The sequence below is a fragment of the Apium graveolens genome, chromosome 10 (assembly GCF_009905375.1).
Source record: "Apium graveolens cultivar Ventura chromosome 10, ASM990537v1, whole genome shotgun sequence".
NCBI classification, from domain to species: Eukaryota; Viridiplantae; Streptophyta; class Magnoliopsida; order Apiales; family Apiaceae; genus Apium; species Apium graveolens.
Window position 1 is genome coordinate 189,070,250 of NC_133656.1, and position 144,179 is coordinate 189,214,428.

The window sequence follows — 144,179 nt, forward strand, 5'->3', positions numbered from 1 at the left end:
AATTACTCAGGATGATTAGAAATAAACAAAGTGAATGAAAATATATTTACCAGGTTGCTTCTAACTTGGGCAAAAGTCCTGGGCCCCGTGGTATGTGGCTCTCTAACTTTTTTACGTGCTTCGACATTCCTTTTTGATGTCTCCTATGGGAATAAAGCAATCAAATATTAAAGGTATTTAGTGATAGTGGGCACATAATAAGGGAATCTAGAATTAATAATTTATATACCTTCACTTTTTCATCACCCCAATAAGTTAATAGAATCTTCCAGTCTTCAAGAGAAATGTCCCTCGGCCTATGCTTCAACCTCTCCTCATCCGTATCATACTTGGTGTAATAATCTCACTTAATCCGACTTTTGTTGCTCCTAAACTGATCACTCATGGTTGTAAAAACCCATAATTTAGCCTATTCCGGAATGATAACTTGTCCTGCAAGAATGTTACATAAACTGAATAAAGAAAAACACACAAAATAGGGGCACAACAAATAAAAAAGGCATTAAATTATAACAACTTCACCTTGACATACTCCCACAACAGTTCCTTTTCGGGAACTTCATGCCAATTAGCAGAGGTAAGAGACACAAATTGCCTAAGGGTTGTCCCCAAAAAGTTGCTCAATTCAGCAGTTAAATTCTTCCCTCCACACGATATAGGTTGAAATTTATCATTCAGGGTGACAACTAGTTTCTCAGTGTTGTTATGAACTCATTTTGGTCTTTTCTCTTTTTCTTTTTGAAGCTTCCACGAGTGTATCTCCTACTCGTAATTATCAGTTAGACTCATAAATTATTATGGTACAACTAACAGTCTACATGATCATCATTTAGCAACAAAAAAAATAGTCTAACATGATAGAAATGAACCAAACTTGATTAAATGAAAAAAATTACCTGATTCAGACAATACTTGTTGCGTTCCAGACTCTCCCTCCGGGATCTCCTTCTAAATTTCTAGTTTCTCACATTCTCGTAATTGATTATAGGCAACCATGGAACCAGGATCAGATTTTAAAGCTTGTAGCTTTTCTTTTGCAGTAGAAATAGGTGCATCATTTTTCTATCAAAATGTAATTAAAAAAATTACAACCTTCTCAAAAATTGGATTTAATTTGATATTTTACATTATAATAACACATAGTTTTTAATTTTAATCTTAATTGCCTTTGTTAATTTTAATCATAGTTTTCACACATAGTATATTAAGATGCACTTAATTAGTACAAAAATTGCTTTAAAAGCGATACCTCTGCAGGAAGCGACTCCGGAGTTGCTTCCTTATTCTAATAATCATCCACCAATTTTGTAGCTTGGCCCCGAGTTCTTGGGCCACCAGTAGTGCTCCCAGGTATAACTCTTTGTCTCTTGGTCTTTCTATTTTTCTACAGATATTTTTTTAATTAGTACAATATCATAGATAGTAAATAATATGCATGAAGTAGAGAAAAAATCAAGGAGAGTATTAGGTTGTACCTTTGAAGTGACATTATCATTTTCCTCATTCTCACTTTCTCGAGCAGGATCATTACTCGGGAGGTAATCACTTTCGCCCGCATCTTCATTAGCTTGCTTCAATTTCTCCTTTGCATTTTCACTAGCTGACTTATTTTGGACTAATCCAAGGGCAGCAAGCTTTTCTTTATTTTTTGCAATATTTTGATTCCTTCGCATTTCATACTCGTTGCATCCCTCACCTTCAACTGGCTTTACCGTCTCTTTACTTCCTCCGGATTCCACTAAACCAGCTTATCCAACACCAGTTCTGCTTCCATCTACGTCATTCACTACAGCTTTTGGACTTGGTTCCACTATTTCATAATTCACATCTTCTTGACTGAACTGCAGTTTTTCCTTGCGATGACTGATCTTCTTTCCTTTTCAGCATTCATGTTCTTCATTCGACGTGTTTTCTCAGCATTTGTAATAACCCCAAAATTTTGAATTTTTTTGTAACCCTTATGAATAATGTTTTTGCTGATATTGCTGAATAAGAAAACTTTTCATGCCAGACTAGGGGTTCTTTTATTGTTATTCTAAGATCTTATTAGCACTCTATATGATATATAAGTGTATGTAAAGATCGTTAGAATCCAAATTCAAATACTTTGATTTTTCCCGAAAATCCACCAGATACCGAAAGAATTGAGTATAAGGTAACAGGATAAAAATGATTTAAATTCAAGGATTATAAGAGAGGATCATAAAAGGAATATAATGTATTGATAAAGGTTAAAGAAACCCGAGTAATCAGATCCCGGGTATGATCCCTCAAACGATAAACGAAAACGAAAGTTAAGCGAACCGTATAACAGATCAGCGGTCATTAGCCAAGTAATTAGAAGCTAATCAAAGAGGTTAGTGAGGATGATATCATCAAACCAATAAGAAGAGGACAAGTGTGGGAGGATGACATAACATGATGACCTAAGCATGACCAAAGAGAAGTGTGTTGTTGGTTGATTAAGAACCACACAAAATTCACCATGGTTAAAAGTAATAAATCAAAAAGAAAAGCAAGCAATCAAGCAAAACAAATAAAAATATCACAAAGTTGACTTCATTTCTTCAAGAAAGCTCTCGGCCTTTCTCTTTTTTTTCAAGAAGAAAAATCCAAAATCCAAGATCCAAGCCTTGATAATTAGTGAGGTAATTATCTAATACTCCTTATGCATATATATAGCTATCCTATAAGTTTGAGCTTCAAATTCCTTCACAATCTCTTCCTAAAATTCATGGAAGAAGAGGGTGAATAGTGTTTTTCAAGAACTTAAAATTTTGTTCTTGAGTTTTTGTTTAGATTAAGCTTGGGTAAGGACTTTCAAGGGTGATTCCAAGCTAATTAGTTACTCCCACTCACAAGGAAGGTATAATCTCTTAACCTAGCTTTGTTATTGAATGTTAAGAGCTTAATATGAGTATTATAGTTCATAATAGGCTTGATTGTTGTGTATGTAGAGATTAGTTGGTTTTGTGATGTTTTTGGAATTGTAAATCTTGGTTATTAGTTAAAGAACTTAAGAATATTTTTAGTTCATGTTTGAGATTAATATAAATTGGAAAAACTTGAGGTGTTGGGGCTGTTGTAGTGAGGTATGGATGGATTTTTGTTGTATGGTTGAATTATGGTTGGTTTGTGGTTGATTTGGAGTAGAATAAAAATTGGTAATCGCGTAAACATAGCCGTCGTAATGTCCGATTTACTATAGACTGTTTTTGTTCTTTACATCAGGACCCTAGAACTGACTGTTAGGTTTTGACCATTGCCATGATTAGATAGTTCATGTTACGAGCTTCGTTTTGATATGTGGTTCGTTTGAATCCGATATACGGTTTAGGAGAAACGACCGTTTTAAGTAACGGCGTTTCGTGAACGAACCATTACCCCTCGCCTTACTTTGAAACATAGTTTAAAGACCTTAAAGGACTAATTGGAGTATGAATCATTTATGTAAAGTGTATGAGGCAGTTGGTAAGGCACTCACGAAAGAATCACCTTAAAACCCTTAATGGTTAATTTATTAAAAATGGTGGAGCCGAGGGTACTCGAGCGACTTAAGTGAATCGTTAAGGGCAAAAGCGAACGTTAGGGTCTAATTGGTTAAAGTATAGATTCATAAGCGACTTTAGTTTAATTCCAACTTATATGTTGTTTATAGGTTACCAGACTCGTCCCAAGCCATTTATCACCCCCAGTCGCTCAGGCAAGTTTTCTACCCGTTATACTGTTGTTGTGATGTAAATATATGTATATGCATTATCTTGTGATAAGTGCATGATTGTTATTAGCAAATCTTGCGATATATTGGAGCATGTGATATGGTATATATGCATGTCTGTTTCGTAATCTTGATATCTAATTGTTGATTCAATTGCTTATAAGTTGCATAATACCTATGCTAGAGATAAGCAGTAGTTGCGTACACCCTTAGTATAGGGGACCCAAAGGTGAACATTTTCTAAACCGGGAGTCGATGTTCCCGAGTATATTATATATATATATATATATTTATATATATATAGATATAGTTTTCAAAACTATTAATCGAATAAGGTTTATTCGATAACTTTATTTTAATTAATGAATATTAGTTTGAATATTCATTCGAGGACTTATGACTCCGTTTATTTTATTTAATGAATATTAGTTTGAATATTCATTCGAGGACTTATGACTCCATTTATTTTATTTAATTAATATTAGTTTGAATATTCATTCGAGGACATATGACTTCGTTTATTTTATTTAATGAATATTACTTTGAATATTCATTTGAGGACTTATGACTCCGATTATTTACTAAGTAATATTCTTTATTTTATTAAAGAATAATATTTCGATAATCAAACTTATTTTTGATTATTCAAATAAAGATATTACTTTCGTATAAGTATATCTTTGGTTATTTAATACCCATTTCAAGTATGAGTTTTAACACTTCTACTTCGATTATTTTTATAGAGATTATCCTTTTTGGGAATATTATTTAAATAATAATATTCAGATATTTTCTAATATATTAGGACTGATTTATTTTAATAAATCAGCAGTACTCCAAACATTCTTAAAAATGCTTCGAGTCTTCAAAATGATTTTTAAAAGTTAGAGTGGATCCCAAAACTCAATTTTTTTATATTTAAGATCTTCCTTTCAAAGGGGATTTAAATACTCGCTCAAAACCTGAGGGATCCGGCTCTGTGGTGTATTTTATATTCACAACGAGGTTACTGTTTGGATAAATGAATTGATTACTTACCCAACGTTCGGGAAGTAAGTCCATCTATTGAGTCGGCATAAGCAACATGGGCTCAGTGGGCGTCCATGAAAGTGTAAGTGGCTCAGGGGGAGTCCATCAATGCGTAAGTGGCTGAGTGGCAGTCCAACATAGGTCCTATTGCGGCCAGGGTGATGACCAGTGGGGAATTCGTCCATCTACTAGTAGAAAAGGTTACTTATTGGTATCTTTGCCTGATCAGCAAGATATCGGGTTTATGCCAAAATTCTTTTCCTTTCCAAAATTCATTGGATGTTACAAACTCTGTTCATACTTTACATAACAGAGGTTTCCAGGAAATGTATAAAAGATATATATGTGGATATATATATCGGGACTAAATAAAGTATCTCGTAACTTCATTTCATTCAATAATATAGCAAAGATTGAATCTATTCAAGTCTTAACTTGTGGTCTCATCTATGGGATGACCTTTTGAAACCTATAATACCTTGAACAGTGGTAGTTCAAGTAGCTTTATAAAATGGTATAAGTATAGAGAAGTAATTGGTAACTTCATCTTCCTTTAAGCTTATATCCAGTAAGTATCTACCTGACACTTGATAAAGGTTTCTAGTAAGTTATCCATTTAGATACTTGCATTATTGTTTACACTATATATTATCTTGCGAGCTGTAATGCTCACTCTTGCTTCATTTCTTCATCACACAACAACAGTTAGGAAAGATGGCCAGACTCAAGCAGACCCAGCGCAAGCGCGTGGGAAGCGTCCCGCGTCTTCCCGTTGATGTTGTAGCTGCTATAGCTGTAGAGGTAGATCTATTGGTAGATCAGGCATTTTACTTTTGGGAACCAAATATTGTATAATTATAACTTGTGGCAGATAATGGCAAATAACTGTAAACTTATCAAGTAATCCTTTTGGGTTGTAATAACTTTTAAATTGTGGATTCAAGGACTTGTACTTATTTCAATTTCATCTCTGAGACTATAACGGGTTGTGGTGTGTGTTAGTGTGGGGTCATAGCATGAGGTTATTTATTATTAATTAAGTTAAGTGATATTGTGGGAAGAAAGACCGTAACGACCCGGATCCCCGACCCCGGATCTGGGGGTGTTACAGAAATGGTATCAGAGCTAAGCGTTATAAACCTCAGAGATGATGCGACGATATAATAATCAACTCACAAAGATAATAAGAACTCTTGCCAAGTTCAAAGTCGGACTACTTAAAGTAGCACTGACAGTTAAAACCCTTACGGGAACCCTTATAAGTATCATGATAGTAACTTAGCTCGTTTAATGTGTAGACACATGAGATAGAGGACCCTGAGATGTTCGAGCGTGAGCATGACGAGGCATTGCTAGATGCCGAGGATCAGGAGGAGCCTGAGATGGAGGAGGATGAGGAGGACCCCTCAGAGGAGTCAGAGACAGAGGTTATTGCTATTTCAGATGAGGAGGACCCGGATGAGGTCCCAGTAGCTGAGGAGCATGTCGGAGCTATAGTGGAGTATACTGGTACCCCTTTACCCTCACTCCCGGTGGTCAGAGCTCCTTCCCCTCCACCCCTATCTTGGAGCCCCTATGATGATAGCTTAGAGACACATACTCCCGAGCCTAGGGAGACCGAGGAGGCACCCCCAGCGGCTCCGGATTCACCACCTCTCGACCCTGCCCATAGGCAGTCTTTGTTAGCTCACGGCTATGTTCAGGATGTACTGAGGACCCGAGTGGCTGTTGGTGAGGCCCGGCTGGATGAGGTCAGGAGGGAGTTGGATGCAGAGAGGGCGGGTAGGTGTGCCCGAGCTTATGAGACTAGGGCTACTATACCCCGATCCTTGAGGAGGGAGCTGACGGGGATAGAGCTCACGTCCCGAGCGAGACTCCGATCGCTCCAGGGGGACATGCATGGTAGGATCTCCAGGCGGCAGGCCGACTATATCTTCCGTCGTGCGATGGAAAGGGTATGGGAGCTGACCCGCTCCGGTGTGTGATTCTGGACCGACGATGGGATAGTCTAGTTGTCTATTTAGTCGAGGCCATAGTAAGAGCCAATTTTCCGGGATAGTTGACTTGTATATAGCATCCCTTTTTCTGACTAGACAGGTAGACTCTTGTGTATCACTTTTGGGCAAATGGCTGTAGCACAGTTGTATTTTGACCAGATCAAACTATGTATTTCTCGCATTATGTATATATTTGTTTCCTTTCAGTTCAGTTCCTTAGTGACGAGAACACTGTTTTTATCATTATTATTACTGCACTTCTTATTAGAACTATCATAAATTAATAGAATTGCGAGATATATTCTCCCCATTATAGAACTGTGCAAGGCACAATTTTGTGTATGATTATGACCTAACGTTGAATTTCCTAAAAATTTTATCAGTATCATGCCGCCAAGAAAGATTGGAACTAGGGCGAACCCTGGATCTGAGGACCAGGGAAGCCATAACCAGGACGATAGGAACCAAGAACACAGTGAAGAGGAAGATGAGGATTATATTGAACAAGATGACTCCCTGTATGAAGAGGAGGAGGAAACATATGATGTCGAGGGATTTGAGATAGAGGCTGAAGAAGGAGAAACCGAGGTTTAGCAACCAGTACCAAACCCAGACATGGATCCCATGGGACAGTTCATGCAACTACTAAGGCAGAACTTGGAACGTCAACCCAACCCACCCCATCAAGGAAATAACAATGCTGTGGTAAACTCCTTCAGGACTTTCAAGTCCCTTAAGCCCCCTGAGTTCCACGGATCAGCCGACCCAGTTGAGGCAAGGGCATGGTTAAAGGAAATGGAGAAATCCTTTGAGATTCTGAGTACCGATAAGGCACAGAAGACTGTATTTGCTACCTACCTTCTGAAAGGAGAGACCGACTACTGGTGGGAGGCCAAGAAAAACATGGAGACAGATGCTATTATAACCTGGGAAAGGTTCAGTCAGTTGTTTTTGGGAAAGTATTTCCCGAGGTTTATGGAAAACCAGATGGAGCTCAAGTTCTTGGAGCTAAAGCAGAGTAACTTATCTGTAGCAGAGTACGAAGCGAAATTTACTGAGTTATCAAGGTTTGTACCGGAGTTTGTAAGCACCGAGGAAAAGAAAGCCAGGAGGTTTCAGCAGGGACTGAAACCGTGGATTCAGAATAGGGTGGCAATCTTTGAGCTTACTGATTATGCCACTCTGGTACAAAAGGCAACAATTGCAGAAGCCGGAAGTGAACAGATGCAGAAAGAAAGAGAGAGGAAGGGAATAAAGAGGAAAAGTATGAGCATGGGTGGAGTATTCCGCGGGAAGGAGCTTCCCAACTAGATTTAATCGAGGAGCAGTGTCCCTACCGGGAAAGAACACTGGGTTTAAGCGGCCAATGAGTGTGAATGTGAGCCAGAGCGGCCAGAAGTCAAGAATGTCCTATTCCAACCAGTCTCGACCCCCATTGCTAGCCTGTAACACTTGTGGAAGGATGCATACTGGGGAGTGTAAAGGAAAGCCAGTAACCTGCTTTAAGTGCGGTCGAGAGGGTCACTATTCAACTAAGTGCCCTTCATCAACCCTGTTGTCATTCCAACCACCACTTGTCATCAGTGTGGATGCCCGAGTCATTGGAAGAGGGAATGCCCAATGAACAAACCAGCAGCTTCAGGTTCCAGCAGGGCTGCCTCCAATAAGCCACCTACTGCGAGGACTTTCAACATGACAGTCCATGATGCTATGAAAGACTCAGATGTGATAAGAGGTACCCTTTCTCTTTAATTCAGTCAGTGCAAACGTTTTATTTGATTCAGGGTCAACTAAATCTTTTATATCAAAGGACCTTGTGCGTAAATTAAGACTTAAGGCTGAACCCTTGATAGAAACCTTACGAGTAGAAATAGCCAATCATGAAGTTATTCTTGTTAACCAGATTCACCCGGCCTGTGAGTTAGGCATAGGGGAACAATATTTTAGTGTTGATCTGATTCCTTTTAAATTAGGGGAGTTTGATGTAATTTTGGGAATGGACAATGATGCTCAGATAGACTGTAAGGGGAAGAAAGTTAAGTTGAATATCCCAGGAAAGAAAGAAGTCATATTTAGAGGAAAGAGGCAGACGCAGAAATTTTTGACTATGGCCCAGGCCAAAAGGATGCTACGAAAAGGAAATGAGGCTTACCTAGCCTATGTGGTGGACACGCAGAAGGAGGTGCCCAACTTACAAGATATTCTGGTAGTCAACGAATTTGAAGATGTATTCCCACAAGACCTTCCGGGATTACCACCCGATAGAGTGATTGAATTTGCTATTGAGTTGGCCCCAGGGACGGCGCCAGTTTCAAAAGCACCTTACCGGTTAGCCCCATTAAAAATGAAGGAATTAGCTACCCAATTGCAAGAACTTTTGGATAAGGGTATGATAAGACCCAGTGTGTCTCCGTGGGGAGCACCAGTTTTATTTGTTAAGAAGAAAGATGGGAGCATGAGGCTGTGCATCGACTACAGAGAGTTGAACAAGCTAACCATAAAGAACAGGTACCCGTTACCTAGAATAGACGATCTGTTCGACCAGCTAAAGGATGTTGTTTATATTTCCAAGACTGACCTGAGAACTGGATATCACCAGCTAAAGATTAAACCCGAAGATATTCCCAAGACTGCGTTCCGTACCAGGTATGAGCACTATGAGTTCTTGGTAATGTCCTTTGGATTAACCAACACCCCAGCGGCTTTCATGGATTTAATGAACAGAGTATTTAAGAAGTACTTAGACAAGTGTGTGATAGTTTTTATCGATGTTATTTTAATCTACTCAAGGACTGAGGTAGAACATGCAGAGCATTTGAGGATAGCTCTAGGAATACTCAGAGAGGAACAGTTATATGCCAAATTCTCGAAGTGTGAATTCTGGCGGAATGAAGTACAGTTTTTAGGACATGTGATCAATAAAGAAGGAGTATTGGTCGACCCCTCCAAGATAGAGGCGGTCTCAAATTGGGAAAGGCCAACCACCCCCACAGAGGTAAGAAGTTTCATAGGATTGGCCGGCTACTATCGTAGATTTGTACAGGACTTTGCGAAGATTGCAGCCCCTTTGACACGACTTACTCGTAAGACAGAGAAGTTTGAATGGACGGAAAAATGCGAGAACAGTTTTCAAGAATTAAAGAAAAGGTTGGTAACGGCCCCGGTGTTGGCATTGCCAGACGGAAAAGGAGATTTTGTGATATATAGTGACGCGTCACACAAAGGATTAGGGTGTGTGCTTATGCAGCACGGTAAGGTGATTGCGTATGCGTCGAGACAACTGAAGGAATACGAGATTATATATCCCACTCATGACCTTGAGCTCGCGACAATAGTTTTTGCCTTAAAGATTTGGAGGCACTACTTGTATGGAGAGAAGTGCGAGATTTTCACAGACCATAAGAGCCTCAAGTATATATTTACGCAGAAAGAGCTCAACATGCGCCAGAGGAGATGGTTAGAGCTAATCAAGGACTATGATTGTGAGATTCTCTATCATCCGGGGAAAGCCAATGTGGTGGCTGATGCCCTTAGTAGAAAGGAAAGACTCAGAATGATAATGACTTCGGAAGAATTGATAAAGGATTTCGAGAGAATGGAAATAGAAGTAAAGGTAACCAGAACCGGAACTGAAAAGCTGTTTGAGATCTCGATGCAGCCAGAGTTATTGGAAAAGATTAGATTGTGCCAGGGGAAAGTAATGAATGAAGGCAGAGAGTCAATGACTGGAGAAGAGATCCATACTGAGAAAGATGATAAAGGGATAATGAGGTACTCCTACCGGATTTGGGTTCCGAACGTTCAAGAGCTTAAAGACGAGATTTTGGATAAAAGCCATAGTTCAAGATATTCCATTCACCCGGGAAACACCAAGATGTATAGGGATTTGAAGGAGTATTACTGGTGGCCCAACATGAAGAGGGACGTAGCAGAATGGGTAAGCAAATGTTTGACTTGCCAAAGAGTAAAGGCAGAGCACTAGAGACCCAGTGGACTTTTACGACCCCTGGAGATTCCCGAATGGAAATGGGAACATATAGCCATGGATTTTGTTGTCGGTTTACCCAGCACGAAAGCCAACCATGATGCCATATGGGTGATTATAGACCGACTGACAAAGTCAGCTCATTTCATTCCTATCAATGAGAGATACACAGTCGATAGACTGGTGGACATTTACCTTAAGGAAATAGTGACGCGACATGGAGTCCCAGCGTCCATTGTCTCAGACCAAGACCCCAGGTTCAACTCCAGATTTTGGAGGAGCTTTCAAGAATGTGCAGGGACCAAGTTAAATATGAGTACCGCTTACCATCCCCAGACGGATGGGCAGAGTGAAAGGACCATCCAGACACTAGAGGATATGTTGAGAGTCTGCGCAATAGACTTTAAAGGAAGTTGGGATGATCACTTGCCGTTGATCGAGTTTTCTTATAACAATAGCTTTCATGCTAGCATCGGAATGCCGCCTTATGAGGCCCTGTACGGAAGAAGGTGTCGATCTCCCTTATACTGGGATGAAGTAGGAGAGCGGAAGATGCTCGGACCCGAAGTGGTCCAAAAGACCAAAGACATAGTGGATCTTATCAGAGGACGGCTGATAGCAGCCCAAGACAAACAGAAGAAATATGCAGACCTAGCCCGAAAGGACAAAGAGTATGAAGTAGGGGACTTAGTACTACTAAAAGTATCCCCTTGGAAGGGATTAATGAGGTTCGGAAAGAAAGGGAAACTAAGCCCAAGATACATTGGACCTTTTGAGATACTAAGACGGATTGGGAAGTTGGCTTATGAGCTAGCCTTACCCCCAAACCTACAACAAGTTCATAATGTGTTCCATGTATCAATGCTAAGGAAGTATCATCGGGATGCCAGGCACATAGTGGAGTACGAGCAGGTGGATATGCAACCAGATCTGACTTACGTGGAAAGACCAGTAAAGATTATGGATAAGAAGGAGCATGTGCTTCGGAACAAAGTAATCAAGCTAGTTAGAGTGCTATGGCAGAATCATAATGTGGAAGAATCAACTTGAGAACTAGAGAGCGCAATACTAGAAAAGTACCCCCATTTGTTTTCTATTTGATTCCGGGACAGAATCCTTTTAAGGAGGGGAGACTGTAATAACCCCAAAATTTTGAACTTTTTTGTAACCCTTATGAATAGTGTTTTTGCTGATATTGCTGAATAAGAAAACTTTTCATGCCAGACTATGTAGGGGTTCTTTTATTGTTATTCTGAGATCTTATTAGCACTCTATATGATATATAAGTGTATGTAAAGATCGTTAGAATCCAAATTCAAACACTTTGATTTTTCCCGAAAATCTACCAGATACCGAAAGAATTGAGTATAAGGTAACAAGATAAAAAGGATTTAAATTCAAGGATTATAAGAGAGGATCATAAAAGGAATATAATGTATTGAGAAAGGCTAAGGAAACCCAAGTAATATGATCCCGGGTATGATCCCTCAAACGATAAACGAAAACGAAAGTTATGCGAACCGTATAACAGATCAGCGGTCATTAGCCAAGTAATTAGAAGCTAATCAAAGAGGTTAGTGAGGATGATGTCATCAAACCAATAAGAAGAGGACAAGTGTGGGAGGATGACATAACATGATGACCTAAGCATGACCAAAGAGAAATGTGTTGTTGATTGATTAAGAACTACACAAAATTCACCATGGTTAAAAGTAATAAATCAAAAACAAAAGCAAGCAACCAAGCAAAACTAATCATAAAATCACAAAAACACAAAGTTGACTTCATTTCTTCAAGAAAGCTCTCGGCCTTTCTCTTTTTTTTCAAGAAGAAAAATCCAAAATCCAAGATCCAAGCCTTGATAATTAGTGAGGTAATTATATAATACTCCTTATGCATAGATATAGCTATCCTATAAGTTTGAGCTTCAAATTCCTTCACAATCTCTTCCTAAAATTCATGGAAGAAAAGGGTGAATAGTGTTTTTCAAGAACTTAAAATTTTGTTATGGAGTTTTTGTTTAGATTAAGCTTGGGGAAGGACTTTCAAGGGTGATTCCAAGCTAATTAGTTACTCCCACTCACAAGGATGGTATAATCTCTTAACCTAGATTTGTTATTGAATATTAAGAGCTTAATATGAGTATTATAGTTCATAATAGGCTTGATTGTTGTGTATGTAGAGATTAGTTGGTTTTGTGATGTTTTTGGAATTGTAAATCTTGGTTATTAGTTAAAGAACTTAAGAATATTTTTAGTTCATGTTTGAGATTAATATAAATTGGAAAAACTTGAGGTGTTGGGGCTGTTTTAGTGAGGTATGGATGGAGTTTGGTTGTATGGTTGAATTGTGGTTGGTTTGTGGTTGATTTGGAGTAGAATAAAAATTTGTAATCGCGTAAGCATAGCCGTCGTAATGTCCGATTTACTATAGACTGTTTTTGTTCTTAACATCAGGACCCGAGAACTCACTGTTAGGTTTTGACCATTGTCATGATTAGATAGTTCATGTTACGAGCTTCGTTTTGATATGTGGTTCGTTTGAATCCGATATACGGTTTAGGAGAAACGACCGTTTTAAGTAACGGCATTTCGCGAACGAACCATTACCCCTCACCTTACTTTGAAACATAGGTTAAAGATCTTAAAGGACTAATTGGAGTATGAATCATTTATGTAAAGTGTATTAGGCAGTTGGTAAGGCACTCGCGAAAGAATCGCCTTAAAACCCTTAATGGTTAATTTATTAAAAATGGTAGAGCCGAGGGTACCCGAGCGACTTAAGTGAATCGTTAAGCGCAAAAGCGAACGTTAGGGTCTAATTGGTTAAAGTATAGATTCATAAGCGACTTTGGTTTAATTCCAACTTATATGTTGTTTATAGGTTACCAGACTCGTCCCAAGCCATTTATCACCCCCAGTCGCTCATGCAAGTTTTCTACCCGTTATACTGTTGTTGTGATGTAAATATATGTATATGCATTATCTTGTGATAAGTGCATGATTGTTATTAGCAAATCTTGCGATATATTGGAGCATGTAATATGGTATATATGCATGTCTGTTTCGTAATCTTGATATCTAATTGTTGATTCAATTGCTTATAAGTTGCATAATACCTATGCTAGAGATAAGCAGTAGTTGCGTATACCCTTAGTATAGGGGACCCAAAGGTGAACATTTTCTAAACCGGGAGTCAATGTTCCCGAGTATATTATATATATATATATATTTATATATATATATAGATATAGTTTTTAAAACTATTAATCGAATAAGGTTTATTCGATAACTTTATTTTAATTAATGAATATTAGTTTGAATATTCATTCGAGGACTTATGACTCCGTTTATTTTATTTAATGAATATTAGTTTGAATATTCATTCGAGGACTTATGACTCCGTTTATTTTTTTAATGAATATTAGTTTGAATATTCATTCGAGGACATATGACTCTGTTTATTTTATTTAATCAATATTACTTTGAATATTCATTTGAGGACTTATGACTCCGATTATTTACTAAGTAATATTCTTTATTTTATTAAAGAATAATGTTTTGATAATCAAACTTATTTTTGATTATTCAAATAAAGATAATACTTTTGTATAAGTATATCTTTGGTTATTTAATACCCATTTCAAGTATGAGTTTTAACACTTCTACTTCGATTATTATTATAGAGATTATCCTTTTTGGGAATATTATTTAAATAATAATATTCAGATATTTTCTAATATATTGGGACTGATTTATTTTAATAAATCACCAGTACTCCAAACATTCTTAAAAATGTTTCGAGTCTTCAAAATGATTTTTAAAAGTTAGAGCGGATCCCAAAACTCATTTTTTTTATATTTAAGATCTTCCTTTAAAAGGGGATTTAAATACTCGGTCAAAACCTGAGGGATCCGGCTCTGTGGTGTATTTTATATTCGCAATGAGGTTGCTGTTTGGATAAATGAATTGATTACTTACCCAACGTTCGGGAAGTAAGTCCATCTATTGAGTCGGCATAAGCAACATGGGCTCAGTGGGCGTCCATGAAAGTGTAAGTGGCTCAGTGGGAGTCCATCAATGCGTAAGTGACTGAGTGGCAGTCCAGCATAGGTCCTATTGCGGCCAGGGTGATGACCAGTGGGGAATTCGTCCATCTAATAGTAGAAAAGGTTACTTATTGGTATCTTTGCCTGATCAGCAAGATATCGGGTTTATGCCAAAATTCTTTTCCTTTCCAAAATTCATTGGATGTTACAAACTCTGTTCATACTTTACATAACAGAGGTTTCCAGGAAATGTATAAAAGATATATATGTGGATATATATATATCGGGACTAAATAAAGTATCTCGTAACTTCATTTCATTCAATAATATAGCAAAGATTGAATCTATTCAAGTCTTAACTTGTGGTCTCATCTATGGGATGACCTTTTGAAACCTATAATACCTTGAACAGTGGTAGTTCAAGTAGCTTTATAAAATGGTATAAGTATAGAGAAGTAATTGGTAACTTCATCTTCCTTTAAGCTTATATCCAGTAAGTATCTACCTGACACTTGATAAAGGTTTCCAGTAAGTTATCCATTTAGATACTTGCATTATTGTTTACACTATATATTATCTTGTGAGCTGTAATGCTCACTCTTGCTTCATTTCTTCATCACACAACAACAGTTAGAAAAGATGGCCAGACTCAAGCAGACCCAGCGCAAGCGCGTGGGAAGCGTCCCGCATCTTCCCGTTGATGTTGTAGCTACTATAGCTGCAGAGGTAGATCTATTGGTATATCAGGCATTCCACTTTTGGGAACCAAATATTGTATAATTATAACTTGTGGCAGATAATGGTAAATAACTGTAAACTTATCAAGTAATCCTTTTGGGTTGTAATAACTTTTAAATTGTGGATTCAAGGACTTGTACTTATTTCAATTTCATCTCTCAGACTATAACGGGTTGTGGTGTGTGTTAGTGTGGGGTCACAGCATGAGGTTATTTATTATTAATTAAGTTAAGTGATATTGTGGGAAGAAAGACCGTAACGACCCGGATCCCCGACCCCGGATCTGGGGGTGTTACAGCATTGATGTTCTGAAGTGTCACAAAAGTCCTCTTCTCGGCATTCACATTTGTTTCCTTCACTTTAAAAGGGTTGTACTTTGGCCTTACAATCACGTGCGGCTGCATTTGCTTCAATGGCGGCACATCTGGATCGACATTGGTGTCAAGGTAAAAATCAACTTCTGGTCTCCCATTAATGAACTCAGTTACACCTCGATCATCTGTTACAAGCTTCCAGCCTCTCTGCTTGATGTACACACCTCCAATCTCATCATATTTTAGGTCCTTAACAAACTCCATCAACACCGAGTAAGAGAAATAATCACGTTCCACGTCATATACCTCGCACTTGTCACCAACATACCTAGTCTTCATAAAGTTACCCATGTGGTGCAATCGAATGGTAACCTTGTCACTGTCCATCCTGTAAGAAATAAGCCAGTAAATACATTAGTCGACGCATAAAATGAAAAATTGAGATTAAAATGCATAAAATGAAAAATGCAGATTAAATATGCATAAAATGAAAAATGCAGATTAAAGATGCATAAAATGAAAAATACAGATTAAATATTAAGGTTAAATATTATAAACGGAAGATCTATAAACAGCTGATCAATTATGTAGCAGGCTTAATTTAAAAGCAAGAAACAGCCATGCATATTAAGGCATCTGCAAGTTTTAGCCTTGATAAAAGAAGAGCAATTATATAAAAGAGGTTGTGGTCAACATTTTACTATAGTACACTTGATTTTCATTTTAATGAACTGGACTTTAAATTAAAAATGCGTAAAATGAAAAATGCATAAAGTTAAAACACATCAGTCAAATTTTGCAAAAAACAAAATATTAAACACATCACTCAATTTATTATGAACTCGCCTTGAAATTAAAAAAATGAATAAGATTAAAAATGCATAAATTTAAAAGCACATCAGTAAATTTACAAATAAATTAACTTGATTTGAAATTAAATCTATGTGGATCTTATAAGATTAAATATTATAAATGGAAGATCTTTAAACAGCTGATCAATTATGTAGCAGGCTTAATTTAAAAGCAAGAAGCAGCCATGCATATTAAGACATTTGCAAGTTTTAGCCTTGATAAAAGAAGAGAAATTATATACAAGAAGTTGTGGTCAACATTTTACTATAATAAACTTGATTTTCATTTTAATGAACTGGACTTGAAATTAAAAATGCTTAAAATGAAAAATGCATAAAGTTAAAACAAATCAGTCAAATTTTGCAAAAACAAAAAATTAAACACATCACTCAATTTATTATGAACTCACCTTGAAATTAAAAAATGAATAAGATTAAAAATGCATAAATTTAAAAACACATCAGTCAATTTACAAATAAATTAACTTGATTTGAAATTAAATCTCTGAATCTAATTATAATTTTCACATTTATTTAATTTACCAAGTCCAAAATCTCTGAATTTAATCCTTTGGTTGATATGACGGAATGGGAATTTGTGTTGCAGGGACATCTTCTCTATACCAAGAAGTTTCAATATCTTGTTCTTCTATTATAGATTGAAGTAGAGTGTCATTAGAAAACTGAGCACTGATATCATCTTCAACTGTATCAGTCTCCCCTTCCGTGTCATGAACCTCCATGGACTGCTTTCTAATCGGATAATTCAAAATTTTTTCGATGGGATCTTCTATGTAAAACACATGCTGCACTTGTATTTCCAGGACAAAAGGATCATTTTTCTGACACACTCGGTTAAAATTAACTAGAGTATATCCAAATAAATCCTTTTCATCTTTATACCGAGTACACTTAAACAAAACAACACGAAAGGCTCTGTTGTGCAAGACATGCCTGTATAATAATAAGACTAAGTCAAATTGACAACCCTAAGTAAGTTGTATTATAATCTTAATTTGCATTTTGTATTGTAACATTTAATGTCTGTAAAAATGTCAAAGAGCAGATTGGAGTCTTTTTCTTTAAACAGTATCAAGCCTAAGAATTCTATCTGGAAGAAGATCATGCCTTAGAAGAATTATGAAGAAGCTTGGAATTGAATAAATCTGTTTTGAGAAAAATGTTTTAAGTCAAGATCTCTACAAGTCACATATATTTAGCGTTATAGAGAAGTCATTCGAGAACTCCAAATGACTTATCGAGAAGATAGAAAAGCTACTAGAGAATTCAGAGATATCGATATGTCAATTGAAGACATGAAGATTGGAGATATCGACAAGTCATTTCCTCACTAGAGAACTCAGAGTTATCGACAAGTCAAATATCATTAGAGAACTATGAGATATCGATAAGTCAATTATCACTAGAGAACTCCGAGTTATCGATGAGTCAATTAGTCACCAGAGAACTCAGAGATGTCTATAAGCTAAAGTGAAGACATGAAGTGAAGAGATATGGACAAGATAAATTCTCTTATAGAGAACTCAGAGACCTCTACAAGTCAAATCAAGTCTAGAGTAAGGAGAGATTTTGATAAGCCAATATACATTAAGATGTCAAGTTCTCTATATAAAAAATGGAGATCTCGAGGTAAAACTCAAAGTATAAAGTATAGATCAGTTTAATATCCAAGATTAACAATCAACAAACAATTCAACCAGTTGGATTGACAAGTCTACAAAAAGCATCTTGAAGAGTGTGCAAGATCAAGGGTGAAGATTAACTAACAAAGGAAGATCAAAGTTAACACAATATGAAAAGATATGCTAAGCCAGAAATGGAAGATATACTTTTCCCAAAATGGAATGATTAGTGACAACTTACTAAAGTTAATAGCATGTCTTATTATACACCATGTAAACCAGCAGTTAACTGAGATATAAAGTTAACACTGGTCTTTTGTTAGGAGTAATAGTTTAGATAAGAAAATCTTGTATTTCTCTGAAGGAAGTAGCTAAGCTCTTTGCAGCAAGGAGCCTAGAAATTTTATAGCAAAACATTCTTAATTTTAATATAAAATTAAGTGAGTTTTGAAAGATTTGTGTTTACTGTTATTGCTTGTTTAATTTCAGTATTAATACATCTCACTGCAAGATTTAATTCACTTTGTTCACAATCATAAAAACTTCAAGAAAATCATAAAAACATAAAAATACATTCCACCCCCCATGTGTGTAATTCATTACCTAACAAGTGATATCATAGCAAAATCTGAAAGTAAACAGATTCAAGATCTTGGAAGAATGAATACATAGAAAATCAGTAGCATCAAAATCCCTACTTTTATTAAGCTAACCATACTCTATGGAAGAATAAAATGATGTTGTTTATCAGGATGGCCAATCCACTGTGCATTCAGATCCTCAAAAATGGGCCCTTCATTCCTATGGTTACAGTTGATGAATCTACAGATGGAGACATGGTTATCCCAGCTCATTATGCTCCTAAGGATCCTGCAGAATACACTGAGCCTGAGAAAGAAAAAATCTCCCTGGATAATGGCTTGCAGTTAATCTTAATAGAGTCACTTGACAATGTAATGTATAACAACATTGTCAACTATGACACTGCTAAGCAAATCTGGGAAAAGATAGAGATATTGTGTGAAGGAAATGAGGAAGTTAGGTCAAATCAAAGAAGGATACTGATTTCACAGTATGAGGGTTTTATGGCTAAACCAAAGAAAAGCATTACTGATGTGTTTGAAAGCTTTAACAAGTTGATCAATGACTTGCAGCTTCATGATAAATATTATGAAGCTGAAGAAGTAAACGTGAAATTTTTGCTCACTCTTCCTAATCATTTGGAATAAAAAATCTCAGCAATCAGAGAAGGGAGAGACTTGAGCAGAATAACTCTGGAAGTTCTGTATGGAATCTTAAAAACATATGAACTAGAAATGATTCAAAGGAAATCATTAAGATCTGGTCAAGGGCATGTTGTAGATGGTTCAAGTGCCCTAATTGTCAATGAAAGCCAGACCTCTAATGATGAGCCAAGATCCCAGACTCCAGTTGCCTCAACAAGTGAGCAAAGAAATAATGATTCACAGGAACAAGTCATACTGGAATTGGAAGAAGATGATTTCTACACCTTGGATGAACTTGATGAGCTAGATCAATCAATGGCATATCTGGAAAGAAAGTTCTCTAACATTATAGTAAATAAGCCAAGATTCTTCAAGGGTAAAGGACAATAATTCAACAAAGACAAAAGCTAGAAAGGAAAAGGGAAGTACACATCTGATAGCAAAAATGGCTACAAAACTGGATCTGTGGATAGATCAAAGATAAGGTGCTTTAACTGTGATGAGTAAGGCCATTTTGCTACAGAATGCAAGAAACCCAAGAAAGCAAAGCAAGATAAAGCTTATCTTGAATTGGAAGCAAAGTATGAAGCTCTTCTAAAGAGACAACAAAGCAAAGCCTATATTGCAGAGGGTAAAAGTTGGGATGACTCTGACAATGATGAAGATGAGGAAGCTGGAAATTATGTACTAATGACCTTGGAGCAAGGAGAGTCATCTTCATCAAAAATACAGGTACCAACTCTTACCACCATTGATTTAAATGTGAATCAATATAAGGTAACTGTTGAAAAAATGAGCACAGAAATGTTTCACATTCATACAAATATGGTTGCTGCTAATGAAGAAGTTAGCAGACTGACAAAGATAAATGAGAAGCTTGAAAATGAGAAACAGGAAACTGAATTGTTGATAGTGGAGCTTGAAGCTGTAAAATAAGAAAATGTATATCTGAAAAACAAGCTCAAGTGTGCAAATAAGATTGAAGCTGTGTTGAGGGAGAAGCTAGAGAAGAATGAAGTGAAGTTGAAGTCCTTCAAGAATGCATCTGAGTTGGTTGGACAATACCATGAGAAAAACATGCCATGTGCATGTAACGACTCGTATACTTTTATATTTAATTAAAGTGTAATTATGGAATTATTAAATGAATAATATATGTGTATAGCTTCTGTCAGCTATGTATTGTTTTGTTTTTATCTATGTGTGTGAATTATGGTGTCCAGGGTGGTTTGTGTAATAAATTATTAAGTATACTGATTGTGTTCACTTTTAAAAGTGGATTTAATGCAATTTTTTTTGCATAAATATTTGAAATGTCTCTAAAATTGTTTTTATGGTTTTATAATTATAATGCGTAAAACCAAAGTATGGTCTGTTGGGAAAGCCAAACAAGAGTTATGGAGTACAGCTTATGTTCTCTCTCCTAGGATAGTGGAAGACTCGTAAAAGCTTATTTTTTGGATTTTATAAAAATTTAGAAATCAATATTTTATTGATTATTTAGCCCTGTATGATTTTCTGATTGTATTTATTTGTAAAATCCGTATTTAATTTTAGAATTCTTCAAAAATTACGAAACTCATATTTTACTAAGTTTGAATTATTCCGAGAATTTTAAAATTATTTTGGAAATTTTTGGGATTAATTTCACCCGCACATCGATTCGTTTAATTGTTAAAAGTGGGTATAAATTGCATTTCAAAAATTATTTTGAAATTACGAAATTTATGTTTTATAAACTTCGGGATATTTGTAACATTTTAAGACTATTTTCATAATTTTCTGGAATTGTTTTGTGTGCACCTCGATCCGTTAATGTCGAATTTCAAGATAAAAATCGGGTCACGGGAAGTTCATATCAATCTCTTTTGATACGTGTCCACATCTTATTACTCTGCAGACACATGTTGTGCATTGACTGGGAAACAAAAATGATAATAAAAAAAATAAACAATAGAAAACTCTCCTCCCCTGTCTTTCTTCTCTCTCGCGCATGTAATCTCTTGGCTCAGTCTCTCTCTCTGCAAATTCTTCTTATTTCTCTCTCACTTCCTTTTCCTCCCATTTTTTTCTTTCTTCTCGCCTGTGTTTTCCCGGCTTCCGGTGAGTGCTGCCATTTTTTTCCTTTTTCCGGCTGTTTGTTTCGGCCATCCCTGTAATTGTGGTTATACGGTTGCTGCTAATTATATATATATATATATATATGTATACAGATGTGTATGTGTGTGATTCTGCCGGTAATCGTGGTGTTGCCGCCTCCTCGGGTTTCCGGTGAGGTGCGGCGGCGCCGTGTGCTGCGCGTGTATACTGCATCCTGTACATTTTCTTGGTTGCCTTCTGTTGCCTTAATTCGATTGTGTTGATTTTGTTTTATTTTATTATTTTTGCAGAAAGTGAATTAAATGGATTGTGAAAAAATAAATATAATTTTCGTGCAGAAATTCCGTAGTAAGGTTATCGGGGAAATTTTGTATGGAAACCCGAAATTTGTCGGGTACCGACGAATTTTTGCCGCCGTCGGCGATGAGCCTCGGCGAGCCGACGGTGGACCGTGATGAATTAATTCTGAGTCCTAAAATTTTAAAACATTTATTTAATTCGTAAAATTATTTTTGAAACGAAAATTAGAGATTTTATATCGGAGTCGAGCGCGTAAATTGGTTGATAAATTGTAATACTTGAATTGATTATTGGAATGGTTGTTAGTTGAGACGTCGATTTGTTCAATGGGTAGTCCGATAAATAAAGGAGACGCTGTCCGATTTTCGGGAAAATTACCTATGGAAATACGGGAGCGTATCTGACGATTATCGGGACGTTGGGTGGTTATATAGATATATACGTGTTTTATATGAAACTTGATTGTATGTTGTGATGAAATATTTCTGTCGAAACCAATAACCCTAATTTTGTAAAATGACAAGTATATGTATTTTCTAAAAACGAACACCGAACCAATTTTTGAGAACGTGAACCCTAAGTGTTGCGTGTGTTATTATCATATGTATAATTACGAGTTGAGATTTAATATCGTATGGGTAGGTTGGTTAGCGAGGATATGTCAAGCATACCTGGTCGTCTAACCTATGGTATTTCAACTCTGTAGGTTCTAGTCGAAGGACTTAAGAATTGAAGTCGAAATAAAGTTAACATAGTGATCAGTCGACAAGCTCAGCGAGGTTCCGAGAAAAGGACCTTAGTGTTAAAGTCGAATCCAGGATAGTCTACTAGTAAGGCGATAAAGCTGAGCGTCCAAGTCAGTCCAAGGTCAATCAGTGATAGTTGTAAAGCTCTGCAAGGCAAGTACCCCTGACCATTTTCTATGGTTCGGTATATATGAATAGCTAAATGTTTTATTCTTGTAATGGAACATAAACGTTTAAGTTACGTATCCCTCTAGTTATAAAACACAGTTTTCAAATTATTTTGGGAAAAAGTAACTTCGAAAGGTACCTATCTCGAATGAAATGATTTGCGAACTGGATTTTATATGTGTGCTGGTAAAATGAATGGTTTTGAAATGAGATAGGTACAAGTGTTTTGAAAACTGGATAAAACGATCAGATATGGGATACATAGGGCCATAGTAGGCCTATTGAGGTGGCGTAAGAGGCTAATTCGGTTGCGTGCAAATTATAACCGATTAGTCCAGCAGGTTAGAGACCTAGCTAGTCTCTGAGTTCCGGAACAGGTAAATGGGATGGCAGTTAGAGCCGTATGGTGTTGATAGCCTGATCAGCTGTCTTCACATATCCGTACATATCTGATTTGGCTTTGTGATTCTTATAACGGAACAAGTAGTTTATACAGTGGATTTGGAAATGAAATGGCATGCTAGAATTAAATTTTGGTATTTGTATATAGCACACTACTACATTTGTTTTGTTGATAGCATGCTAGTTTTGGAATATCCAGTTTATGAATGTTTACCATGTTTTGCAAACGAGCTATAATCTCTGTTCCTAACACTGTTTTATCATAAATAATTTTACCTGTTATTCGTATAGTGGTACTGCTGAGGAATTGATTGCTCACCCTTGCAGAATGTTTGGTATATGTATTGCAGATGCCTATGTGATTCTTCCGTGGTAGTCAGGGCAGAGTTCCAGTGCCTTCCGTGTCAGGCTCCTATGAGGTAGTTGTGTTGGACCAAAGATGGTCTATTGAGTTGCTGTATTAAGATAGTGTGGTTCATATTGTTTGTAGTAGGTTGGTTTTGTAGCAGATATAACCTAAGTAATACTTAAACTTGGAAAAGGTCTTGGTAAAGGGGTCGTAGTTGTGTATTATTAATGATTTGGATTTTATTATGTGGTTATTATTGTTGTTGGTGACGTCAACTCCTGACCCCGGGGTTGAGGTTATCACAGTGCAAACATTGCTATTGGTCTTGATTATGATGCCTTGAACAGTAAGAAGAAAAATATAGGTGACAAAGGAAAAGCAATAGAAAATGAAAATGTTCTAGCAATGCTGAAAAAGGTTGGTTCACCTATGTTCAAGGCATGTGAAGTTAACTTCAGTGAAGAAGAGTTGATTATCAAGCAAGAAATTGCTGATGAAGACAATGAGAAGAAAAATGCAGATGCAACTCAATCTTCCAAGGCTGAAAAGATTCTCATGAACAACCAAGGTCTCAAGACACCTGTCAAAGAAATCAAAACTGAAGATGCAAGAAAGAAAAAGAAAAATAGAAAAGGGAAAATTGGGATAAACAAAAGCAACAATTTTTCTTATGTTGCAGATGCTCCAAGAAAGAAATGTGAGAAATGTGGATCTGTGAATCACCTAACTCACCTTTGTAAAAAGGGTGTTAGCAAGCCAGTTGAAGGAGCCTGCAAGTATAATGAAGCAGATGTAAATGATCCCTACTCATTCTGTGACAAGTTTGATTGCATCTCTTGCAACTTGAAAGTGATGAAAAGTTGCCACAAGTTGAGAGTAGACCTCAAAAATAATAATTGGGTCTACAACAGATAAGGAAAATACATAACAGTCAATGAATTCTATTTTATTTGAAACAACTCATTCTACTTCTGCTAAATCAGTTAACAAGAAGAAAGTGCCCAATACTGCTTGGGTTGCTAAACACACTTAAAACTCATCGTGTGCAGGGCAAAATGAAGAAGGTCATATGGATCATAGATAGTGGATGTTCCAGACATATGACAGGTGATAAAGCCCTACTATCACACTTTGAGGAGAAGGCTGGCCCTTTGGTGACCTTTGGAGACAACAACAAAGGATTCACAATGGGATATGGTACGTTTATTTCTGGAAATGTTGTCATTGATGATATAGCACTAGTAGTTGGTCTTGAAGTGAATCTTCTAAGTGTTAGCCAATTTGCAGACAAAGGTTTTGAAGTTCTATTCAACAAAAAAGAATGCACTTTTATCAGCAAGAAAACTGGTGAAGTTTTGTGATGATGGATGATTTCTCAAGATACACGTGGGTAGAATTTATGCATTCTAAGGATGAAAATCCATACATCATAATTGAGCACATATAGAAGATAGAAAAACAGGCTGAAGATCAAAACTGTGTGAAAAGATTGAGAAGTGATAATGGGATAGAATTCAGGAATAAAATATTGAGTGAATTCTCAAAGGCAAAGGCATTGTTCAAGGGTTTTCTGCTGCTAGAATACCTCAACAAAATGGTGTAGTTGAGAGAAAGAATGAAACACTAGTAGAACTGCAAGATGCCAAGTTGCCAACTAGTTTTTGGGAAGAAGCTGTTAATACTTCATGCTACACTCAAAATAGATATCTCATCAAAAAAATACATGGCAAGTCACTCTACTCAATCATGTCTAAAAGAAAGCCTATTGTAAAGCATCTTCATGTGTTTGGAAGCAAGTGTTATATTTTAAAAGACATCTCTGAATATGTGGGAAAATTTGACTCAAAAGTTTTTGAAACAATTTTTCTGGGATATTCATTGGAGAGAACTACCTACAAGGTTTATGTAGTTGATCAAAAGAAAATCATGGAAAGTACATATGTGACTTTTGATGATGACAAATATCCAGGCTTGGAATGCCTTGATGAGAATGAAGCTGAAGCCCTTGCATTTGAAAATCTCAACATCAACAGTGATTCTGATGAAGAAGGTGAAGTCAATGCACAATAAATAATGAATGAAGAGTCTACTGAATAGGAAAATCATTGAAATGAAAGCTCATCTCAAACACCTGATTTTGATAGCACAAACTCAGGGGGAGAAAGAGAAGAAGGATCTACAAATCATACCAATAATGAAGAAAATGATGAAGGCACCAGTCAACAAACTCACACTAGAAAATGGGATATAAGTTATAATCCAAATGCAATAATTGGTGATCCAAATGCTGATGTAAGGACTAGAAGTGCAACTGCTAATGAGAGCCTACATGCATACTTTCTGTCTCAAGTAGAGCCCAAGAAAAATGAAGAAGCTCTAATGGATCCAGATTGGATATCTGCTATGCAAGAGGAGCTTAATCAGTGTGAAAGAAACAAAGTTTGGGAGTTGGTTCCTGCACCAAATAATAGAAGTGTAATTGGAACAAAATGGGTGTTCAGGAACAAGATGGATAAAAATGGTATAGCCACCAGGAACAAAGCAAGGTTGGTTGCAAAAGGCTACTCACAGGAAGAAAGAATTGATTATGATGAAACTTTTGCTCCAGTTGTAAGACTTGAAGCAATAAGAATTTTTCTAGCATTTGCTGCACACTCAAATTTCAAAGTGTATCAAATGGATGTTAAGAGTGTCTTCCTAAATGGTGAGTTAGAAGAAGAAGTGTATATGCAACAGCCACCTGGCTTTGAAGATCCAGAAATTCCAAATTTTGTGTACAAGTTACTCAAGGCTCTATATGGACTAAAGCAGGCACCTAGAGCTTGGTATGACACGTTGTCAAAATTATTTCTTAAACATGGTTTTACTAGAGGTACCATAGATAAGACTCTCTTCTACAAAAACCATGGTGATAATATGATCCTAGTTCAAATCTATGTGGATGACATTATCTTTGGTTCTACAAATGAAAAGCTTTGCCAAAGATTTTCTTAGCTTATGCAGAGTGAATATGAAATGACCATGATGGGGGAATTAAGTTACTTTCTTGGACTTCAAGTTAGTCAAATAAATGATGGAATCTTCATCAGCCAAACTAAGTATGTCAAGGATTTATTAAAGAAGTTTGGTATGGTTAATTGTTCACCAGCTTCTACACCTATGTCTACAGCAACAAAGTTGGATGAAGATAGAAAAGGCAAAAGTGTAGACATTTCAAGCTATAGAGGAATGATTGGATCATTGCTTTACTTGACTGCAAGTAGACAAGACATCATGTTTGTAACATGTCTTTGTGCAAGATTTCAAGCTAATCCAAGAGAATCACATTTGATGGCTATTAAAAGAATTTTCAAATATTTGAAAGGGACTCCTAACTTGGGATTATGGTATCCTAAGGGAACTGGTTTTGAAGCTGTTGGATACACAGATGCAGATTTTGCTGGATGCAGGGTGGACAGAAAGAGTACTAGTGGGAGCTGTCAGTTTCTTGGACAAAGACTTGTATTCTGGCATAGCAAGAAACAACAATTTATGTCAACTTCCACAGCTGAAGCATAATACATATGTGGCGCCCTCCAAACCCGGGTCAGAAGTTTGGGGTCCACAACACATACACAATATATAAACTTGTATAAGAAATATTATTTGCAATGACCCTGCTTACATAACCACGGATCGCAACAAGTTAAAGTATGAAAATAAGCCACAACCTTAACTTATATTACAACGTACCAAATCTCAACTAATTTAATTTACAACTAATAAGGAAATTATTCTTACAATCTTACTATTTCACTACCATATGAAGCTCCTGCTAGCTCGATACAACTCAAAATGGAACCCTAGCTCGCACTTTGGACTGAGGAACCTCACTATCAACCATATCCTTTTTAACTGTAAAATACATAAAAAGATTCGCAAGAGTGAGCTAACTAGCTTAGCAAGTAATAATAACAATAACTGAGGTTAAAAAATGATCAAGCGAGATGATTCAGATGAATCAAGTTTCTTGTTAGACAATCATTAGAATTGGATATTCATTTTAAATTTTAAAACCAAAGTTAGGCTGCTGATCAGTCACGTACTAACCCCGAGCAAGGCATACAGCTCTGCTCTATAAACTGGATCCAAGGCACACATTGGCCTAATTTGACCATGAATCTGGTCTGACCACGAATCTGGTCCACATAAAGAAACTATCCAATTCTAAAGCAGTTTAATATGATAAATAATATAACTCAATAAAACAAGATCATAATTAACGGTAATAAAACATTTGCATAAGAGCATGGCGTAATTCATGGGTACCACGAGGGTATATCAAAGTATGTAAAAGCAATGGCCTCCGGCCTGTAAGGGAATCGGGTATTGGAAGAACAAGGATTTTTCAAGGTTTAGTTCTTTGATGTTATACAAAATGGTTGGGGTATAAAAGTTTCTGTATGTTCAAACAATTCGGTTCCAGTGTTTGGTGTTTGGTAGTTATATATTTGGAGAGTAGTATCATATTTGTGTGGTTTAGTATCCAGAAATCAACAAGGGATGGTTTACAAGGAATAAGGCTTACGGCTCAAAGATCAAATGATGTGATCTGGGTTTAAGGCCGTATGATTCAAAGTACTCGCAATATAAAACAGAACTATTTTGAATATTTAACAATATGTCACAAGAGAATTTAGAAATGTTTGCACTATATCTCGAGAAAGGTTTAGAAGTACTTGCCTTGCAGGGCTTTACAACTATTACTGATCAACATTGAGCCGACTCTGACGCTCAGGCTTTAACGTCCAACCACTATATCACCTTGGATTCGACTTCGACACTCAGGTTTTTCGGTTGAAACCCTACTGAGCTCGTCGACTGGCCACTAGGTTGTCTTTAGTCCAATGTCCACTTTCGGTTTCCCGACTAGAACCTACAGGGTCGAAATACTCTATGTTAGACACTCAGTTATGCTTGACATATCCTCGATACCAATCCTACCCAAACGATAACAATCCCGACTCGTACTTATATACATTACTATAGTACACGCAACATACAGGATTCATATACTCAAATCTCGATTCAATATTCATTTTCGGAAAACACATATACTCATCGTTTTAGGAAACAAATTGTCCATTATATTTTCCAAAATATTTATTTATAACTATATAACTATTTACATTCGACTGGTATTTCTGATATTTTACAAGATACGTACCTGAAAATCGGACAGTGTCTCCTTTATTTATCGGACTACCCGTCGAACACAATATCGACGTCTCCATTCTCAAGTCACAATCCAAACCAAACCAATTGCACAATTCACAATCACAATTTGAGTGAACTTGTACGAGTATCACACTTAACTAACGACTGACTCGATTCTCGAAATAGCTTTTATGAACTAATATTATTTATTCAAAATTTCAATGCATTAGGACTCAGAATTAGATCATCACTGTACACCCGGCGCTCGTAAAAGAATTCATCGCGCACGGGCAAAACTTATTGGTGCCCGAAAATATACGGGTGTCCGAATAAATTTCACCGATTAAAATTATTGCTCGCTTAAATTATAATTTAATATCACGAATTTTAGTCAAGAATTTTCTTGCAGAAAAGAGGAAATTAAAATTAAAAATTATAACAATCGAGTCCAACTGCACACACTGGGCTCAACAAAAGCCCAACAACAAAATCCAACAGCAAGACCCAATTTAATAGGCCCAGCTGCAAACAGATTCAGCCCAACAAACAACAGGAGGAGGAGACAGAGCACAACACGGCCACACGCGGCCATCGCCGCAGCACACACACAACACACACTAACACACACAATCACATAGTACCCACACACACATATATATACAGTGGCATACATATACAAATATAATCCAATAAGACTGATCGCAACCACCAAGCCTCACCGGAAGTAGACGGCAGCGGCGACAATGAAGCAACCAGAAATGGAAACGGGAAAGGACAGGGAAAAATCGCTAGGAAAAGTGCGAGAAAATAGGGAAGAAAAACGGAAACAGCGAGGGGAGGGAGAGATAGAGGGAGAGAGGAGAGATTTTATCGAGAGAGAGACGAGAGATTAGAGAAAGAGAGAGATTAGAGTAAGAGAGAGATTAGATAGAGGTTAGAGAGAGATTGATGTTTATAAAAAAAATATGAATCTTCTGCTGTGCTGCCCCAAAAACAAGCCACGTTTCTGTGGTTTAATAATATTATGACACGTGTCCCCTTTTACTGTAAACCCCAAAATTGCACTCGTATTTTGCAAAATAACGAACAAACTACGAATAAAAATTAACCCGAAAATTTCCAAATCAGTTTTAAAATATTATGAACAACTCGAAGTTAATAAAAGCTTAAATTTTGAGATTTTAAAATAATTTCTCAAATGCAATCTATACCCGCTTCTTAAATTAAACGAAACAATGTGCAGGTGAAATTAATCCCGAAAATTATCAAAATTATATTAAAATTCTCGGAATATTCCAAACTTAAATAAATATGAGTTTCAAGATTTTTGAAGAATTCCGGAATTAAATACGGATTTTACAGATAAATGCAATTAAAAAAATCATACAGGGCTAAATAATTAATGAAATATTGATCTCTAAATTTTATAAACTCCTAAAAATAATTACTATAATTATAAAACCATAAAACAATTTTAGAGACAATCCAAATATTTATGCAAATAAATTTGCATTAAATTTACTTTTAAAAGTGGAAACAATTCAATACAATTCCATAATTAATTACGGGGACAACCCGGTACACCATAAATCACCCATAGATAATAATAGAACAACACATAGCTAATAGAAGTTATACACATAATTCATTTATTAACATAAATAATTACACGTCATATTCCAGATATTACAACATAGCTGCTGGAAGTTGTTATGCTCAATTGCTTTGGATTAGAAATTAGCTAATGGATTATGGCCTAGTGTTACACAGAATTCCAAATATGTGTGACAATACTAGTGCTATATCTATTGTGGCTAATCCAGTCAATCACTCTAGGACAAAGCAAATTGATACAAGGTACCATTTTATTAGAGAACATGCTGCAAATGGTACTATTGAGCTCATTTTTATTCCAACAGAAAAACAATTAGCTGATATTTATACTAAACCTTTGGATGAAACTACTTTCACTAAACTTATAGGTGAAATTGGAATGTTAAATTCTTCATCCTAAGGCAAGAACTCAGCTAATGAGTTGCAGCAAATTAATTTCAAGTGAATCAAAATTAATTTGATTTTATTAGAAATTAGATGAAATATGAATTATAAATATTTCAGAAATCTCTGCATATTTATTCTTCAAAAATAAAATTCAGTTTGAAAATTTTTAATTCTAAGAAAACTGTCAAATGTTAATTTATATCTTTAATATATAAAATAAACACAAGACAAAATCAAAGTGATCAAAAGTATATAGAGAACTGAGTTCTCGATAAGTCTAACTAACTTATCGACAAGTCATTTTAAGACTTCTCGAATGAGTTCCCGATAAGTCAATTTACTAACTTCTCGAGTGACTTCTCGATAAGCTTTATTATGAAGTATCGATAAGTTATTGCAGAGTTCTCTACAAGTGTTAACTTACAGAGTTCTCTACAAGAATAATTTTTAGACTTATCAATAACTCAAAACTGAAATAATTTAATCTAATAAATTATTTTGGTAAAATACTTTTGTCAAATTTATTCTGATTTTATTTTGAATTTATTTAAATAAAAATTGGAAATAATTTAGTCTACTTTGGACAAACTGGGTATTTATTTAACATCTCAATTAGACAATTTTTTTTGTTCTCTATAAAAATAAATAAAATGACTTATCGATATGTCTCTCACGTCTCAAAATGACTTCTCGATAAGTATATTTCAAACGTCTATTTTTGACTTCTCGACAAGTCGTTAGCTTTTACTATAAATACTCAAACATCCCGATACATATACATACTTACAACTTTCGAGAACTCAAATGACCTAGCTTTTCAATACAAAACCGATTTCTCTCTCGTTTTTACTCTTTTTCACTAATTTTTCTTACCCATTCACTCTCACTAAACAACAATGGCACTCAATGTTGTTAGAGCTACTATCCCAGAGAAAGGAATAAATTACCTATCTTTTACTGATGCTAACCAAGCCCCTGATAGTTTCAAGGGGTTTGTGAAACTCTTGTCTGAATCCTACATTGCAAGAGCTTTAACCGCTAACTCAGTCTTGTACTTGGATGTTCTGCATGAGTTTTGGACAACAGATGTGGTAAGGATTGATATGAATGACAACTCTGTATCTATGGTGGTAACTTGCACAATTGGAGGCCAACAGATATAGCTCAACGAGCAAGATGTGAATAGAGCTTTGGGGCTTCCAACTGTAAACTTAGTGGAGGTGCCAACTCAGGATGAACCGACTGAGTTTATGGACTTCATCAACTATGGTGGAAGAATCTAGGTATTTATTTAACATCTCAATTAGTCTATTTTTTTGTTCTCTACAAAAATAAATAAAATGACTTAGCGATATGTCTCTCACGTCTCAAAATGACTTCTCGATAAGTATATTTCAAACGTCTGTTTTTGACTTCTCGACAAGTCATTAGCTTTTACTATAAATACCCAGACATCTCGATACATATACATACTTACAACTTTCGAGAACTCAAGTGACCTAGCTTTTCAATCCAAAACCGATTTCTCTCTCATTTTTACTCCTTTCTCACTAATTTTTCTTACTAATTCACTCTCACTAAACAACAATGGCACTCAATGTTGTTAGAGCTACTATCCCAGAGAAAGGAACAAATTACCTAGATTTTACTGATACTAACCAAGCCCCTGATAGTTTTAAGGGGTTTGTGAAACTCTTGTCTAAATCCTACCTTGCATGAGCTGTAACTGCTAACCCAGTCTTGTACTTGGATGTTCTGCATGAGTTTTGGACAACAGTTGTGGTAAGGACTGATATGAATGACAACTCTGTATCTATGGTGCTAACTTGCACAATTGGAGGCCAACAGATAGAGCTCAATGAGCAAGATGTGAATAAAGCTTTGGGGCTTCCAACTGCAAACTTAGTGGAGGTGCCAACTCAGGATAAAGCGACTGAGTTTATGGACTTCATCAACTATGGTGGAAGAATCAAATTTTCAAGCTTGAACATAACCAACTTAAGGAAGGAATGGTCTTTTGTGTTTGATTTTGTAGTGAGGGCCTTCACATGTAGGAAGATAGGATATGACAATATTTCAAGTGTGGTGCAGAAGCTGGTGTACTCAATAGCTCACAATAGACACTTGAATGTTGGTCTATTGATCCTGGAAGAACTTACAACCAGGATGACCATGCCCCTATCTGCTAGAGGTAAGGAAATCTTCTTTCCTAGATTCATAATGTCTACTTTAAATCATAAAGTAATAGACATACATTTGTTGAATGGTATAGATAACACCAAAATAGGAAATTGTAAGCAAGTGTCCAAAATAATATTTGGTTCACTTACTACAAAGAACAAGGTAAATGTGAGTTTGAAAATCACTTCATTCATGATGGAGAGATTTAAGACTTACCCTTACCCAATGCCTGACATGAGATCAAATGCACAGCCTAGCACAACTATGGTCCCTGAACCTGTGGAAGTACAAACATAGGAACACCCACAGGGACCTTCCCAAGCTGAGACCACTTCTTCAAACCAACTAGCGGCTAGGAAACTAACCACTTCATCCTCTCAAAAGGGTGAAGTGAGTAAAAAGGAGAGAAAGGATATAACCCTAACAACAATAGATAAGAGTGGTGAGGATCAAACATAAGCTGAGTCACCCTTGGTCAGAAAGACAAAGAAGGCTAAACAAACTGAGCTGACCACTCAAAATACCTCTGTATCCTCCCAAAAGGATGCAGTTGTAAAAATGGGAACAAAACAGACTCTAGATACATCCTCTCAACAGGGTGTGTCTATTGAATAGAGCATTCTCCCCAATGTACCCTGTATAGAGTCTGCACAGCCTGCACATGAAGAAATTCAAGTGTATGGTAGGAGAAATAAGGATGGCAAACACTGTGAGAGCACATTTATTGAAGCTCCCTCATCCATTCAGGGGGAGCTGCCAACACTTAATTCTGAGCAACAAATCTTAATCTCGCAAATTTCTTCCTCTCCTGCAGCACTAGAATCCATTTCTCAAGTGCAAGCTAAATCAAGTGACTTGGTTCAAGAAACCATGCTCACCACCCAGACACTACATTCAGATGGTGAGAGGCTATAAGTCGGGGTAGACCTTGATGACACCATCAAAACCATGGGGGATTCATCAGTTTTTACTGAAGACCCCATGGATGTTACAAATGCACCTTCATATGCAAATCAGCCTTTACATGCTGTTAGGTTTGAGGGTAGTACTCCTGAGGGGGAGATATCTAAATCATCTTCAATTCAATTGGAGGTTCCTACACAAGGAACAACTCCCCTCAAAACCCTAGCAGAAATTACATTAGCAGTTGATGCTAGGAGTATAATTGCCAATGACCCTGCTATGGGAGAGGCAAGTTTATCACATTCATGTGACAGTGCTTTGAAAGAAGCACAAGGGTTTGAGGCTGATGTACATGATAGTAACCCAGTCAAATCCCCTCCAATTCAATTGGAGGTTCCCACTACAAGTGGAGGACAACACACTGTCATAAACACAGAGCAATCTGTGAGTAAAACTGTGACTTCAGTCACAAGTGGTTCTGATCCCTCACACCAACTTTCAACCTCACAACCTCAACAACCACATCTTTTTTCTCAATGGCTGCAAACATCTGACTCTCAACCTACATATGTGGATGATCTTCTTGTTGAGCATATTTCTGGATTAGCAAACATCTCACAACATCTACTCACTTCAGACATGAGCAATCAAGACTATCAAGCCATTATGCTAACATACAATGAAGAAGTTGAAAAACAAAAGGAGAAAATTATAAATGATACAGAACAAGATGGAAATGTAGATGCATGGCTGTCTAAGGACTTTGTATTGGAGATGGATCAAGTCTTGGCTAGGTTTAGGGATGAATATGTCACTATTCTTGGAAGCAATGCCAAGGTCTTGACTCCACAAGATGTCTATGATGCAGTAACACAGGTCTACAAAGCTCAACTTAAGGCTTTTCACCTATTTGGTAAAGCTCTATAACTCAAGCTGACTGGTCATGAAGATAAGATAAGGAAGCTGGTGAAGGAGAAAATGGATGAGATCATACCATCTCAAGTCCAGATCACCTCTAAATTCAAGAATTTTGCAGATCAAATGACTAGGATGGATCTGAGTATCATTGAAAAAGAAGTCAAAAATCTCAGACAATCCTTCATTGCTCTTCATGAAGTAGTCCAAAAGCAAATCACCAATATAAGTGACTCAAAGGTCAAACTGGAACAGCTTCACCAGAGCAGATATGACCCTTCTGCCTTGCTTATGGATGGCATCAAACAGGTTGTGGAAGCAACTTTTGGCTCCTCAACATCTACCAGCTCATCCTCTACAAATACTCAAATCCAATCTCTTCAACAACAAGTCTCAGACTTGCAGGCTTCAAATGTCTCTCTAAATGCTCAAGTTCAAGCCCTGACTTCTCTAGTCAAAAGTCAACAGTCAGATATCCAGACTCTGGTGGACTCTCACAAGCATCTCCAAATGCAAAATTATGTTGCTTTGGGAGCCATCATGGGGAAGCTCAACATACCACTACCATCACTTCCTGAACAAATAAGGCCAAAAATTCCAAATCCCATACTCATGCCTATCACCAAGACTAAGGGGGAGATTGAGGCTAGGATTCAACAATCCAGGGATGCTAAATGTAAAGCTAAAGAGTCTATTCAGATTGGCCAAAACTCTTCTCATATTGATGTTGGAAAAGAAAGACTTCTCAAGGCTGTAGCAGGACCTAATCAAGATTAGGAATTTAGTGACCTTCTTGAAGTACTAAGTGTGTCTCTTAAAAACAACTATGTGACATGCAAGAAAGCTTTGTCCAAGAACATCAACTTCATAAGGGCAATGGTGGTGAAAATTGATGATTTTTTGGAGAAAAAGATTGTCATGAACATCAATGATGGTGGTATAAACAGGTGTCTACAGGTGACTCTTTCAAATCTGCAAACCTTAAGAGCATCTGAACTGGATGTAATGATTGACAGAGTGAATTCAGTCATTATATAAGACACTCAACTCCTCCAAGAGATCAAAAAGGCACAGATAGAAGCTTTTCCTGAAGCCTATCTATATCCAAACAAAGTAGTATTCTATGTATGTCCAACAACCAAGCAAGCCAAACATCTCCTTGTTCCTAAACACCGTGACATATCAAATATGGCTCTGATCATGACTTTACAGTCTGATCTAAAGCACAAGAGGAACAAGAAGCATGAGGATGTGGAGATGATAAAAATATTAGATAGATATCTAATAGATCCTAACACCATGTTGCCAAACACTCAGTATAACTTAAGGAAAGACCAGGATGATGAGCAGAAGGATGACAAACAAAAACCTTCTGGCTTAAATCCAAGTTAACCTTCTAAGGCAACTAGAAGCAAGGGTGAAAAGAAGAAGGATGATGAGAAGAAGGAAGGTGACAAGAAAAATGGAGAAGAAAGAAGGAGAAAGAAAAAACATGATGGCTCAGGATCAAAACTGTTGCCCAGTGAAGATACAATTGTTTAAGGGGGTTGGATACAATTGTATAAATGTTTCGAACAAGTAATAAAATATAACAGCTTTTTATATATCTGATAAAAACTGTTACAAAACTCTCTCAAGAAATACTGATATTCTTGAGAGCTACTATGTCGAATGATACTCGAGATCGATTCACTATGTGATGACCTAAACTGTGTTTATATACTACACTGCTACAACAAATCAATATAAGATATGCATTATCAAAAGCTAACTGAAACTGATACATATCTTCAACTAAATAGATAAAGTCCTATAACTCAGATGTAAAAGATATATGCTCCACAATACAAGGAACAGAACAAATCTTCTAAGCTGACTGTCTTCAAATACCGATGACATCCAAATGCTGATAATGTAACAAATCCTGACAGATACTGATGACACCCGAACAGCCAGATCCTGAGCTTTTTCTGATCATTGAGAATTCAATATGTAACAATCTCCCCTAATTTATGCTTAATGTAATGAAGCACAAATTCCATTCTCAATTATGCCAAAACCAATCTACAAAATGTACAAGGAGTAAAGCTCACTTCAGTATCTTTAGATAACTGACAGTTATTTCCAGAAAGTTTTTCAATCTTCCTTCTTCCTTGTCTCGTAGGACTTTAACAAGCTTTTTCTTCAACTCTCTCTTCTCTTCAGTGTCTTCTCCAAGCTGATAGATGGCTGATCAGAACTTAGAAATTGAGCTTTTGCTTATCTCAAGATCACCAATCAACATGTAGCTTAAACAGACATCTTCATGATCAGGACTGAAGGACAACTAAGGACTGTTGAGAAAAACTTGTAGCACTGCAGCTCCCTTTTTCATCTTCATTTCTTGACCAGTATAAGTTCTATAATCAGGAACATAATCACCATTGTATTTATCATCTTTTGTCATGACTCTTCTTCTGATGACTTCAAGTATCATAGAAGACCAGTTTCTGGTGACATTGTTCTCAACTCTAAGAAGATAGTGAATGTATTTCAATTCTATCACAGGCTTCATTAAGAGTTGCTGCAATATAAAGCTCTTTACTTTACCATCCCTGAAAAATTACAGAATCTCTTCTCTGGCATCATTATCATTTATCTTTCTATAGACGATCTTCACAGCTTCAACTTTCTTAAGATGTGAAGGAGAAACTATTTCACCAAGATTCTCTGTCACAGTATTTGTATCCAGCAGATCAGATCTTAGAATCACCATATCAGAATGACCAATGCCTCCTCTTGTTCGAGATTTGACAAGTCTCAGTTTTTCATTGTATTCCACCGAAGAAGGTTTCTTGATGGAATTATCAACATCTTCCTATTCTGGAATAGAATCTTTTAACCCTACTGACACAAATTCAACATGCTTGAACCCTTTAGGATAATCGAATGTATAAATATCTTTCCATCTTCTATCCTTCTTGCTAAGAGGAGCATAACTTGTAGAATGATCATGAATCTTCCCTTTTGCTTTATGCCATACCTCCCTCTTCAATTTTAAAACTCTCTGCAAATATTCTTTGCATGCTTGATCAGCTTTTCTCATATCAACCTCTTCTTTTTCATCAACCTCTGAAGTATGAGGAGTGACTGTTGGAGTAAGGGATGACTCATTTAATGCTTCGATCACTTTTTCATCAGAGTCAAAATCAGTTATCAGGTTCATAGCATCAGGTTCTATTTTTACCTCGTGATTTGTGTCTGCATTAGGAGTTACATTCTGATTTGCTGTATCAGGTTGATCAATGTCAGGGGCTGATCCTTTCTTCCTTGGTATAATCAGCTCTTCTGGCTTCTGAACTTCTTCATCTCCTTCATGTCCTTCATGTCCTGGTACAGGAATATAACCTTCTCTAGATAGAAAATTCAGAATAGTAGAGTTAAATGCAGTCACTTGACTTGATTTAGAAGTTCTTCCTCCTCTTCCTCTTCCTCTTCCTCTTCCTCTAGCTCTTATAGATCTTCCACCTCTTTTTCCTCTTCCTTTAGAAGTGTTATCTTCAGCTTCAATTTGAGCAAATAGCTCTTTTTGTTGCATAACTGCTTCTTCGGGTGTTAGATCAGGAAATTCTTCAGTTATATACCTAAGAGCACTCCTAACATTCTTTTTCTCAAACGTATTGTCTTTGTAGTACAAGACAATCTCTTCACTTGTTTCCTTATTCCTGTAAGGAAAGAATAATCCCTTAGCATCTGTTAAATTAGAGATTGTAATATCATCATCCTCAGGAGCACCAGTAGTAGTCTTGTGCTTGGCTTTGTGAGCACCAGTAGACTTCTTTTATCCTGAAGGATGAGTCTTCTTGGAATGTTGAGGTTGTTGAGCAGTAGAAGCAATTTGAACATCTGTAACTGGATTATTCTTATCACCATCACCATCAATATCTTTATCCTTTGTCTGGATGGAAATCCATTGTACATTTTGTAGCAACTATCTTCTCCCCCTTTTTGGCATCAGTATTTGAAAGAAGAGAAAACAGAGCATCCAGTTTGTCACCTATAGAAGAGACCTTATCCTATAAGGAGGAAATTCGAGAGGTCATGCTGTGTTGAGATTCAACAACATCTATGATAGTATTTTTCACACTTTTGAATTCAGCTGAGGTAGGTGTGTGAAGCAAAAATCCATCAATTTTCTCCTTGACAGCAGCATGAGACTTCTTCATTTCATCAAGGTCAAAATTAATTCCTTTAACATAAATAGTGGAGGCCTTAAGATGCAACTTCAGATCAGGAGCTTGAATTTCATCATAGGCACGATGAACATGTTGCAGGCCAACAGCAGATGAGATGGAAGTATTTGCAAGTTTCCATTTATAATCCCATTCTGTCTGACGAAAATGTTCAGCATCAGCATTGTAATAAGAAGGATTTTCATTGAATTGTGAAGAAGAACCAACATTGGACTTCTTAGATGCATCAATTGCAGACTTAAGCTGAGTTGTGTCAGAATCATCTACATCCTTATCATTATCGGAATCAGACAACCCATCAGAAGAATTTGCATAATCAAGCAAAATTGCTTTGCCTTTATCGAAATCCTTTCAAGAGGTGCCTGTGGCTGATGAGATCCTGAAACAGAAACATGGTAACACCTAAATCTCTCTGTTCCTTTCAAGTGATCTCATCACTTCTCACATAATATATTACTTTTAAGAGTAATATTGTTCTCACAGAAGAAACTTTATAAGTAAAGAAAAACTTATAAAATTCTTGTTTCAAAGCTACCTCTCCTTTTTCCAGGACAGGAGACTTCCACTCAAAAAAATTTAATCTTATATTTTCATACAGTCTCATAGAAAGGCTCAATCACACATTTAGCAAAGAAATAATAAATGGCTGAGAAGAGTTGTATGCTTGTCATATAAATAGAGGTAACCCCAAAAAAGAGACTATTTATAATCATACAAACATGAGAATACATGAATAAGTAAGCAATACCTGAAGGTGAGTCCTCAAGTGGAAGTGAGGAAAGTGGAGGAACAAACAGCACATCAGGATGCTTCTGCAAACTAGCAATCAGTAGTGGATCATCAATAGTAGCTAGTGTAGTTGAAGGATGATTCTCAGTAGGTACTGTTGTAACATCAGGATTTGCTCTGTTAGGAGAAGGTGAGAGACCCGCATTAGTACTTTGAACTGATGGTTCTTGTGGAGTCTGAGAAATGTGAGCTGCTTCAGCAATGCTTGGTGAAGGTTCTTGTGTGCTCTTCTCAAAAATAGGATCATTTATGATTGCATCCACCTTTGACAAAATTTCCTGATGAGTTTGCTTGTCCTGTAGTAGTTGAACAGAGTCAGCAAGAAGATCACTCTGAGCAATATTGACAATGATTTGTGCAGCCTCGGTGTCTGCATCTTCTCTTTGAGAAGATGGTTCTTGTGTGACTGGATGTGTTGCAGTTGCTAAATCTCTTTGAGACTTAGGTTCTTGTGTACTAACATCCTTGGCAAGAGGCTGAGTCTTCTTATTCTTTCTGATGTATCCAACTACTTCTTCACTTTTTCTTTTCAACTGGCTCCTTGCAGTTTTCTTGTGTTCAATAGTTGCTTCAAATACTGGAAGCTTGTCAAGCAGAGCACTAGCATCAGTAGTTGGCTCCTTGGTTCCAGTAGTGTCAACAGAGTCAGCAGGATGTTGATCAATGGATTTCTCGATTTTGACAAAGACCCTATTGGCATCTGATCATCTGAGTCAGAATCATCTTGTATGATCAGTCTTTTTATCCCGACTGAAAAGCAGTCTTCTTTATTCTCACTCTCACTCAGTGAGGCTGGTTTAGCTTTCTGTCCAGATGTGACATATTTCTTAAACAGCCTTTTCTTTGTTACAACTGATGTCTTTTGAGAGACAGCAGAGGAGGCTAATTTAGAAGTTGGGTGTGTTTGCTGTTTGGAAGAAGAAGTGCTTGGGTTAGAAACAAGATGGGTGGTTTCTTGATTCTCAGCATCAGGACTGTGACAGAGGTGCCAACATCAGGATTTGCAAGCACTTGTGTAGGAGTAGGTCTATTTCTTAATAGAAATTGCCTGACGTCTCTAGGAAGAAAGGGAGGTCCTGAAAATTTATTATTTTTATCCCTTTTAATATGATCAGTGTTAGATATATTTGTGATGTCATTTCTAATAATGATTTGTGTTTAGTTTTCAGATCTTAACTAACAGGACAAATCAGGACTTAACCGAAAATCAGTACTTATACTGAAGTCAGAACTTAAGATATCAGAACTTAAGATATCAAAAGATATTTATCAGGAGATAATATCAGGACTTAAGAAGATATTCAGATGAGGAAGACTGCTGATTGAATGAAAAAAGATTAAGGCAAACACAAGAAGAGATATGCATGGAGAAGAATTCTATGAAGAATAGAATACTTGGAAGAAAAGATAACTAGTTGATATATTTTAGGATGCAGACTTATGTTCGATATCAATTAGAAGATTATCTTGTAACTGTGTGTCTATATAAACATATCATAGGGTTTACACTATAAGTGTTATCTTAATTGATAGTATTATTCATTGTAACTCTAGCAGCTCTCGTGATATTTGTTCATCACTGAGAGAGAACGGTTACATTGTAATACTGTTTTATTAATAAGATTATTCTGTGTTTCATACTTGTGTTCTTAATTTGATTTGATTGTAGTATACACTGTATTCAACCCCCTTCTACAGTGTGTGTGACCTAACAAGTGGTATCAGAGCAGTCTGTTAACACATATACAGTAAAGATCCAAAACAATCATGTCTGAAGAAGAGAAAACTCCAACCAAGCCCACCAAAACTGAAGAAACTCCAAAGACTCAAATCCATAATCTATATGAGACTATTAGGATTCCTATACTGAAACCTTCTGAGTATCCCAAATGGAAAGTGAGGATGACTATGTTTCCGGAAGCTACAGATCCAGAATACCTTGATAGAATTAATGAAGGTCCACATAAGCCAACCAAACTCTCTGTTGTAGTTGCAGATCAGCCAGCACAGACTATACCAAAGGAGAAAAGTGAGTATACAGCTGAAGATATCTCATCTATTGCCAAGGATGCAAATTTAAGGCATTTGCTGCATAGTGCCATTGACAATGTCATGTCAAACAGGGTAATTAACTGCAAGACTACAAAGGAGATATGGGATGCCTTGAAGACAAGATGCCAGGGAACTGATTCAATTAAGAAGAACATGAGGACTATACTCACTCAAGAGTATGAGCACTTTGACTCAAAACCTGATGAGTCATTAACTGGTCTATATAACAGATTTGTCAAACTCTTGAATGATCTGTCACTGGTGGATAAGGAATATGATCTTGAAGATACTAATCTTAAATTCCTTTTAGCTCTTCCTGTGTTAGATATATTTGTGATGTCATGTCTAATAATGATTTGTGTTTAGTTTTCAGATCTTAACTAACAGGACAAATCAGGACTTAACTGGAAATCAGTACTTATACTGAAGTCAGAACTTAAGATATCAGAACTTAAGTTATCAGAACTTAAGTTATCAGAACTTAAGTTATCAGAACTTAAGTTATCAGAAGATATTTATCAGGAGATAATATCAGGACTTAAGAAGACGTTCAGATAAGGAAGACGACTGATTATAGGAAAGAAGATTAAGGCAAACACAAGAAGAGATATGCATGGAGAAGAATTCTATGAAGAATAGAATACTTGGAAGAAAAGATAACTAGTTGATATATTTTAGGATGCAGACTTATGTTCGATATAAATTAGAAGATTATCATGTAACTGTGTGTCTATATAAACAAAGCATAGGGTTTACACTATAAGTGTTATCTTAATCGAGGGTATTATTCATTGTAACCCTAGCAGCTCTCGTGATATTTGTTCATCACTGAGAGAGAACGGTTCCATTGTAATACTGTTTTATTAATAAGATTATTATGTGTTTCATACTTGTGTTCTTAATTCGATTTGATTGTACTAGACACTGTATTCAACCCCCTTCTACAGTATGTGTGACCTAACAAGTGGTATCAGAGCAATATGTTAACACATATACAGTAAAGATCCAAAACAATCATGTCTGAAGAAGAACAAACTCCAACCAAGCCCACCAAAACTGAAAAAACTCCAAAGACTCAAATCCATAATCGATATGAGACTATTAGGGTACCCATATTGAAACATTCTGAGTATCCCATATGGAAATTGAGGATGACTATGTTTCTGGAAGCTACAAATCCAGAATACCTTGACAGAATTAATGAAGGACCACATAAGCCAACCAAGCTTTTTGTTATAGTTGCAGATCAGCCAGCATAGACTGTACCAAAGGAGAAAAGCGAGTATACAGCTGAAGATATCTCATCTATTGCCAAGGATGCAAAGGTAAGACATCTGCTGCATAGTGCCATTGATAATGTCATGTCAAACAGGGTAATTAACTGCAAGACTGCAAAGGAGATATGGGATGCCTTGGAGACAAGATGCCAGGGAACTGATTCAATTAAGAAGAACATGAGGACTATACTCACTCAAGAGTATGAGCACTTTGACTCAAAACATGAAGAGTCATTAACTGTTTATATGACAGACTTGTCAAACTCTTGAATGACCTGTCACTGGTGGATAAGGAATATGATCTTGAAGATACTAATCTTAAATTCCTTTTAGCTCTTCCTGAAAGTTGGGATTTGAAGGCAACTACTATAAGAGACAACTATGCTCTTGATGAAACAACTCTTGATGAAATTTATAGTATGCTCAAGACTCATGAACTTGAGATGGATCATAGAAGTAAGAGGCATGGGAGAAAGTCAAGAATAGTTGCTCTTAAGGCTGAGGAGGAATCCCCCAAAGTGGTTGTCTCAAAGAAAGGCAAAGGAAAGGCTCTTATCACAAAGTATAATTCAGACTCATCAAGTTCTGATGATGATGAGGATTCAGAAACTGAAAATCTATCTGATTTGGATGCTGATAAAGAGATGATAAGATTGTGTGCTCTTCTGGTGAAGGGCATCACAAAGATAGCTTACAGGAAATTCAGAAAGGGAAAGAAGTTTTCAAGAAAAAGTGGAAGTTCTGATAAGAAGGGATTCAGAAAATCTGAAGGCAGAGGAGGAAAGTCTGACATAGGAGATTACTCAAATGTCAAATGCTACAATTGTGGTGAAAGAGGCCACATATCTCCTGGCTGAAAGAAAGGAAGGAGTGACAAAGGCAAGGCACTTGTCACACAGAAGAAAAGCTGGAAAGACACTTCAGATTCTGAAGATGAGGTGAACTATGCCTTGATGGTAAATGCTGATGGAAGCCCTGAAACTGCTGAGTTAAAGGTACCTCAAACAACTTATGCCTTTCATACTGATGATATTACTGAGTTGAGATTATATCTTAAAACCATGTTTATTAGCTACAGAGATCAAACTTTAACATGTGAAAGATTAACTTCTGAAAATCTTGCTTTTAAGAAAAGGAATGATTATTTAGAAAAGGAGTTAGTTATGTTCCATCAAACTCAGAAAGAGAGAGATGAGGTTTTTTATGTTAGAGATGCTTTTATAGTTGCTCTTAAGGCTGAGGAGGAATCCCCCAAAGTGGTTGTCTCAAAGAAAGGCAAAGGAAAGGCTCTCATCACAAAGTCTGATTCAGACTCATCAAGTTCTGATGATGATGATGAGGATTCAGAAACTGAAAATCTATCTGATTTGGATGCTGATAAAGAGATGATGAGATTGTGTGCTCTTCTGGTGAAGGGCATCACAAAGATAGCTTACAGGAAATTCAGAATGGGAAAGAAGTTTTCAAGAAAAAGTGGAAGTTCTGATAAGAAGGGATTCAGAAAATCTGAAGGCGAAGCTGGAAAGTCTGACAGAGGAGATTACTCAAATGTTAAATGCTACAATTGTGGTGAGAAAGGCCACATATCTCCTAATTGCAAGAAAGGAAAAAGTGACAAAGGCAAGGCACTTGTCATAAAGAAGAAAAGCTGGACAGACAATTCAGATTCTGAGAATGAGATGAACTATGCCTTGATGGTAAATGCTGATTGCAGTTCTGAAGCTGCTGAGTTAAAGGTACATCAAACAACTTATGCTTTTCATACTGATGATATCTCTGAGTTTAAATCTTATCTTAAAACCATATTCATTAGTTATAGATTTCAGACTTTAACTTGTGGTAGGTTAACTTCTGAAAATCTGGCTTTTAAGAAAATGAATGACTATTTAGAAAAGGAGTTAGTTATGTTCCATCAAACTCAGAAAGAAAGAGATGATGCTTTTTACGTTAGAGATGAAGTGTTAAAATTGAATCAATCTCTAAAAACTGAGTTAGAAAAGGAAAGAGAGATTATCAGGACTTGGACTAACTCTGGCAGAATAACTCAGAATTTGCTAAGTAGTGGAAACTGGAAAGAGGGCATAGGTTATGGAGATGATAAAAGTGAAACAGGAACTGAACAAATTAAGCCAATTATTGTTAAACAGACTACTAAGCCAAAGTTAAATCCTGTTAAATATGTAGCTAAATCTGTAAAGTCTGATTCTGAAAAGATGAAAGATACTGAGACAGAAGTTAAGGCAGAGTCAACTTCTGACAAATTAAAACAGGATAAGACAATTGAAGTTAACATAGGCTTAATGACTAAGAAGCAGCTTAAGTATAAGCTGAAAGAGATTAAGGATGTAAACAAGGTAAAGCCACCTAGGAAAAATAGGAATGGAAAGGAAGGTGTGAATAAAAGCAATAATTATAAGCCTGTTCCTAATGCTCCTAGAAAGAAATGTTGTAACTGTGGAAATTCTAACCATCTCGCTTCTTTTTGCAGGAAGAATAAGAACATAAACTCCTTAACTTCTAAGTCAGGAGTTAAGAGTCAGTATGTTAGGTTTAAGCCACAAAATCCTTGTTTTCATTGTGGTAGTTTATGGCATTCCATTTATACTTGTAAGGAATATCATAGTTCGTACTATGTTTATTATCAAATAAAACCTTCTTTAAAGAAAGTTAGCATTGATCCTTCTAGTGTAAGTTCTGATGCAAAGTCTGATACTGTAAATTCTGATAAGAAAAAAGTTAACATAAACTCTGATGTTAAATCCGCTGCAAATGTTAACAAACTTAATAAGGCCAAAGGATCCAAGCAAGTCTGGGTCCTTAAAACTAATGATTAGTGGTCTTTGTGATTGCAGGGCAACAGGAAAAATATCCTATTTCTGGACAGTGGATGTTCGGGACATATGACTGGAAATAAAGCCCTGCTATCAGAATTTGTGGAGAAAGCTGGCCCAGGTGTTTCTTATGGAGACGGCAACATGGGAAAAACTCTGGGATATGGCAATATCTGTAATAACCCCAAAATTTTGAACTTTTTTTTAACCCTTATGAATAGTGTTTTTGCTGATATTGTTGAATAAGAAAACTTTTCATGCCACACTATGTAGGGGTTCTTTTATTGTTATCCTGAGATCGTATTAGTACTCTATATGATAAATAAGTGTATGTAAAGATCGTCAGAATCCAAATCCGAACACTTTGATTTTTCCCGAAAATCCACCAGATACCGAAAGAATTGAGTATAAGGTAACATGATAAAAAGGATTTAGATTTAAGGAATTTAAGAGAGGATCATAAAAGGAATATAATGTATTGAGAAAGGTTAAGGGAACCCAAGTAATAAGATCCCGGGTATGATCCCTCAAACGATAAACGAGAACGAAAGTTAAGCGAACCGTATAACAGATCATCGGTCATTATGCAAGCAATTAAGAGTTAATCAAGGAGGTTAGGGATGATGATGTCATCAAACCAATAAGAGGAGGACAAGTGGGGGAGGGTGACATAACAAGGTGACATAAGCATGACAGAGAAAGGTGTGTTGTTGGTTGTTTAAGAACCACACAAAAGTTACCATGGTAAAAGGTAATAAATCAAAACAAAACAAATCAACCAAGCCAACCAACAATTCATTTCACCAAAAACACAAAGTTATTTCCTTTTCTTCATCAAAAGCTCTCGGCTTTCTTCTTCTTCAAAGAAAGAAAAAGTCAAAATCCTAGATCCAAGCTTTGTTAATTAGCAAGGTAATTATCTAAGACTCCTTATGCATAGATATAGCTATCCTATAAGTTTGAGCTTCTAATTCATTCACAATCTCTTCCTAAAAATCATGGAAGAAGAGGGTGAATAGTGTTTTTCAAGAACTAAAATTTTTGTTCTTGAGTTTTTGTTTAGACTAAGCTTGGATAAGGACTTTTAAGGGTGATTCCAAGCTAATTACTTGATTCTCCACTCTCCAAGGAAGGTATAACCCCTCCAAACCCTAAATTTACTTTGAGTATTAGGTTTAGTTTTTTTGTTATAGTTCATGAGAGGCTTGATTGTTGTGTATGTAGAGGTTAGTTGGTTTTGTGATGTTTTTGGAGTTGTAATTCTTGGATTATTGATTAATGAACTTAAGTATAGTTTAAATTCATGTTTGAGAATAGTATAAATTGATAATATTGAGTTTTTGGGGCTGTTATGGTGAAGTATGGATGGAGTTTGGTTGGGATGTTGATTGTGGGTTGATTGTGGGTTGATTTGGAGTGGTATAAATTTGGGTAATCGCGTAAACATAGCCGTCGTAATGCCCGATTTACTTTAGACTGTTTTTGTTCTTAATATTAGGACCCGTGAACTCACTGCTAGGTTTTGACCATTTCCATGATTAGATAGTTCATGTTACGAGCTTCGTTTTGATATGTGGTTCGTTTGAATCCGATGTACGATTTAGGAGAAACGACCGTTTTAAGTAACGGCGTTTCGCGAATGAACCATTATCCCTCGCCTTACTTTGAAACATAGGTTAAAGACCTAAAAGGACTAATTAGAATATGAAACATTTATGTAAAGTGTATTAGGAAGTTGGTAAGGCACTCGCGAAAGAATCGCCTTAAAACTCTTAATGGTTAATTTATTAAAAATGGTGGAGCCGAGGGTACTCGAGCGACTTAAAAGAATCATTAAGTGCAAAGCGAGCGTTAGAGTCTAAATTGGTTAAAGTATAGATTTATAAGTGACTTTGGTTTAATTCCAACTTATATGTTGTTTATAGGTTACCAGACTCGTCCCAAGCCATTTATAACCCCCAGTCGCTCAGGCAAGTTTTCTACCTGTTATACTGTTGTTGTGATGTATACATATGTATATGCATTATCTTGTGATAGATGCATGATGGTTAATTAGCAAATTCTTGCGATATATTGTAGCATGTGATATGGTATATATGCATGCCTATTTCGTAATCTTGATACATATATCTGTTGATTCAGTTGATAATACCTATGCTAGAGATAAGCGGTATTTGCGTATACCCTTAGTATAGGGGACCCAAAGGTGAACATTTTTCTAAAACCGGGAGTCGATGTTCCCGAGTATAATATATATATATTTATATATATATATATATGAATAGTTTTCAAGACTATTATTCGAATAAAGTTTATTCGATAACTTTATTTTTATTAATGAATATTACTTTGAATATTCATTCGAGGACTTATGACTCCGTTTATTTTATTTAATGAATATTATTTTGAATATTCATTCGAGGACTTATGACTCCGTTTATTTTATTACTGAATATTATTTTGAATATTCATTCGAGGACTTATGACTCCGATTAATTACTAATTATTATTCTTTATTTTATTAAGGAATAATGTGTCGATAATCAAACTCACTTTTGATTATTCAAATAAAGATAGTACTTTCGTATAAGTATATCTTTGGTTATTTAATATTCATTGCAAGTATAAGTTTTAAAACTTCTACTTCAATTATTTTTATAAAGATTATTCTTTATGAGAATATTATTTAAATAATAATATTCAGATATTTTCTAATATATTGGGACTGATTTATTTCATTAAATCAGCATTACTCCAAACACTCTTTAAAGTGTTTTCGAGTCTTCAAAATGATTTTTAAAGGTTAGGGCGGATCCCAAAACTCATTTTTATATTTAAGATCTTCCTTTTAAAAGGGATTTAAATATTCGCTCAAAACCTGAGGGATCCGGCTCTGTGGTGTAGTTTATATTCGCAACAAGGTTACTGTGTTGATAAAAGAGTTTTTGATTACTTACCCAACACTCGGGAAGTAAAATTCTTGGAACAAGTTAATCCATTAACAGGCATCGCCTGGGAAATATTGGTGAGTTTTCCTTTCCAACTAGATATGACTTCTTGGTGGAGCCGTATCAACAAGTTTCTACTTGGGGAAAGGGGGGACGAGCTTTACGTTTCAGAGTCATGGATTTCATCTAAACTAGGAGTGGCGTAAGTGGTCGAGTGGCGCCGGCCCAGCCTTATTATATTGGCCCAAATGGCCCGGAAGTTCCGCTAAGATGGTACATTCTTTAGGAGTCCTGTGTTCGGTTGAAAAGTAAATCCGACAGGTTCTCCTCTACATGTAGAAAATGGTGGGTTGCACTACTACGACTAATCATCGTAAGTGGTCTTCCTGGCGTGGCAAACTCCCGTAATGAGTTCATCATCCAGTTGGATAATTCTGCAACACTACCCGGAGCATTTCGATCGAAAGGTTACGAATGGGTGGTTGCCGAAGCTTTGACAGGGTCAAACAGTTATAATGGTGTTTCCATTGAATGAAGTATCTCGTAACTTCATTTCCTTTAAAAATATTTCAAAGATTGAATCTATTCAAGTCTTAACTTGTGGTCTCATCTATGGGATGACCTTTTGAAACTTATTATACTTTGAACAGAAGTAGTTCAAGTAGATTTCTAAAAATGGTATAAGTATAGTGAAGTAATTGGTAAATTAAAATTCCTTTAAGCTTATATCCAGTAAGTAATTACCTTACACTTGATAAAGGATTCCAGTAAGTTATCCATTTAGATACTTGCATTATTATTTACACTATATATTATCTTGCGAGCTGTAATGCTCACTCTTGCTTCATTTCTTCATCACACAACAATAGTTAAGAAAGATGGCCAGACTCAAGCAGACCCAGCGCAAGCACGTGGGAAGCATCCCGCGTCTTCCCGTTGATGTTGTAGCTGCTATAGCTGCAGAGGTAGATCTATTGGTAGATCAGGCATTCTACTTTTGGGAACCAAATATTGTATAATTATAACTTGTGGCAGATAATAGCAATTAACTGTAAACTTATCAAGTAATCATTTTGGGTTGTAATAACTTTTAAAATTGTGGATTCAAGGACTTGTACTTATTTCAATTTCATCTCTGAGACTATAACGGGTTGTGGTGTGTGTTAGTGTGAGGTCACATCATGAGGTTATTAATTATTAATTAAGTGAAGTGATATTGTGGAAAGAAAGACCGTGACGACCCGGATCCCCGACCCCGGATCTGGGGGTGTTACAGAAATGGTATCAGAGCCAAGCGTTATAAACCTCAGAGATGATGCGACGATATAATAATAAATCACAAAGATAATAAGAACTCTTTCCAAGTTCATAGTCGGACTACTTAAAATAGCACTGATAGTTAAAACCCTTACGGGAACCCTTATAAGTATCATGATAGTAACTTAGCTCGTTTAATGTGTAGGCACATGAGATAGAGGACCCTGAGATGTTCGAGCGTGAGCATGATGAGGCACTGCTAGATGCCGAGGATCAGGAGGAGCCTGAGATAAAGGAGGATGAGGAGGACCCCGCAGAGGAGTCAGAGACATAAGTTGTTGCTATTTCAGATGAGGAGGACCCGGATGAGGTCCCAGTAGCTGAGGAGCATGTCGGAGCTATAGTGGAGTATACTGGTACCCCTTTACCCTAACTCCCGGTGGTCAGAGCTCCTACCCCTCCACCACTATCGTGGAGCCCCTATGACGACAGCTCAGAGACCCATACTCCCGAGCCTAGGCAGACCGAGGAGGCACCCCCAGCGGCTCCGGATTCACCACCTCTCGACCCTGCCCATAGGCAGTCTTTGTTAGCCCACGGCTATATTCAGGATGTACTGAGGACCCGAGTGGCTGACCCGCTCCGGTGTGTGATTCAGGACTGTCGATGGGATAGTCTAGTTGTCTAGTTAGTCGAGGCCTTAGTAAGAGCCAATTTTCCGGGATAGTTGACTTGTATATAGCATCCCTTTTTCTGACTAGACAGATAGACTATTGTGTATCACTTTTGGGGTAGATGGCTGTAGCACTGTTGTACTTTTGACCAGATCAAACTATGTATTTCTCGCATTATGTATATATTTGTTTCCTTTCAGTTCAGTTCCTTAGTGACGAGATCACTGTTTTTATCATTATTATTACTGCATTTTTTAGAACTGTCATAAAATAATAGAATTGCGAGATACATTCTCCCCATTATAGAACTGTGCAAGGCACAATGTTGTGTATGATTGCGACCTAACGTTGAATTTCTCAATAATTTTTTTTATTATCAGTATCATGCCGCCAAGAAAGATTGGAACTAGGGCGAACCCTGGATCTGAGGACCAGGGAAGCCATAACCAGGACGATAGGAACCAGGAACACAGTGAAGAGGAAGACGAGGATTATGTTGAATAGGATGACTCCCTGTATGAAGAGGAGGAGGAAACATATGATGTTGAGGGATTTGAGATAAAGGCTGAGGAAGGAGAAACTGAGGTTGAGCACTAGTACCAACCCCAGGCATGGATCCCATGGGCCAGTTCATGCAACTACTAAGGCAGAACTTGGAACGTCAACCCAACCCACCCCCTCAAGGAAATAACAATGTTGTGGCAAACTCTTTCAGGGCTTTTAAGTCCCTTAAGCGCCCTAAGTTACACGGATCAGCCGACCCAGTTGAGGCAAGGGCATGGTTAAAGGAAATGGAGAAATCCTTTGAGATTCTGAGTATCGATGAGGCACAGAAGACTGTATTTGCTACCTAACTTCTGAAAGGAGAGGCTAACTACTGGTGGGAGGCCAAGAAAAACATGGAGACAGATGCTATTATAACCTGGGAGAGTTTCAGTCAGTTGTTTCTGGGAAAATATTTCCCGAGGTTTATGGAAAACCAGATGGAGCTCAAGTTCTTGGAGCTAAAGTAGAATAACTTATCTGCAGCAGAGTACGAAGCGAAATTTACTGAGTTATCAAGGTTTGTGCCGGAGTTTGTGAGCACCGAGGAAAAGAAAGCTAAGAGGTTTCAGCAGGGACCGAAACCGTGGATTCAGAATAGGGTGGCAATCCTTGAGCTTACTGATTATGCCACTCTGGTCCAAAAGGAAACAATTGTAGAAGCCGGAAGCGAACAGATGCAGAAGGAAAGAGAAAAGAAGGGAATAAAGAGGAAAAGTATGAGCATGGATGGAGGTTCCGTAGGAAGGAGCTTCCCAACTAGATTTAATCGAGGAGCAGTTTCCCTACCGGGAAAGAACACTGGGTTTAAGCGACCAATGAGTGTGAATGTGAGCCAGATCGGCCAGAAATCAAGAATGTCCTATTCCAACCAGTCTCGACCCCCATTGCCAGCCTGTAACACTTGTGGAAGGATGTATTCTGGGGAATATAAGGGAAAGCCAATAACCTGCTTTAAGTGTGGGCAAGTGGGCCACTATTCCCACAAATGCCCTTCGTCAGCCCCTGCCGTCATTCCAACCACCACTTGTGATCAGTGTGGACGCCCGGGTCATTGGAAGAAGGAATGCCCAATGAACAAACCCGCAAATTCAGGAGCCAGCAGGGCTGCCTCCAATAAGCCACCTACTGCGAGGACTTTCAACATAACAGTCCAGGATGCTATGAAAGACTCATATGTGATAGCAGGTACCCTTTCTCTAAATTCAGTCAGTGCAAACGTTTTATTTGATTCGGGAGCAACTAAATCTTTTATATCAAAGGACCTTGTGCATAAATTAAGACTTAAGGCTGAACCCTTGATAGAACCCTTACAAGTAGAAATAGCCAATCATGAAATTATTCCTGTTAACCAGATTCACCCCGCCTGTGAGTTAGGCATTGGGGAATATACTTTTAGTGTTGATCTGATTCCTTTTAAATTAGGGGAGTTTGATGTAATTTTGGGAATGGACTGGTTATCTAGCAATGATGCTCAGATAGACTGTAAGGGGAAGAAAGTTAAGTTGAATATCCCAGGAAAGAAAAGAAAGAAGTCCTATTTAGAGGAAAGAGGCAGACGCATAAATTTTTGACTATGGCCCAGGCCAAAAGGATGCTACGAAAAGGAAATGAGGCTTACCTAGCCTATGTGGTGGACACGCAGAAGGAGGTGCCCAACCTACAAGATATTCCGGTAGTCAACAAATTTGAAGATGTAATCCCACAAGACCTTCCGGGATTACCACCCGATAGAGTGATTGAATTTGCTATTGAGTTGGCCCCAGGGACGGCGCCAGTTTTAAAAGCACCTTACCGGTTAGCCTCGTTAGAAATGAAGGAATTAGCTACCCAGTTGCAGGAACTCTTGGATAAGGGTATGATAAGACCCAATGTGTATCCGTGGGGAGCACCAGTGTTATTTGTTAAGAAGAAATATGGGAGCATGAGGCTGTGCATCGACTATCGAGAGTTGAACAAGCTAACCATAAAGAACAGGTACTCGTTACCTAGAATAGACGATCTGTTCGACCAGCTAAAGGATGCTGTTTATTTTTCCAAGATTGACCTGAGAACTGGATATCACCAACTAAAGATTAAACCCGAAGATATTCCCAAGACCGCGTTCCGTACTAGGTATGGGCACTATGAGTTCTTGGTAATGTCCTTTGGATTAAGCAACGCCCCAGCGGCTTTTATGGATTTAATGAACAGAGTATTTAAGAAGTACTTGGACAAGTGTGTGATAGTTTTTATCGATGATATTTTAATCTACTCAAGGACTGAGGCAGAACATGCAGAGCATTTGAGGATAGCTCTAGGAATACTCAGAGAGGAACAATTATATGCCAAATTCTCGAAGTGTGAATTCTGGCGGAATGAAGTACAGTTTTTAGGACATGTGATCAATAAAGAAGGAGTATTGGTCGACCCCTCCAAGATAGAGGCGGTCTCAAATTGGGAAAGGCCAACCACACCCACAGAGGTAAGGAGTTTCATAGGATTGGTCGGCTACTATCGTAGATTTGTACAGGACTTTGCGAAGATTGCAGCCCCTTTAACACGACTTACTCGTAAGATAGAGAAGTTTGAATGGACGGAGAAATGCGAGAACAGTTTTCAGGAATTAAAGAAAAGGTTGGTAACGGCCCCGGTGTTGGCATTGCCAGACGGAAAAGGAGATTTTGTGATATATAGTGACGCGTCGCACAAAGGATTAGGGATGCAGCATGGTAAAGTGATTGCGTATGCGTCGAGACAACTGAAGGAATACGAGATTAGATATCCTACTCATGACCTTGAGCTCGCAGCAATAGTTTTTGCCCTAAAAATTTGGAGGCACTACTTGTATGGAGAGAAGTGCGAGATTTTCACAGACCATAAGAGCCTCAAGTACATATTTACGCAGAAAGAGCTCAACATGCGCCAGAGGAGATGGTTAGAGCTAATCAAGGACTATGATTGTGAGATTCTCTATCATCCGGGGAAAGCCAATGTGGTGGCTGATGCCCTTAGTAGGAAGGAAAGACTCGGAATGATAATGACTTCGGAAGAATTGATAAAGGATTTCGAGAGAATGGAAATAGAAGTAAAGGTAACCGGAACCGGAACTGAAAAGCTTTTTGAGATCTCGATGCAGCCAGAGTTATAGGAAAAGATCAGATTGTGCCAAGAGAAAATAATGAATAAAGGCAGAGAGTCAATGAATGGAGAAGAGATCCATACTGAGAAAGATGATAAAGGGATAATGAGGTACTCCTACCGGATTTGGGTTCCGAACGTTCAAGAGATTAAAGATGAGATTTTGGATGAAAGCCATAGTTCAAGGTATTCCATTCACCCGGGAAGCACCAAGATGTATAGGGATTTGAAGGAATATTACTGGTGGCCCAACATGAAGAGGGACGTAGCAGAATGGGTAAGCAAATGTTTGACTTGCCAAAGAGTAAAGGCAGAGCACCAGAGACCCAGTGGACTTTTACGACCCCTGGAGATTCCCGAATGGAAATGGGAACAGATAGCCATGGATTTTGTTGTCGGTTTACCAAGGACGAAAGCCAACCATGATGCCATATGGGTGATTATAGACCGACTGACAAAGTCAGCTCATTTCATTCCTATCAATGAGAGATACACAGTCGATAGACTGGTGGACATTTACCTTAAGGAAATAGTGACGCGACATGGAGTCCCAGTGTCCATTGTCTCAGACCGAGACCCCAGGTTCAACTCCAGATTTTGGAGGAGCTTTCAAGAATGTGCGGGGACCAAGTTAAATATGAGTACCGCTTACCATCTCCAGACGGATGGGCAGAGTGAAAGGACCATCCAGACACTAGAGGATATGTTGAGAGTCTGTGCAATAGACTTTAAAGGAAGTTGGGATGATCACTTGCCGTTGATCGAATTTTCTTATAACAATAGATTTCATGCTAGCATCGGAATGTCGCCGTATGAGGCCCTGTACGGAAGAAGGTGTTGATCTCCCTTATACTGGGATGAAGTAGGAGAGCGGAAGATGCTCGGACCCGAAGTGGTCCAAAGCACCAAAGATATAGTGGATCTCATCAGAGGACGGCTGGTAGCAGCCCAAGACAGACAGAAGAAATATGCAGACCTAGCCCGAAAGGACAAGGAGTATGGAGTAGGGGACTTAGTACTACTAAAAGTATCCCCTTGGAAGGGGTTAATGAGGTTCGGAAAGAAAGGAAAACTAAGCCCAAGATACATTGGACCTTTTGAGATACTAAGATGGATTGGGAAGTTGGCTTATGAGCTAGCCTTACCCCCGAACCTACAACAAGTTCATAATGTGTTCCATGTGTCAATGCTAAGGAAGTATCATCGGGATGCCAGACACATAGTGGAGTACGAGCATGTGGATATGCAACCAGATCTGACTTACGTGGAGAAACCAGTAAAGATTATGGATAAGAAGGAGCAGGTGCTTCAGAATAAAGTGATCAAGCTAGTCAGAGTGCTATGGCAGAATCATAATGTTGAATAATCAACTTGGGAACTAGAGAGCGCAATTCTAGAAAAGTACCCCCATTTGTTTTCTAATTGATTCCGGGATAGAATCCTTTTAAGGAGGGGAGACTGTAATAACCCCAAAATTTTGAACTTTTTTTAACCCTTATGAATAGTGTTTTTGCTGATATTGCTGAATAAGAAAACTTTTCATGCCACACTATGTAGGGGTTCTTTTATTGTTATCCTGAGATCGTATTAGTACTCTATATGATAAATAAGTGTATGTAAAGATCGTCAGAATCCAAATCCGAACACTTTGATTTTTCCCAAAAATCCACCAGATACTGAAAGAATTGAATATAAGGTAACAGGATAAAAAGGATTTAGATTCAAGGAATTTAAGAGAGGATCATAAAAGGAATATAATTTATTGAGAAAGATTAAGGGAACCCAAGTAATAAGATCCCGGGTATGATCCCTCAAACGATAAACGAGAACGAAAGTTAAGCGAACCGTATAACAGATCAGCTGTCATTAGGCAAGCAATTAAGAGTTAATCAAGGAGGTTAGGGATGATGATGTCATCAAACCAATAAGAGGAGGACAAGTGGGGGAGGGTGATATAACAAGGTGACATAAGCATGACAAAGAAAGGTGTGTTGTTGGTTGATTAAGAACCACACAAAAGTTACCATGGTAAAAGGTAATAAATCAAAACAAAATAAATCAACCAAGCCAACCAACAATTCATTTCACCAAAAACACAAAGTTATTTCCCTTTCTTCATCAAAAACTCTCGGCTTTCTTCTTCTTCAAAGAAAGAAAAAGTCAAAATCCTAGATCCAAGCTTTGTTAATTAGCAAGGTAATTATCTAAGACTCCTTATGCATAGATATAGCTATCCTATAAGTTTGAGCTTCTAATTCATTCACAATCTCTTCCTAAAAATCATGGAAGAAGAGGGTGAATAGTGTTTTTCAAGAACTAAAATTTTTGTTCTTGAGTTTTTGTTTAGATTAAGCTTGGATAAGGACTTTTAAGGGTGATTCCAAGCTAATTACTTGATTCTCCACTCTCCAAGGAAGGTATAACCCCTCCAAACCCTAAATTTAATTTGAGTATTAGGTTTAGTTTTGTTGTTATAGTTCATGAGAGGCTTGATTGTTGTGTATGTAGAGGTTAGTTGGTTTTGTGATATTTTTGGAGTTGTAATTCGTGGATTATGGATTAACGAACTTAAGTATAGTTTAAATTCATGTTTGAGAATAGTATAAATTGATAATATTGAGTTGTTGGGGCTGTTATGGTGAAGTATGGATGGAGTTTGGTTGGGATGTTGATTGTGGGTTGATTTGGAGTGGTATAAATTTGGGTAATCGCGTAAACATAGCCGTCATAATGCCCGATTTACTTTAGACTCTTTTTGTTCTTAACATTAGGACCCGTGAACTCACTTCTAGGTTCTGACCATTGCCATGATTAGATAGTTCATGTTACGAGCTTCGTTTTGATATGTGGTTCGTTTGAATCCGATGTACGGTTTAGGAGAAATGACCGTTTTAAGTAACGGCGTTTCGCGAACGAACCATTACCCCTCGCCTTACTTTGAAACATAGGTTAAAGACCTAAAGGACTAATTGGAATATGAAACATTTATGTAAAGTGTATTAGGCAGTTGGTAAGGCACTCGCGAAAGAATCGCCTTAAAACTCTTAATGGATAATTTATTAAAAATGGTGGAGCCGAGGGTACTCGAGCGACTTAAGAGAATCATTAAGAGCAAAGCGAGCGTTAGAGTCTAAATTGGTTAAAGTATAGATTTATAAGTGACTTTGGTTTAATTCCAACTTATATGTTTTTTATAGGTTACCAGACTCGTCCCAAGCCATTTATAACCCCCGGTCGCTCAGGCAAGTTTTCTACCCGTTATACTGTTGTTGTGATGTATACATATGTATATGCATTATCTTGTGATAGATGCATGATGGTTAATTAGCAAATTCTTGCGATATATTGTAGCATATGATATGGTATATATGCATGCCTGTTTCGTAATCTTGATACATATATCTATTGATTCAGTTGATAATACCTATGCTAGAGATAAGCGGTATTTGCGTATACCCTTAGCATAGGGGACCCAAAGGTGAACATTTTTCTAAAACCGAGAGTCGATGTTCCCGAGTATAATATATATATATTTATATATATATATATATATATATATGAATAGTTTTCAAGACTATTATTCGAATAAGGTTTATTCGATAACTTTATTTTTATTAATGAATATTACTTTGAATATTCATTCGAGGACTTATGACTCTGTTTATTTTATTTAATGAATATTATTTTGAATATTCATTCGAGGACTTATGACTCCGTTTATTTTATTAATGAATATTATTTTGAATATTCATTCGAGGACTTATGACTCCGATTAATTACTAATTATTATTCTTTATTTTATTAAGGAATAATGTGTCGATAATCAAACTCACTTTTGATTATTCAAATAAAGATAGTACTTTCGTATAAGTATATCTTTGGTTATTTAATATTCATTGCAAGTATAAGTTTTAAAACTTCTACTTCAATTATTTTTATAAAGATTATTCTTTATGAGAATATTATTTAAATAATAATATTCAGATATTTTCTAATATATTAGGACTGATTTATTTCATTAAATCAGCATTACTCCAAACACTCTTTAAAGTGTTTTCGAGTCTTCAAAATGATTTTTAAAGGTTAGGGCGGATCCCAAAACTCATTTTTATATTTAAGATCTTCCTTTTAAAGGGGATTTAAATATTCGCTCAAAACCTGAGGGGTTCTGCTCTGTGGTGTAGTTTATATTTGCAACAAGGTTGCTGTGTTGATAAAAGAGTTTTTAATTACTTACCCAACACTCGGGAAGTAAAATTCTTGGAACAAGTTAATCCATTAACAGGCATCGCCTGGGAAATATTGGTGAGTTTTCCTTTCCAACTAGATACGACTTCTTGGTGGAGCAGTATCAACAAGTTTCTACTTGGGGAAATGGGGGATGAGCTTTACGTTTCAGAGTCATGGATTTCATCTGAACTAGGAGTGGCGTAAGTGGTCGAGTGGCGCCGGCCCAGCCTTATTATATTGGCCCAAATGGCCCGGAAGTTCCGCTAAGACGGTACATTCTTTAGGAGTTCAGTGTTCGGTTGACAAGTAAATCCGACAGGTTCTCTTCTACATGTAGAAAATGGTGGGGTTGCACTACTACGACTGATCATCGTAAGTGGTCATCCTGGCGCGGAAAAATCCCGTAATGAGTTCATCATCCAGTTGGATAATTCTGCAACACTACCCGGAGCATTTCTATCGAAAGGCTACGAATGGGTGGTTTCCGAAGCTTTGACAGGGTCAAACAGTTCTAATGGTGTTTCCATTGAATGAAGTATCTCGTAACTTCATTTCCTTTAAAAATATTTCAAAGATTGAATCTATTCAAGTCTTAACTTGTGGTCTCATCTATGGGATGACCTTTTGAAACTTATTATACTTTGAACAGTAGTAGTTCAAGTAGATTTCTAAAAATGGTATAAGTATAGTGAAGTAATTGGTAAATTCATCTTCTTTTAAGCTTATATCCAGTAAGTAATTACCTTACACTTGATAAAGGATTCCAGTAAGTTATCCATTTAGATACTTGCATTATTGTTTACACTATATATTATCTTGCGAGCTGTAATGCTCACTCTTGCTTCATTTCTTCATCACACAACAACAGTTAGGAAAGATGGCCAGACTCAAGCAGACCCAACGCAAGCGCGTGGGAAGCGTCCCGCGTCTTCCCGTTGATGTTGTAGCTGCTATAGCTGCAGAGGTAGATCTATTGGTAGATCAGGCATTCTACTTTTGGGAACCAAATATTGTATAATTATAACTTGTGGCAGATAATGGCAATTAACTGTAAATTTATCAAGTAATCATTTTGGGTTGTAATAACTTTTAAAATTGTGGATTCAAGGACTTGTGCTTATTTCAATTTCATCTCTGAGACTATAACGGGTTGTGGTGTGTGTTAGTGTGGGGTCACAGCATGAGGTTATTTATTATTAATTAAGTGAAGTGATATCGTGGAAAGAAAGACCGTGACGACCCGGATCCCCGACCCCGGATCTGGGGGTGTTACAGAAATGGTATCAGAGCCAAGCGTTATAAACCTCAGAGATGATGCGACGATATAATAATAAATCACAAAGATAATAAGAACTCTTGCCAAGTTCATAGTCGGACTACTTAAAGTAGCACTGATAGTTAAAACCCTTACGGGAACCCTTATAAGTATCATGATAGTAACTTAGCTCGTTTAATGTGTAGGCACATGAGATAGAGGACCCTGAGATGTTCGAGCGTGAGCATGATGAGGCACTGCTAGATGCCGAGGATCAGGAGGAGCCTGAGATGAAGGAGGATAAGGAGGACTCCGCAGAGGAGTCAGAGACAGAGGTTGTTGCTATTTCAGATGAGGAGGACCCGGATGAGGTCCCAGTAGCTGAGGAGCATGTCGGAGCTATAGTGGAGTATACTGGTACCCCTTTACCCTAACTCCCGGTGGTCAGAGCTCCTACCCCTCCACCACTATCGTGGAGCCCCTATGACGACAGCTGAGAGACCCATACTCCCGAGCCTAGGCAGACCGAGGAGGCACCCCCAGCGGCTCCGGATTCACCACCTTTTGACCCTGCCCATAGGCAGTTTTTGTTAGCCCACGACTATATTCAGGATGTACTGAGGACCCGAGTGGCTGTTGTTGAGGCCCGGCTGGATGAGTTCAGGAGGGAGTTGGATGCGGAGAGGGCGATTAGGCGTACCCGAGCTTATGAGACCAGGGCTACTATACCCTGATCCTTGAGGAGGGAGCTGACGGGGATAGAGCTCACATCCCGAGCGAGACTCCGATCGCTCCAGGGGGACAGGCATGGTAGGATCTCCAGGCGGCAGGCCGACTATATCTTCCATCGTGCGATGGAAAGGGTATGTGAGCTGACCCGCTCCGGTGTGTGATTCAGGACTGACGATGGGATAGTCTAGTTGTCTAGTTAGTCGAGGCCTTAGTAAGAGCCAATTTTCCGGGATAGTTGACTTGTATATAGCATCCCTTTTTCTGACTAGACAGATAGACTATTGTGTATCACTTTTGGGGCAGATGGCTGTAGCACTGTTGTACTTTTGACCAGATCAAACTATGTATTTCTCGCATTATGTATATATTTGTTTCCTTTCAGTTCAGTTCCTTAGTGACGAGATCACTGTTTTTATCATTATTATTACTGCATTTTTTAGAACTGTCATAAAATAATAGAATTGCGAGATACATTCTCCCCATTATAGAACTGTGCAAGGCACAATGTTGTGTATGATTGCGACCTAACGTTGAATTTCCTAATAATTTTTTTTATTATCAGTATCATGCCGCCAAGAAAGATTGGAACTAGGGCGAACCCTGGATCTGAGGACTAGGGAAGCCATAACCAAGATGATAGGAACCAGGAACACAGTGAAGAGGAAGACGAGGATTATGTTGAACAGGATGACTCCCTGTATGAAGAGGAGGAGGAAACATATGATGTTGAGGGATTTGAGATAGAGGCTGAGGAAGGAGAAACTGGGGTTTAGCACTAGAACCAACCCCAGGCATGGATCCCATGGGCCAGTTCATGCAACTACTAAGGCAGAACTTGGAACGTCAACCCAACCCACCCCCTCAAGGAAATAACAATGCTGTGGCAAACTCTTTCAGGGCTTTTAAGCCCCTTAAGCCCCCTAAGTTCCACGGATCAACCGACCCAGTTGAGGTAAGGGCATGGTTAAAGGAAATGGAGAAATCCTTTGAGATTCTGAGTATCGATGAGGCACAGAAGACTGTATTTGCTACCTACCTTCTGAAAGGAGAGGCTAACTACTGGTGGGAGGCCAAGAAAAACATGGAGACACATGCTATTATAACCTGGGAGAGATTCAGTCAGTTGTTTCTGGGAAAATATTTCCCGAGGTTATGGAAAATCAGATGGAGCTCAAGTTCTTGGAGCTAAAGCAGAATAACTTATCAGTAGCAGAGTACGAAGCGAAATTTACTGAGTTATCAAGGTTTGTGCCGGAGTTTGTGAGCACCGAGGAAAAGAAAGCTAGGAGGTTTCAGCAGGGACTGAAACCGTGGATTCAGAATAGGGTGGCAATCCTTGAGCTTACTGATTATGCCACTCTGGTGCAAAAGGAAACAATTGTAGAAGCCGGAAGTGAACAGATGCAGAAGGAAAGAGAAAATAAGGGAATAAAGAGGAAAAGTATGAGCATGGGTGGAGGTTCCGCAGGAAGGAGCTTCCCAACTAGATTTAATCGAGGAGCAGTGTCCCTACCGGGGAAGAACACTGGGTTTAAGCGGCCAATGAGTGTGAATGTGAGCCAGAGCGGCCAGAAATCAAGAATGTCCTATTCCAACCAGTCTCGACCCCCATTGCCAGCTGGGGAATGTAAGGGAAAGCCAGTAACCTGCTTTAAGTCTGGGCAAGTGGGCCACTATTCCCACAAATGCCCTTCGTCAGCCCCTGCCGTCATTCCAACCACCACTTGTCATCAGTGTGGACGCCCGGGTCATTGGAAGAAGGAATACCCAATGAACAAACCGGCAGCTTCAGGAGCCAGCAGGGCTGCCTCCAATAAGCCACCTACTGCGAGGACTTTCAACATAACAGTCCAGGATGCTATGAAAGACTCAAATGTGATAGCAGGTACCCTTTCTCTAAATTCAGTCAGTGCAAACGTTTTATTTGATTCGGGAGCAACTAAATCTTTTATATCAAAGGACCTTGCGCATAAATTAAGACTTAAGGCTGAACCCTTGATAGAACCCTTACAAGTAGAAATAGCCAATCATGAAATTATTTATGTTAACCAGATTCACCCCGCCTGTGAGTTAGGCATAGGGGAACATACTTTTAGTGTTGATCTGATTCCTTTTAAATTAGGGGAGTTTGATGTAATTTTGGGAATGGACTGACTATCTAGCAATGATGCTCAGTTAGACTGTAAGGGGAAGAAAGTTAAGTTGAATATCCCAGGAAAGAAAGAAGTCCTATTTAGAGGAAAGAGGCAGACACATATATTTTTGACTATGGCCCAGGCCAAAAGGATGCTACGAAAAGGAAATGAGGCTTACCTAGCCTATGTGGTGGACACGCAGAAGGAGGTGCCCAACTTACAAGATATTCGGGTAGTCAACGAATTTGAAGATGTAATCCCACAAGACCTTCCGGGATTACCACCCGATAGAGTGATTGAATTTGCTATTGAGTTGGCCCCAGGGACGGCGCTAGTTTCAAAAGCACCTTACCGGTTAGCCTCGTTAGAAATGAAGGAATTAGCTACCCAGTTGCAGGAACTCTTGGATAAGGGTATGATAAGACCGAGTGTGTCTCCGTGGGGAGCACTAGTGTTATTTGTTAAGAAGAAAGATGGGAGCATGAGGCTGTGCATCGACTATCGAGAGTTGAACAAGCTAACCATAAAGAACAGGTACCCGTTACCTAGAATAGACGATCTGTTCGACCAGCTAAAGGATGCTGTTTATTTTTCCAAGATTGACCTGAGAACTGGATATCACCAACTAAAGATTAAACCCGAAGATATTCCCAAGACCGCGTTCCGTACCAGGTATGGGCACTATGAGTTCTTGGTAATGTCGTTTGGATTAACCAACGCCCCAACGGCTTTTATGGATTTAATGAACAGAGTATTTAAGAAGTACTTGGACACGTGTGTGATAGTTTTTATCGATGATATTTTAATCTACTCAAGGACTGAGGCAGAACATGCAGAGCATTTGAGGATAGATCTAGGAATACTCAGAGAGGAACAATTATATGCCAAATTCTCGAAGTCTGAATTCTGGCGGAATGAAGTACAGTTTTTAGGACATGTGATCAATAAAGAAGGAGTATTGGTCGACCCCTCCAAGATAGAGGCGGTCTCAAATTGGGAAAGGCCAACCACAGCCACAGAGGTAAGGAGTTTCATAGGATTGGCCGGCTACTATCGTAGATTTGTACAGGACTTTGCGAAGATCGCAGCCCCTTTGACACGACTTACTCGTAAGACAGAGAAGTTTGAATGGACGGAGAAATGCGAGAACAATTTTCAGGAATTAAAGAAAAGGTTGGTAACGGCCCCGGTGTTGGCATTGCCAGACGGAAAAGGAGATTTTGTGATATATAGTGACGCGTCGCACAAAGGATTAGGGTGTGTGCTTATGCAGCACGGTAAAGTGATTGCGTATTCGTCGAAACAACTGAAGGAATACGAGATTAGATATCCTACTCATGACCTTGAGCTCGCAGCAATAGTTTTTGCCCTAAAAATTTGGAGGCACTACTTGTATGGAGAGAAGTGCGAGATTTTCACAGACCATAAGAGCCTCAAGTACATATTTACGCAGAAAGAGCTCAACATGCGCCAGAGGAGATGGTTAGAGCTAATCAAGGACTATAATTGTGAGATTCTCTATCATCCGGGGAAAGCCAATGTGGTGGCTGATGCCCTTAGTAGGAAGGAAAGACTCGGAATGATAATGACTTCGGAAGAATTGATAAAAGATTTCGAGAGAATGGAAATAGAAGTAAAGGTAACCGGAACCGGAACTGAAAAGCTTTTTGAGATCTCGATGCAGCCAGAGTTATAGGAAAAGATCAGATTGTGCCAAGAGAAAATAATGAATGAAGGCAGAGAGTCAATGAATGGAGAAGAGATCCATACTGAGAAAGATGATAAAGGGATAATGAGGTACTCCTACCGGATTTGGGTTCCGAACGTTCAAGAGCTTAAAGATGAGATTTTGGATGAAAGCCATAGTTCAAGGTATTCCATTCACCCGGAAAGCACCAAGATGTATAGGGATTTGAAGGAATATTACTGGTGGCCCAACATGAAGAGGGACGTAGCAGAATGGGTAAGCAAATGTTTGACTTGCCAAAGAGTAAAGGCAGATCACCAGAGACCCAGTGGACTTTTACGACCCCTGGAGATTCCCGAATGGAAATGGGAACAGATAGCCATGGATTTTGTTGTCGGTTTACCAAGGACGAAAGCCAACCATGATGCCATATGGGTGATTATAGACCGACTGACAAAGTCAGCTCATTTCATTCCTATCAATGAGAGATACACAGTCAATAGACTGGTGGACATTTACCTTAAGGAAATAGTGACGCGACATGGAGTCCCAGCGTCCATTGTCTCAGACCGAGACCCCAGGTTCAACTCCAGATTTTGGAGGAGCTTTCAAGAATGTGCGGGGACCAAGTTAAATATGAGTACCGCTTACCATCTCCAGACGGATGGGCAGAGTGAAAGGACCATCCAGACACTAGAGGATATGTTGAGAGTCTGTGCAATAGACTTTAAAGGAAGTTGGGATGATCACTTGCCGTTGATCGAATTTTCTTATAACAATAGCTTTCATGCTAGCATCGGAATGCCGCCATATGAGGCCCTGTACGGAAGAAGGTGTTGATCTCCCTTATACGGGGATGAAGTAGGAGAGCGGAAGATGCTCGGACCCGAAGTGGTCCAAAGGACAAATACATAGTGGATCTCATCAGAGGACGGCTGGTAGCAGCCCAAGACAGACAGAAGAAATATGCAGACCTAGCCCGAAAGGACAAGGAGAATGGAGTAGGGGACTTAGTACTACTAAAAGTATCCCCTTGGAAGGGGTTAATGAGGTTCGGAAAGAAAGGAAAACTAAGCCCAAGATATATTGGACCTTTTGAGATACTAAGACGGATTGGAAAGTTGGCTTACGAGCTAGCCTTACCCCCGAACCTACAACAAGTTCATAATGTGTTCCATGTGTCAATGCTAAGGAAGTATCATCGGGATTCCAGACACATAGTGGAGTAAGAGCATGTGGATATGCAACCAGATCTGACTTACGTGGAGAAACCAGTAAAGATTATGGATAAGAAGGAACAGGTGCTTCGGAGTAAAGTGATCAAGCTAGTCAGAGTGCTATGGCAGAATCATAATGTGGAAGAATCAACTTGGGAACTAGAGAGCGCAATGCTAGAAAAGTACCCCCATTTGTTTTCTATTTGATTCCGGGACGGAATCCTTTTAAGGAGGGGAGACTGTAATAACCCCAAAATTTTGAACTTTTTTTTAACCCTTATGAATAGTGTTTTTACTGATATTGCTGAATAAGAAAACTTTTCATGCCACACTATGTAGGGGTTCTTTTATTGTTATCCTGAGATCGTATTAGTACTCTATATGATAAATAAGTGTATGTAAAGATCGTCAGAATCCAAATCCGAACACTTTGATTTTTTCCAAAAATCCACCAGATACCGAAAGAATTGAGTATAAGGTAACAGGATAAAAAGGATTTAGATTCAAGGAATTTAAGAGAGGATCACAAAAGGAATATAATGTATTGAGAAAGGTTATATTGGCCCAAATGGCCCGGAAGTTCCACTAAGATGGTACATTCCTTAGGAGTCCAGTGTTCGGTTGACAAGTAAATCCGACATGTTCTCCTCTACATGTAGAAAATGGTGGGGCTGCACTACTACGACTGATCATCATAAGTGGTCTTCCTGGCGCGGCAAACTCCCGTAATGAGTTCATCATCCAGTTGGATAATTCTGCAACACTACCCGGAGCATTTCGATCGAAAGGCTATGAATGGGTGGTTGCCGAAGCTTTGACAAGGTCAAACAGTTATAATGGTGTTTCCATTGAATGAAGTATCTCGTAACTTCATTTCCTTTAAAAATATTTCAAAGATTGAATCTATTCAAGTCTTAACTTGTGGTCTCATCTATGGGATGACCTTTTGAAACTTATTATACTTTGAACAGTAGTAGTTCAAGTAGATTTCTAAAAATGGTATAAGTATAGTGAAGTAATTGGTAAATTCATCTTCCTTTAAGCTTATATCCAGTAAGTAATTACCTTACACTTGATAAAGGATTCCAGTAAGTTATCCATTTAGATACTTGCATTATTGTTTACACTATATATTATCTTGCGAGCTGTAATGCTCACTCTTGCTTCATTTCTTCATCACACAACAACAGTTAGGAAAGATGGCCAGACTCAAGCAGACCCAGCGCAAGCGCGTGGGAAGCGTCCCGCGTCTTCCCGTTGATGTTGTAGCTGTTATAGCTGCAGAGGTAGATCTATTGGTAGATCAGGCATTCTACTTTTGGGAACCAAATATTGTATAATTATAATTTGTGGAAGATAATGGCAATTAACTGTAAACTTATCAAGTAATCATTTTGGGTTGTAATAACTTTTAAAATTGTGGATTCAAGGACTTGTACTTATTTCAATTTCATCTCTGAGACTATAACGGGTTGTGGTGTGTGTTAGTGTGGGGTCACAACATGAGGTTATTTATTATTAATTAAGTGAAGTGATATTGTGGAAAGAAAGACAGTGACGACCGGATCCCCGACCCCGGCTATCCAAATTTGATCTACAAGCTGATGAAGGAATTTTTGTTGGATATCCACTTTCCACAAAAGCCTTCAGAGTCTACAATTTAAGAACAAGGGTTCTCATGGAATCTATCAATGTCCCTTTTGATGATAAGAAGATTACTGGACTTGAAGATTTCAATGATCATGATCAGCTAAAATTTGAGAATGAAGCTTTAAATTCTAATTCTGTAAATTCTGATAGTCTAAATCCTGATACTGCAAACTCTGATGGGTTAAACTCTGATGTTATTGAAACTGTGGTGACTACGCCAAAAGAAAATGCACCTGTTCAGAGGGAGCATATTGAAGATCCAACCACATCTCAAGAAGCATAAGAACCTAGAACAGGCTCTTCAAGTTCTGATTCATCAAGTTCTGATGGGCCAAGTTCTGATAATTCTGGAAACTCAAATTCTGAAGGATCCAACTCAGAGAGCATAATTTCAGGGGGAGCATCAGAAAATGTTGATGGAGACAGCATGGATCATGGGTGAGCATCCAGTTCTAGAGATAATCTTCCATCTACAAGGAAGTGGACTAAAGCACATACACCTGACTTGATTATTGGAGATCCAGAAGCAGGTATAAGAACTAGAACAACAACATCAAATGAATGTCTCTATCACTCTTTTCTTTCTCAGGCTAAACCAAAGAAAGTGGAAGAAGCTCTTTAAGATGCTGATTGGGTGCAAGCAATGCAGGAAGAGTTAAATGAATTTGAAAGAAATAAAGTCTGGACCCTAGTGCCAAGACCAAAGGACTGATCAGTTGTTGGTACAAAATGGGTGTTCAGAAACAAAACTGATAGTGATGGCATAATTACAAGGAATAAAGCAAGGCTGGTTGCAAAAGGATATTCTCAACATGAGGGAATTGATTAGGATGAAACATTTGCACCAGTTGCTAGATTGGAAGCCATAATGATATTTTTGGTTTATGCTGCTCACAAAAAGTTTACAGTCTTTCAAATGGATGTAAAAAGTGCTTTTCTTAATGGAGAATTGGAAGAAGAAGTATATGTTGAACAACCTCCAGGTTTTGTACATTCAAAATTTCCTAATCATGTCTACAGACTTGATAAAGCACAATAAGCAAGCTCCAAGAGCATGGTATGTGTTAGGTCCCAATGTGTTTGTAGAAGGGGGGGTTGAATACAAACAGTACCGAATAATCGAATTAAATGCGGAATAAAAAAATGTGAAACAAAATTCAAGTTAAATAAAAATATTATTAAACTTGAAAGGTGTTACAACAACTGTATCGATTACAAGGTATTAATCTCAAATCAATTATCACAAATCTAGAATAAATTCGACATGAACTTTTTCTATTTTTGCAATAATTAGAATCAAATGCTAAACGCGATTTGAGATTAAGTTCTAGGGATTTTAATCCGCTAGATTGATACACAAGAGTAAGATAAAGATTTCTAGTGGATTGGATTTAACTTTACAATCTAGAAATTTAATCTTGAAGTATGCAGATGAAAAGATGAAATATTTCTTCTTGATTTTCTTTTCTGCCTTGTTTCTTGACTTCTGTGTTCTTAATAATAAGTTGCTGCTTCTCTGCTTCTTTTTAAATCAACAAACGAATAGAATTGACTTGGCATGACAATCCTATAGCTGGCAAGACTTTCGGTGAGACAATTGAATGAACTAGCAAGATAATCTGAATGAACTAGCATGACAATCAGAATGAACTAGCATGACAATCAGAATGAACTAGCAAGACAATCATCCTCCTAGAGTAACTTTCGGTGTGACAATTGAATATGGCCTAGCATGACAATCGGTATGACAATCCTGATTGTCATGCTAGTTCATTTTCAATTGTCTTGCTGATTTAATGCTTGAATTTAATCCAATTAAACTTCTGAAAATTCCTAAAATTAATTCAGAATTAATTAATCAATTAATTCAATTAATAAATAAATTATTCTTCGCAGATATAATTTATTTTCTTAATTAAATTAGATGACTTAATTAATTAATAGAGAATTAATTCTAGTCTTGAGCAGCAACCATTCTTCTGCAAATCTTCTGAAAATCACTGAAAATTATGAATCAATTCCACCACTTCAACGTTGACACTCGATGTACTGTCTGGTTCATGAGTGACTAACTTCCGTGACGTTTCTTCATGTCTTGACTTTGACGCTTTGATTTTCTTCAGATTAAATCCTTGTAATTAATGATACTCTGACGAGATCTCTGTCACTTGATTAAATCCACGATCTTGATTTATATCACTGAGGCATGATCAACTTCTTGAACTTCTTCCAGTGAATTAACTCCTCAAGTCTGTAGATGAACCTTGTTTCTGAATCCTTTGACGGATATTACTTTGCGAGATCTCTCTGACGGTCGATCCACTATTTACTTATTACATTCTTATTTGAGTTGAGTTGAATCCTCGAATATAGAAATAGGCTATGACATATGACTTACAATCTCCCCCTATTTGTTTGTTAGACAATAACACACAAATACCTAGAGGATAACTCAACTAACAAATAAGAAAAAGATATAAACATACATGCAAAGTAAATAGTAGAAAAGTTCTGGACTAGATTTAACATTTTCCAGATTCCAAGTAGATGTTCCTCTAGACTGAACATATCTTCAAGTAGTTCCATCTTCATTTGTACAACCACATTTCCTGTTGAGAAGCCCATATCTCTTGCTTCTCCCCCTATGAGAATCAACTGATTAAAGAAGATCACCTTCATTTTACCACCTCTCCCGTACAATAGGATCCGCAGATAAAAACCAATGGTATGGTGTAGTGTACATTTTTAGGATCTTTTTCTTCCTCCCTGCTATTTCTCCCCCTTAGTTGAGGAATCCTCCAAACTATTACTTAAGCTTTTATCTCCCCCTTAAAGAAGGAATGTATGCCGTCGTCTGAAGGAGTTCTCATATTTCACTTGGTTGGAAAAGAAATAACAAGTAGTTTCTCTTTCTACCTCACTGTGAGTGTGTGATTCTGTTTAGTGTACCTCACATGTGTTTCACTCTTCTCTCCACTCGTGTTTACACTCATTCTCACAAGTGTATCACTCATCTCATAGCTCCATAATCCAGCTGTACCTGCAAGGAAAATCACCTTAGCCATCCTTAAAGGAGGTCACAGGTGGTGCAATGGGAGTTCACAAATCCCCATCCTTGTTAAACTCGTCAGATAAATCTGAGTCATAATCTACAAGTTGCTAGTTTCCCTTTTAGGGTTCCAGATTTGAATTCTGGGAAGGTAAACAATGATCCAACGATTTTAGCATAAAGATCAAGGTTCCCTTCTAATGTCTGTGAAGACATTTCCTTGTGACTCATCAGGTTATATCTGAATCATTGTCAACAAGTTGCCGATCTGCACCTATGTCAGATCCACTATCCGCAGATGCATCCAGGGGATTTAAGCCTGGGGAGGTAGACACTGACCACTGACATATGGCTTTTGGATCAGTATCCTCTCCTAACACCTGTAAAGGCAATTGGTCCACTAACGAACCTTGAACAATTGAATCTGACCTTAAAATGGTCGAAACTCTTGTTTCCGTCAACTCATCCTTTATGTGTGTAACCTCTCCTTGTGCATCAAGAATTGATTATATTTGAAGTGGTGACACTACATCGGATACCTTGGCCGACAGGCAAAATTCAATAGACTCACCCTGTTGAGAGAATGAATCTAGTAACTGTTTTTGTGCCTTTTCAGCCATTACATCTTTTTGAGAAGATGTATGGGGGCTAGCAGTTGTCTCGGTTTAAATACTACTCATCTATGTAGGAGACAGAGCTACTGGGTTGACTACAGAACCTTCCTTATGTGGTGCACTAGGCACTATCTCCCTCACGCTCATTCATACTACTTTTAGTGGTAAAAGAGTGTTGGCTGGTTCTGTTTTTGTGTTTGTCTTTACAGTCTGGGATAGATGTTGTGGGTTTTCAACCTCATGACTGTCAATGAAAGAAAGTCATAGGAGACTGAACCTGTATCATAGAACATATGGTAATAGAGAGAAAATGATTTACAATAGTGATTTCAAAAGATTTTATATGAAATAAGAAATCACTAATGTAGAAAGAAGTTTGATTTTGTTTTTCAATATGAATGAGTTTTTGATAAAACATTGATCACTTAGGGTAAAGTCTAAGTAATTCTCATTCATGTCAAAAGCTTACAAATATCTGCAACATAATGTTAACAAGATATCATTGACCGATACTTGTCAAGTACTTTAGATACTAATTGTTATATTGCATTACTATGACGACTCTACTAGTTCATATAAAATTACAATTTCTGTTAGAGTGCCATACCATGTCCTTGACGATTGCTTGAGCAGTATACTAGTTCATACCAACCTGAAGTGAGATTGTGAAGAAGAAATTGCATAGTCCAATAGATCTGCAGCTGCAAAGTCCATGAACTGTGGTGCATTGACTTCCTCTTTTGACTTACCAATCAGGAGTACACTTGTACACATCTTACTAGAGTACAATTCCAAGTGTAATGTGCAGCAGGTGTCTGATATGTCGTAATATTCTCAAGTCTCGTCACTGGTGCTATATGTTAGATGATGCTTCCTGATAATAACCTAGCACAATATAAAAAATTATAATGATAACATTCCCAGCTTGCAAACAGCCATATCCCTCGGATAAACCTTTGCTGTTATCTCCAAAGGTAACCATGGGGCCAGCTTTCTCAACCACATTTGATAGCAGGGCTCTATCTCCGGTCATATGTCTTGATGATCCACTGTCAAGAATCCACACTACCGGTTATACTTGTTTAATGCCCTGCACTACAAATGGATTAGACCTTCTTCGGAACCCAAACTTGGTTGGGCCCGGCATACTTGTAGAATTGTCCTTTGTCAGGCAAAACAACATTTTTAATTTTAATTGTCTCAACTTTCTCAATGACTGAACATTTGACCTTGTAAACAGCCTTAACAAATTTCTGTTTAAGCTTAGGCACAAATGTCTCCTTTCTAGCCTTAGAAGGACTAGCAGTCTTAGACCTATCATGCTTCATGTTATTCACATGCTGACGAGGAGTAGTCTTATCATTAGACACATGCTTACCATTAAAATAAGCATACATCATATTAAAAGCACAAGACATACAATTAGCAACACCACATGCTTTATGAGAGTGATTAACAGCAGGCAATTTATGCATGGTAGACATGGCATTATTGTTATCCAACTCATGTGTGTCTGAGTTAGTCTCAGTTGCTTTCACAACTTTGACTGGAACTTTCGACTCACTTGACTTGGAAACAATCTTCTCATAAGCATGATCCTCAGCACGTATTTCTTCTTGAATAACAGAAGAGGTCGCATCAAATGGTTCAGCAATTGATGCTTTATAGAGGGGTTCATCAACACCCATAAGCACATGTGGTACTTCCCTCCCTTTAGCACATACATGAGGAGGGGAGTTTATGCCTAATTCTCCAATAGCAGCATTGTAATCATAACCTATTCCAGATGTTTGATTAACAGCTTGCTTACTGTAGAACTCTTTAGCCTTCGAACAAGAATTGAAGTAGGCTCTAACCTTAGTCTCAAGACCGGTGATCTTGTCTTTGAAAATAGTTTCGAGTTTTCTATAACAGTCAACTCTATTCTCTAGAAAAGATACCTGTTCTTTTAATTTGTCTTGATTAATGTGCACAAGTCTTAATTCATTGACCTCTTTCTCAAGGTCTGTGATCTGTAAACTTAACAGTTCATTATCACGACGTGCACAATCTAAGTTACCTCTTAGATGATAAACCATTTCAGCATCAGAAAGTTTTACCTCTATTCTTGACGATGAAGCTTTTCCATCAATAGCCATAAGAGCAAGATTTCCTTCATCTTCATCTTCACTGTCAGTATCATCCCAGCTTCTTCCCTTTGCCAGATAAGCCCTTTCAGAGTTCTTTCTTACTTGCTTTGGCTTCCTACATTCTGTGGCAAAGTGTCCCAACTCATTGCAGTTATAGCATCTAATGGTGCTTCGATCAACCATCCCTGTTTTGTACCCACCACTGCTGGTGTTAGAGGATGAAGATCCACCTTTCTGGAATTTGTTGTAGTTGGACTTGTACTTAAGCTTGGGATTCCTCCTGAATCTGACATGGGAGAATCTCTTGACAATTTGGGCCATTGATTCATCTTCCAATTGCTCCAGCTCTTCCAAGGAATAAAAATCATCACTTGATTGATTTGTAGTAGAAGGATCATATTCTGCTACTAACTCATTTTCCTCACCCTTGGAAAACTGTACCATTCTTTCTAACTGTTGAGATTGTTGTTGTTGTTGACCTTCAGCTACAAGTGCAGTAGATGTGCTGACCATTCTATCATTCCCGTAGACTTCCTTCTGTTGAATCTGCTCCAACTCATAGGTTTTTAACACTCCATAGAGCCTGTCCAAAGAAATCTCACTCAGATCTCTAGCTTCTCTAATGGCAGTGATTCTATGTTCAAGATGAGCTGGCAGTGTTAAAAGGAACTTTTTGTTGACCTCCCTGATTGAATAATACTTTCCATTGATGTTCAGGTTGTTGATCAACGCATTGTACCTCTCAAACACTTCAGTAATTCCTTCTCCTGGATTTGATTTGAAATGTTCATATTCAGAGGTTAGGATTTCCAACTTGTTCTCCCTAACTTCCTCTGTGCCTTCATTAATCACCTCAATAGTTTCCCACATGTGTTTGGAATTTTTACAGTTCATCACATGTCTGTTCATCAAGGGATCAAGGGAATCAATTAATATTAATTGAAGGCTGGCATCCAAGGAGGCTTCTTCCTTCTCAGCAGGAGTAAAATCTTCAGGCTCTTTTGGATAGGTTCTAGCTTCAGTAGTCACCACACCATCTATTATTACCTCCGGTTCAATAACCATCGGAGTTTTTATACCCTTCTTTAACAAGTTTGAATATTTGGGATTTGCAACTTGTAAAAATAATAGCATCTTCTTCTTCCACATGATATAATTCTCTTTATCAAATTGTGGAATTTTAACGGTTCCAACTTTATGTGAAGTCATTATGAATTTTTGAATAAATAAAAATTCAAGGAGTTGAAAAATCACAAAAGTCTAGGATCTTGATTTGTTCGTTAATCAGAAGGCTCTGATACCAATTGTTAGGTCCCAATGTGTTTGTAGAAGGGGGGGTTGAATACAAACAGTACCGAATAATCGAATTAAATGCGGAATAAAAAATGTGAAACAAAATTCAAGTTAAATAAAAATATTATTAAACTTGAAAGGTGTTATAACAACTGTATCGATTACAAGGTATTAATCTCAAATCAATTATCACAAATCTAGAATAAATTCGACATGAACTTTTTCTATTTTTGCAATAATTAGAATCAAATGCTAAACGCGATTTGAGATTAAGTTCTAGGGATTTTAATCCGCTAGATTGATACACAAGAGTAAGATAAAGATTTCTAGTGGATTGGATTTAACTTTACAATCTAGAAATTTAATCTTGAAGTATGCAGATGAAAAGATGAAATATTTCTTCTTGATTTTCTTTTCTGCCTTGTTTCTTGACTTCTGTGTTCTTAATAATAAGTTGCTGCTTCTCTGCTTCTTTTTAAATCAACAAACGAATAGAATTGACTTGGCATGACAATCCTATAGCTGGCAAGACTTTCGGTGAGATAATTGAATGAACTAGCAAGACAATCAGAATGAACTAGCATGACAATCAGAATGAACTAGCATGACAATCAGAATGAACTAGCAAGACAATCATCCTCCTAGAGTAACTTTCGGTGTGACAATTGAATATGGCCTAGCATGACAATCGGTATGACAATCCTGATTGTCATGCTAGTTCATTTTCAATTGTCTTGCTGATTTAATGCTTGAATTTAATCCAATTAAACTTCTGAAAATTCCTAGAATTAATTCAGAATTAATTAATCAATTAATTCAATTAATAAATAAATTATTCTTCGCAGATATAATTTATTTTCTTAATTAAATTAGATGACTTAATTAATTAATAGAGAATTAATTCTAGTCTTGAGCAGCAACCATTCTTCTGCAAATCTTCTGAAAATCACTGAAAATTATGAATCAATTCCACCACTTCAACGTTGACACTCGATGTACTGTCTGGTTCATGAGTGACTAACTTCCGTGACGTTTCTTCATGTCTTGACTTTGACGCTTTGATTTTCTTCAGATTAAATCCTTGTAATTAATGATACTCTGACGAGATCTCTGTCACTTGATTAAATCCACGATCTTGATTTATATCACTGAGGCATGATCAACTTCTTGAACTTCTTCCAGTGAATTAACTCCTCAAGTCTGTAGATGAACCTTGTTTTTGAATCCTTTGACAGATATTACTTTGCGAGATCTCTCTGACGGTCGATCCACTATTTACTTATTACATTCTTATTTGAGTTGAGTTGAATCCTCGAATATACAAATAGGCTATGACATATGACTTACAGTATGAGACATTAGCTCAGTTTCTTCTAGAAAGTGGATTTAACAGAGGGACTATTGACAAAACTTTATTCTATCTCAACCATGGAAAGGACTTACTCTTGGTGCAGATATATGTTGTTGATATCATTTTTGGTTCTACAAATGATAGACTTTGTAAAAGGTTTGCCAAGCTAATGCAGTCAAGATATCAAATGAGTATGATGGGAGAACTTAGCTATTTTCTGGGCCTTCAAGTCAAGCAGAATGAAGAAGGAACTTTTATTTGTCAATCTAAGTACACCAGAAATTTGTTGAAGAAATTTGGAATGCAAGATTGTTCAAGTGTATCCACTCCTATGGCCACTGCAACAAAATTGGATAAGGATACTGGTATATCAGTAGATATTACTGATTGCAGAGGTATGATTGGCTCATTACTCTATCTAACTGCAAGTAGACCTGATATCATGTATGCTACCTGTCTTTGTACAAGATTTCAAGCAGATCCAAGAGAACCTCACTTAACAGCTGTGAAAAGAATTTTCAAGTACCTTAAGGGTACAGCTGATCTGGGATTGTGGTATCCTAGAGAATCAGACTTTAAGCAAATAGGTTACTCATATGAAGATTTTGCAGGGTACAAAATTGACAGGAAAAGCACAAGTGGAAGCTGCCAATTTCTTGGAGGCAGATTAGTTTCTTGGTTTAGCAAGAAACAAAAGTCAATTTCCACATCAACTGTAGAGGCAGAGTACATTGCTGCAGGAAGCTGTTGTGCACAGATTCCTTGGATGAAGAATCAGTTACTGGATTATGGGTTAGAATTTTCTAAAATCCCTATTTACTGTGATAATCAAAGTGCTATTGCTATGATATGTAATCCAGTTCAACACTCAATGACAAAGCACATCAGCATAAGGTACCATTTCATAAGGGAACATGTGATGGAAGGTACATTGGAATTGCATTTTGTTCCAACAGATCAACAACTAGCAGATATCTTCACAAAACCACTGTGTGAAGCTACTTTTACAAGATTGGTAAATGAACTTGGAATGGTTTCAGTTCTTTCTCTAAATCTGTTTAGTTTATGTTATGATACATCAGACTTTATGATCATTATTTACAAATATTACTATCTTTATATAATCTGTGCTTAAATTGAAATTTCCTTAAGTGCTGATTGTTGTCTGATGTGAATTTTTAAACTCTGATAGTGATATGAATGTTTCTGTGACTATTCAGTCCAATGAGGATAACTGTGCTAGATGCTGACCTATTAGTCTTTAATATACTAAAGATCCCATGTTTAAGTAATTGTTTATGTGGAAATCTTTTAACACAAGCAAATTCTGATATTGATCTTGGTTAGGTTTACTTTGTGTATCTTATTACTAAGTCAAAAACTAGAATAGTGTTTCTTATCTGTTAAGTACTGATGTTGGTAAATCTTTGATAGGGATAAATAAATTATGATTGTATAATTAAATACTGCATTAATTGTACAAGCTGTGGGCTGCTAGGCCCAATAAAAAGATATAAGATACTCAGACCAGAAAGGTTAAGCCTGATGGACCAGATCAGGCCTGATGGAATAAAAAAGGCCCAAAAGCCCTAATTATTAATTAATTTCGTAATTAATTAATAAGGGAAAAATCAGCTATTGAGAAGAGTCCCGATAAGGATATAAATCCTTATAGATTAGCCTCAAGGGGACCTAAAAGGATAAGGAATCAGCTTCCTACTTCCTAGGACTCCTAAGTCTATCCTAATTCAGAGGCTTGTCTACCAAGTCTCCTATACCAAGTCCAATTCAAGGACTCCCACATCTATATAAGGGGACTCACCCCACAAATCAGAACTACGTTTTTTGGCTTGATTCTCTAATTCACAGAGATACGTAGGCATCTCGTAAAGGTAGAATTAAGCTACGATACACGAGAGCAGCCATTAAAGGCCTTGAGCTCCCGAATCTTAGTAATAAATACAGCAAATAATAACCTTAGCTTTTTATCCATAACATTTGGCGCCGTCTGTGGGAAGCACAACAACAACCATGGCGAGAATACGGAGAACAATTGGAGCTCTAGAGGAAGGAACACCATCAGAGACAACCCAGGTGATTTCATCAACCGTGGAGGTTCCTCCACATTCAACTTATGCATCTACTCAGGAGGAAGCCCAGACAGGGGCAACTCAACCCCAGCTACAAGGGATAACTCCCCTGATTCAAGGTACGAATCCTCAAGTTCAACAAATACATATACCTGTGAATTCTCGACCCGTCGGGTATGAATATTCAACTATTGTTACTACTAACCCCCCTTATGGGATGCCCCTTCACCCTGAGATTGGAGGAAGCGGATATGCTGGGCGAAGCGAAGCACGAGGACGGTCGCCCCCCTATATACGAGGTTTGGGTCCTATCCCTGAGGATCGGGAATTTTCTGGTCCATACACTGAGAGAGACTCCGAATCTTCGGATGATGAAGTGGCCCCGAGAAGGAGGCGTCCTGGAAAAGAGCCAATGGCCGATGGAAAGCAACGCCCCCAGAGCACCCCAGGGGCGAATCCCCAAGAAGTGCAGGAAAGGATCAGGGCTCATGAGGCTGAAATCCAAAGGCTGAGGCGTGATTTGGAGGCTCACCAGGCCACCAGACCCCAGATACCTCCTAGGGGGAGAAATCCTCCTCCTGTCATAGACCTGGATGGTCCGGTAAGAAGAAGGGTTACTGTCCCAAGAACTGATCCAAGCAATCTCCTTCCCCTTGGAGATCCTGATGATCCAACTCCACCCTTCACAGAAGAGATAATGAATGCCCATATCTCGAGGAAATTCAAGATGCCCACTATCAAAGCCTATGATGGCACGGGAGATCCCGCTAATCATGTTAGGACATTCTCTAATGCACTGCTGCTGCAACCCGTGAATGATGCTATAAAGTGTCGGGCCTTCCCTCAAACCCTGTCGGGTATGGCTCAAAGATGGTACAGTCGCCTGCCCCCAAATTCTATTGGATCGTTCAGAGAATTAAGTCAGGCTTTTATTAAGCAATTCATCAGTGGAAGAGTCCATGAGAAAAGTTCAGCATCTCTTATGAGTCTTGTGCAGGGAGCTAAGGAATCCTTGAGAGATTACCTGAATCGTTTTACAAAGGAGGCTTTAAAAGTCCCAGACCTTGATGATAAGGTAGCCATGATAGCACTGCAACAAGGAACTAGGGATGAGTTTTTCAAGATGTCCTTGGCCAAACGTCCCCCTGAAAACATGTTGCAACTCCAAGAGAGGGTAGGGAAGTATATCAAGGTTGAAGAAAGCATGAGGAAGACCGTAGTGAGTAATGAGCCCACTGGAGGCAAGAAGCGAAAAACTGATCTGGAGTATATCGCTAAGGACAAATATCCTAGAACCGAACAAAACCCTGATTCAACCCCCAAGAAGGGAGGACCTGGGCAAAAGTTCACTGAATACGCTAAGCTGAGTGCTCCTAAAAGTCAGATTTTGATGGAGATTGAGAAAGATAGAGATATTTGCTGGCCTAAGCCCTTGAAGGCTGATCCCGCCAAGCTAGATAAGAGCAAGTATTGCAGGTTTCACAAGGATGTTGGCCATGACACCGATGAGTGTAGGCAATTAAAAGATGAAATTGAGTTTTTGATTCGAAAAGGAAGGTTGAACAAGTATACTGGAGATGGAGGGGACAGAAATAATAATGGAAGGAAGAACTTTGAAGATCGTAGGAGGGACCAAGATGATCAGGGGCGGAATCCCCAACCCAGAGGGCCGGTTATAAATGCAATTTTTGGAGGACCGCGACGCCCTCGAGGGCCAGTGATAAACACGATCTTTGGAGGTCCAACTGCTGCTGGATTGTCCAAAAATTCCAGAAAGGCATATACTAGGGAGGTTATGCATATTGTTGGAGAAGCCCCGAAGAGGGCCAGGACAGAAGTAACATTGGCTTTTGATGATTCCGACCTAGAGGGTGTGAAGTTTCCCCATGACGACCCGCTGGTCATAACACCGATAATAGGAAATAGCCCGGTTAAGAGGGTCCTTGTGGATAATGGTGCTTCTGTGGATATCTTGCTCCACGACACCTTTCTAAGAATGGGATATAACGACTCCCAGTTGACACCAACCGACATGCCGATATATGGATTTGCTGGAGTAGAATGTCCTGTGGAAGGGATAATCAAATTGCCAACCACCATAGGTACGGAACCAAGGCAAGCAACGCAGATGCTGGATTTCGTGGTGGTAAAGGCTAGTTCAACTTATAATGCTATCATGGGGAGAACAGGGATACATGCCTTCAAGGCAGTCCCCTCTTCCTACCATTCAGTCATGAAGTTTCCCACCCGAAACGGGATTGGAGAAGAGAGAGGAGATCAAAAAATGGCTAGAAGCTGTTATGTGGCCTCTTTGAGGGCAGATGGAGTCGGGGGGCAGGTTCTTCCTATTGAAGATATGGATGTTCGAGAAAATGATGAGAATAGAGGAAGGCCAGCAGAAGAATTGGTTTCGGTTCCTTTAGACCCCGAGAATCCTGAGAGGATGACTTTCATTGGAGCCACATTAGAGGAGCCTCTTAGAGGGAAGTTAGTGAATTTTTTACAAGAAAATAGTGATGTATTTGCATGGTCAGCAGCTGATATGCCAGGCATAGACCCGGAGTTAATTACTCACAAGCTAAACGTGGATCCAAGCCGGAAGACAGTGAAACAAAAGAAAAGAAATTTTGCCCCGGAAAGACAAGAGGCTATAAAACAGGAAGTAGAAAAGCTCTTAGAGGCTGGTTTCATTGAGGAGATTCAATTTCCGGAGTGGTTAGCAAACCCTGTAATGGTGAAGAAGGCTAATGGAAAGTGGAGGATGTGTATAGACTTCACTGATCTGAATGATGCATGCCCCAAAGACTGTTTCCCGCTGCCTAGAATTGATACTTTGATTGATGCCACTGCTGGACATGAGATGCTGAGTTTCATGGATGGATTTAGCGGATACAATCAGATTAAAATGCATAAGGATGACATTCCAAAGGTATCATTTATCACTGACTTTGGTGTTTATTGTTATCTTGTTATGGCGTTTGGTCTCAAGAATGCAGGAGCCACCTATCAGAGGTTGGTGAATAAAATTTTTAAGGATCTTATTGGGAAGACTATGGAAGTCTATGTTGATGACATGCTAGTCAAGAGTCTAGTAAAGACTGATCATATAACCCATTTGAGGGAAGCTTTTGAGGTCCTAAGGTACCACAAGATGATGTTGAATCCAACGAAGTGTGCTTTCGGAGTAGGATCTGGAAAATTCTTGGGATTGATGGTCTCAAAGAGGGGAATTGAGGCCAACCCCGATAAAATAAAGGCAATCTTGGATATGGAACCACCAAAAACTGTCAAGGATGTACAGAAGCTTACAGGAAGGGTTGCGGCGCTAGGACGATTCATCTCCAAGTCAGGAGACAAGTGCTTGTCATTCTTCAAGTCATTAAAGAACATTAAAGACTTTGTATGGAGTGAGGAAAATCAGAAGGCATTTGAAGAGTTAAAGAAGTATATGGGCCAGGCCCCGTTGTTGGCCAAGCCAGTTCTGAGTGAAGTTTTATTCTTGTACTTGGTTGTTTCAGAGAGCGCCTTGAGCGCGGTGTTGGTTAAGGAGGAACTGAAAGTCCAGAAACCCGTATACTATGTCAGCAAAATCTTGCATGGTGCAGAGTTGAATTATTCAACTATTGAGAAATTCGCTTTAGCCTTGGTAATGGCTTCAAGAAAGCTGCGTCCTTATTTTCAAGCTCACCAGATTGAAGTGCTAACAAATCAGCCACTGAGAAACATCATTCACAGTCCCAAGGCAAGTGGGAGACTGATTAAGTGGGCAATAGAGTTGGGAGAGTTCGATCTCAAGTATAAGCCACGTACGGCCATAAAAGCCCAGGCACTAGCTGACTTCGTGGTGGAATGTACCATACCCAACCAAGAAGTCGGGGGGCAGGAAGGTACCATACCTCAAGACAAGGGAGTCGATAATGGGGACAAGAAGAAAGAATATTGGGTTCTCTATTTTGATGGAGCATCAAAAACAAATTCCAGTGGAGCAGGGTTGATTTTGCAAAGCCCTGATGGATTCTTAATTGAGTATGCTATGAAGCTAGACTTCCCAACCACAAACAATGAGGCAGAGTATGAAGCCCTGATTGCTGGTCTTGGTCTAGCTGGGACACTTAGAGTCAAAAACTTAAAGGTCTGTGGAGACTCGAAGCTGATCATATCCCAGGTAAAGGTAGAATTTGAGGCAAGGGATGATACGATGGCTAAGTATGTTCGCCTAGTAAGGGCTGTGATGACCCAATTTAATGAATGCCATGTTGAACACATTCCAAGGGAAGAAAATGCTAAAGCAGATGCGCTATCAAAGTTTGCTTCATCTGAGATTGAAGAAAGTTTAGGAAGTGTGTACTTCCGTGTTTTGAAGACACGAAGCATAGATGTTAAGCTTGTGGCTCCCATAGGCTTGGGGACGTCATGGATTGATCCCATCAAGGCTCACATTCACACCGGTTGGTTGCCAAGTGATGCAACTGAGGCACGGAAATTAACTATTCGAGCGCTAAGGTACTCCTTGATAGATGGAATTCTGTATAAGAGATCTTTCGTGGTTCCTTACTTGAGGTGTCTCAGGCCCGACGAGGCGCGCTTGGCTCTTGAGGAAGTGCATGAAGGTATTTGTGGGCAGCACTTGGGGGGCAGAGCCTTGGCTCATAAGATAACCCGTTTAGGCTTCTATTGGCCATAAATGATGGCTGATGCCAAAGAATATGTGAAGAAGTGTGATCGTTGTCAGAAGCATGCACCAGTTGTTAGACAACCCCCCGAGATGCTGACCTCTATCAACTCGCCTATTCCCTTTGCCATGTGGGGGATGGATATTCTAGGGCCTTTTCCTATGGCCACGGCACAAAGGAAATTTCTGATTGTAGCCATTGATTATTTCACCAAGTGGATCGAAGCCAAACCCTTGGCCAAAATCACAACTAAGCAGGTTGCACAATTCCTGTGGGAAAACATTATGTGCCGATATGGAATTCCCCGTATCTTCGTCACTGACAATGGAGCACAATTCAACAATGAGGAATTCAAGAAGTATTGTGAAGAAAATGAAATTGAATTACGATTCACCTCTGTGGCTCACCCGCAAGCCAATGGGCAAGCAGAGGTAGCAAATCGGATAATCCTGGATGGACTAAAGAAGAGGATCGAGAAGTCAAGAAATAATTGGGTGGATTAGATACTTCCCATATTATGGGCCTATAGGACTACCTGTAGAGTCACGACAGGAGCAACTCCTTTCATGTTGGCATATGGGGCAGAAGCAGTAGTTCCCGTGGAGATATCACATTCCTCTCCAAGGATTCAGGCTTTCAACGCAGAAGAAAATGAGGAAGGGCAGAGGTTAGCCCTGGATCTGATCGATGAAGTGCGAGATAAGGCACATGCAAAGATAGTAGAATATCAGAAAAAGGCTTCATTCTACTACAACCTAAGGGTTAAAGAAAGGTTTTTTAAACCAGGCGATCTAGTCTTGAGGAAGATAGAAGCATCTGGTGTAGGACAAAAAGGGAAGCTTGCCCCGAATTGGGAAGGGCCGTACAGAGTCAAGAGTGTTCAAGGTAGAGGAACCTACAAGCTAGAGACTATGGATGGATTTGAAGTCCCGAGAACTTGGCATGCACAAAACCTGAAGGTTTACTATGTGTAGGGCAGCCGGATACGATTCTCACTCGTCAGGATGGCGAGTAGGTTGAAAAGCACCTTGAAGCTTTGCTTGCTTATGATTTATATGTTTTAGTTTTATTACAAAGTTTATTATTACTTGTGTAAGGGACGAATCCCAGACAATTTTACAAAATTCATGAGTTCTTCAAAGTATGTTTGTGGCCTAACAAATAAAAATCAAATGCATGGATGCAAGCATAGAAGGTGATAAATGAAATAGATCTGATAGATATTACAAAAATTCGATAAATAAAGTCTCGAAAATAGGATAAAAACAACAAGCCACGCAGGGCTGAAAAAGCTCTAAGGAGCTGAAGTACCCTCAGCATCCATATCATCGTCCTCTCCGCTCTCGCTGGATGTCTCTGTCGTCTCGGAGGAGGAGGAAGAGCTATCGTCCTCAGCTGGTCTGGAAGAAGACTCGGGAGGGGGAAGGAGTGGATCCTGAGAAACATGATCCGAGACAACTACTCGGGTACGAAACCTCTGTAGCAAAGCCTCGTCATCAGGGCAGACATAGTCCGTCGGGTTAATATCAGGACAAGCCTCGTTCACGGTCCCAAGGGCCGTGTCCCAACCAGTCCTAAAAAACCCGGGAAAGACTGAATCATCCCTAATCCTCATGGATTGGGCAAACTCCTCCGAGTCCAGATAGTTGTCTATAGCTTTATCCTTCTCCGCCCGAAGTACCACTAGCTCGGCGTTGGACTCTCCGAGTTCTTCTTCCTTGCGCTTGAGCTTCTTCTCCAGGGTAGCATACTTCTTCTGTTGCCTCCTGAGGGCATTATCGGCCTTATCAGAAGCCCGCTTCCATGACTCGGCTTGCCTCACGGCGCCTTAAAAATAGGCGTTAGACTGAAACAAAGCAATCAACGAAGTATAAGGCAAGAAAATGCTACAAGAATGAAAGATAAATTTAAAAGAGAGAAGGCATACCGAAGCCAGAGATTGGGCTCCCATGAGCTTAATCCTCTCAAGGTCAGGGGTGGCCACCACATCAGTAAAGTCCTTTGGAGTCACGCTATGGTAGGACCAATCCCAAGCATGTTTCGTGGAACCAACCACGGTGTCCCCTCGGCGGAATCCCCAGAGAGGCTAGAAGGCGCCTGTGGCAGTAGCAGTAGGGGCAGCAGCAGTGATAGGAGCACTATGGCCCCCAACTCCTTCAGTTGAAGCCTCCCCCTTAGGCTCTTTCTGCTTTCTCAAGAAGATAGGCTCTGTCGCCTTTCCCCGGGTGTCAAGGCCTGCGAGCCGAGCTTTCTTCATCCTAGCAGTCTCTTCAACCAGAGGAACATTGTCCTCGTTAATCTCTTTGGCAGCTGCGAAACAAAGCAAAAGACAAAATGAGTGATGTTAATAATGCATGAAATAAAATAAATTAAAGAAGGGAAGAAAAATACCCTGTTGAGAAACAGAGGATAGTCCCACGTGAATCAGGGAAAACTCCTCTAAGAGAGTCCAGCTGGTGCTAGTGCCATCATCCTGAGTAAGCCCATTATAGATAATAGTTTCTTCAGGAGTTAGGTGAATGGATTTGAGGCTACCATCACTGACCTTCCCGAAGGAAGATCGAAAAAGTGTGCCCCAGTCACCATTCTCCCAACGTAACCCAACAAAACTATTCCTCCAATTTGATTATTATCAGGAATAGAGGCACTGTTAAAGATATGTTTGCTTTTGGGCCTTTGCTTGACATAGACCCAGCCACAGATACTGGAAGAACTATTATAACACTGAAAGACCTTCCTAAAAACAGCTACAGAAAGAGGAAAGCCCTCCCTAAGACAGCAGACCATAAAACATAGAATGTTCCTCCAGGCGTTTGGAGGAAGCTGACACGGGTTGATTTGTAAATCAGCCAAAAGATGAGGAATAAAAGGGTGAAAAGGAAACCTAAACCCAACATTAAGGGCATCTGTGTAAATGAAGAGAGTGTCGGGTCTCCAGTGGCAAGTACAGTCACCACCAGAGACTGGAACTAATCTAAGAGGAGGAAGGACGTTATAGCGAGCATTTAGTTTATTGAAATCTATATTGTGTCAAGTATTACAATGATTAAAAGAGTCGAGATGTGCAGTGGAGGGATATTCATCCCCCCTAGTGTTAATCATATCAATTAAAGACATATACGAAGAGCGGATCTCGATATCCTTACCTCGTTTTGAAGCCGAGGCTATCTTGGCCGCCCTCTCGGAACTCTTGTCAGCCATTTAGTAAAGACTGGAAAAGACCTGGAAAGCTAAAGGAGGGGATTTGAGAGAGGAGAAGTTTAGAAAGTTTAAGGTGAAGAGTGAAGAGTGTGAAGTGAATGCACACTCCCCCCACCTATATATAGGAAGAGAAAGTGGGTAATGGGCCTTAAAAAGCCCATTTGGGCCCAAAAGTTGGAAGGTTCTGGAATTATCCAGGAAATTCCTGGAAAATTCAAGAGAATTCTAGCAAAAATCAGAAGAAAACTTGAGTTTTTTGAAGAATCTGGAAGGATCCAGAAAAATCCAGAAAGATTTGGAGCTTGGGCTTAAAATAAAAGCCCAGTTGAATAAATATGGGCCCAATAAAAACAAAAGCCCAGAAAAGGGCCCAGATATTTAAGGTTAACAGCCCATAACCCAAAATCCAGTCATAATGGGCCAAAAGAATAAAGGCCTAGCTAAGTGAAGGTGGCCCAAAAATAAAGCCCAGGGAAAAGTGGATAAAAAGATCAGGAATATGACCCAATTCGACCAGGAATCATGAGGAAATCCTGATCGAAATACTGGAGGTCGAAATTGCTTCGATCAAGGCACGAAATGATACTTAAATCGGTCAAAATATTAGTTCCTGACCGAAATGGTCAGAATTCAAATCGAGAATGAATAAAACAGAAAAACTGTCGACCAGAAAGCAAGGCAAGATCCTGGTCGAATGGATCCTGCCCGAACTTACGTCGACCTGGGCAACAAAAGGTGGCTAATTCGGTCAAAACAAGGAATTCTGACCCAAAATCCTGACCGAAAATTCTCTGCTCGAAATATATATATATATATATATATATATAAAATTAGGAAAAAATCCTGGCCGAAATTCGACCAAGATTCCTGATCGAAACCATCCTACCCGAAATCCTGTCGACCAGGGCAATATGGAGGTTAATTCGACCAGGATCCTGGTCGAAATCTGCATAAAAAAAAAAGAGAAAAGGAAGAAAAAAAAGAAGAAAAAGGGAGGGAAAAATTCCTGGAAAATTACAGAAAAATAAGGAAATTCCTTAAATAATTTCTGAAAAATACTAATATTTTCAGAAAATTAGGGAAAAATCCATAAATTAAGGATAAATCCCAGAAAATTAGGGAAAAATCCAGAAAATTAAGGATAAATCCCAGGAAATTAGGGAAAAATCCAGAAATTAAGGATAAATCCCATGAAATTAGGGAAAAATCCAGAAATTAAGGATAAATCCCAGAAAATTAGGGAAAATCCAGAAAATTAAGGATAAATCCCAGGAAATTAGGGAAAAATCCAGAAAATTAAGGATAAATCCCAGAAAATTAGGGAAAATCCCAGAAAATTAGGGAAAATCCCAGAAAATTAGGGAAAAATCCCAGAAAATTAGGGAAAATCCCAGAAAATTAGGGGAAAATCCCGGAAATAAGGGAAAAATTCCTGGAAATTTAGATAATTCCTGAATAAAAGGAAAAATTCATTGTAAATGTGTAGGTCGCTCCACACTTTATGGAAAAACGAAACCCTGTAAGGGAACGAATAGACTTAACTTCTGCGAAACCTAATCAATGTTTCCCAAAAGTTGGGGGGCAAATGATAGGGATAAATAAATTATGATTGTATAATTAAATACTGCATTAATTGTACAAGCTGTGGGCTGCTAGGCCCAATAAAAAGATATATGATACTCAGACCAGAAAGGTTAAGCCTGATGGACCAGATCAGGCCTGATGGAATAAAAAAGGCCCAAAAGCCCTAATTATTAATTAATTTCGTAATTAATTAATAAGGGAAAAATCAGCTATTGAGAAGAGTCCCGATAAGGATATAAATCCTTATAGATTAGCCTCAAGGGGACCTAAAAGGATAAGGAATCAACTTCCTACTTCCTAGGACTCCTAAGTCTATCCTAATTCAGAGGCTTGTCTACCAAGTCTCCTATACCAAGTCCAATTCAAGGACTCCCACATCTATATAAGGGGACTCACCCCACAAATCAGAACTACGTTTTTTTGGCTTGATTCTCTAATTCACAGAGATACGTAGGCATCTCGTAAAGGCAGAATTAAGCTACGATACACGAGAGCAGCCATTAAAGGCCTTGAGCTCCCGAATCTTAGTAATAAATACAGCAAATAATAACCTTAGCTTTTTATCCATAACAATCTTATGGATGTACTAAGTGTTGATAAGCCTCACTTATCAAAAGAAAAAGCAAAAGAAAAGAAATAAATATCAGGTACTCCTTTGAGATCTAGAGAAAAATATATGTGGAAGGGAAGACCCAAGTGCATTGCTGGTATTAAGTAATATGCATTTGAAAAGCAAAATAAAATTTTCTTGGTGACTTTTCACATTCTCTGATTACTGGAGAAATACTCTGATAATAGCATAAATTCTGATAAGCAGTCGTGACTCACACTGAGAAGCCACTGTAAAAAGGAATTTCAAAAGATGCATAAAATGAGCACAAAACAGTTGAGGTGGACTCATACATGAACTTATTCTATAGTAGACTTCAGACTAATGACAGATTTTGAGCAAAGTTATTAGTTATGCCTTATTTCTAAGATATACTGAAGTGAATCAGACTTTACTCTTTGTCTGATATTTAGCTTAATGCACACACTTACACTCCATATGAATGATGAAAATTATGGTGGTGATCAATGTTGTTTTAGATGAACAGTTTAAGTGTCAGTTGCATAATTTCTGAGGAAAAATTCTGATGGAAGTTCTGATGATTAAGTTATGAGGAAACCATATCAGTATTTGTGTGAAGATTTACAGAAATAAACATTCACTTTTTGGGTAAAAAAGCCATATTCTGATGACTTTTAAATTCTGATAATAATCAAGTTCTGATGTTTATGTGGCAGTATTTATTTACTTGATTTTTTTAAGTCAATACTTGAACGGTTATATTTTATCAGAATATTGGATTACGTGAGATAAAGTAGTCATAATCATTTGTCTCGTGGAAACAGTTTTTTTTTGGAAAAACTGAATGTGCATAGTAATCATTACTTATTTCTCGTGCCCATTAACTTTTGTTTTAACTGATGCATGCCTAACAGGTGTAACGTCTGTTCCACTTCTCCATAACTATTGTCACGTGGGGTGTCTAAGTAAAAGAGATAAAAGATTTTCAAATATTTTATTTACATTTCTATTCTATTTACTCTCTCTCTCTTTTTCTTACTCTCTCATATTTTCTGACGGTTTACAATACAGACATTTTATCAAACACTTTTCAGGCATTCTAACTTCTCATATATTTTCAATGGCACCCAAGGATATAATCTTTGATGGAGTAAAGTTCGTCCCCAACAACTATGCTGCCATTCTCACTAAGAGTGAAGTTTCTTCGGAATTTCATTTTATACAGGATTTCTTAGCTAATAGTGAGATTGGGTATGCTCTGACTCAACCTCATTCTATTTCTGGCAAACAAGTGCTGACGTTCTGGAGAACTGGGTTATATGATGATGGTGGTGCTGCTGGTTCTCCAAGCATAATTTTCACATCAGTAATGTCGAGTATGTGGTTACTAAATCGACTGTTCGTAAAGCTCTCAATTTACCCGAAGACTGTACATTCTCAACAGTGGAGGAGCCTGTTTTACAGCAGCTTATGGCCAATTTGGGCTATGAGCAAAGCTTGGGAAAGCTAGGTCAATTGAAAAGATCATATATCGGAAAGGAATGGAGTTATTTCTTTGACTGCATCACCAAGACATTCGCAAATAAATGCTCCAACTTTGATGCTATTCCCATTTTGAGTCAGCAAATCGGGTATGCTCTTATAAATTAAACTCATTTTGATTATGCAAGTGTTGTGCTAGGTTTTATAGGGGATATGATGACAGAAGATAGGAATGTAGTATAGTTTGCTAGATTCCGTCAGCTTATATATAGTTAGTGTTGTGCTGAAGAACCCCAACTATTCAGTGACACAATTTCACCCTTTAAGCTTGCAAAAAGGGCTTTTAATGATCTGTTAAACTCTGAAACTAAGAAGAGAGTTTTGAGACCTTTACAAATCCCTCAATCAGTAAAACAAGTCTTGGTAAATGCTGATCCAGAAACCTATACAACTCTATATCCTAATGTCCAACCCACCAACACACAACAACCATCAGTACCTACTCCTGTCACTCAACAACTATAAACATCATATCATGCCACTCAACCACCAGCACCTACTGTGAAGCCTTCTTTTTCTAGGGCAAAGAAGACAAATACTGTACCTCGGACACAATAAAAGAGAAGAAGGATAATTTTAAGAGATGGGTCTGATGATGAGGAGGTACAGGTTCAACAATCAGAATCTGTTGCTAAAGTAGCTGAGAAGGTCTCTTCTCAGAAAGTTCAGGAAACTGGGAGTTCTAGGCCCCTCAAAAGGCTTAGAAAGAAAAATTCTGATGACAAAGCTCCCAAAGTCTCTCCACCCTTGAAGAGATAGAAGAAATAAAGAGCTAACAAGGACACGGTTGAATCAGATTCAGAGGATGTGGAAGCAGCAGCTAAGAAAGGGGATCAGGAATCTCTGATCTCAAAGGAGCCAATTGTGATTAAATCCCTTCCTTCTACACAACCAGAATTTGCTAAAGCCACTGAATTTTCACCACCACTGTCACCAATTCAAGCTGAAGATACTGCTCAAGACAGAGTGCCTACACCTCCTGTGTCTCCTATCATTGAACAAGTATATGCTGAAGACCCAGGTACAAGTGCTGAAATAGATATTCACAACTTGGTTGTGCCTGAGGTTCTGTACTTAGAAGCTCCAACCATTCTTCAGCAAACACCACCAACAACACCAATTTTAGATACTGATCTCAATGCAGATATTCCAACAACACCTCTTCTGAATCCAGATGAAGAAGATCAGATATTAGGTGAGCATCAGAATTTGGTTGTTGATCAGAACTTAGAGGAAGATTTTGAAACCTCTATAGCCTCACACACTATCATTTTATCAGAGGAAACTGATTCTACAGGCTCTGTAAGTTCTGATGCTGCAAATGCTGAAAATACTGGTGAAGCTGCTGTAAATGAAAATGCTGATGTAGCTGGTCCTTCAGGACATGCACCTCTACCAGCGGTTAATAAAGCTGATTTGATTAAAAAGTTTGTGAGAGGGGATGCACCAGTACCTTGGAGTGAAACTCCAAGAGGAAAAGAATGGATCAAGGAGTGGAACAAAGTTGATTTTGTTCCTACTGAAAAAATTCTTGCTGAGCACCTGGCTAAAGCTGATGAGATGCTAATGAATGATGACTTTAAAGCACAGCTCAGAGTTACTGCATTGAGTACAAGGCACCTTCAAGGTCAACACTCAATAACTCAAGCCAAGGTGAACAAAATTCAAGAAACCCTAATTCAGCAAGACATGAATGTCAAATTAGAAAAGAACAGGTTTTTTAAACCATCCTTTGACCGCATTGGGTATATTGAGAAAGCTCAGGAGAAACAGCAAGCTCAGATTGCTGAAGTACTGAAGAATCAAGCTTCTCAACAAGTTCAACTAAATGAAATCCAATCTTCAGTGGAATTACTTCTCTCTCTCCTATTACCTGATGATGCCAAAAAGGGGGAGAAAGTGATTAAGTCCAAATGCAAATCTGATTTAGCATTGAAGAAAAAGGATGATGGAAATGATGACTAGGGAAACTCTGAAAGGGGTAGAGGTCATGGTCAAGGCAAAGGCTCTTCATTCAGGAAAGCAGGAACTTCTACACAGAAATCAAGTTCTGATGCTGATAGAAGAATAAGTTCTGATAAGCAAGTTCTGACTAAGCCTGATGTTCTGATACAGGATGAAAGTCAAGAATCACAGAAGTTTATGCAGACACTAAAGATTAAGGGGAAGGAAACATCATTTGACTATCAAGACCCTAAATTACAGAAGCTGGATGAAGAAATTTCAAAAAGACTATTTCTCAAAGATAATCCAGGAATGGACTTTGAAAGTTTGAAGAAAGAAGAAGCCAGACTTAAAGCAGAAAATGACAAATTAAAGTCTAAAGCTTCTATTACTGCAAAGAAACCTCCAAAGCCTAAGGGCATTGTGATTAAAGAGAAGACAAACTCTGAGGCAATCAAATCTGAATCCAAAGCCAAATCACAAGTAGAGGTAGTTCCAAGATTCAAGGGCAAAGCAAAAGTTGATGAATGTGTAAAGGTTTATATGCCGATTATGGATCTGGAAGCAAAATCTGATGAAGATACTAGTCCAATTTTGAAGAAGAAGAATATTCAAACAACCTCTGACAGAGCTCATGTTGTTCAAGATCAGGACTTAGTAAATTCTGATATGACAATGAAGCAAGCAACCTCTGACAGAGCTCAAGTTGGCTTGATATCAGAAGATAAAGGAAAGGAAACCTCTGACACTTCTCATGTTAAACCTTCAAAAATTCTACTACCTGGGTTTACTAAAGCTCAACAATCTACTCAACTTTTGAAGACTACATCAAGTGGTTTTGAAGCAAGAGTTATTAGAGGAAAGGAAGCTAGAGACAAATCAGGATTGGTAGTTCTAAAGAAAAGAGAGTAAATAATACTACCTCTGATCCAACTTCCTTAAGTGAACCAGGAATGGGAACAACTCCTAAAAGATTGAATCAACTGGAGTCTGTACAAATGGTTTACCACTCTGTACTGAAAGAAGATATCATGCTATATTTCATGACAGATGGGAGGGTATTCCAGATTAGAAAGAATGTTATTCGTTTGAAGTATTTTGAAGAATTGCAACATGTGTAATTTCTACTTCAAGTGAAAAATAGATCAACAGATGATGCTGCCAGTTACTTAAAATCTGATATTCAAAGGCAGAAGAAACTTTACTCTATAAAGTCTGACAGACCATACTATCCTAAGTACAGAGCTCATAATGGTGATATAGTTGTGATGAAGCCTAATACCGCCAAAATCATCACTACATTTCTTGGTATTAAAGGTCTTGAATTCAATCTAGAGTCTGATAAAGCCTATTTCATCAGACATGATCAGGATATAAAGAAAGCAAAAATAAATGATCTCAGGGCTGCTATCTTCCAAACAGGTGAAGATACAGTTGAACTTAAAGATGCAAAAAGGAGGATGAAGAATGAACTTGAATATGCTGAGAGAAGTCTGTTGAAGAATTATCTCAGAACAACTCCTGATATTAAAGTGATTACATACTGAAGCCAAGTCAAGAACTACAGCTGATAAATTCTGAAGGTTATACAGGTTAAAGATGATATCAGACTTTAAGGATGGTAAAACCTATAAAGAATGTGAGTTGTAGTTACTTAGTCAAATTCTCATATGCATTTGTACTTAATGTTTTTGACATCATCAAATATCTATTGAACTTGTATATTATGCTAATTTACAAGTTGGGGGAGATTGTTAGATATATTTGTGATGTCATGTCTAATAATGATTTGTGTTTAGTTTTCAGATCTTAACTAACATGACAAATCAGGACTTAACTGGAAATCAGTACTTATACTGAAGTCAGAACTTAAGATATCAGAACTTAAGTTATCAGAACTTAAGTTATCAGAAGATATTTATCAGGAGATAATATCAGGACTTAAGAAGACGTTCAGATAAGGAAGATGACTAATTGTAGGAAAGAAGATTAAGGCAAACACAAGAAGAGATATGCATGGAGAAGAATTCTATGAAGAATAGAATACTTGGAAGAAAAGATAACTAGTTGATATATTTTAGGATGCTTACTTATGTTCGATATCAATTAGAAGATTATCTTGTAACTGTGTGTCTATATAAACACATCATAGGGTTTACACTATAAGTGTTATCTTAATCGAGGATATTATTCATTGTAACCCTAGCAGCTCTCGTGATATTTATTCATCACTGAGAGAGAACGGTTCCATTGTAATAATGTTTTATTAATAAGATTATTCTGTATTTCATACTTGTGTTCTTAATTCAATTTGATTGTACTAGACACTGTATTCAACCCCCTTCTACAGTGTGTGTGACCTAACATCCTGAAAGTTGGGATTTGAAGGCAACTACTATAAGAGACAACTATGCTCTTGATGAAACTACTCTTGATGAAAATTATGGTATGCTCAAAACTCATGAACTTGAGATGGATCAAAGAAGCAAGAGGCATGGGAGAAAGTCAATAACAATTGCTCTTAAGACGGAGGAGGAATTCCCCACAGTGGTTGTCTCAAAGAAAGGCAAAGGAAAGGCTCTCATCACAAAGTCTGATACTGAGTCATCAAGTTCTGATAGTGATGAGGATTCAGAAACTGAAAGTCTATCTGAAATGGATGCTGATGAAGAGATGATGAAATTGTGTGCTCTTATGGTGAAGGGTATCACAAAGATAGCCTACAGGAAATTCAGAAGGGGAAAGAACTTTTCCAGGAAAAGTGGAAGTTTTGATAAGAAGGGATTCAGAAAATCTGAAGGCAAAGCTGGAAAGTGTGACAGAGGAGATTACTCAAATGTTAAATGCTACAATTGTGGTGAGAAAGGCCACATATCTCCTGATTTCAAGAAAGGAAAATGTGACAAAGGCAAGGCACTTGTCACAAAGAAGAAAAGCTGGACATACACTTCAGATTCTGATAATGAGGTGAACTATGCCTTGATGGTAAATGCTGATAGCAGTTCTGAAGCTGCTGAGTTAAAGGTACCTCAAACAACTTATGCTTTTCATACTGATGATTATACTGAGTTGAGATCTTATCTTAAAACCATATTCATTAGTTATAGAGATCAGATTTTAACTTGTGATAGGTTAACTTCTGAAAATCTGGCTTTTAAGAAAAGGAATGACTATTTAGAAATAGAGTTAGTTATGTTCTATCAAACTCCGAAAGAAAGAGATGATGCTTTTTATGTTAGAGATGAAGTGTTAAAATTGAATCAATCTCTAAAAACTGAGTTAGAAAAGGAAAGAGAGATTATCAGGACTTGGACTAACTCTGGCAGAACAACTCAGAATTTATTAAGTAGTGGAAACTGGAAAGAGAGCTTAGGTTATGGAGATGATAAAAGTGAAACAGAAACTGAACAAATTAAGCCAATTATTGTTAAACAGACTACTAAGCCAAAGTTAAATCCTGTTAAGTTTGTAGCTAAATCTGTAAAGTCTGATTCTGAAAAGATGAAAGATACTGAGACAGAAGTTAAGGCAGAGTCAACTTCTGACAAATTGAAACAGGATAAGACAATTGAAGTTAATATAGGCTTAATGACAAAGAAGCAGCTTAAGTATAAGCTGAAAGAGATTAATATTGTAAACAAGGTAAAGCCACCTAGGAAAAATAGGAATGAAAAGGAAGGTATGAATAAAAGCAATAATTATGTGCCTGTTCCCAATGCTCCTAGAAAGAAATGCTATAATTGTGGAAATTATAACCATCTCTCTTCTTTTTGCAGGAAGAATAAGAATATAAACTCCTTACCTTCTAAGTTAGGAGTTAAGAGTTAGTCTGTTTGGTTTAAGCCACAAAATCCTTGTTTTCATTGTGCTAGTTATGGCATTCAATTTATACTTGTAAGGAATATCATAGTTTGTACTATGATTATTATCAAATAAAACCTTCTTTGAAGAAAGTAAGCATTATTCCTTCTAGTGTAAGTTCTGATGCAAAGTCTGATACTGTAAATTCTGATAAGAAAAATGTTAACATAAACTCTGATATTAAATCCGCTGCAAATGTTAACAAACTTAATGAGGCCAAAGGATCCAATCAATTCTGGGTCCTTAAAACTAATCATTAGTGGTCTTTGTGATTGCAAGGCAACAGGAAAAATATCTTAGTTCTGGATAGTGGATGTTCAGGACATATGACTGGAAATAAAGCCCTGCTATCAGACTTTGTGGAGAAAGCTGGCCCAAGTGTTTCTTATGGAGATGGCAACATGGGAAAAACTCTGGGATATGGCAATATCAATCTTGGGAATGTCATCATTGAAAAAGTAACTCTAGTCTTAGGACTTAAACACAATCGGCCGAGTGTAGTCAAATTTGTGACAGAGGTTATCATGTGGATTTCTTTGAAGAACACTGTGAAGTTGTAAGCAAATCTACAGGCAAAGTTGTTCTAAAGGGATACAGGCACGGTAACATTTATGAAGCCAAGCTTTCAACAAGTTCTGATGGTTCCGCAATCTGTCTGTTAAGTAGAGCATCAATTGAAGAGAGCTAGGATTGGCACAAGAAACTCTCTCATTTAAATTTCAATAATATAAATGAACTAGTCAAGAAAGATCTTGTGAGAGGACTGCCAAAATCAATATTTGCTCCTGATGGCCTTTGTAATTCATGTCAAAAGGAAAAACAAAGAAAATCTTCATTCAAGAGCAAGACTGAATCTTCAATTCTTGAGCCCTATCACCTACTACATGTTGATCTATTTGGTCCAGTGAATGTCATGTCTATTGCAAAGAAGAAATATGCTATGGTCATAGTAGATGAGTTTACTAGATACACATGGGTGTATTTCTTGCACACAAAAAGTGAAACTGCATCTATCTTGATTGATCATGTCAAACAACTGGATAAATTGGTCAAAGACTCTGTGAAAATCATAAAAAGTGATAATGGCACTGAGTTCAAGAATATGATCATGGAAAAGTTCTGTAAAGACCATGGAATAAAGCAGGAATACTCTGCTCCTGGAACTCCACAGCAAAATGGAGTTGTTGAAAGAAAGAATAGAACTCTTATTGAAGCTGCACGAACTATGCTTAATGAAGCAAAGTTATCAACCTACTTTTGGGCTGAAGCTGTGCAGACTGCTTGTTTTACTCAGATTGAAAAAGTTATCAACAAGCATGGAAAGACACCATATGAGATGGTGAAGAAAAAGAAGCCAAATCTGAAGTACTTTCTTGTATTTGGATGCAAGTCTTTTGTTCTTAAGACTCATCCTGAACAGCTATACAAATTTGATCTAAAAGCTGATGAAGGAATTTTTGTTGGATATCCACTTTCCACAAAAGCCTTTAGAGTCTACAATTTAAGAACATGGGTTGTCATTGAATCTATCAATGTCTCTTTTGATGATAAGAAGATTACTGGACTTGAAGATTTCAATGATCATGATCAGCTGAGATTTGAGAATGAAGCTTTAAATTCTGATTCTGTTAATTTTGATAGTCTAAATCCTGATACTACAAACTCTGATGGGTTAAACTCTGAAGTTATTGAAACTGTGGTGACTACACCAAAGGAAAATGCACCTGGGGGAGCATATTGAAGATCCAACCACATCTCAAAAAGCATCAGAACCTAGAACAGGCTCTTCATGTTCTGATTGATCAAGTTCTAATGGGCCAAGTTCTGATAATTCTGGAAATTCAAATTCTGATTCATCAAGTTTTGATGGGCCAAGTTCTGATGGGCCAAGTTCTGATAATTCTGGAAACTCAAATTCTGATTCATCAAGTTCTGATGGGCCAAGTTCTGATAATTCTGGAAACTCAAATTCTGAAGGATCCAACTCAGAGAGCATGATTTCAGGGGGAGCATCAGAAAATGTTGATTAAGACAGCATGGATCTTGGGGGAGCATCCAATTCTAGAGATAACCTTCCATCCGCAAGGAAGTGGACTAAAGCACATACACCTGACTTGATTATTGGAGATCCTGAAGCAGGTATTAGAACTATAACAGCAACATCAAATAAATGTCTCTATCATTCTTTTCTTTCTCAGGCTGAACCAAAGAAAGTGGAGAATCTCTTCAAGATGCTGATTGGCTGCAAGCAATGCATGAAGAGTTAAATGAATTTGAAAGAAAAAAAGTCTGGACCCTAGTGCCAAGACCAAAGAACAGATCAGTTGTTGGTACAAAATGGGTGTTCAGAAACAAAACTGATAGTGATGGCATAATTACAAGAAATAAAGCAAGGCTGGTTGTAGAAGGATATTCTCAACAGAAGGGAATTGATTATGATGAAATATTTGTACCAGTTGCTAGACTGGAAGCCATAAGGATATTTTTGGCTTATGCTGCTCATAAAAAGTTTACAGTCTTTCAAAAGGATGTAAAAAGTGCTTTTCTTAATGGAGAATTGGAAGAAGAAGTATATATTGAACAACCTCCAGGTTTTGTAGATTCAAAATTTCCTCATCATGTCTACAGACTTGATAAAGCAGTTTATGGCCTTAAGCAAGCTCCAAGAGCATGGTATGAGACATTAGCTCAGTTTCTTCTAGAAAGTGGATTTAACAGAGGGACTACTGATAAAAATTTATTCTATCTCAACCATGGAAAGGACTTAGTTTTGGTACAGATATATGTTGATGATGTCATTTTTGGTTCTACAAATGACAGACTTTGTAAAAGGTTTGCCAAGCTAATGCAGTCAAGATATCAAATGAGTATGATGGGAGAACTTAGCTATTTTCTGGGGCTTCAAGTCAAGCAGAATGAAGAAGGAACTTTTATTTTTCAATCTAAGTACACCAGAAATTTGTTGAAGAAATTTGGAATGCAAGACTGTTCAAGTGCATCCACTCCTATGGCCACTTCAACAAAATTGGATAAGGATACTGGTACATCAGTAGATATTACTGATTACAGAGGTATGATTGGCTCACTACTCTATCTAACTACAAGTAGACCTGATATCATGTATGCTACCTGTCTTTGTGCAAGATTTCAAGCAGATCCAAGAGAACCTCACTTAACAGCTGTGAAAAGAATTTTCAAGTACCTTAAGGGTACAGTTGATCTGGGATTGTGGTATCCTAGGGAATCAGACTTTAAGCTAATAGGTTACTCAGATGCAGATTTTGCAGGGTGCAAAATTGACAGGAAAAGAACAAGTGGAAGCTGCCAATTTCTTGGAGGCAGATTAATTTCTTGGTTTAGCAAGAAACAAAAGTCAATTTCCACATCAACTGTAGAGGTAGAGTACATTGATGCAGGAAGCTGTTGTGCACAGATTTTTTGGATGAAGAATCAGCTACTGGATTATGGGTTAGAATTTTCTAAAATCCCTATTTACTGTGATAATCAAAGTGCTATTGCTATGACAGGTAATCCAGTTCAGCACTCTATGACAAAGCACATCAGCATAAGGTACCACTTCATAAGGGAGCATGTGATGGAAGGTACAGTGGAATTGCATTTTGTTCCAACAGATCAACAACTAGCAGATATCTTCACGAAACCACTGTATGAAGCTACTTTTACAAGATTGGTAAATGAACTTGGAATGGTTTCAGGTTCTTTCTCTAAATATGTTTAGTTTATGTTTTGATACATCAAACTTTATGATCAGTATTTACAGATATTACTATCTTTATGTAACTGTGCTTAAATTGAAATTACCTAAGTGTTGATTGTTGTCTGATGTGAATTTCTAAACTCTAATAGTGATATGAATGTTTCTGTAATTATTCAATCCAATGAGGATAACTGTGCTAGATGCTGACCTAGTAGTCTTTAATATACTAAAGATCCCATGTTTGAAGTAATTTTTTATGTGGAAATCTTTTGACACAAGCAAATTCTGATATTGAGCTTGGTTAGGTTTATTTTGTATATCTTATTACTAAGTCAAAAACTAGAAGAGTGCTTCTTATCTGTTAAGTTCTGATGTTGGTAAATCTTGTGGGTGTACTAAGTGCTGATAAGCCTCACTTATCAAAAGAAAAAGAAATGAAAAGAAATAAATATCAGGTACTCCTTTGAGATCTAGAGAAAAATGTATGTGGAAGGGAGGACCCAAGTGCATTGCTGGTATTAAGTAATATGCATTAGAAAAGCAAAATAAAATTTTCTTGGTGACTTTTCACATTCTCTGATTACTGGAGAAATACTCTAATAATAGCATAAATTCTGATAAGCAGTCGTGACTCACTTACACTGAGAAGCCACTGTAAAAAGGAATTTCAAAAGATGCATAAAATGAGCACAAAACAGTTGAGGTGGACTCATGCATGAACTCATTCTATAGTAGACTTCAGACTAATGACAGATTTTGAGAAAAGTTCTTAGTTATGCCTTATTTCTAAGATGTACTGAAGTGAATCAGACTTTACTCTTTGTCTGATATTTAGCTTAATGCACACACTTACACTCCATAAGAATGATGAAAATTACTGTGATGATCAATGTTATTTTAGATGAACAGTTTAAGTGTCAGTTGCATAAATTATGAGGACAAGTTCTGATGATTAAGTTCTGAGGAAACCATATCAGTATTTGTGTGAAGAATTACAGAAATAAACCTTCACTTTTTGGGTTAAGCAGCCATATTCTGATGACTTTTAAACTCTGATAATAATCAAGTTCTGATGCTTACGTGGTAGTATTTATTTACTTGATTTATTTTCAAGTCAATACTTGAACGGTTATATTTTATCAGAATATTGGTTTATGTGAGATAAAGACAGTCATAATCATTTGTTTAGTGGGAACAGTTTTTTTTGAAAAACTGTATGTGCATAGTAATCATTACTTAATTCCCGTTCCCATTAACTCTAGTTTTAGATCTTTTACTGACTGTTATTATTACACATTGGTCTAGGGAGACGAGGTATCATTTTTTTTACCTGTAATTATTAAATACTCCTCGCGTCTCTTGGTATTCTATTGTCTATTTAAACCAACTATTCGTTCCAACCAATACATCTTCCATTTTCTCACAAACTCACTCTTTTTACATACTCATCAAAATCATGGTTTGTTTCAACTTGCTCTTGAACTATGATACTTTTAATATCGAGTTGAGTTGTGATGATTGGCGACAGGACTGGCATGTAACTGTCATTCCTGAAGAGATCTGGAACTCAGTTCCACAAGAGGTTCACACAGACCTCTTATTCTTTTATATGGACTATCATCTCCATTGTGATCGTCTGGAAGAGGAAAGGAGAGAAGCTCTCCGTCAGCAAGAATGGATCATTCGTCTTGCAGTGCTCTTCATCAGCAGAAGAAGAAGCTAGTCGTTAGGTCTTCTTAGACTAGGACTAAGGCTGTTGATGTTTAGAATTCTAAAAATAGGACTATCTTGTAATTTTTGCATGTCATTGATAAATTTCATGAAATATACTCATCTGATATATTAATGAAATTTCCTTTAAAATTGCAAGATTTAGTCTTTGGTTCTTAAATTATGTGACTGTGCATGTTTTAATTGCAATTTGTTAATCTTTACTTCATCATTTTTTAAACTTTATCCTGTGATGAATGTTTTGATTTAATAATGGTCAATAATAAATTTTGATAATTTGAGAAAACAAGATGAGGTACAGGTTCACACATCAGAACCTGTTGCAAAAGTAGCTGAGAAGGTCTCTTCTCAGAAAGTTCAAGAAACTGGGAGTTCTAGGTCACTCAAAAGGCTTAGAAGGATAAATTCTGATGACAAAGCTCCCACCGTCTCTCCACCCTTGAAGAGATGGAAGAAACAAAGAGCTAACAGGGACACAGTTGAGTCAGATTCAGAGGATGTGGAAGCAGCAGCTAAGGAAGGGGATCAGGAATCTCTGATCTCAAAGGAGCCAATTGTGATTGAATCCCTTCCACCTACACAACCAGAATTTGCTGAAGCCACTGCATCTACACCTCCACTGTCACCAATTCAAGCTCAAGACACTGCTCAAGACAGAGTTCCTACACCTCCTGTGTCACCTATCATTGAAAAAGTACATGCTGAAGATCCAGGTACAAGTGCTGAAATAGATATTCATAACTTGGTTGTGCCTGAGATTCTGTACTTAGAAGCTCCAACCATTCTTCAACAAACTACACCAACAACACCAATTTTAGATGCTAATCTCAATGCAGATATTCCAACAACACCTCTTTTGAATCTAGATGATGAAGCTCAGATATTAGGTGAGGATCAAAATTTGGATGTTGATCAGAACTTAGAGGATGATTTTGAAACCTCTATAGCCTCACACACTATCTCTTTATCAAAGGAAGCTGATTCTGAAGGCTCTGTAAGTTCTGATGCTGTAAATGTTGACACTACTAGTGAAGCTGCTATAAATGAAAATGCTGATGCAGCTGGTCCTTCAGGACATGCACCTCTACCAGCAGTTAATAAAGCTGATTTGATTAAGAAGTTTGTGAGAGGGGATGCACCAGTACCTTGGAGTGAAACTCCAAGAGGACAAGAATGGATCAAGGAGTGGAACAAAGTTGATTTTGTTCCTACTGCAAATATTCTTGCTGAGCACCTGGCTAAAGCTGATGAGATGCTTATGAATGATGATTTCAAAGCACAGCTCAGAGTTACTGCATTGAGTACAAGGCACCTTCAAGGTCAACACTCAATAACTCAAGCCAAGGTGAACAAAATTCAAGAAATCCTAATTCAGCAAGACATGAATGTCAAATTGGAAAAGAATAGGTGTTTTAAGCCATCCTTTGACCGCATTGGGTACATAGAAAAGACTCAAGAAAAGCAGCAAGCTCAAATATCTGATATTTTGAAGAATCAAGCCGCTCAACAAGATCAACTCAATGAAATCCAAACCTCTGTGGAATTGCTTGTCTCTCTCCTTCTACCTGATGATGCCAAAAAGGGGGAGAAAGTGATTAAGTCCAAATGCAAAACTGATCAACCATTGAAGGGTAAGGATGATGATAATGATGACCAGGGAAACTCTGAAAGGGGTAGAGGTCATGGTCAAGGCAAAGGCTCTTCATTCAGGAAAGCAAGAACTTCTACTCAGAGATGAAGTTCTGATGCTGATAGAAGAATAAGTTCTTATAAGCAAGTTCTGACTAAGCCTGATGTTCTGATACAGGGTGAAAGTCAAGAATCACAGAAGTTTATGTAGACACTATAGATTAAGGGGAAGGAAACATCAGTCTACTATCAAGACTCCAAGTTACAGAAGTTGGATGAAGAAATTTCAAAAAGACTATTTCTCAAAGACAATCCAGGAATGGACTTTGAAAGTCTGAAGAAAGAAGAAGCCAGACTTAAAGCAGAAAATGTCAAGTCAAAGTCTAAAGCTCAAGTTATTACAAAGAAACCACCTAAGCCTAAGGGCATTGTGATTAAAGAGAAGACAAACTCTGAGGCAATCAAATTTGAATCCAAAGCCAAATCACAGGTGGAAGTTGATTCTAGATCCAAGGGTAAAGCAAAAATTGATGAACTTGTAAAGGTATATATGCCAATCATGGATCTGGAAGCAAAATCTGATGAAGATACTAGTCTGATTTTGAAGAAAAAGAATATTCAAACAACCTCTAACATAGCTCATGTTGTTCAAGATCAGGACTTAGTAAATTCTGATATTACAATGAAGCAAGCAACCTCTGACAGAGCTCAAGTTGGCTTGATATCAGAAGATAAGGAAAAGGAAACCTCTGACATTGCTCATGTTAAACCTTCAAAAATTCTACTACCTGGGTTTACTAAAGCTCAACAATCTACACAACTTTTGAAGACTACATCAAGTGGTTTTGAAGCAAGAGTTATTAGAGGAAAGGAAGCTAGAGACAAATCAGGATTGGGTAATTCAAAACAAAAGAGAGTAAATAATACTACCTCTGATCCAACTTCTTTGAGTGAACTAGGATTGGGAACAACTCCTGAAAGTTTGAATCAACTAGAGTTTGTACAAATGGTTTACCACTCTGTATTAAAAGAAGATATCATGCTATACTTCATGACAGATGGGAGGGTATTCCAGATTAGAAAGAATGCTATTCGTTTGAAGTACTTTGAAGAATTGCAACCTGTGTTATTTCTACTTCACGTAAAAAACAGGTCAACAGATGGTGCTGCCAGTTACTTAAAATCTGATATTTAAAGGCAGAAGAAACTTTACTCTGTAAAGTCTGTAAGACCTTACTATCCTAAGTACAGAGCTCACAATGGTGATATAGTTGAGATGAAGCCTAATACCTCCAATATCATCACTACATTTCTTGGTATTAAAGGTCTTGAATTCAATCTAGAGTCTGATAAAGCCTATGTCATCAGACTGGATCAAGATATAAGGAAAGCAAAAATAAATGATCTCAGGGCTGCTATCTTTCAGACAGGTGAAGATACAGTTGAACTTAAAGATGCAAAAAGGAGGATGAAGAATGAACTTAAATATGCTGAGAGAACTCTTTTGAGGAACTATCTCAGAACAACTTCTGACATTAGAGAGATCACACACTGAAGCCAAGTCAAGGACTACAACTGTTAAAATCTGAAGGATATACAGGTTAAAGCTGATATCAGACTTTAAGGATGGTAAAAGCTATAAAGACTGTGAGTTGTAGTTACTTAGTCAAATTCTCATATGCATTTGTACCTAATGTTTTTGACATCATCAAATATCTATTGAACTTGTATATTATGCTAATTTACAAGTTGGGGGAGATTGTTAGATATATTTGTGATGTCATGTCTAATAATGATTTGTGTTTAGTTTTCAGATCTTAAATAATAGGACAAATCAGGACTTAACTGGAAATCAGTACTTATACTGAAGTCAGAACTTAAGTTATCAGAACCTAAGATATCAGAAGATATTTATCAGGAGATAATATCAGGACTTAAGAAGACATTCAGATGAGGAAGACGACTGATTGAAGGAAAGAAGATTAAGGCAAACACAAGAAGAGATATGCATGGAGATGAATTCTATGAAGAATAGAATACTTGGAAGAAAAGATAACTAGTTGATATATTTTAGGATGCAGACTTATGTTCGATATCAATTAGAAGATTATCTTGTAACTGCGTGTCTATATAAACATAGCATAGGGTTTACACTATAAGTGTTATCTTAATCGAGAATGTGATTCATTGTAACTCTAGCAGCTCTCGTGATATTTGTTCATCACTGAGAGAGAACGGTTCCATTGTAATACTGTTTTATTAATAAGATTATTCTGTGTTTCATACTTGTGTTCTTAATTCAATTTGATTGTAGTATACACTGTATTCAACCCCCTTCTACAGTGTGTGTGACCTAACAATCAGTGATAGCCTTTTCAGAAATTTGAAAAACATGGAGTAATTCATCATCATCAAAAATAACATTAGGGCATAGGAAATTGAAAATCAGTTGTAGAAATCTAGTATACCCTATTACTCCTGAAGCATATGCTCTCCTAGCAATTATGATTTGTAGTATAGTATTACTATAATCAAAATTACCTGAGTAAAGAAGAGAGTACCCAATTTTCAGAGAAGTGGATGGAAGAGCATCAAAATTTGTTGTCTTATTCAAGAAACACCTACTGATGCAATCAAAGAAAAAGTTCCATTCTCTTTTCAGTCTGGTCCTTTCCAATTTTCCAATGGTTGTTATTTCTCCTTGATAGCCTAAAGTCCTTAGCATATCAAACAGCTGCTCAGTGGTATGAGTATCGGGAGCACCATCAAGGGCATGCAATCTCAAAGCTTGGAGCAGAATATCAGCATCAACTTCATATCGTTGGCCCTCATATTCAAAATAAAAGCCAGTTTTTATTGAATTTACCAAATATGTATTCCATACCTGCATGACAGCCCTGTATGACACCTTGACAGGATTCATGAGAGCATACCCAATTGGACATAGAAGCAGAAAATCCTGAATATCATGAAAAGATGATGGTAGCTGCTGATGTGTAAGTAGAGGTAAGTAATTGTTAGTGCGAAATGTATTTCCATGAATGATAGTGGTTTGACTGAAGAGTGGTGAAACTTCAGACGTTGTCATGATGTGTAGCTTGTGAGAGAGAGTATAAGTGAGATGTGCATAGTGAAGCTATGTGTATGATGAATTGTGTCACATAATTTCTTCTAGTTTTATAACTTTTCTACTCTGGAGTATAACACATTCTTATGAAGAAGGTAATTTAGTGAATTTGACTTTGAACAGGTATCAATTACTGAGTAAAAGAATTTGACGGTGGAGTAAATTGCGGAAGTAAAGACAAAATACATATAGATATGTCAAGACACAACTGTAGAAATTTGTCTATCAGATAATCCACCATTATCCAACAATTAAGTGAGATACTTAATTGCAGCAAGAAAACTACTCAGAAATTAATTAAGACTAATAATCTGAATTAGAACGTGCTGACCTGTCGTCAGTATTCGAGACCTCATTTCTGTCAAGATTTGACAAACTTAGGATATGTCGATTCGAATTCAACAGTTATTTGTCAAAGCATCACAAATTATTAGCAAACCACAATTTTAATCAAAACAATCATCAAGATATACATTTTAAGTGTATGATGTAACGATTAACTGGATTCAATAAGAACATTCACATGCATACATAGCAAATTAATCATAGACTAAATCTTGCAATCAAAAGAAATTTCATTAATATATCAAAAGAGTAGATTTCATGAAATTTGTAGATTACATGCAAAAAGATTACATGATAGTCCTAGTCTAAGAAGATGAACATCAACAGTCTTGGTCAAAGAACTAAGTGTTAGGTCCCAATATGTTTGTAGAAGGGGGGTTGAATACAAACTTTACCGTTTAATAGAATTTAATGCGGAATAAAAATTGAAACAAAATTCAAGTTAAATAAAACTATTATTAAACTTGAAAGGTGTTACAACAACGGTATCGTTTACAAGGGATTTATCTCAAATAAATTATCACAAATCTAGAATAAACTCGACATGAACTTTTTCTATTTTTGCAATAAAAAGATCAAATGCTAGATGTAATAACCCCAATTTTTGGAATTTTTGAAACCCTTATGAATAGTGATTTTGTTGATTATGCTGAATAAGAAAACTTTTCATACCACACTATGTAGGGGCTCTTTTATTGATCTTCTGGGATATTATTAGTACTCTATATGATAAATAAGTGTATGTAAAGATCGTCAGAATACAAATTCGAACACTTTGATTTTTCCCGAAAATCTACCAGATACAGAAAGAATTGAGTATAAGGTAACAGAATAAAACGGATTTAAATTCAGGGATTATAAGAGAGGATCATGAAAGGAATATAATGTATTGAGAAAGGTTAAAGGAACCTAAGTAATAAGATCCTGGGTATGATCCCTCAAACGATAAACGAAAACGAAAGTTAAGCGAACCGTATAAAAGATCAGCGGTCATTAGGCAAGTAATTAGGAGTTAATCAAGGAGGTTAGGGATGATTATGTCATCAAACCAACAAGGTGTGGACAAGTGGAAGCATTATGACATGTGCAAGATGACATAAGCATGACAAGGGGTTTTGTTTTGTTGGTTGATTTTGGGCCATGTAAAATTTATCATGGTAAAAAGCTAAAACATTTTCCAAGGCAAAAAGGAGAAGCAACCAAGCAAATATCATAAAACACAAAAATTAGAAGTTGACTTTTGCTTCCAAGAGCAAAAGCTCTCGGCCAAAACAAACCCAGCAACTTTAAACTGCCATATCTCCTTGAATACTCACTCAAATGTTGTGTTCTATAGCTCGTTGGAAAGGTATTGAGATGGCCTACAACTCTTGTTCACAAGTCTCGTCCAAATAAGCATGGTAAGACCCTAATTTTTACAGTTTTTTCAATCGGACTTTTAGAAACTTTAAAGCCTAACTTTGTGTTCTTGATTTCTTTGGAAAGATCAAGCTTGTAGGAGGCTCCATAAGGCTTCCTAGTAACTTTACACCCTCCAAAAAAGGTATAAATCTTCACACCCTTTAGTAATAAGTTTGAATGTTGAAGTTTGGAGATGGTTTGGATGGATGAGTAGTAATTTGAATGATAAGCATGATTCGAGCTTAATTGTTAAGTAGTTTAGTTGAATTTAGAGATGTTATAATATATGATTGGATTGAGATACTTGAGCTTATTATGACTGAAATCAGTAGCATTGATGTGTGTCTTGAGTTGTTGTTTATTGGTAGTTGGATTCATATGATTTGGAATGGTAAAAAATTTGGGAAATCGCGTAAACATAGCCGTCGTAATGTCCGATTTACTTTAGACTGTTTTTGCTCTTAACATCAGGACCCGAGAAATCCCTGTTGGGTTTTGACCATTGTCATGATTAGATAGTTCATGTTACGAGCTTCGTTTTGATATGTGCTTCATTTAAATCCGATGTACGGTTTAGGAGAAACGACCGTTTTAAGTAACGGCGTTTCGCGACCTAACCATTACCCCTCGCCTTACTTTGAAACCTTGGTTAAGGACTTTAAATGACTATTTGGGGTATGAAACATTTATGCAAAGTGGATTAGGAAGTTGGTAAGGTACTCGCGAAAGAATCGCTTTAAAATTCTTAATGGTTAACTTATTAAAAATGGTGGAGCCGAGGGTACTCGAGCGACTTAAGTAAATCGTTAAGCGCGAAAGCGAACGTTAGGACTCTAAATGGTTAAAGTCTAGTTTCTTAAGCGACCGGGGTTTAATTCCGACTTATGTTGTTGTTCATAGGTTATCGGACCCACTCTAAGCTTAAGTCTATCCAGGAGCACTCAGGCAAGTTTTCTACCCGTATAACTGTTGTTGTGATGTATATGTGTATATGCATGATCTTGTGATAAATGCATATTTGTTATTAGAAATTCTTGCGATATATTGGAGCATGTGATATGGTTTATATGCATGCATGTTTCGTATTCTTGACTTATATATCTGTTGGTTCAAATGCTTATTAGTTGCATAATAACTATGCTAGAGATAAGCAGTAGTTGCGTATACCCAGAGTATAGGGGACCCAAAGGTGAACCCTTTTCTAAAACCGGGAGTAGATGTTCTCGAGTATATGATATATATATATATATATATATATATATTGATATGGTTTTTAAAAACTATTAATCGAATAAGGTTTATTCGATAACTTCATATTATTTAAGGAATATTACATGAATATTCATTCGAGGATTTATGACTCCTTTATATTATTTAATGAATATTACTTGAATATTCATTCGAGGACTTATGACTCACTTTATATTATTTAATGAATATTACTTGAATATTCATTCGAGGACTTATGACTCACTTTATATTATTTAATGAATATTACTTGAATATTCATTCGAGGACATATGACTCCTTTTATTTTATTTAATGAATATTACTTGAATATTCATTCGAGGATTTATGACTCCTTTATATTATTTAATGAATATTGCTTGAATATTCATTCGAGGACTTATGACTCAATTTATATTATTTAATGAATATTACTTGAATATTCATTCCAGGACTTATGACTCACTTTATATTATTTAATGAATATTACTTGAATATTCATTCGAGGACTTATGACTCACTTTATATTATTTATTGAATATTATTTGAATATTGATTTGAGGACCTATGACTCCGATTATTTACTGAAATATATTCTTTATTTTATTAAAGAATAAGGTGTCGATAATCAAACTTATTTTTGATTATTCAAATAAAGATAGTACTTTCGTATACGTATATCTTTGGTTATTTAATACTCATTTCAAGTATAAGTTTTACAACTTCTACTTCAAGTTATTTATATAGAGATTATCCTTATGGGAATATTATTTAATAATATTCAGATTTTTTCTAATATATCGGGACTAATTTACTTTATTAAATTAGCATTACTCCAAACACTCTTTAAAGTGTTTCCGAGTCTTCAAAATGATTTTTAAAGGTTAGAGCGGATCCCAAAACTCATTTTCAAATTTAAGATCTTCCTTTTTGAAGGGGACTTGAATACTCGCTCAAAAATCTAAGGGATCCGGTTCTGTGGTGTATTTTATATTCGCAACAAGGTTGCTGTTTTGATAAATGAATTGATTACTTACCCAACGTTCGGGCAGTAAGTCCATCTAATTGAGTCGGCATAAGCGACAGGCCGGGGTACGGTCTATCAAAGCGTAAGTGGCTGGGTGGCAGTCTATCAACGCGTAAGAGGCCGGGTGGCGGTCCAGCACAAGGTCCTTATGTGGCCAGGGTGATGACCGATGGGGGATTCATCCATCTACTAGTAGAAAAGGTTACTTATTGGTATCTTTGCCTGATCAGCAAGATATCGGGTTTATGCCAAAATTCTTTTCTTTCCAAAATTCATTGGATATTGCAACTCTGTTCATACTTTACATGACAGAGGTTTTCAGGAAATGTATGAGATATATATATATATATGGATATATATATATATATCGGGACTTAATGAAGTATCTCGTAACTTCATTTCATTCAATAATATTTCAAAGATTGAATCTTTTCAAGTCTTATCTTGTATTCTCATATATGTGATGAACTTTTGAAACTAATTATAACTTGAACGGTGGTAGTTCAAGTAGTATTCTGAAAGATATAAGTATATTGGAGTATCTTGTAACTTCATCTTTTAAACTTATATCTAGTAAATGATTATCTTGTGCATGTCAAAGATTTTCGGAAAAACGTTGAGACAAGGTTAGATATATGAGATCACCTTGCAACGATATTTTATACAGTTATCAACGGGAACTCTGTGTTTATTATGCATGGAAGAGGACTTCCAAGATTTTGAAAAGTATATGTATATATATACTGAATTATTTTGTGACTTGGTCGCGTTAAGATATCAGCTTGGTTCATTTCTTCTTGACCAAGACTTTCATGAGTACTATGAGAATGCTCATATATTGTTAATTATTATACATATTATTTTGGTGGGCTTGTTGCTCACCCTTCCTTTCTTCTTTCATCACACAACATCAGATAGACAAGATGAACATGATCAAGCTCCCAATTCGCGAGCGGATAGGAAACGTTCCGCAGTTTCCTGTAGGCGTTGATGCCATTATAGCTGAGGTAGGATCTACCAATAGGCTAGGCTTTCAACTTTTGATGTACCAGACTTATGTATATTTATGAATTGTAATAATGGCAAGGAAAATGTAAATTTATTCAGAAACCCTTTTAAGGTGTAATGGCAAATAATTGTGGAATAAAATGACTCGTGTTATTTTTGGATATTCATCTCTGAGACTATAACTTGTGGTGTGTGTGTTTATTGTGGGGTCACAGTACGGAGTAGTTGATTGTTTATTAAGATTGGGTGTTATTAAGGGAAATGGAACTCGTGACAACCCGGATCCCCGACCCCGGATTTGGGGGTGTTACAGAAATGGTATCAGAGCTAAGTGTTATAAACCTCAGAGATGATATGACGTTAAAATAATAAGTTCACTAAGATAATAAGAACTCTTGCCAAGTTCATAGTCGGACTACCTAATGTAGTACTGACAGTTAAAACCCTTATGGGAACCCTTATAAATATCGTGATAGAAGCGTAGTTCGTTATCGTATATGGTAGCGGGACTCCGAACCCTGAGGTTGAGGAGCAACAACACGATGATGTTTTATTAATTATTGAAGATCAGATTGTGGACCCGATAGAGCGTCCTAACGCAGGACCGGATGATGTTCATATTGAGGATGTAGCGGTTGAGGATGTTGTCCTAGAAGGGATTGTGGCTGAGGAGGATTCCGTGGAGGATCCTGATAAGAATGAATAAAGGACCACTGAGGAATTGATGACCATGGTTAGGGAAACTTCCAGAGGTAGGATTGGCCGGTCACTACCGGAGGTTTGTTCAAGTTTGTAAAGATAGTAGCCCCTTTGACGCGGCTTACTCGTAAGACTAAGAAGTTTGAATGGACAGAGAAATACGAGAAAAGATTTTAACAACTAAAGCAAAGGTTGGTGGCGGCCCATATATTGGCGTTGCCGGATGAAAAAGGAGATTTTGTGAATTGTAGTGACGCTTCGCATAAGGAATTAGGGTGCTTCTTATACAACACAGCAAGGTAATCGCGTACGCGTCAAGATAATTAAGGGAATATAAAATTCGATATCCCCACCTATGAGCTTGGGCTCATGACAATAGTTTTGCCCTAAAGATTGGAGGCACTACTTGTATGGAGAGAAGTGCGAGAATTACCTAAGCCATAAGTGCTCTAGTACATTTTCACGCAGAAAAGAGCTCAACATGCGCCAAATGAGGTGGTTAGAGCTAATCAAGGATTACGATTATGAGATTCTTTATCATTCGGGGAAAGCCAATGTGGTGGCTGATGCCCTTAGTAAAAAGGAGAGACTCAAGATGATAATGTCTTTGAGAGAGTTTATAAGAGATTTTGAGAAAATGGAAATAGAAGTGAAGGTAACCGAAGCTGGTACCGAAAAGCTGTTTGAGATTGCAATACAGACCGAATTATTGGAAAAGAACATATTGTGCCAGAAAAAGGTGATGAATGAAGGCAGAGAGCCAACAAATAAATATGAGATTAATACCGAGAAAGATGATAAGGGAATAATGAGGTATTCCTATAGAATTTGGGTTCCGAATGTTCAAGAGCTTAAAGATGAGATCTTAGATGAAAGCTAGTTTGAGGAATAAGATTTAGAGCAAACCCTGAACGTGATAGTCAGGGAGGTCGCCATCAAGATAGAAGGAACCCATAACATAATGAAGTGGAAAATGAGGATTTTAACGTATAAGATAACCCCAAGTATGGGAGAAGGATGAAACATTTCATACTAAGGAAACAGAAAGTCGAGTAAGGAAAGGAGACCCGAGACGGTACTCCTATATGGCAATTCATGGACCTGTCTAAAAAGGACTTAGACTATTATCCCCAACCACTACCCTGAGGAAACAATGCGGTGAGAAATTCTTTCAGGACCTTTAAGTCGCTAAGCCCTTAGAGTTCCAAGGAACAAGCTGACCCAGTCGAGGCAAGAGCCTGACTAAAGGAAATATAGGAATAATTTGAAATTCTAAATGATTGACGAATCACAAAAGACTGTTTTTGTCACTTACCCTCCTAAGAGAGAGGCCACCCGCTGGTGAAAGGCCAAGGAAGGCACGGAGCAAAAGATTATAATAAATTGATTTAAGTTCAGTCAATTATTTTCAGGAAAGTACTTCCCAAGGTTATGGAGATAGTGTAAAAGCTTTGGAGCCAGAACAAAGACAGACGAGTATGATGAATTATGAATCTAAGTTGTAAAAGTTGTCAAGATTCGTTCTGATGACAAGAATCCCAGAACGATGTGATGCTTGAAGTCAATGATTAGTGGGTTCATGAAATAATGATAAAAGAAAGGAAAATAAAAAGAAACTGAAGTGGAAAGGAATATAAAGGCAATAGAGTTTGAGGAATGATAAGGGAGTTGGGTATGTGGAAACCCTAAAGACTCGTAGCAATAGAAATAGAAAAGTATGTAATCGTCAGGATGAGGGTGATTCACCATGAGTTAAAGTTGATGATTGAAGGCATAAGAGATACATATATTTTATCCCCTGTAAGTTGGGAGGATTCGAGGAAACCTTGAGATAATTCGAAGGATAAATAATGAGACGCGGATAGACTGAGGAGACAAGGAAGTAAGAAATTGAGAAAATTGGATGAAGGAAGTAACCTTCAAAAATGTGAAGTGTAAGACCGGTGGCTTGATACCCAGAAAGGGAGACGCCAGGTATGAAAGATATCCCAACATTGAGATGACTGTTGAAATAAACAACAAAAGTAAATAAGGAATTATTAAGAAGAAGTTCCCGTTGAACACGACCAATATCTTCCAGAACATCCTTGTTATTGTTACCAAATTAGGTAAGAAAAGCGGATGACCATTGTTATCTTTTGGAGGCCATATGGATTGACCTCAATTTGAATAAGGATGCTATTATGAAATTAGGTATAGACTATCGAGGTGGGAATGATGAATAAGATAATCTATCAAGGATATATGACTTGATTTATCCATGGAAGGATGCAAGTACCTTTTTAAAGGTGGGATTAAGGATATAACTTCGATAACTTGAGATGAACCATAGGGGAATGCATGAAGGTTGGCATTTCACCCTTAATAGGGATAGTATGAGTTTTGACAGTATGAATTGGAAAAGATTAAGGTAATGATGACCTTTAAGTATCAGTGGATAAATTTTTTCAGAAACATATAGATAATGGTTCTAGTATTAGTAAAGGGTATTTTGATATGCCCTGTATCTAGGGAATACAGGAGGAACGAATCAAGGATAACCTTAGAGGTTTTACAAGAAGAAAGGTAATATTCAAAATTCTCAAGAATAGAAATGTTGATAAAGGAGATATGACGTAATTATAATGATGCCAAGTGGGGCACGTGTTAAACCACGAGAAAGTATGGATCGAACCAGTAAAGGTCGAAACTGTTCAGGGAAATTAAGACCTAAGATAAAAGATGTTCTAAGTATGATTGAGAGTCATTCGTGACAGTGATTAACCTCTAAAGACTGAGGCAATAACTTATGGAAAAATGGTGATATTTTTTTTTACTCATCAGATTTTAAGGAAAACATCTTCATATAAGCAATGATTGAAATGAGGTAGAAAATTTATTTGGAAGTGGTTAAAATGACATTGACTGTAGGGAAATGTTACTATCAGGAAAGGCCAAAGAGGTGGCCGACACTTTAAAGGTAAGAGGATAATTATAGGCGCTTGTGCCAAAGGAATACAGTGATGATGGTTAAAGCTGTGAAGGTTGTATTATGGTTTGGAAGATTGACATTCCTTCTGATGACTGTGCAATACCCAACCGTAATAGTAGTTGGTAAAGGTTTAATTCGTGTAATCGCCATGAGTGGGCTATCTATCTCAGAAGATACTATCTTGAGATAAGCCAGGACCATGTTTCAAAAAGGACTAGATGAACCTTTGAGTTAAGTTTTCTATTTAAGGCATATGATTAAGAATGGTATTAACCTGCTATCGTTGCTTTGATTGAAACTCTTCTGCAATTTTATCTGCTTCATGTCATGAATATACGCCAGGATCTGGAGTGTTCTTCATGAATCATGAATGGTGATTATGTTAACTCCTTAGAAGGATTCTATACGACATGTATGGACTCCGTATAGTTAGATATTAAGATTTCATGGAAAGTGAATGACGATAGTAGGTCAGTGGTGGACCATAGTAATGCAGCAATGATTCTGCGGGTAATGAGCTGATTACAACCGTGAGAGTTGTATTGGAATGGATGTTGAGGTTGAGTACCACTAATCGGGTCGTGATAGTGTATAAGTTATCATTGATAGACTAATTAAGTAGAGTATCTACCTATTGAATATTTATTCCCTCTTATCAATAGAGAGTCGTATTACTATACGAGGAAGGTTGCGGTGCAAGCACAAAATTCTAGTATCGATGATGTATAAAATGAGATTCCAGATTCGATTTTCGGTGTCGAGGGAGTTTCAAAGGTGATTGAGTATAAGCTCGAGGAAGAGCATGGGTCCATAGAATGATGGACGGAATAGCAAAAATATTTAGGCATGTGAAATACGATGCTATAATACTTGATGTTGATATAAATACATATATGTTTTGTTCTCCTATGACAAACCTCTATAGTTCAGAGGTAGGTTCCAAGCCAGATATTTTGTGGCAGTATATTTTTTTTATATATACAATTCTCTTCAATTCATTCTTTTCTCTCATTTTCATTTCATGTAAGTTGAGAAGAACAACCCTTCCAGAAGGGGAGGTATTGCCGAATGACTATTTATCTGTGTGATAAAAGCCTAGTAGGATACCACATGTTGTTTAATTGCTTGTCAAGTACTAAAGGCTGGCCACCTTCTGTACTAACTATGCAATATAACAAGTGTTCATGATCATAGTGATCTCTCAATAAATTCTTTTACTTCTATATGAAGGATTAAGTTTTCGAAGATAGAAGCTGCTGAAAAAGGAGTAGTAAAGTTGTGGTGGTATTCGGAATGGAAACACATTCGTGATACTAAGGTTGACGAGGTTATTAAAAGGTTATAGAACGCTAACGAGCAAAAGTATAACCAGTATAATATTAGGAACGGAAGGTAGTAGCGATTACGAACTGGAAAAGAATGGGTATTGAGAAGCAAAAGCTCTAATGCTAAAAGCTATAATGAGAGTCTGTGCAATAGACTTGAAAGAAATTGGAATGATCACTTAACACGGATTGAGTTTTCTTACGATAATAGATCATACGTCATTATCGAGTTGTCGCCTTATGAGATCCTTGAGGGAAGACAATGTCGATCTCCCTTATGTTAGGATGAAGTTGTAGAGCGCAAGATGCTCAGACCCGCAGTAGTCCAAAGGACCAAGGATATAATAGATCTAATCAGAGGACGGCTGATAGTAACCCAAGATGGACATAAGAAGTATGTTGATTTGACACGATATGACAAAGAATAGGAAGTAGGGGACCTAGTGTTGTTAAAGGTATCCCCTTGGAAACCCTTGCAAAGGATTGATGAGATTCGGAAAGAAAGGAAAGCTAAGTCCACAATTTGTCGGACCCTTGGATATATTAAGAAGTATTGGGAAGTTAGCATATGAGCTAGCCTTACCCCAGAACATGTAGCAAGTCATAACGTGTTTCACGTATCAATGTTAAGGAAGTGTAATTCGGATGCCAGATAAATAGGGGCATATGAACGCATAGACATGTAACCAGACGTAACCTATATGGAGCAACCAGGAAGGGTTATAGATTGAAAAAGGAACAAGTGCTTAGGAGAAGAGTTATCAAACTATTCAGAGTTTGATGGAAGAACCACAATGTGGGAAAATTTACTTGAGAGTTAGAAAGTGTAATGCTAAGAAAGTATCCTTATTCATTTTCTATCTGATTCCGGGACGGAATCCTTTTAAGAAGGGGAGACTGTAGTAACCCCAATTTTTGGAATTTTTGAAACCCTTATGAATAGTGATTTTGCTGATTATGCTGAATAAGAAAACTTTTCATACCACACTATGTAGGGGCTCTTTTATTGATCTTCTGGGATATTATTAGTACTTTATATGATAAATAAGTGTATGTAAAGATCGTCAGAATCCAAATTCGAACACTTTGATTTTTCCCGAAAATCTACCAGATACAGAAAGAATTAAGTATAAGGTAACAGAATAAAAAGGATTTAAATTCAAGGATTATAAGAGAGGATCATGAAAGGAATATAATGTATTGAGAAAGGTTAAAGGAACCTAAGTAATAAGATCCTAGGTATGATCCCTCAAATGATAAACGAAAACGAAAGTTAAGCGAACCGTATAACAGATCAGTGGTCATTAGGCAAGCAATTAGGAGTTAATCAAGGAGGTTAGGGATGATTATGTCATCAAACCAACAAGGTGTGGACAAGTGGAAGCATTATAACATGTGCAAGATGACATAAGCATGACAAGGGGTTTTGTTTTGTTGGTTGATTTTGGGCCATGTAAAATTTACCATGGTAAAAAGCTAAAATATTTTCCAAGGCAAAAAGGAGAAGCAACCAAGCAAATATCATAAAACACAAAAATTAGAAGTTGACTTTTGCTTCCAAGAGCAAAAGCTCTCGGCCAAAACAAACCCAGGAACTTTAAACTGCCATATCTCCTTCAATACTCACTCAAATGTTGTTTTCTATAGCTCTTTGGAAAGGTATTGAGATGGCCTACAACTCTTGTTCACAAGTCTCGTCCAAATAAGTATGGTAAGACCATCATTTTTACAGTTCTTTCAATCGGACTTTTAGAAAATTTAAAGCCTAACTTTGTGTTCTTGATTTCTTTGGAAAGATCAAGCTTGTAGGAGGCTCCATAAGGCTTCCTAGTAACTTTCCACCCTCCAAGAAAGGTATAAATCTTCACACCCTTTAGTAATAAGTTTGAATGTTGAAGTTTGGAGATGGTTTGGATGGATGAGTAGTAATTTGAATGATAAGCATGATTCGAGCTTAATTGTTAAGTAGTTTAGTTGAATTTGGAGATGTTATAATATATGATTGGATTGAGATCCTTGAGCTTATTATGACTGAAATAAGTAGCATTGATGTGTGTCTTGAGTTGTTGTTTATTGGTAGTTGGATTGATATGATTTGGAATGGTAAAAAATTTGGGAAATCGCGTAAACATAGCCGTCGTAATGTCCGATTTACTTTAGACTGTTTTTGCTCTTAACATCAGGACCCGAAAAATCCCTGTTAGGTTTTGACCAGTGACATGATTAGATAGTTCATGTTACGAGCTTCGTTTTGATATGTGGTTCGTTTGAATCCGATGTACGGTTTAGGAGAAACGACCGTTTTAAGTAACGGCGTTTTGCGACCGAACCATTACCCCTCGCCTTACTTTGAAACCTTGGTTAAGGACTTTAAATGACTATTTGGGGTATGAAACATTTATGCAAAGTGTATTAGGCAGTTGGAAAGGTACTCGCGAAAGAATCGCTTTAAAATTCTTAATGGTTAATTTATTAAAAATGGTGGAGCCGAGGGTACTCGAGCAACTTAAGTAAATCGTTAAGCGCGAAAGCGAACGTTAGGACTCTAAATGGTTAAAGTCTAGTTTCTTAAGCGACCGGGGTTTAATTCTGACTTATGTTGTTGTTCATAGGTTTTCGGACCCACTCTAAGCTTAAGTCTATCCGGGAGCACTCAGGCAAGTTTTCTACCCGTATAACTGTTGTTGTGATGTATATGTGTATATGCATGATCTTGTGATAAATGCATATTTGTTATTAGCAAATTCTTGCGATATATTGGAGCATGTGATATGGTTTATATGCATGCCTGTTTCGTATTCTTGACTTATATATATGTTGGTTCAAATGCTTATTAGTTGCATAATACCTATACTAGAGATAAGCAGTAGTTGCGTATACCCTGAGTATAGGGGACCCAAAGGTGAACCCTTTTCTAAAACCGGGAGTAGATGTTCCCGAGTATATGATATATATATATATATATATATATATATATATATATATTTATATATATATATTGATATGGTTTTTAAAAACTATTAATCGAATAAGGTTTATTCGATAACTTCATATTATTTAAGGGATATTACTTGAATATTCATTCGAGGATTTATGACTCCTTTATATTATTTAATGAATATTACTTGAATATTCATTCGAGGACTTATGACTCACTTTATATTATTTAATGAATATTACTTGAATATTCATTCGAGGACTTATGACTCACTTTATATTATTTAATGAATATTACTTGAATATTCATTCGAGGACTTATGACTCCTTTTATTTTATTTAATGAATATTACTTGAATATTCATTCGAGGATTTATGACTCCTTTATATTATTTAATGAATATTACTTGAATATTCATTCGAGGACTTATGACTCACTTTATATTATTTAATGAATATTACTTGAATATTCATTCGAGGACTTATGACTCACTTTATATTATTTAATGAATATTACTTGAATATTAATTCGAGGACTTATGACTCACTTTATATTATTTATTCAATATTATTTGAATATTCATTTGAGGACCTATGACTCCGATTATTTACTGAAATATATTCTTTATTTTATTAAAGAATAAGGTGTCGATAATCAAACTTATTTTTGATTATTCAAATAAAGATAGTATTTTCGTATAAGTATATCTTTGGTTATTTAATACTCATTTCAAGTATAAGTTTTACAACTTCTACTTCAAGTTATTTATATTGAGATTATCCTTATGGAAATATTATTTAATAATATTCAGATATTTTCTAATATATCGGGACTGATTTACTTTATTAAATCAACATTACTCCAAACACTCTTTAAAGTGTTTTCGAGTCTTGAAAATGATTTTTAAAGGTTAGAGCGGATCCCAAAACTCGTTTTCAAATTTAAGATCTTCCTTTTTGAAGGGGACTTGAATACTCGCTCAAAAATCTAAGGGATCCGGCTCTGTGGTGTATTTTATATTCGCAACAAGGTTGCTGTTTTGATAAATGAATTGATTACTTACCCAACATTCGGGAAGTAAGTCCATCTAATTGAGTCGGCATAAGCGACAGGCCGGGGTACGGTCTATCAAAGTGTAAGTGGCTGGGTGGCAGTCCATCAACGCATAAGAGGCCGGGTGGCGGTCCAGCACAAGGTCCTTATGTGGCCAGGGTGATGACCGGTGGGGGATTCATCCATCTACTAGTAGAAAAGGTTACTTATTGGTATCTTTGCCTGATCAGCAAGATATCGGGTTTATGCCAAAATTCTTTTCTTTCCAAAATTCATTGGATATTGCAACTCTGTTCATACTTTACATGACAGAGGTTTTCAGGAAATGTATGAGAGATCTATATATATATATATGGATATATATATATATATATCGGGACTTAATGAAGTATCTCGTAACTTCATTTCATTCAATAATATTTCAAAGATTGAATCTTTTCAAGTCTTATCTTGTATTCTCATCTATGTGATGAACTTTTGAAACTAATTATAACTTGAACGGTGGTAGTTCAAGTAGTATTCTGAAAGATATAAGTATATTGGAGTATCTTGTAACTTCATCTTTTAAACTTATATCTAGTAAATGATTATCTTGTGCATGTCAAAGATTTTCGGAAAAACGTTGAGACAAGGTTAGATATATGAGTTCACCTTGCAACGATATTTTATACAGTTATCAACGGGAACTCTGTGTTTATTATGCATGGAAGAGGACTTCCAAGATTTTGAAAAGTATATGTATATATATACTGAATTATTTTGCGACTTGGTCGCGTTAAGATATCAGCTTGGTTCATTTCTTCTTGACCAAGACTTTCATGAGTACTATGAGAATGTTCATATATTGTTAATTATTATACATATTATTTTGGTGGGCTTGTTGCTCACCCTTGCTTTCTTCTTTCATCACACAACATCAGATATACAAGATGAACAGGATCAAGCTCCCAATTCGCGAGCGGATAGGAAACGTTCCGCAGTTTCCTGTAGGCGTTGATGCCATTGTAGCTGAGGTAGGATCTACCAATTGGCTAGGCTTTCAACTTTTGATGTACCAGACTTATGTATATTTATGAATTGTAATAATGGCAAGGAAAATGTAAATTTATTCAGAAACCCTTTTAAGGTGTAATGGCAAATAATTGTGGAATAAAATGACACGTGTTATTTTTGGATATTCATCTCTAAGACTATAACTTGTGGTGTGTGTGTTTATTGTGGGGTCACAGTACGGAGTAGTTGATTGTTTATTAAGATTGGGTGTTATTAAGGGAAATGGAACTCTTGACAACTCGGATACCCGACCCCGGATTTGGGGGTGTTACACTAGAAGCAATTTGAGATTAAGTTCTAGGGATTTTGATCCGCTAGATAGTTACACAAGAACAAGAGAATTATTTCTAGTGGTTTAGATTTAACTTTAATTGCTAGAAATTAATGATCTGATTTACAGCAGTTGAGAGATGAAATGTTGTGTTTATGTCTTCTGTCGGCTGCTCTTCTTTTTGTTCTTGAAGTAGTTGAAGTGTATTCAATGTATTGAATGATCTGCTGCTTCTATCTTTAATAATTCAATCAACATAACTGAATTGAACTGGCAAGACAATCTCAGAATTGGCATGACTTTCGGTGAGACAATCTGATTGAACTAGCAAGACAATCGGTGAGACAATCACTTGAACTAGCAAGACAATCGGTGAGACAATCACTTGAACTAGCAAGACAATCGGTGAGACAATCACCTGAACTAGCAAGACAATCGGTATGACAATCTGGATTGTCATATCAGTTCAATTGATTGTCATGCTGAATTAATATTGAATATAAATTCAAAATCGATTCTAAAAATTCATAATATTAATTCAGAATTAATTAATCAATTAATTCAATTAATAAAAAAATTAATCTTTGCAGATATAATTTATTTTCTTAATTAAATTATATGACTTAATTAATTAATAGAGTATTAATACTAGTCTTGAACAACAACCATTCTTCTGAAAATCTTCTAAAAATCACTGAAAATAATGAATCAATTCCACCATTTCAATGTTGACACTCGATGTACTGTCTGGTTCATGAGTGACTAACTTCCGTGACGTTTCTTCATGTCTTGACTTTGATAACTTGATTTTCTTCAGACTAAATCCCTGTAATTATTTGATACCCTGACAAGATCTCTGTCACTTGATTAAATCCACAATCTTGATTTATATCACTGAGGCTTGATCAATTTCTTGAACTTCTTCCAGTGAAGTAATTTTTCAAGTCTGTAGATGAACATTGTTTCTGAATCTTTTGACAGATGTTACTTTGTGAGATCTCTTTGATGATAGATCCACTATTTACTTGTTACATTCTTATTTGAGTTGTGTTAAATCCTCGAATAAATAAATAGGCTATGACATATGCCTTTCAATCTCCCCCTATTTGTTTGTTAGACAATAAGAACAAATACCTAGAGGATAACTCAACTAACAAATAAGAAAAAGATGTAAACAGAAATGCAAGGTAAATAGCAGAAAAGTTCTAGATTAAATTTAACATTTTCCAGATTCCAAAAGAAATTGATGTTCCTCTAGACTGAACATATCTTCAAGTAGTTTCATCTTCATTTCCTTGGTTCTTCAAATATCTTCCAGATAATACTTTTCAGTCTTGAAGTAATTATCAGCAGCTTCTTTTGTACAACCACATTTCCTATTGAGAAGCGCATATCTCTCTTGATTCTCCCCCTATGAGAATCAACTGCTTAAAGGAGATCACCTTCGTTTACCACATCTCCCGTACAATAGGATCCGCAGATAAAAACCAATGGTACTCCCCTTTTGAAGAATAGTGATGAACCAAACCACTTCTTCTGATTACTAGGAAATCATCTTGTGTTTACCACCTCTCCCGAATAATAGGATATTCGTTTACCACTTCTTTTGGTTATGGACCCATCCTATGTGATCTTTATCAAGTTCATGATAAAGATCAAGGTCAATCTAATATGGTGATGGAAATAAATACAACTACTTATTACATAAGTCTTCTTCTTTGTTTAGACTTCTTGTATGCCTCATCTTCTTCTTTGTATCACCTCCATTGGATAGCCTTCTTGAGTCTTCAGTTACATTACATGATTGAAAGTAAAACTAATCTAATGAACTTACAAGAATAACTCGAGTTACATTCGAGATTTATGATTACAAAGATTGACGACATGCAAGTCGTATTTAAAACCAAAACCAAAACCATTACACTAAGGTCGAAAGGCCATAACCATCCACCATGCTCATACAACACATAAAAGCATGTTAAAACACATAATATGATCTTAACATATCATATTATCCATGATCTAATCATAAAAAAAATATGACAAAAATCAGAAAAATCAGAATCAAATCAGAAAAAAAAGAATCACTGTTTACGGGCAGTAAACGACGTCAAACGCCTTACAGACGAGTCATTGATAGCTTTAGCTATCAGTTTTGTTCAGACGCTCATTTACCTATAAAGGGTATTCGTTTGCGTAAATCGGACACCAGACCCAGATTTCAGCAAATCTGCAGCAGCCAATTCAGAATCCGTATCTAATATGATTCTCATAATTAGAACAAACATAAATCATGTATATATCAGTATATATACAGATTACATAATCATCTTATGATTATACAACTCACATGTATATCATATATTCAAAAATATACATATATAAGCATATTATATCAACATCAAATCATGGCGAATCACGTACATGCTCATATATCGAAAATAGTTAAACACATAAACGAATTAAAAACTTTTCGCAAGTAGCTTTGATGCCATTGAAGGGTTTTTAGCACATAAACGCAACGAAAACATAAATTTAAATCTTAAAAAAACCGAAACTCTCCGCAGGATCCATGCGAAAAATAATATTTAATTCATAGTTCAGTATGTTTATCTTAAGAAGATTTACGTTAATGGAAATATGGAGGTCTTTAATAGCGATCCAAGAACGATGAACGGAAATCCCTAGCAGCTGCTCCTCAAGTGTGAAGCACTCCACCGGTATCCACCAAGAGTACAATGTGATGGAGGAGGAAGAGATTGAGAGAATTAGTTGCCTCCCTCTTGTTCTACTTTAGAATTAGGGTTAATTATTTGGGTTGAGGCAAATAGGGTTTATAATAGTATATTTATAGGTAAAATTTTCAGCTGGAAATTTTCCATAAAATATTATTATTAACCCTTTAATTTATTATTCTTATTAACCAATTAACTAATAATTAAAACACCTTTTAATCATTAATCCCTTTTCTAAACACTTTAGAAAAATAATTCTCTCACTTGATTTAATTTCCAAAATTAAATTCTTAATTAATAATATTAAGAATTAATTAAATCTCATTTAATCAATTATTAAATCTGCTAATTAATTATTTATTTCATAAATAAATAATTACCAGCCATTATTAATTAATTCCTCCACCATTAAATCATTCTCTTTTATAGTGTGACCCTGTAGGTTCAATATTAAGCCGGTAGTAGAAATAAATAATAATAAAACTATTTTATCATTATTTATATAAATTCTCTATTTCATTAAATATGATTAATTAATAAATTAATCATATTTATTCTACATCGTGAGGGATACTTCTCAGCATATCACGACTATCTGGAAATTACGAATTCACTGCTTAGAATACCAAGAACCTATTCAGTGAGTAGTTACCGTACAATCAATTCCTTCTACCCTGCAATGTCACGATTAAATACAAGGTATGGAACTTGTGTCAAGCCTATCTTATTTAATCATTTGCTTTCCCATTCACTATGCTTAGTTCTATTTAATGTAAATTAGAAACTCCTTTCTAATTTCATTCACTCTGGCCAGAGATTCCTGAACTAGCATAAGTGGATCAGCATTGAACATTCTCTTCCTTCACTGGAAGGGGTAGATCCTTTATTAATCATACACTATCTTCGTGTACAAATTCCTATACCCAGTAGAGCCCTTATAATTGTCCCTGGAGACTAAGAACTAAACCAAAGCATAGTTCAGTGTACACAAGATGACTTTGATGACCTCAAGTCTAAGGATACTTGTACAACTATCACTATGTGAACAACTGTTGACACGTGAGTGAACTCCATCAGTTGTTCAGCTGTGTGAGTCATGTTCAGTGAACTTATTCTATAATAAGCACCTACATACTAGCTATAGTGTCACCACACAAATGTCTATGAGAATAGACATCCTTCATAATGAAGCAAGCATAGTATGTACCGATCTTTGCGGATTACTAATTACCAGTTAGTAATCCTACGATCGGGAAATATTTAAGTTTAGAGTTATCATCTTTTAGGTCTCATTATTATGATCTCATTATAATCCATAAAAAACTTTACTCTAAACTATGGTATATCTTATTTAAACACTTAAATAGATAAAGCCCGCAATAAAACCAAAACAAGTCTTTTATTAATATCAATGAAATCAAAACATATTACATAAAAGTTATTCCTAAATCATCATACATGATTGGACTTAGGACACATCTCTTTCAATCTCCCACTTGTACTAAAGTCAATCACTCTGGTATCTAATACCCATCTTGTCTTTATGACGATCAAAGTGACTTTGAGAAAGTGGCTTTGTGAGTGGGTCTGCTACGTTGTTATGTGTGTCAACTCTCTTGACGTCTCCTCTTTCAATACAATACAAGAAATGTTACCGCGCTCCCACTAACCTTTTTGTAGACACATGGTTCATCTATGTTTTTGATAAAACCAAACTCTTTGATTGTCTCATCAAAACGGATGTTCCATCTACGAGAAGCTTGCTATAAACCATATATGGTTCGCAGCAGCTTACACACTAGGTGTTCATTTCCCTTGGAAAGAAAACCCTCTGGCTGTGTCATATACACTTCCTCTTCAAGTTTCCCATTGAGGAAGGCCGTTTTCACGTTCATTTGCCAGATCTCTTAGTCGTAGTAAGCAGCAATCGCAAACAAAATCTGAATTGATTTTAACAGGGCTACAGGCAAAAAAGTTTCATCAAAGTCAATCCCTTGCCTTTGTCTGAATCCCTTTGCCACGAGCCTGGCCTTATAGGTCTCCACCTGCCCATCTGCTCCAATCTTTCTTTTGTATACCCACTTGCACCCAATAGGCTTAACACCTTCAGGAGCCTCAACCAGAGTCCATACTTGGTTGGTATACATAGATTCCATTTCGGATTTCATGGCAGTATACCATTTCTCTGAGTCAACACTACTCATAGCCTCATTCTAGGTCACAGGGTCATCATCATCAATGATTGACAACTCATTGTCATTTTCAATGATAAGGCCATAATACATCTCAGGTTGGCGAGACACTCTCCCTGACCTACGAATGGGCTGTTCCACAGAAGGTTGTTCAGTCTGAACAAGTGTTTCCACTTGATCCGTAGTAGTTTGTGCTTCTTGTACTTCATCAAGTTCAATTTTGCTCCCACTGTTTCCTTCAAGGATAAATTGCTTTTCCAAGAAGGTAGCATGTCTGAAGACAAACACCCGATGATCGGTGTAAAAGTAATACCCTAAAGTCTCTTTAGGATATCCCACAAAATTACATTTTACTGATCGAGATTCCAGCTTATTTGGGTCAACTTTCTTGACATAAGCTGGACATCCCCAAATCTTAACGTGTTTAAGACTCGGTTTCCTTTCTTTCCATATCTCATATGGAGTTTGAGGAACAGATTTGGAAGGTACCTTATTCAGTAAAAATGCTGAGGTTTCCAATGCATAACCCCACAGGAATACTGGAAGATTCGCATAGCTCATCATGGACCAAACCATGTCTAACAAAGTTTGATTTCTCCTTTCAGATACCCCATTCAACTGTGGAGTATATGGAGGAGTCCACTGGGAGACTATACCATTTTCTTTGAGATAAGCTAGAAACTCTCCATTCAAGTATTCACCACCTCGATCTGATCGAAGAGTTATAATACTATGTTTGGTTTGTTTCTCCACTTCATACTTATATTCTTTAAACTTTTCAAAGGCTTCAGACTTGTGTTTCATCAAATACACATATCTGAATCTAGATCGATCATCTATGAAAGCAATGAAGTATGAAAATCCACCCATGGCTTGCATAGACATTGGTCCACATACATCTGTGTGTACCAATCCTAGCAAATCTGCAACCCTCTCTCCATGTCCACTAAATGAAGATTTGGTCATTTTACCCAATAGACAAGACTTGCATGTAGGATATGATTCAAAATCAAAGGGGTCAAGTAACCCTTCCTTATGCAATATCCAAAGTCTATTTTCACTAATATGACCAAGTCCGCAGTGCCACAAGAAAGTGGGATTTTCATCATCCCTCTTTCTTTTATTAGTATGTTCAATTTGTAGTAAATTATGCTCTACGTCACATACATACATACCATTATTTAAAATACCACTTCCATAAAGAACGTTATCTCTAAGAATTGAACATTTATTATTCTGAATAACAAACGAAAATCCAGCCAAGTCTAACATGGAATAGAAATAATATTCCTTACAATCGAGGGAACAAAATAATAATTATTTAGAACAATAGTCTTGCCCGTAGGCATATGTAAATGAAATTATCCTACAGCTTCAGCAACAACTGTTGCTCCATTTCCCATCCGTAGAATCACCTCCTCTTCTTCAAGAGTCCTACTTCTCCTTAGTCCCTGCAACGAATTGCAAATATGAGAACCACAGGCGGTATCTAATACCCAAGTAGAAATTTGACTTAGTGACATATTAACTTCGATCATGAACATACCTGAATCAGAAGCGGTAGTCTCACTACCCTTCTTCTTCTTCAATTCTGCAAGGTGAACCTTGCGGTTCCTCTTCCAGTGCCCCACCTTATTACAGTGAAAGCAAACAGCTTTGCTCTTGGGGTCTTCAGCTTTTGGTGGAACCGGATTTTTCTCACCTACTTTCTTTTTCTTGGAAAGGTTCTTCTTCCTTTTCTTAGGATTGGAACCTTCACCAATTAGAAGAACAAAACTCTTCTTAGGGGGAAAATTTGATTCTGCAGTCTTCAACTTGTTGTGGAGTTCAGGCAGGCTGGCATCCAGCTTATTCATGTGAAAGTTCACAACAAACTGCGAGAACGAACTCGGAAGTGATTGCAAGACCAAGTCTTGGCTCAGCTCCCCATCCATGGCAAAACCAAGTTGTCCACGACGTTCAATCAAATTGATCATCTTAAGTACATGGTCATTCACAGATGATCCCTCAGACATCCTACAACCGAACAGTTCCTTCAATATCTCATATCGAGCTGTCCTCCCTGCCACATCATACAACTCTTGTAGATGCATAAGGATAGTGTGAGCATCCATATGCTCATGTTGCTTCTGTAGCTCAATGTTCATGGAAGCTAACATGATGCATTGAGCAACATTTGCATCATCTATCCACTTACGATACACAACATGTTCATCATTATGTGCATCGCTAGCAGGTTCAGTAGGCTTAGGTGAGTCAATCATATATTCCAGCTTCTCAACCCTGAGAACAATTCTCAAGTTTCGAAGCCAGTCAGCAAAATTAGGACCAGTCAACTTGTGATCATCTAGTATACTCCGGAGTGATAGTGCAGAAGACATAACGAATATAGTAAATCTATAAATGATGAACACATAACAACACTTAGCAAATATTCAATTTTATTTCAAGACACTATATGAATCGGGTCTTTATTCATAAGTGGCTTCTACTAGTTTATCTAATTTATACAACCCCTAAGTGAAAATTAAGCATTCATAATGCTAGTGGGAATAGGGATCCTACATTCCATCACACAGCCTCGGCTGTAGCACGAAACGTCATGTGATGTTCAATAGGCAGACAACTCTTGTCAATTACATCTTATGTTATTCCCTAATAAAACTTTAGCCTCTTGAATAATTGAGTCACGGCTGTAGCATGACAAACTCAATATTCTAAGTCAAGTCTAACCCAACATTTCGTACAATTGAATCAGTATCCAACGGCCCACGGCTGTAGCACGTAACGACCTTTAGATTCTAATTCAATGTACACATCTCTATGTAATAGACAAGTATTTCTTATTTCGAAATCAAAGCCCTCGGCTGTAGCACGAAACGACAATGATTTAAAAATAAGAACCACTTTCTACCATGTTGGAATTCTATGACCGATACAAGCCCGTTGTGTCATTGGCCAATTACTACTTGATATTATTTAATTTTAGAGGGATTATATTATGTTACAATCATAATCATATTATAAAGAGATTCTTCCTTTTAAATTAAATATTTCAAATCAATAATCGATAATCAGATGATTCCCAGATCGGGGGGAGCATTGTCAAGAGGCGTCACTTAATACCCCTTTCTTACAGATAGAAATCTGCTTTTGACAGAATCATCCTTTCTATCAATATTGAAAAGTCATATTTAATTACGTGTTTCATAAACACAAGAATCTCATGATTGTATTCATAATATTATTGTTAAGGCAAGAAACGATTCATATTCTAGATTTTCTAGAGCACGCCTTATATTGATTTAAGTTCACCTAAATCTATTATCGCATGGTAAACATAGGCATATATCTCATATATAAAATTAAATAAACAAGTAAATGTAAAGTGCAATAAAGTAAATGTGTTTGGTTATGGCCCCATCCTATGTGATCTTTATCAAGCTCATGATAAAGATCAAGGTCAATCTAATATGGTGATGGAAATAAATACAACTACTTATTACATAAGTCTTCTTCTTTGTTTAGACTTCTTGTATGCCTCATCTTCTTCTTTGTATCACCTCCATTGGATAGCCTTCTTGAGTCTTCAATTACATTATATGATTGAAAATAAAACTAATGTAATGAACTTACAAGAATAACTCAAGTTACATTCGAGGTTTATGATTACAAAGATTGACAACATGCAAGTCGTATTTAAAACCAAAACCAAAACCATTACACTAAGGTCGAAAGGCCATAACCATCCACCATGCTCATACAACACATAAAAGCATGTTAAAACACATAATCTGATCTTAACATATCATATTATCCATGATCTAATCATAAAAAAAATATGACAAAAATCAAAAAAATCAGAATCAAATCAGAAAAACAAGAATCACTGTTTACGGGCAGTAAACGACGTCAAACGCCTTACAGACGAGTCGTTGATAGCTTTAGCTATCAGTTTTGTTCAGACGCTCGTTTACCTTTAAAGGGTATTCGTTTGCGTAAATCGGACACCAGACCCAGATTTCAGCAAATCTGCAGCAGCCAATTCAGAATCCGTATCTAATATGATTCTCATAATTAGAACAAACATAAATCATGTATATATCAGTATATATACAGATTACATAATCATCTTATGATTATACAACTCACATGTATATCATATATTCAAAACCATACATATATAAGCATATTATATCAACATCAAATCATGGCGAATCACGTACATGCTCATATATCGAAAACAGTTAAACACATAAACGAATTAAAAACTTTTCGCAAGTAGCTCTGATGCCATTGAAGGGTTTTTAGAACATAAACGCAACGAAAACGTAAATTTCAATCTTAAAAAAAACCGAAACCCTCCGCAGGATCCATGCGAAAAATAATATTTAATTCGTAGTTCAGTATGTTTACCTTAAGAAGCTTTACGTTAATGGAAAGATGGGGGTCTTTAATAGCATTCCAAGAACGATGAACGGAAATCCCTAGCAGCTGCTCCTCAAGTGTGAAGCACTCCACAGGTATCCACCAAGAGTACAATGTGATGGAGGAGGAAGAGATTGAGAGAATTAGTTGCCTCCCTCTTGTTCTACTTTAGAATTAGGGTTAATTATTTGGGTTGAGGCAAATAGGGTTTATAATAGTATGTTTATAGGCAAAATTTTCAGCTGAAAATTTTCCATAAAATATTATTATTATTAACCCTTTAATTGATTATTCTTATTAACCAATTAACTAATAATTAAAACAGATTTTAATCATTAATCCATTTTCTAAACACTTTAGAAAAATAATTCTCTCACTTGATTTAATTTCCAAAATTAAATTCTTAATTAATAATATTAAGAATTAATTAAATCTCATTTAATTAATTATTAAATCTGCTAATTAATTATTTATTTCACAAATAAATAATTACCAGCCATTATTAATTAATTCCTCCACCATTAAATCATTCTCTTTTATAGTGTGACCCTGTAGGTTCAATATTAAGCCGGTAGTAGAAATAAATAATAATAATACTATTTTATCATTATTTATATAAATTCTCTATTTCATTAAATATGATTAATTAATAAATTAATCATATTTATTCTACATCGTGAGGGATACTTCTCAGCATATCGTGACTATCCGGAAATTACGAATTCACTGCTTAGAATACCAAGAACCTATTCAGTGAGTAGTTACCGTACAATCAATTCCTTCTATCCTGCAATGTCACGATTAAATACAAGGCATGGAACTTGTGTCAAGCCTATCTTATTTAATCATTTGCTTTCCCATTCACTATGCTTAGTTCTATTTAATGTAAATTAGAAACTCCTTTCTAATTTCATTCACTCTGGCCAGAGATTCCTGAACTAGCATAAGTGGATCAGCATTGAACATTCTCTTCCTTCACTGGAAGGGGTAGATCCTTTATTAATCATACACTATCTTCGTGTACAAATTCCTATACCCAGTAGAGCCCTTATAATTGTCCCTGGAGACTAAGAACTAAACCAAAGCATAGTTCAGTGTACACAAGATGACTTTGATGACCTCAAGTCTAAGGATACTTGTACAACTATCACTATGTGAACAACTGTTGACACGTGAGTGAACTCCATCAGTTGTTCAGCTGTGTGAGTCATGTTCAGTGAACTTATTCTATAATAAGCACCTACATACTAGCTATAGTGTCACCACACAAATGTCTATGAGAATAGACATCCTTCATAATGAAGCAAGCATAGTATGTACCGATCTTTGCGGATTACTAATTACCAGTTAGTAATCCTACGATCGGGAAATATTTAAGTTTAGAGTTATCATCTTTTAGGTCTCATTATTATGATCTCATTATAATCCATAAAAAACTTTACTCTAAACTATGGTATATCTTATTTAAACACTTAAATAGATAAAGCCCGCAATAAAACCAAAAAAGTCTTTTATTAATATCAATGAAATCAAAACAGATTACATAAAAGTTATTCCTAAATCATCATACATGATTGGACTTAGGACACATCTCTTTCAGTGTAGTGTACATGTGCTTTACCTTTTTCCTCCCCCTGCTAGTTCTCCCCCTTAGTTGAGAAATCCTCCAAACTATTACTTAAGCTTTTATCTCCCCCTTAGAGAAGGAATGTATGTTATTGTCTGAAGGAGTTCTCATATTTCACCTGGTTGGAAAAGAAATAACAAGGTAGAGTCTGATCAACCATGTCCATCAATCTTCCCAACTCCTTATATCTCCTATTCTAATCAAATATGTAAATGTTAGGTCCCTGAGAGTTAGGTTTCAATCATAAACAGATTCGAGACCCGAAGTATCAAGAACCATGTTTAGGGATGGGGAAATTTGATATGGTGTTTCTCTTTCTTCTTCATTGTGAGTGTGTGATTCTGTTTAGTGTACCTCACATGTGTTTCACTCTTCTCTCCACTCATGTTTACACTCATTCTCACAAGTGTATCACTCCTCTCATAGCTCCAAAATTCAGCTGTACCTGCAAGAAAAATCACCTTAGCCATCCTTAAGGAGATCACAGGTGGTGCAATGGGAGTTCACAAATCCCCATCCTCGTTAAACTCGTCAGATGAATCTGAGTCATAATCTACAAGTTGCTAGTTTCCCTTTTAGGGTTCCAGATTTGAAATCTGGGAAGGTAAACAATGATCCAACGAATTTAGCATAAAGATCAAAGTTTCCTTCTAATGTCTGTGAAGACATTTCCTTGTGACTCATCAAGTAATATCTGAATCATTGTCAACAAGTTGCCGATCTGCGCCTGTGTCAGATCCACTATCCGCAGATGCATCCAGGGGATTTAAGCCTGGGGAGGTAGACACTGACCACTGACATATGGCTATTGGATCAGTATCCTCTCCTAAGACCTGTAAAGGCAATTTATCCATTAAAGTACCTTGAACAATCGAATCTGACCTTAAAATGGTCGAAACTCTTGTTTCTGTCAACTCCTCCTTTGTGTGTGTAACTTTTCCTTGTGCATCAAGAATTGTTTATGTTTGAGGTGGTGCCACTACATCGGATACCCTGGCCGACAGGCAAATTTCAATAGACGCACCCTGTTGAGAGGATGAATCTAGTAACTGTTTTTATGCCTTTTCAGCCATTACATCTTTTTTAGAAGATGTATGGGGGTTAGCAGTTGTCTCGGTTTAAATACTACTCATCTTTGTAGGAGACAGAGCTGCTGGGTTGACTTCAGAACCTTCCTTATGTGGTGCACTAAGGCTAAGAGAGTGTTGGTTGGTTCTGTTTCTGTGTTTGTCTTTACAGTCTGGGATAGAAGTTGTGGGTTTTCAACCTCATGACAGTCAATGAAAGAAGACCATTGGAGGTTGAACCTGTATCACAGAACATATGGCAATATATAGATAAAATTTACTTAAGATCTATAATGAATGAAAATTATACATTTAATCTTTTGAGAAAAATGATGTACAATAGTGATTTCAAAAGATTTAATGAAAGAAGAAATCACTAATGTAGAAAGAAGTTTGATTTTCTCCTAAAACTGTTCGAGTACACAAGTCTATTTTTATGCCTAAAAAGATAAATGATTTGATAAGACACAAACTGATGACCTAGCAGTATTAAGAAGAGAAAGAAAGATTTTGTCTTTCAATATGAATGAGTTTTTGTTAAAGCATTAATCACTTAGGGTAAAGTCTAAGTAATTCTCATTCATGTCAAGAGCTCCATAATCTATCTTAATAAAATTATAATCAACAACATTGTTTATTGAAAAATAATATTAATAAGAATGACCATGCTGTTGATTTCAAGTTATAGTGAATCTTTCAGATATAGCAACTCATATAAATTCACTAGAACTTAAAATCTCACAATTATCTGCAACAAAATATTAACAATATATCATTGACTAATACTTGTCAAGAACTTTGGATACCAATAATTATGTTGCATCCTATTTACAATATTAAAATAAGGTATCAATGAATTAAATACCAATTATCTATCAAAAAGCTATCAGCATTCAATTTCATATATCATAAAATTGTTAACTCCTAACAAAAAAAACTTAATAACATAGAAATGCAAAATAATTAACTATATTTACAAATCCAGAAAATAAAAATAAAAACTTATATTAATATAGTAAGAATACAAAAAATATTTACAAATAAACATACTGAGAAATAACTATATTTTAGTCCAAAAATAGATTTCTTTTGAATTTTAGCAAATAAAATTCATAGAAAAATATTTTTAGAGAAAATAAAATATTCTGAGATATTAAAATTGACAAGTTTGATAAATAAATAAGATAAGATAATAAAATTACATAGAATAAGCAAGAAATATGGTATAAATGATAAAATAAATTTGTAAATGAATTTTTCATATGAAAAATTCATTTGAAAATTCATTCACGAACATATCTCAGATATTAACTAGTTTAATAACTAAAACTATTCAAGATACCCAATTTACCAACTAATCTGGTAAATGTGGATTCATCAAGAGATTTAGTGAAAATATCTTCTATTTGTTCTTCTGTTGGAACAAAAAATAGTTTGACAGTACCATTCATGACATGCTCTCTGATAAAATGATACCTGATGTCGATGTGCTTGGTCCTCGTGTGCTACACAGGGTTGTTGGTGATGGCTATTGCACTTGTATTGTCAAATAGAATAGGAATTTTGTTCAATACAGAGCCATAGTCTCGTAGCTGGTTCCTAGTCCATAAGATCTGAGCACAGCAGCTTCCAGCAGCAATATATTCAGCCTCGGCCGTTGAGTTGGAAACTGTTTGTTGTTTCTTGCTGTACCATGAGACTAGCCTGCTATCTAGGAATTGACAACTCCTTGAGGTGCTTTTCCTATCAACAACACTTCCTTCGTAATATGAATCTGTATATCCAACAAGGTTAAAACCAGATTCTTTAAGGTACCAAATACCTAGATTTGGTGTTCCCTTAAGATATCTCAAGATTCGTTTTACATCAACGAGATGAATATCTCTAGGATCCGTTTGGAACCTTGCACATAAGCATGTAGCATACATAATATCTGGTCTACTTGCAGTAAGATAGAGTAATGAGCCAATCATACCTCCGTAGCTTGTGACATCTACCTTAATGGAGTTTACACATGGTCCAAGCTTGACAGTTGTAGATGACGGAGTCCTTGCTGATGCAGAATCCTCTAGATTATACTTTTTGAGAAGTTCCTTGAGATACTTGGATTGATAAATAAATATTCCATCTAACCTTTGATTTACTTGTAATCCGAGAAAGAACTTCAGCTCTCCCATCATGCTCATTTCAAATTTGATGTGCATTAACTTAGCAAATCTCTTACAGAGACTATCGTTAGTAGACCCAAATATTATATCATCCATATAGACTTGGACTAATATAGTATCATTCTTATATTATTTAGAAAAGAGAGTTTTGTCTATGACACCTCTAATAAAGCCATTTTCAATAAGAAATTTAGAAAGAGTGTCATACCATTTTCTCGGAGACTGTTTGAGACCATAGATAGCCTTGAAAAGAAAGTAGACAAAATCCAAATGATCTGGATCTTCAAAACCAGGAGGTTGCTCTACATATACCTCTTCATCCAGCTTTTCATTCATAAAGGCACTCTTGATGTCCATTTGATAAACTTTAAAGTTCGAGAATGCTGCGAATGCCAGAAATATCCTGATGGCCTCAAGTCTAGCCACTGGAGCATAGGTTTCATCATAAATAATGCCTTCAGCTTGAGAATACCCTTTAGCTACCAGTCTTGCTTTGTTCCTTGTAACTACACCATCTTCATCTACTTTATTCCTGAATACCCATCGAGTACCAACAGCTTTCTTGTGTGTAGGTCTAGGTACCAGTTTCCAGACTTGTTGATGTTCAAACTGATTGAGTTCATCTTGCATAGCAATCACCCAGTCTGGATCAGTCAGTGCTTCCTCAATCTTCTTAGGTTCCATCTCAGAAAGAAATCCTGAGAACAGACATTCATTTTGAGTAGTATGTCTAGTTATGACTCCAACATCTGGATCACCAATAATCAACTCAAAAGGATGAGCTTTATTCCAGACAGTCTGTCTTGGAAGATTTGATCTTGATGATTCGCCTTGAAATACATTGGGATGTTGTGTCCTACTAGTTGATCCTTCAGCATCTCCCCCTGAGTTGTTGCCAGGTTGACTTGATGATTCTTCGTCAGTAGCAGTGGTATCTCCATTGTTGCCCATGTTTCCATCACTATTACCATGAGTATCATCATTATTAACAGGTTCTTCACCAGCAGCAACCTCAGGATCTTGATCATTATCTGATTCTGAATCTGACATATCATCAAACTTTAGTTTCTCAGAAGGATCTTCAGTTTGGATACTTGGGAGTTTAGTGTAATCAAATGTAATATTGACACTTTCAGTTACTCTATGTTGATCAATGATATACACCATGTATGATCTTCTTCCATAACCAACAAAAATACCCTCATATGCCTTTGCCTCGAACTTGCCATGACAATCATCTCCATCCTTGAGCATGAAGCATCTGGCACCAAATACATGAAAGTATTTGATAGAAGGTTTATGTTCATTCATAATCTTATAAGGAGTCATCAAGAAGTCCTTGTTGATTAGAGTTCGATTCTGAGTATAACATGCAGTATTGACAGCTTCAGCCCAAAAGTACATTGGAAGACCTGATTCACTTAACATAGTTCTTGTAGCTTCAATCAATGTACGATTCTTCCTTTCTACCACTCCATTCTGCTCAGGGGTTCTAGGAGATGAATATTGTCTGGTAATCCCTTTGTCTGTATAGAATCCATTGAGAAGTTAATTCTTGAATTATGTTCCATTAACTGACCTTATCGCTCTATCAGGGACATTAGAATCTAACTCGATCAACTTGATATGATCAATCACAGCTTGTGTAGTTTCATCCTTAGAGTGAAGGAAGAAAACCCACGTATACTTGGAATAGTCATCAACTATCACAAGACAGTAACACTTATTTGACATCGAAAGAACATTAACTGGTCCAAATAAATCCATGTGCAGTAACTGAAGAACACCAGTTATGGAGGATGTGTCAGTGCCTTTGTGACTTGCTTTTTTTGACTTTCCTTTCTGGCATGCCTCACACAGTCCTTCTGGGGAACATTCCAGTTGAGGCAGACCTCTGACCAATTCTCTCTTGACTAGAGAATTCATTGTTTTGAAATTGAGATGGGAAAGGCTCTTGTGCCATATCCAACTCTCATCTGACGATGCCTTTGCATAGAAACAATTGACTTCAGGACTGCTTCCAGAGTTCATGTCAGCTATGAACAGATTTCTTTTCTGGATTCCCATCAAGGAGGGTTTTTCACTTTTCTTAGGAAGGATCTGACACTTTAGCTTGTCGAATAAAACATAGTAGCCCTTGTCACAGAACTGACTGATACTAAGCAGATTATGTTCAAGTCCTTGCACAATATACACATTTTCAATGATAAAATTTCCAGCTTGCAAACATCCATATCCCTCACTTAAACCTTTGTTGTTATCTCCAAAGGTAACCACTGGGCCAGCTCTTTCAACCATATTTGATAGCAGGGCTCTATCTCCGGTCATATGTCTTGACGATCCGCTGTCAAGAATCCACACTATCGGTTCCACTTGTTTAATGCCCTCTTTTCTTGACGATGAAGTATTTCCATCAATGGCCATAAGAGCAAGATTCCCAACTTCTTCATCTTCACTATCAGTATCATCCCAGCTTCTTGCCTTTGCCTGGTAAGCCCTTTCAGATTTACTCTTCTAATTTGAATCATAAGAGTTCTTCCTTATTTGCTTTGGTAACCTGCATTATGTGGCAAAGTGTCCCAACTCATTGCAGTTAAAGCATTGAATGGTGCTCCGATCAACCATCCATGTTTTGTATCCACCACTACTGGTGTTAGAGGATGAAGATCCACCTTTCTGGAATCTATTGTAGTTGGACTTGTACTTGAACTTGGGATTCCTCTTGAATCTGACATTGGAGAATCTCTTGACAATCAGGGCCATTGACTCATCTTCCAATTGCTCCAGCTCTTCCAAGGAGTAAAAATCATCACCAGATTGATTTGTAGTAGGAGGATCAAATTCTGCTACTATCACATTTTCCTCAGTCTTGGAAGACTGTACCATTCTCTCTAACTGTTGAGATTGTTGTTGTTGTTGTTGTTGTTGTTGTTGTTGTTGTTGTTGTTCAGCTACTAGAGCAGTAGACGTGCTGACCACTCTACCTTTCCCGTAGACTTCCTTTTGCTGAATCTGCTCCAACTCATAGGTTTTTAACACACCATAGAGCCTTTCCAAAGAAATCTCACTCAGATCTCTCGCTTCTCTTATGGCAGTGATTCTATGTTCAAGACGAGTTGGCAGTGTTAAAAGGAACTTTTTGTTGACCTCCCTGATAGAATAATATTTTCTATTTATGTTCAGGTTGTTGATCAATGCATTGTACCTCTCAAACACTTCAATAATTCCTTCTCCTGTATTGGATTTAAAATGTTCTTACTCAGAGGTTAGGATCTCTAACTTGTTCTCCCTAACTTCCTTTGTGCCTTCATTAATCACCTCAATAGTGTCCCAGATGTGTTGAGAATTTTTACAATTTATCACATGTCTGTTCATCAAGGGATCAAGGGAATCAACTAAAATTAATTGAAGGCTGGCATCCAAGGAGGCTTCTTCCTTTTCAGCAGGAGTAAAATCCTTAGGATCTTATGCATAGGTTCTAGCTTTGGTAATTACAACAACATCTTCTATAACCTCTGGTTCAATAACCATTGGAATTTTTGGACCCTTCTTTAACACAACCAGATATTTGGGATTTGCAACTAGTAAGAACAAGAGCATCTTTGTAACGACCGAGGAATTACGCTGGTATTATATTATAATAATGATAAATTATGTGTATTATGATGTGATTAAATGTGTAAGTTGTTAAACCCTAACTGCTATGTGTTATGTGTTGGCTGTTTTGATCCAAACGTGTTTTGGATATTTATTGAACGTTTTATAGTCAGTTATATATATTATATCAAAACCTGTACAGCTCAAAACTATGTTTTAAAAGCCCGTATTTCAAACAAAATCATTGGCCCTATTTTTCCAAAAATGTCCTATACCATATCGCTATTCTGAACCCCTAGACGTTTTACCAATTGACCTTTTTCGCGAAAAACGACTTTTCCGGATCCCTTAGGGTACCAAAAACCCCACAAAAATTATATTTTTATTTTTATATGATCATGAAATTATCATATATCATTTTTCTTTGTATTTTTGTATTTTTCACAATTTTTGGGAATTTTTAGTATTTATTTTGTATTTATTGGACATTTAAAAATTCAATAATAATACCCAAAAATTATAAAAATTGGGGCCAAATATTTTTAATAGGAGTGTAATTAGACCCTTAATTTTACTTAGGGGTATTATCTTCATAAATATAAATACCTGAATTATTATTAATTAAATCAGTTAATTACAATTAAAAATCAGGAAAAAAATAAAAAGAAAAAGAAAAGGAATTAGGGTTAGGGTTTGGTGAAGAACAGGGCAACAGAATCAAAGCTGATTTTCATCGTGATTCCGGAGTCCAAATCGTTAGTGTAAGTACTCGTTTTGAAGCTTATGATCTGTAGTTTTCGATTATGTAAGTGTTTTGATGTTTGATTGATCGAACTGAAAGTTTATATTTTCGGGTTTTTAATCGCGAACTCGGGTTTGATTTTCTGGTTGTTGTTTGATGTTTTGATGATTACGAGCGTGTAGATCATCGTTTTGTGAGTCGATTGGCACCGGTTTCGTCGAGGTTGGTGTACGTTTTGAGCTCGCCGGAGTTCCGCCGCCGCCGCCGCCGCGTTTCTCAGGTTTCCGGTTGTTGAAGTCGACGAGGACGAAGGAGGAACAGAAGGGGAGCGTCGTTGTGTTGCTGTGCGTCGAAAACGCAGAAAGAACGAATGGAATCGAACGTTTTCGTCTCGCCGGAAAATCTCCGCCGGCGTCGGATTCTGGGCAGTGGCCGGTGTTCTTCGTGACCCGATCGGGTCGAAGACGACCCGGTTGCAACCCGGTTTCGACCCGGTTTCGATCCAAAAACCCCCAATCTGTTTTTCTGATTTCTGTTTCTGAATTTTTATTATTTAATTCTATTTTATAAAAACAGAAATTAGATTTATTAATTCTAAAAATCAATAAAAAATTAATTTTGAATTCTGAAAATAGTATTATTAATTTCTAAATTATTTTATTAAATTATAAATTCGAATTTATTTATTTATTTAATTATTTATCTAATTATTTATTAATTATTTAATTAATTAATAATTGGATAATTAATTAGTAATTAGGTAATTAATTAATAAATAAGGATTAGAAATAATTAAGAAATGTGATTAATAATCTAATAATTAGTTAATAGTGCAAATAATGATTCGATAATTAGAATTATTATTCGAGCGCTAGTTATTCGATTAATATTGTAATAATTATTCGTATCGTATAATTAGATATTAGTAACTAATTGATTAGCGAATCGTATAAGTCTCGATAGTAATTTAATATTCGATAATTATGCGGGAATTGCGAGTAATTCGTAGTTATACAAGTAATTAATCGTTAAGCGATCTATAATTTGAATAATTCGTAGTTATTCGATAAATAGCGTATCGGTTAATTAAGTTGATTGATTATTTGTAAATAATCGATCTAATCGAATAAATATCGATAAGTTATAAATATTATAATAAATTGTGATTAATCCTAATAATTAGGGATTTATTATTTTAAATTATTAAATAAGTATTTATTAATTATTTATTAGTTATTTATTTATTAAATATTTAAAAAGTGAATAATTATTTCGATAATTAATCACATGATTTTCAATAAATCATAACTTCTTCATTTTAACTCCAAAAATTATAAAAAAATTATTTTTGACTTTGATTTCTCTTAAATAATTATTTAAAAATTATTTTAGGATTTAAAAGGTTGTAATAATTATTTATATTGAATAATAAATTGAATCATCAGTGTTTAATTCATAACAATTCAACCGTTAGTCCGATTTAAGTGAAACGAAGACCCCTAGACTCAGAAAAATGAGACGAATCCAATAAAAATAGTTGTAAGTTATAATTTCTTCCGAAAAAGAGTGGTTTGGTGATAATTGATAGTTCGTAAGTCCTAATAATGGTATAATTGAGCCGAATAAATCCCGAAAAATTATAATAAAATCAGATAAGACTAGTAATGCAGGTATAAGCCTAGAATTGATTCTAAAAATAATTATAAATCTAGAAATTAATTATGTGCTTTACGTGCTACGTGCTTTATGTGATTATGTGTATAGATATGTTGTATAAATGTATGTATATATATGCGAGTCAGATAGAAACGCATGGGTAGACTGATAAGGTTGCGTGATATCAATTCAAGATACACGTATATAGTAAGTTATCTAAACACCTATCTTTCCATGATTTGTTCAGTGTTAGCAAGGCAGAGCAAGCTAGGGTCAGAAGGCAGTGAGTTAAACCAGGTTAAGTACGCGCAAGGCAAGTTTTTCCCCTATTCTAAATTCAGAATAGTGATTTATATTTCTTTTCTATCGTATCAATTCTCTTTGATAATCATTGTTCATATACACTGTTACCCATTTATTATTACTTGTTCCAGTTTCATTTCAATTCTTGATTTACCCAATTTATTGAATTCCCTGTTCATATTTCAATTCCTTTACCCTACATATACTCTGGTATATCCTGGTATTGGGATATATCAATAGCATACCGATTGTTCCGGATGCTCAGCCTTGGACTGGATGGTTACTCTAAAGGCTGGGTTTTTCCCAGACCATTAATTAATAGGCCATAGTTGCCTGAGTACTCCTTATGTTGGTTGGGTCTATGCAGTTGGGTATAGATCCGCACTATATTCTGACTGATCAGCAGATTATAGTGCATATGTTGGTTCTTGTTTCCAGTCTTGTTCATTTGGCACTCGCCATCATTGGCAAATTACTATTTGATACAGATACAGATGGTTGTTACAACCAGCAGCTTATTGTTTCTCTCATTTCTCTTTCTCTATACCATATATATATTTTTGCAGGCTTGTTGAGCAATTTTGGCTCATCCCTTTTTTATTGTTACTCCTATTGTTTTACAGTTAAGGTAGAGAATGAAACCCATCAGGACCCGCATAGTCAAGAAGCGAGTCAAGCCGCAGGACCCTCTTATACCAAGAGTGTTCCTTCCTATTCCCGAAGAGAGCTTTGAATTACCAGATCAGGTGTAGCAGGATAAGTAGTAATGTTGGGTTGAATAAAAGTCTTGTGTAGTTTGAATAAAAGTTGTGTAGTGAAACTGTAGATAGAATAAAGTTTTGTATCAAAGATAGTTCTTGAGATAGGTTTTATTTAGTTGGGTTTGTAATAAAGTGTAGTGCGTGATTCTTGTTTTCAAACTCAGACCTTAAAAGATCCTGAGTAGTAATAGTTCGGGGTAATTATTATATTTATATTCCGCTTGTGCAGGTATAGTTGGTAATTGTTGTTAATAATGTCCCAAATCTATACCCCGGATTTGGAGGGTGTTATAGTTGGTATCAGAGCTTAGGTTTGACCTTTGAAAACAAGAACGTTAGGGTTAAGATAAGATAGGAAAATGAAATAGGATGAGAGTAAGAGTGTTAGGATTATTTGTCTATGTGATTAGAAGTTATGAGTTGTAGGATTGTGATTTGATTGTTTTTGTGTTATTATTTTTATGTATATTAGATGGCTTCTTTATCATCGTCTACGGAGAGGACCGAGACAGATCCAGTGGATGCACCGGTAGTAGCCCCAGTGTTAGAGCAGATCTTACCTCCATTGCCACCTGAGCCAGCACCAGAGATACCACTTCCCCCAGAGGTACCAGGTTTTGCAGATTATTTTCCATACTTTGAGCCAGAAATACCAGATATTCCACCATTAGAGTTTCCGATGTTTGATATTCCTGATATGGTTGATCTTCCGCAGTGGGAGGATTTAGAGCCTCAGATTCCGATGCCACCAGTCGAGATTCCAGAGATGCCACAGATGGAGCCAGAGGCAGAGCCGCCAGTGTATGCGCCTATGGAGCAGCCTGTCTTATTTCCTGCCCCATTAGCCATTTATGCACCTGTTCCGGGAGTTTATCAGTTTCCTCAGCCGGAGTTTATGGATGAGATCGTGGTAGATGGACCATTACCTTCTCGAGGTTCCAGCACTGATCTTCGTGAGCATCATATCGTGACTTATCAGCGTTTTCAGGCAGAGAGGGAGGAGAGGATTAGATGGCAGAACCAGTGTAGAGAGATCCTTGGATTGTATGAGACGCAGACAGATGGTCATGTCAGAGCATTATGACCAGATTATATACTGAGAGAGAGGTTATATCAGATTCACCGGATTAGCTCGCAGCAGCTTATTGATTTGAGACAGCAGGATCTTAGCGCAGAGACAGCATATCGCAGAGCATTGGGACTTACCGAGGCAGTGCTAGAGGCATTGCAGGAGGAGTTGAGCCACGTACCACCAGGATTTTGAGATTAGCTGATCGATGAGTGTTGTATTATGTATATTTTGTAGATAGAGGCAGTATAGTATTGTATAACTAGTTTGTATGAGTGTAGTTACTGACTTTGACCGATAGTAGTAGTAGCAGTATGACTGTTATATCATAGGTTTTTGTATCAAGCACTGACACATGTAGCTGGTGTTCTACCTATATATATACGAGATGATCTTTTGCACGTTTTCTTTATTTTATTTCCAGTTATTTAAGCATTTATATTTATTTCAGTACCATTGCATATTTACAAATGTTGTTTTATTTACGATCATGTTGTACCCTTATGTTTTTAAAAAAAAAAAAATTAAAAAAGCACATCATACTGTTTTATCTATTCAGTTATTTAATAAGCTGTTTTATTTTCTCAAATCGACTGTTTTAATACATGTTTAATATACTGTTATTAAAGAAGACTCATTGTTTATTTACCAGAAAGATGGCACCTAAAAGAAAAGCACAACCCGACTCATCGAATGGAAACACCGAGGGCCAAAACAATAATAAACAGATGGATCAGATGTTTAATCTCATGCAACAGCAGATGTTGATGATGCAACAACAAATGCAGCAGCAACAACAGCAGTTCCAGCAACAGATGTTACAGCAAGCCTCTCATCCAGGACATCAAATACCACCAGCAGCACCTACGACTACTTTCAAGCAATTTCAGTCGGTGAAGCCACCGGAATTTATGGGTTCCACGGATCCTACAAAAGCGAGAGCTTGGCTGAAAGAGATGGAAAAGGCTTT